At 35.8% G+C, this 144179-nt stretch overlaps 5 protein-coding genes and 1 non-coding gene across 8 annotated transcripts; 2 read left to right on the top strand and 4 right to left on the bottom strand.

The window, feature by feature from the left end:
• Positions 1-38735: 38735 nt before the first annotated feature.
• On the top strand, positions 38736-43434 carry LOC127078988 (nucleoside hydrolase 3). The gene is made up of 10 exons (XM_051019407.1): positions 38736-39086; positions 39192-39371; positions 39446-39892; positions 39998-40459; positions 40543-40665; positions 40762-40959; positions 41042-41295; positions 41799-42000; positions 42327-42632; positions 42790-43434. Exons 1-10 carry the CDS (start codon positions 38871-38873, stop codon positions 43126-43128), a joined length of 2727 nt encoding a protein of 908 aa, XP_050875364.1. The 5' UTR covers positions 38736-38870; the 3' UTR covers positions 43129-43434.
• A 273-nt stretch (positions 43435-43707) lies between these two features.
• On the bottom strand, positions 43708-45589 carry LOC127078995 (histidine-containing phosphotransfer protein 1). 2 transcript variants are annotated; one of them, XM_051019416.1, is made up of 7 exons: positions 45287-45589; positions 45116-45179; positions 44841-44971; positions 44667-44735; positions 44261-44332; positions 44075-44147; positions 43708-43974 (listed from the first exon to the last, which is right to left on the bottom strand). In XM_051019416.1, the coding sequence occupies exons 2-7, from the start codon at positions 45173-45175 to the stop codon at positions 43915-43917; spliced, it is 465 nt and encodes a 154-aa protein (XP_050875373.1). In that variant the 5' UTR covers positions 45176-45179; positions 45287-45589; the 3' UTR covers positions 43708-43914. The 2 variants fall into 2 exon arrangements, with proteins under 2 accessions (XP_050875373.1, XP_050875380.1); XM_051019423.1 differs by having other exon boundaries at positions 45116-45522.
• Positions 45590-60056: 14467 nt separating this feature from the next.
• On the bottom strand, positions 60057-65090 carry LOC127078979 (probable prolyl 4-hydroxylase 4). The gene is made up of 6 exons (XM_051019399.1): positions 64833-65090; positions 64577-64739; positions 63518-63575; positions 61389-61564; positions 60757-60832; positions 60057-60629 (listed from the first exon to the last, which is right to left on the bottom strand). Exons 1-6 carry the CDS (start codon positions 64973-64975, stop codon positions 60334-60336), a joined length of 912 nt encoding a protein of 303 aa, XP_050875356.1. The 5' UTR covers positions 64976-65090; the 3' UTR covers positions 60057-60333.
• A 10847-nt stretch (positions 65091-75937) lies between these two features.
• Positions 75938-79135, bottom strand: LOC127078968 (receptor-like cytosolic serine/threonine-protein kinase RBK2). Of its 2 annotated transcripts, none has more exons than XM_051019388.1 (9): positions 78945-79135; positions 78540-78646; positions 78046-78426; positions 77575-77826; positions 77308-77462; positions 77016-77095; positions 76796-76931; positions 76548-76697; positions 75938-76443 (listed from the first exon to the last, which is right to left on the bottom strand). In XM_051019388.1, the coding sequence occupies exons 1-9, from the start codon at positions 78983-78985 to the stop codon at positions 76261-76263; spliced, it is 1485 nt and encodes a 494-aa protein (XP_050875345.1). In that variant the 5' UTR covers positions 78986-79135; the 3' UTR covers positions 75938-76260. The 2 variants fall into 2 exon arrangements, with proteins under 2 accessions (XP_050875345.1, XP_050875348.1); XM_051019391.1 differs by having other exon boundaries at positions 78046-78417.
• Positions 79136-89020: 9885 nt separating this feature from the next.
• On the top strand, positions 89021-89127 carry LOC127116153 (small nucleolar RNA R71). The gene has a single exon (XR_007801132.1). It is a non-coding gene; the product is annotated as a small nucleolar RNA R71 (small nucleolar RNA).
• A 6635-nt stretch (positions 89128-95762) lies between these two features.
• LOC127078961 (uncharacterized protein At4g15545) lies at positions 95763-100490 on the bottom strand. The gene is made up of 9 exons (XM_051019379.1): positions 100024-100490; positions 99852-99920; positions 99694-99750; positions 96921-96990; positions 96748-96843; positions 96406-96651; positions 96255-96297; positions 96075-96153; positions 95763-95974 (listed from the first exon to the last, which is right to left on the bottom strand). Exons 1-9 carry the CDS (start codon positions 100300-100302, stop codon positions 95882-95884), a joined length of 1032 nt encoding a protein of 343 aa, XP_050875336.1. The 5' UTR covers positions 100303-100490; the 3' UTR covers positions 95763-95881.
• Positions 100491-144179: the final 43689 nt, after the last annotated feature.

Here is a 144179-nt window from a genome sequence, read left to right as displayed (position 1 = left end):
GTATGTGACCTAAAATTCAGGAAAATACAGGTGCAAAAGCCCAGGTGCTGCAATATAAAAAGGAAGGCATTCCTCCATTCAGTTTCAGGGATTTTGAGGCGTGAAGATTTAGTGTGTCCATCTTACTTCACTGCTGTATTTTTGTGAGTCTAGAATTAGACGTATCTTGTAAGCCAAGTCATTATCAAATAGATGATTGCTTTGGCATAGGGTGTTCATTGAGTTGTAAGTGTTGTGTCACTCAAAGCTTTTAAGCGTGAGTGCTGTGTATCTTGGTTTAAGCTGTGAAGCATAACCAAGAGTTGTTTTTGAAGTGTGACTTCAAAGTGTTTTTAATATCACTGAGGTGATTGAGGGGGAGTGAGTAGGAACTCTGATCTTAGATTAAGATTGAAATTGCATTGGGTAGGGATTAAGTGATAAGTTGTAAACGGGTGAGTTTAGCTTTGAATTGATACTACTAATAGTGGATTTCCTCCCTGGCTTGGTAGCCCCCAGATGTAGGTCATGTTGGACTGAACTGGGTGAACAATTACTTGTGTTATTTACTGCACTTATAATTAAGTTCTGCATAATCCCTGTCTGTGCAGAATTGGATGTCATAACAACCTGTGTGACATCCAAAGTCTGATAACTAGAATTTCATCCTGCAACCTTCCAAAGGTGCATGATGGCGATATTCGCCGATTTTCTCGAAAATATCATGGAAGTATTTATGGACGACTTTTCCGTATGCGGACAAAGCTTTGAAGAATGTCTTGAAAACCTAGAAAGAGTTCTAGAACGATGTGTAAAAGTAAACCTAGTACTTAATTGGGAAAAATGTCACTTTATGGTACAAGAAGGAATTGTTTTAGGACACATCATCTCAAATAGAGGAATTGAAGTAGACAAAGCCAAAATAGAGGTAATCGAAAACCTTCAACCTCTGAAAACTGTGAGAGAAGTACGAAGCTTCTTAGGACATGCCGGTTTTTACCGACGATTCATTAAAGACTTCTCTAAAATAACTAAACCTTTGACCGGACTATTGATGAAGGATGCTGAATTCATCTTCGACAATAAATGTTTAGAAGCATTCCAAACGCTTAAACAAGCATTGATCTCCGCACCCATAATGCAGACACCAGATTGGAATGAACCATTCGAAATAATGTGTGATGCCAGTGATTACGCCGTGGGCGCTGTTTTAGGACAACGAAAGGATAAAAAGCTTCACGTCATATATTACGCAAGTAGAACTCTAGATGAAGCACAAATGAATTACGCCACAACCGAGAAAGAACTCTTAGCAGTGGTGTTTGCACTAGATAAGTTTCGTTCTTACTTGGTCGGAGCTAAAATAATCGTTTACACCGACCACGCTGCTATCAAGTACCTCTTAACAAAAAAGGATGCTAAACCTAGACTCCTAAGGTGGATCCTGTTGCTACAAGAGTTCGATCTGGAAATTAAAGATAAAAAAGGAACTGAAAACATAGTAGCAGATCACCTCTCTAGACTTGAAAACCTGGAACCGGAAAGAACATCGATCAACGATGATTTCTCGTACGATAAACTTATAGCTACTTTGGAAGAAAATAAAGCTGATAAACAGGTAGAAACCACCTTAGCTATATGTGTTACACCATGGTATGCTGATCTCGTCAATTATTTAGCTGCCGGAATAGTTCCACCTACTTTATCCTCCCAGCAAAAGAAACGATTCTTCTATGACATAAAACACTATTACTGGGATGACCCTTTACTTTTCAAAAGAGGCCCCGATGGTATTTTCCGTCGGTGTATACCTGAAGAAGAGGTAGAAAATATAATCCAACACTGTCACTCCACTCCTTATGGTGGACATGCAAGTACATCCAAGACCTGCTCCAAGATCCTACAAGCCGGTCTTTATTGGCCAAACATATGGAAGGATGTGCATGCGGCTATCAAGAAATGTGATAGATGTCAACGCACAGGAAACATATCTAGACGTGACGAGATGCCACAAAAGGGCATTTTGGAAGTAGAGATTTTCGACGTGTGGGGGATAGATTTCATGGGACCTTTTCCACCTTCTTTCGGTAACAAGTACATACTCGTAGCGGTTGACTACGTATCAAAATGGATTGAAGCTATAGCTTCTCCAACAAACGACACACGAGTAGTAACTAGACTTTTTAAGAATATAATATTTCCAAGATTTGGTGTCCCAAGAATAGTAGTCAGTGATGGTGGATCGCATTTCATATCTAAGGTACTCGAAAAACTACTGTTTAAGTATGGTGTAAGGCATAGAGTAGCGACACCTTACCACCCTCAACCCAGTGGGCAAGTGGAAGTGTCTAACAGAGAAATCAAACAAATATTAGAAAAAACAGTCGCCACCTCAAGGAAAGACTGGTCATTGAAACTACCAGAAGCTTTATGGGCGTATCGAACCGCTTACAAAACTCCCATAGGGACAACCCCATTTAAGCTTATTTATGGAAAATCCTGCCACCTCCCAGTAGAATTAGAACATAAGGCCTACTGGGCTATTAAAAATCTAAATTTAAATTATAAGGCCGCCGGTGAAAAGCGAATCCTTGATATAAACGAATTAGAGGAACTCAGACAAGACGCTTACGAAAATGCCAGAATCTACAAAGAAAGAACAAAACAATGGCATGACAAGCGCATATCAAGGAAAATCTTCAAACAAGGCGATACAGTCCTGTTATTTAACTCTAGGCTAAAGTTATTCCCGGGAAAACTACGATCTAGATGGTCAGGTCCTTTCCAAGTCACCAATGTTTTTCCCAGTGGAGCGGTGGAAATTAAAGGAAAATCCATTGAACCGTTTATCGTAAACGGGCAGCGTCTAAAACATTATCATCATGCAGAGAATATTGAAGATTCACAAGTCCTGCACTTAGACGTAGTGCCCCCAAATTTTATAGATTATATTTGATAGCGTTTATGTCGAGCTTGCGACATTAAACAAAGCGCTTAGTGGGAGACAACCCACAAATATTCTTTATCTTTATTTTTATTTCTTCTTTAATTATTCTTCTAAATTTTATTTAGTATTCATTCTTAATTTATTTTAACTTATAAAATTTTTATTCTTTTCTTCTTTCGGCATTTGGCCAAATCCTGACTAAAACTCTTGTTTTTCTTTTCTCTAGCTAACACTAACCTGATGGGACAAATTGATCGTATGGGTATCAAATTCAGAGGGAAAGCTCAGAAACAAAAGTTTGAGGAACTAGCAGAGAGAGAGATGCTACCTAGTTTGTATGCTGATGATTGGGCAATGACTGCCCTTGGACTAAGAGAGAGTGTCTTGTATTTGCTGAGTCAAATAGGGTGGGAAACCACTCCTATCCGTAGACAATTCGTCACTTACCGGAGACTGACTCTAGAATTCCTTAGTTCTCTGATCTATCTACCCAGCCATGGAAAAGGAATAAGCAGAGGTTTCATCCAGTTCAGAATGTTCAACATGGAGTATCAATTTAACATTCAAGACTTTACCAACCTTTTAGGTTTCCCTACCTCTTTTGATACATTCACAGTGAGCCAAGAAGAACTTTTTGAATATAGAGAACTTGAACACTTTTGGGGAAGCTTGACTGGAAATGACGATCCCGAGGAACATGAGTTTCTTTCTGGAAACACACATAACCTGGCCTTTCGTTATTTCCATAAGATCCTGACCCACACCTTATTTGGGAAGAAGTCAAACAGTACCTCAGTTTCACGTGATGAACTCTTCATCATATTTTGTGCTTCCCAGAACCGTCCAGTAAACGGTGCCACTTTTATGTTGGCAAATTTTGACCGCCTTATCCAAGATTAACGAGCACCAATTCAAATAGGCGGCTTGATAACCATGATTGGTAATGCTATCGGATTACCTCAACTTATGCTTGACTTAAGCCCTTTTTGTGGCATTGCGACTATGAGTATACCCTTCCTCTTCAACACTATGTTTATAGCAAACCTAGGGTCTGAAGAGTTTGAGCTTATAATTAACAACTAAGTTCTTTGCCTATTCACCTTGCCTAGTCCAAGGACTAGTGTTCATAACCGCAATAACTGGCTCTACAACCTGAACAGAATACCCTCTCCTGCTAGATCTACTGAATCCATCCAGGACTATGAGATTTGTGACGACCAGATCCCTTATGCTGAATCTGACCCTCAGACACCATCTGGTTATTATGATATTGATCCTCCTCCTCAACCTGTCCCGACCGAAGAATCGACGATACCCGATCTTAGACATCATATGCCTGGAGCAAATTATAACACCACCATTCAGGCTTTGATGTCAGAACAGGACGCCCTCAGAGAAGAGTTAGCTAACATGGGACAAGAATTTCTGGGATACATGAACAGTATGACAAATCAGTTCCACGAGTTGCTAAACCGTGTTAACTCCTTTCCTCCTCCGGCCAGAGATCATGCAGATGGATAAAAGTTGTTTTTCTTAGTTACTTAGTTTTAGTTTAGGTTATTCATTAATTTTGTTTCAAATTATTTTAGTATTTGTTTTTCTTTCGCATGTTTGCTTTTGTCTTCCAATGTTACATTATGATTATTTTATGAAGCTATTGATTTATTTTACTTTATTATGACTTATGCAATATCTATCAATAATGCTCTCTACTGTTGCTACCTACATAACTTATTAAAGATATATATATATATATATATATATATATATATATATATATATATATATATATATATATATATATATATATATATTATGAAAGTAGAATAGCATGCAAGGCAATTTAAAAGTATCACAATAGCAAAATAAAATAAACATATGCATAATAAAATAACAACAATAAAATATAATGATAAAAACAAATACGTTGCAAGAATGACTGTGTGACGAGCGTCACACAATCCATTACGGTCGTCACACCAAGTGCATGTGACGCCCGTAACACCCCTGTCACGAGCGTGACACCTGCAGACTATGTGAACGTTACTAACCGTTGGAGACACGACCGTTACACCACCCACTTTTTATCTTCCCCATTTATTCACATTTACCCACATTTATTTACTTTTCAACCACTCCCTTTCCAACTTCCAAATCTTTTCCTATAAATACCCACCATACCTTTCTTCATACACCACAAACCATTCTATAAAATCAATTTCATTTCCCTTCTCTCCTTATTACCTCTTTCAAACCACTTATCGGTATGGCGGGAAACCAAGATTTCGGAAATATCATTTTCCGATCCGAAGATGAAAATTATCAAAGGGAGCAGTTTGAGCGTTTCCAACAGCGAAGCGTCCAATCCACCAGGTATCCTGATTTAAATTGTTTACAAGAATTAGGATTACTTCAAGGTATAGAATGGATGCTCCGCCTCGCTGATTTAACCTTTCTATGCACTCCTAATCAACCTACCTACCCCGCCCTCACCTTAGAATTTTTAAGTTCTTATTCGTACAACACTCCTACCGGTGAAGACGAGTACTTAACCGGTACCGCAACCTTCCGCATGTTCAACACCGAGTACTCCCTATCTCAAAACCAATTGAGCACCATGCTACAATTCCCTGTAGAAGGTCAAGTCCACCCTAGGATACCTCCGAACTCCCAGTGGCATATAAACGCCTTCGACCTCTTTAGAAAAATTTCCGGTGTGGAAACCAACAACTGGGATGTATTACTTGCTTCGCATATACATAACCCAACCATCCGGTACTTCATCCTCATCCTGCAAATCACTATTTTTGGTCGACCGAACAACAGCAAAGTCAACGCCAAGGAATTATTTTTCCTCCACTGCGTCTTTGCAGCAGATACACAGGTAAACGCTGCCTCCTTCCTATTTCATCATATTCGCACCCTATGTGCTAGAGGCCGTCAACCTTTTGTAATTGGTGGATTAATCACCACCATAGCACTTGGCTTAAATCTTGGGGATCGACTTCAGAATTTACAATCTCTCCCACCCCTATTTATGGATATAAGCTACTGTCGATCCAGCCGCCTAATCAAAAACAGGGTAGGCGGAGGGTATTACCTTATGGTGAACAACCAGGAAGTCCCAAGTGTTGTTTTACCCAACATTGCCCTAACAGATGTCACCAATCCCAACCGCCACATCTATGATCTGAATGCTCCCGAAGCTACCGAGCCTACGCAAGCAAACCCGCCTCCAGACGAGTTTGCAGAAATGGAGCAAGGTGATCAGGTTCCTGCACAACAATTAGTCCCGCTCAACCCTTCCGATAATGCAGCTGGTCCATCCTCACAATGTCGTCGACGAAGAAGGCCAGCAACCAACGACGACATCATGGATGCTATCGATGGTATGCAAGCGCAGAATCTCGAAGTGATGCAGATGATGCGCCAAATGCAACAACAACAGGAAGCGAGGAATGCAATAATCGATCAGCGGTTCGCTGAGTTGCTCAGCAGGTTTGATGACTTAGAAGTACGTCAACGATCACCAGGTCCAAGAACCAGAGGCGGCAGGCAGCATTGATTTTAGTTTCCTTTTCTTTTTCTATTTCTTTTGTTTTCTTTGAAACATTGGGGACAATGTTTCATTTAAGTGTGGGGGGAGAAAAACCTTGTTCTTTAAATCTTCCCTTTTTTCAAGTATGTTATCTTTCCCTTTTCATTGTTATTTCCCTTTCTTATATATATATATATATATATATATATATATATATATATATATATATATATATATATATATATATATATATATATATATATATATATATATATATATATATATATATATATATTCTAAATTAAGTCCCTAGTGTGAAAAATTTCCATTATCTATTCCCCTCAATTTTCTTGAGCCATAACAAAAATTTAACACAATCAATAAATATAAAGGTTGCTTATTTTATCAAACTTGAGTGAAATCAAGACAAAATTATTACCATACCAACGCTCTAAACAAACCTCAACATGTTAGATCAGAAAGGTACCTGTTATACAAGTCCCTGGACTTTTAACTTTATAGTAACCCCAAGTAGTTTATACAAGAAGTCAGCACCATCTTAATAGCAAACTACGTGGAGGGCCGATGAATATAAGTGAATGATTCCCAAAATAAAAAATATATATATATATATATATATATATATATATATATATATATATATATATATATATATATATATATATATATATATATATATATATATATATCAGGAAATAACTAAGTTAGGTGATCCTTACCAGATCATTTAATCTAAAGGTTGCAGATCATACAAAAACATAATACGAAAGATCCATTATGAGTTGGTTCAGCAGGTATCTGGTGCTGAATTTGGTAGGGCGGACTACGGTCCGATCCCCCGCAATTTGCAATGGACCGAGAAACGAAGTTATCCGACTAATGTACCAGAGCTTCAAGCTAAAAAGGGGATCAGAATCACTAACCGGTCACTCCACTATGTGCGCGAAACGATAAAGGGCTTAATGTGATTTCGCTAGAATGAAAACGGGTGAAATAAGAGAAAAAGAACTAGGTTGGTTATAATAACATGACTCGAACTGGTTTGCATGAGGTAAGGTTACCGAATGTTGTAACGGTAGTTCTTGATGTCAAAATTAGACTCAAGTTATTTCTAAACAAGGTTTACTTGCAACCTGGTACGAATTGATGTGTGTTTTGAAATTTCGTCTGGCTTATTTTTAAAACGATTTCTATACTGTATCTTGCTTGAGGACAAGCAAAGGTCTAAGTATGGGGGAGTTTGATAACATGAAATAATATCACATTCTTGGACTCGATTTAATTAAATTATATTATTATTCGCTTCAATTTATTTCATTTTATTCGATACTACTGGGTATTTTTCCTTCTATTTATCTTAGGTAGCTTATTTGAAGCATAAGTGAAAAAGGAAGAAAAGGAGGTGCAAAAAGGAATGAAGAGAAGCAATTTCACTAAAGCCCAGCCCAAAACTACAAGCCATGAGCGTTGAGCCTGTGACGAGCGCCACACAAGGTGTGACGAGCGTCACGCCCTGCTGCTTTGTGTTACGAGCGTAACACATGGTGTGACGGACGTCACACCATTCTCCTATATTTTTGGCTTCAGAAACGCAACAGAGGCACGTTGAAGCCTATTATTTCGTTTGACTCTTGGAACCTGAGGATTTTACACGGGAAAGCTTTGGAAACCGTTACAAAGTGGACTAGTATAAATAGTCACTTCCTTTCAACCCTAAAGCGGGGTCTCTCTTCTTCGTTCTTTTTTTTTTCCGGCCGTGCAAGCATACTTTACAGCATTACCTTTTTTACAGTTTTTACTTTATTTGCAATTTTTATTTTATTTTCCAGTCAATCTTTCAGCACTTAATTAATTTTTCACACAATAGTTTCTACACCGGAAACTATTGTGTATCTTTTACTGGATCTAACCTTACGTTAGATCCTAGATTTTTATTCCTTCACTTTTTATTTTTCTGTCCGATTGAAGAATTCAAGAACAAATCCAACCGGTCTGTGGTGGAGTGTTCAAGATTGCCATTAATTATTCAGGTTCTTTAATTATTGTTTGAATTTATATATGCTCTGCATTATTGTTTATTTATATTATTTGCCTGAGATGGATTTATTTAAGCATGATGATTGTTTAGATCTGTTTAGCATGTCCGGCTAATTTATTTAGGTATCGGTAGGTAAAGTAAGCGGAATGAAGGAATCAAAACTAAGTTGGTTTAATTACGTTTAAAAATAAAATCACTCTTTTTATGGTCTCAATTTACAGGTTTAATACCTAGGTTTTTGTACGAGAGTAAAAGACTAAAGAAGTTAAAATCAATAGAACGAAAGTTTGACTTTTTAACTGGACAGTGTAAATTGGACATTAATTCTAGATCAGGGCGAAAGCAATTTTTAGAGTTAATTAAATTCTAATCTTTTTCAAAAAGTATTTTTAAAAGTTAAATGTGAGGACGAGAGTTAAGCATTTGAATTTAATTATATAATCTAAGTCAACAGAGCGAGAGTTTGAGACAAGGGTGTTTAAATGATTAGTATTTTCTTAAAAAGAGTTTCTATAGATTCTATTGTTTTCAAAAAGTGATTTTGGACTTAACTAATAAGTGACAGCTACGTTAATTTAAAGTCATGGTCTATTCAACAGAGCGAGAGTTTGAGAGAAGACTTTTAATCAATGGTGTCCACTGAAAAGATTTATTTTAAAACCAAGAAACCAACGAAGACTTGATTCCCTAATTACGACGAACTACATACTGATATCCGCTTAATTGATATTTAACCTAGATCTTATTTTAGTTTTAACTTTTCCCCCAAACAATCAAAGTATCATCCGCCTTAGCTTTACGAAGTAACCTTAGAAAACGGTATATCGATTCATAAGTCCCTGTGGGATCAATATCTTTTAAAAATACGCGATAGAACTGTGCACTTGCAGTTAGTACCCCAATCGACTCATAAAGTCGCGATCAACCGTATTTTGTTTCTTAGATTTCCAAGAGACCAAGGAAGTGCCAAACAATACGCAGTAGCCAGTAATAGACCGTCGGGTATTGGGGCAGCAAGCCCAGTCAGAATCTGCAAAACCATGCAGTTGCAATGGAGTCTGACTGGAGAAGAAAATGCCTTTAGCTGGACAGGATTTCAAGTAACACAAAATGCGAGTAGCAGCATTATAGTGAGGGACTAAGGGCTGGGAAACATACTGACTGAGATGTTGGACAGCAAAAGAGATATCAGGCCTAGTGTGAGTCAAGTAGAGGAGTCTGCCAATTAGGCGTCTATAGCCGGATGGATCTGCATAGGGATCACCATCAGTAGCTGACAGTTTGGTGTGAGGGTCAACTGGGACAGGAGCAGGCTTGGCACCAAGGAACCCAGTGTCTTCAAGGAGCTCAAGAGCATACTTCCGTTGATTTAGAAAAATGCCGGAAGAGGAACGAGCAATTTCTAAGCCAAGAAAAAACCTGAGTTGGCCAAGATCTTTGATCTTGAACTGTTGATCAAGAGACTGTTTGACAAACTTAATTTCCTCAAGGGATGTACCTGCCAAAACGATGTCATCAACATAAACAAGTAAAGCTGTAAAGGAAGAACCATGAGACTTTACATAGAGGGAATGGTCAGCTTGAGAGGGTTTGTATCCCATAGACACAAGGGCAGTGGAGAGTTTGAAGTACCATTGGCGACTGGCCTGTTTCAAGCCATAAAGTGACTTGTTCAGTTTGCATACCTTCGAAGAATTCGTAGCATAACCAGGGGGAAGGGTCATGTAAACATCCTCATGTAAGTCACCATGAAGAAAGGCGTTATTCACATCCAATTGTTCTACAAACCATCCTTTAACAGCAGCAAGAGCTAATAAAACACGCACAATAGTCATCTTAGCTACTGGAGAAAAAGTGTCAAAATAATCCACCCCTTCCATTTGTGTATAGCCTTTGGCCACAAGGCGAGCTTTGTACCTCTCTATGGATCCATTAGCATGATATTTGATCTTATACACCCATTTGCAACCTATTGGAGTCTTGCCACAAGGAAGATCCACAACAGTCCATGTTTTATTTACCTCTAGAGCTGCAATCTCAACATTCATTACCTCCTTCCAACAGTCAAACTTGGAAGTTTGGTTGTAATTTTTGGGCTCAATGTTAGAGGAAATAGAGCAGCAAAACAATTTATAAGCAGGAGAACAATGATTATAAGTCAAAACAGATGAAAGAGGATAAGCAATAGAAGTGGAATTTTGATTAGTACATCTAGATATATTATTGCAGTGGTAGTCCTGCAAATAGCTTGGAGGTCTTTTAATACGATTTGAGACTCTAAGAGGGATAGATGTACTAGCTTCAGTACTAGCAAGAGCTGGAATATAGGTTGAGTTGGGTTCAACTAAAGATGAGGTAGGGTGAGGACAACCTATAGGTGACTGAAGTGGGGCAGAAGTGTCAACTGGTGCAGAATTAACTGGTGCAGAATTAACGGGTGGAGAGGTGACAGGTGGCTGGTCTGCTATAGTAGCAGGGACAGAGGTGAGAGGAACCAAATTTTGGTCCACAACGTTTAGGTCTGCAGGGTTTTGGGCTGCATCAGTAGGGTTGACGTTGGAATTATGTAAGGGACCATTGGATAAAGGAGAGATGTCATCAATGTCCAAAGATCCAACAGATATAGGAAAGTGTTGGGACTCTTGGGAAGAAGACTGATTGGATAGAGATTGAAATGGAAGGGTATCCTCATAAAAAATGACATTTCATGAAAGGAAAATATCATGAGATTGGAGGTCATAGAGGGTATAACCCTTGGTTCCATCTTTGTAGCCAATAAAGGCACATTTTCTTGCTCTGGGATCGAATTTTGACCTGTGAGCTTGAATAGTTGTTGCATTAGCTCAACAACCAAAGACTTTGAGGTGAAGAAGGGTAGTGGGTGATTTGTGTAGCAACTCATAAGGGGTTTTAAATTTAAGCAAGGGACTAGGAATTCTGTTTATGATGTGTACAACATGTTGAATACAGAAGCTCCATAAGGAGAGGGGAATATGAGCATGGAAGTATAAGGATCTTGCAACATTTAAAATATGATGATGTTTACGTTCAACTATGCCGTTTTGTTGTGGAGTTTCAATACAATACCTTTGGTGAATTATACCTTTGGACCTAAGGAAATCAGTTAAGGTGACAAATTCAGTCCCATTGTCGGATCGGATCTGAGGCATTTTAAAGAAGTATTGAATTGATTTCTCAAAAGAATCAGAGGAAATAGAATTGCAAGAAGAAAAACTAGTGGCAATATCTATTACATACAATCCTCTTTGGAGCTTAGCTGTACCAATCGTTTCCAAGGAATGGTTCTGCAAAATTTGACAAGAGTTAGTGGTGAAACTCAAATGACACTTATTTGTGCTTGCTAACTTTGTGACAGAGATTAGGTTCACTTGAAAACAAGGGATGTAGAGGACTTGGTGGATAGTGATAGATGGGGATATAACCACACTACCTGAAATAGAAGCCAAGACTTGTGAGCCATTTGGTAAAGACACAGAAACAGGGATAATATTTTGATATGTAGTAAAAAAGGAAAGATCAAAAGTGATGTGGTCAGTAGCACCAGTTTCTAATATCCAAAGATTGGAAGGCTTACCAAGTTGGGAAGAAGCAGCAGGAGAATGCATAGCAAAAGGAGCAGTTGTTACAGCATTAATTGTTGGTTGGGAACCAAGTTTTGACTGTTGAAGGGCTTCAAGGATGCCTTGATACATTTCCTGAGTAAATTGAAATGTGGACTGTGCAGATGAGCCTTGTGAAGCAGACTCCAAAACAGCAGCATTTGAGGTATTGTTGGCTTGAGATGAGGGATTCTTTTGCTTGTGTGTCTTGTACCCAGGAGGATAACCAATCTTCTCAAAGCAGTTATCAACAATGTGGTTGTTCTTACCACAGTGAGTGCATGTGCGATTACCCCCTTTGAAAGAACCTTGTCCCTTTCCCTTATAGTAACTCCCTTTGTTATTGGAATTATTGTGATTAGAGCTAACTTGCATAGCTACGACAGATTCAGATGCAACTTCAGTAGCAGAATTTTGGTTAGAGCTAATCAGTTCTCTCTCTTGTTGCAAAACCAATGAAAAAGCTTGTTCAATATCAGGGAGAGGGTTCATCATCATGATTTGGGATTTGGAGTGCAAGAAACGTTCATTCAAGCCTTTTAGGAATCGAATAACAAAGTCTTTTTCACGATAGGCTCTAACAGATTCAATTGCGCCACAAGAACAAGGAATTGAACACTTACAGTAAGGAAGAGGACGATAATTCTCCAATTCGTACCAATAAACCTTCAATTGAGTGAAGTAATCTGAAACATCAAGAGTTCCTTGACGAAAGTGATACAGATCCTCTTGCAGATCGGAAATGCGGAAAATGTCACTCTGTGAGAAACGAACGCGCAAATTCTTCCAAACTCCTGCAGCAGTGTCAATCCAAAGTACAGAACGAGCAATGGATTCGGAGAGAGAACGATGAAGCCATGCCAATACCATCGTATTACATCGGATCCATGGCGCGTACATCGGATCGGAGACGGGAGGCTTCGGAAGAGAGCCATCAACGAACTTATCTTTGTTCTTCGAAATCAACGCGATATGCATCGAACGTGACCAGGTATGGTAATTCTTGGCGGTTAGCGGCGGCGAAACAAGACTCAACGCCGGATTCTCGTTCGGATGCAAGTAGTAAGGGTTTGCAGAGTTGGTGGAGAAATCAATGTGGTTCTGGAGCGCCATAGATGCACCTTCAAGGAGAAAGAGGAAAGGGATGAATCGAGAAGAGAAAAAAAAGAAGCAAGATTCAGCCGGAGAAAACGGTTACAACTGGTGGCTACCAGAACTCAGATGAGCTCTGATACCATGTTGACAAAAGGATCAAAATAGTAAAGGGAACTCATTTACTTTTATTGAATAAAGAAAATAGTAAGCGTGTTGTTACATTGGTGATTAGGAGCTTATATATACTGCTAGATAACAAAGCTAATTACAGTAAATAACTAATTACCAAAGAATAAAAATAACTATGTTAGGCTAACTATAGTAATGTTAATAGAACTGAATCACAATTTATTAAACAGTTTGATAACTCTAAACCGCAGTTAATCAAGTCAAAATATACCAAAGTGAATCACAATTAATTAAGCATATTTATGATATGATATTATTTGTTTATGTTGGAATTTTGGTTCAGTAGTATTTTTTTCTGATTTTTTATATTGACGTTTATCTTAAATATTAAATTAATTTCTTTAAATTAACTTTTTTTTGAAAAGTGACAATATTTAATTTTTCACGTGGATGATAAGTATGGTTAAAAATAGACTAAACTTTCAATTAACCATGTAAAAAAAGTTTCATTTATAATCAATTCAATTATGTAAAACAATTCCTTCTTCATGGGCAATTAGTAAAAGCCTCGCATTCTTAAGTACTCTTTTACTTTTCTTTTAAAATTCAAACGAAGATAAATTAACGAAAAGTCAAATTGATGTTACAAGGTGGGAGATTTTTATAAAAATAATCCACTTTTTAAAGGAAATTCTCAAAATATTTCTGGTTTCAAAAAAAATTCTAAACTACCCCACTTTTAGGAGGAGTCGCCAATTGAATTGGAGACTCCTCTTAAAAATTGAATGGAGGCGCCAATTGGATTGGCTAGGGCAGGTGCCCTAGCCAATTGGATTGGCTAGGGCAGGTGCCCTAGCCAATCCAATTGATGCCCCTGTGTAGGGTTTAAGAGGAGGCGCCAATTCAATTGGAGACTCCTCCTAAAATGCAATTTTTGTGTTATAAATAGATGTGTTGCGTGAGTAAATGTTCTACATCTCATACAATCATTTGGCAATCATGTTTAGTGTTCTTCGCCGATACGGTAAGGTGATTTATGCGAGAGACGAACCTCAGATGCTGATGTTGTTCTGGAACATCACTACGTTCGATCAACTGAAGCGGGAGCTGGTTCGTTGGTTAGATGGGAAAATACCAGAAGGGGAAAAAAATAGAAGTATTGAGAGACTTGATAGTATCTTTGGTTGGGTGCGAATGAAGATTGATAAGGATGCTAGAGAAATGATGTTTGATCGAGACGACATCAATTTGATTGTTGTAATCAGTTAGAAATATTTCTGTTTTCAGATAGCTTATTTTGTATTGATGTTTGTTGTGAACCTCGTTGTAACAAAAACTTAATGATATATAACGGTTGAAGGTTACAGAAATACAATGTTACAAAAGGCTTAAGACCTAGAAGATGCTCCTCGATTGAGACAATTGTTCTTGTTGTGTCCTGGTTGACGACAAATACTACATAATCTTATCATTTTATCTGTGGAATCCATCTCTGTTCTGATACGTGTGTTGTTTGGCCTTCCTTTTTTCTTTCTACGCATCTCGTCATTGTGCCAAATAATATCACCTTCATATGGAGGCCAATAATCCTCCATTGGTAGTACCGAGAAGCTTTGATTATATACATTCATGAAGGTGTCGGCCTTGTACACATCAGATAAATGGCTGTAAGCATCTTGACGAGTATAAGCGCATGCTGCAATGACATGGGAGCAAGGTATGCAGAAGGCCTGAAATTTTCCACGATCGCACCAACTTCTGTTTAGTCTAATAGCGTAGGCTAAATTTGGTCTCCCCTCGTTGTGGTCCATTGTTTCCTGGACGCTGAAATTTTGCCTATGACGGTCAAAGACTGTTACAGCGTTTGTGCTAGCTTTGATGCTTTCCTCTTTCATGACCTTCATGCAACACTCACTGAATACTTGCCCTGACATTAACACCGCACTCCATCTTTCACCTCTGATTGCGAACGTAGAAGCCAACCTATAATAGGTTGATCTTACCAAGGAGGTTATCGGCAGATTTCAAATTCCTTTGAATACCCCGTTCATGCATTCTACAAGGCTTATTGTCATGTGACCACATCGATAACCTCTGTTAAATGCCCTTGTCCACTGCTCTACTGGTATGTTATTTAGCCATCTCCCAGCGTCTTCATTAGACAGTCTAATTTCATCACGATAATATTGAAATGACGGCTGAGTTAGAGCATACCCAACATTCACCACCTTCTTGGGAAGATTCTTATCTTTTATAGCACACATGAAGTTTTGTGCAATGTGTCTGATGCAATAGACATGGGTAGAAGGAGGTTCATGCCATCCGTTGTCATGCTTGTTGTAGGCACTCTCAATGGCAGCATGTCTATCAGAAATCAAACAGAGATTGGCTTGTGGAGCCACATGCGTTCTGAGATGTCGAAGAAAGAAACCACATCCACCAGCCGTTTCACCTTCAACAAGAGCAAAGGCAATGGGAAAGATATTATTGTTGTCGTCTTGTGCAACCGCCATGAGCAAAGTACCCTTGTATTTTCCGTATAACCAAGTGCCATCAATTTGAATAATAGGTTTGCAGAATGCGAAACCTTTGATGCACGGGTCAAACGCCCAAAAGAGACGGTGAAAGATTCTATTACCTGTAGCACAAGTTCCGTCTGGCATCATCGCTGGCAATGTCTCCATAATTGCCACAGTTCTTGGGACATATGTTTTTAGTGCCCATAAAAACTGTGGCAATTCCTTGTATGAATCCTCTCAGTTGCCGAAAACTTGTTCAACAACCTTTGTCCTCGCAATCCAGGCTTTCTTGTAAGATGGAGTATAATTATATGTTGTTCTTATATGGGATATAATTATACTCACCTTCACTGATGGGTCTTTATTAACCAACGACAGAATGTCTTGACATATCAACGTTGCGCTTAATTTACGATGATCTTGTTCAACGTTAGTTGCAGTGCAATTGTGAGGTGGGTCTATTGAAGCGATCTCCCAAGAGTCATTTTTCTTCTTGTAAGACGCAGCCAAACAAAACTTACAAAGCATGTTACGACATTCGATAACATACCTTCTAGAATCAGTGTGTTTCACACAAAGACACATCTACATTTTCTGGATGTGCTGTTTTGCTACAAGCATGGGGTTGGTCAAGACTACCGTCTCTAGCACCCGTCAATAACAACCCTTTCACATTTTCGTATGCATAAAAGTAAGTTGTTGAAATTGCTATATCTTTACTTATTTCTTTAAATATTATTACCTCTAACTAATATTTTTTGACTTTTTGGTGTAGATGGTCTGCACGTGGTATGAGTTACAACAGATGTCCAAGACATTGTATTACTCAGTATCGCAATCTGTTGGATCACCTTCAACCGACAGACGTAATGAAAATAACTTAATTATTTCGTTATATTTTGTTAACTTCTTCTACCTTGACTATAATCCAATCTTCTTTTACATTTCAGTTCATTTGGCGTCCATACCTTAATTTGGATCATGACCATCAAGTCAACGCTGAAGACGCGGCCGTATGGACTGCATGCACACCGATAATATGGTTCACAACTGTGGAGATGCACAACAGTGATCGTGTGAAGCTGCAGTTCGATATGCCCTAAAATATCCCAGACCCCCCAGCTAGCCTAGGAGAATGACATCTGCGCAAAGTTAACGACCAATGGAACTTCAATCCATGGCAAAGCTTCGCAAGATCGGAGTGTCGCAAATGGAAGCACCGTCATGACCATGTGTTAACTGACGCAATCATGCCAACTGAAGAAAAACCAAGTCGTACTTATATGGCTTGGTACAGATCGGTTGGTTTTCAGTTCATCACCGAGGATATGTACTTGTACGACCCACGCCAGATGACTTACACACCTGACACCTCAACATCAAACCCCCAACAACAGTGTCAGACCGGATACACACAACCCCCTGTCCGTCAAACGTTCCGTTCAACCAACACACAAACATACAACCAAAACATTCCGTACACCCAACCCCAATACCAAGAGCATACCCCACACCACCACCAACAAATTGACCATCAACCTGAGACTTAACATCGCTTCGCACCCACCCCATCACCCTACCAAGGTCGCCTAAGCCAGAACACCCAACGATCATTCAACACCAACCACCCCTCCTCCTTCCGTAGCCAAGAAGCCCAAACCTCACAAAACCAAAACATCGAACAACCATATCTCTACCAAACACCCCAACAACCTTTCCAACCTTTCCTCGACGCATCGTTCACACCCATGTCTCCCTTCAACCGTCCTGGTCGCCCATTAATGAGTCAACCACATCCCAACTTCTCTGGCATGGGTCATGAGCTCAGCTACGGTGGTACACCATCGCTGCATTCTGAAGACTATGTCGACTTGTCTGACTACCTCAACAGATCTTCTCCTGTAGTTGGTAGTGACGCTCCTGGCCCCTCAGATGCTCAAACACCGGTACTGAATCATCAACGTGGGTTAGGGCCATGAGTTAGGGTAGCTAGAGGATGTGGGACCGAAGGTCGGTTAGGTGATCCCGGTCATCACCATTAGGTTTCTTTGTGTAAACGGAAAATTTTATTAATATCAATTGGTCCTATATCAAATTTATCTATCACGTATACCATTTTAAAAAAGATTCATTTTAGGAGGAGTCTCCAATTGAATTGGCGCCTCCTCTTAAACCCTACACATGGGCGTCAATTGGATTGGCTAGGGCACCTGCCCTAGCCAATCAAATTGGCGCCTCCATTCAATTTTTAAGAGGAGTCTCCAATTCAATTGGCGACTCCTCCTAAAAGTGGATAGTTTGAGAATTTTTTTGAAATTAGGGGTATTTTGGGAATTTCCTTGAAAAGGTGGATTATTTTCGTAAAAAATTCACAAGATGGAACTTCTAATCGGGGGATATGGGGCCCGTTTATTTTGTTTTTTTTTAAAAATAATTTTTATAGTATTACATATTTTAGTGTAAAAAAATTTACAAAGAAACTTTTCATAAAAGTTTCAAATGAAAATTTGGTTTGAATAGTTATTCTTAAAATGTTATTTTAGGTATTTCATCATTTTATCGAAACTTTTTTTGGATATCAAATTTTTAAAAAATCACTTAATTTTGAAGCTATTTCAAATAGCTTTTCATAAAAAAATCTTTTTTAAGATACAACTTTTTTAAAAAAATTGTAATTTTGACTATGTTTTGATCTTCAATAACGTATATTTATGTTATAGAATGAACAATTCAATCTTTTAATTTATAAAAAACAAATTTAAAAAAAACTTTTAATATTTTGATAAATATTTTTGTAAAATCCATTTTCAAAAATATAAAGAAAAAATCCATTTTTTAAAGTTAAAATAAACTGACCCATGATCAATTTAAGTCCTAGAGCCTAAGAATTTGCCAACTCCCACCATTTGATGTGCATTTACATTAATGTCTCGACTAACATACATAAGAGTTGCATCATTAAAGGCTCCTAAGAGGAGTTTACAATCATTCACAATAGGATCCAAAGCGGTAGAAAAATCAACACCATTAATGCAGTCAACCAAAACTAACGCATCAGACTGAAGCGTAAAGCTCTCAATCTTTAACTCCTTTGCCAGTTTGAGACACCACCAGATAACAAGAATCTCTATTGTACTAGCATCAACATGGCTGGATAAGCGATTAGAGGCAGCAAGAAAAATATTAGTAGTTGGATCTTTTAAGACACATCCAAGCGAAACGATTCCATCCGATTGAACAATCCAGGAATTAGTAATATGTTGCCCATTACCGTTAAGAGCGGCCTTATGCAAGCATATCCCAATCACCACATTAGATTCCTCAATCGAATCCCAAATTTCCTGGGCCACTGCATGAGGGTATAGGGACACCAATTTAAACACCACATTATTCCTAGTCTGCCAAATTTTCTACAACCCTGTCACCACCATTTGGCCAATAAATCTCTCTTTGTTCAAAAGAGATTTAGATATTCAATCGAGCATATAACAACCATCAAGTAAACGCACACCCAGTGGAGAGGAGAAAAAGACTTTCTTAGAGAAATTGCATTGCAAGAACAGATGAAAGGGCAAGAAACATCCAAAACAATACCTTTTTTTGCTTAATTTGGCCTTAGTTGACATGATGTCTTTTGCTAGCCTCCAAGTGAAGTTTTTGATGTGCTCATTGATTGAAACTTTCCATAAGTTCTTCCACGCCTTTTGTAACACCCCGATTAAAATAAGAGAATTATTTAATTGAGTTAATATTATTTTATTAATTTAATTAAATAAAGTGGGATTAGTGGATTATTTTTTTATTATTATTATTGATGTTATTTATTTTAATAATAATTAAATAAATAAATAAATAAATGGAATATGAAGAGTGGAAGGGTAAAAGTGGAAATTGATATAAGAAGCCAAGAGAACTCAGAGTTGGGTTTTTTCACGTGTTTTGCTTCAGAGTCAGAAAAAGGGGGAGAAGCGCTAAGAGAAAGAGAAGGAAGAGGAAAAGGCAAAAGATTGCTCGGAGCTTCCTTCAATCCAAAGAGGTAAGGGGTCTGAATCTTATTAAACGATAATATGCGAGCAATTTCATGTATATGTTGGATTGTTGATGGATTTTGAGGATGTTAGGGGGATTGGGAAAATTGGGGTTTTGATGGAAAATCACGTTGGATGAAACTGTGTTTAGACTGTAATTGAATATGTGTTTAGGTTAGTTATGAATTTCCGAACGTATAGCTTTTTACGGAAGTTGAATCGGGGGTCCGGAAGTCCTCCAACGGCGGAAAATGCGGAGAACTCTGCATTCTGCCTTGTGTTAGCGCAGGGACTGCTGTTTTGTCTGCGTTAACCGGTTAACCCAGGGCGTTAACCGGTTAACACCGTTATATTTTGTGAAAATGTTGAGTTTTGCCTGCGTTAACCGGTTAACCTATAGCGTTAACCGGTTAACACTGTTGCGTTTTGCCAGAAAATGTATTTTTCCTGCGTTAACCGGTTAACCCAGGGCGTTAACCGGTTAACACTGTTGCAGTGTGGAAAAATTGTTAAATTTTATGTTGTAAACCCAATTGGTGAGTGGCCTATTGTAGTTGATTATGATAATTAATTTTGTTGAGTTGTATGTCATGCGATTAATGATGATAATACCATGACTATATGATGCTGTTGTTGTTATGTCGATTATGATGCATGTTTGGTGTGCATGCATTCATGAAAGGCCGATGCCTAGTGATGAACGGACTGAGTTCCAATGATGTTGTTGACTCCGGGCTTATTGAGAGGCTTGGTTCCTTGCGGGGAACTCGGATTCTATGGTGATGAATCTGGGAGTGGTGATCCTGTAGTTGGTCACAAAATGGGTATACCGAGTCGTGTTGAGTCATGCATGGGTGTGTGCATTGCGTTTGATGTGTTGTTTTGTTGATGTTCATGAGTTGTTGATTATGATAATGATGATGAGCTGTGTTGGCATATGTGGATATATATTTATGTTTATATTTCTGTCGTTATATTATTATTTAATAATGTAATTCTCACCCCTTCTGCATGTGTTTATGTTCATCTATGATGGGCAATGTGCATATAAAGAGGAGTAGCTATCGTTGAGGTTCGAGGAATAAGTGTAGAGTTATTCTACAGAGTCGAGTCAAATGCTCTGGTCATGTGACACCGGGGTTATGGGATTCGATAGATAGTTGATTATTATTTATGTTGTTTATGATGGCTAAATGTTGAGATGTTTGGTTGGGATAAGGTTGAAACATTATTATGAATTATAATATTTGTGTGGTTGTCCGCTGCGGAATTTTAATAAAATATGTTTTGTTTATTGTGATGCGATACGTGTTATGTTGTATGAAATGTAAACTCTTCTACATGTTGTACTCTGATAACATATTTAAATATGTCGTTTGGGTAGAAGGGTGTTACATTAGTGGTATCAGAGCATTGTCAGTCCAGTCGAGTCATAATGTGATGTTTTCCCTGTTGGTCGATTAGTGTAAATGACACTGTCGATATTTAACGGTTGTGGTTGTGTTGTGCAGAGTATGGCTGGAGAAAATGACCGTGCGATTGCTGAGGCTTTGGCTGCTATGGCGCAGGCTATGCAGGCGCAGCAGAATCCGCCGGTCGACGAGTTTAGGAATTTGGGAAGGTTTCTGAAGAATAACCCTCCTACATTCAAAGGGCGTTATGATCCAGATGGTGCTCAGATTTGGCTGAGGGAAATTGAGAAGATTTTCCGGGTGATGACGTGTACTGAAGCACAGAAGGTGCAGTTTGGTACGCATATGTTATCTGAAGAGGCTGAAAACTGGTGGGATAACACTCGCCAGAGAATTGAAGTACCAGGTGCTGAGATGACTTGGGAAAGGTTCAAGACGGCCTTTCTGGAGAAATATTTTCCTGCTGATGTGCGATGTAAGAAGGAGATGGAATTTCTAGGACTGAAACAGGGTAACATGTCTGTTGCTGATTACGCTTCGAAGTTTGAGGAGCTGGTGCAGTATTGTCCTCATTATAATAATGTTGATGCTGAGGAATCCAAGTGTGTCAAGTTTGAGAACGGGTTGCGTCCCGAGATCAAACAAGGCATTGGTTACCAGGAGATTCGTAGGTTTCCTACACTGGTTAATAAGTGCAGGATATTTGATGAAGATAGCAAGGCTAGGGCTGCTCATTACAAGAGTCTTAATGAGAAGAAGAATAAGGATCGTGGTAGTCCTTATGCATCCCCGAATGGTAAAGGTAAGCAGAAAGTGGTAGATGCGAAGAAGCCAAGTGGGGGAGGATCTCCCATAGCTGGTAAATGTTTCAAGTGTGGCGAGCCAGGCCACCGTGCTGATAGCTGTACCAAGAAAGTGCTGAGATGTTTCCGATGCGGTCAGGCTGGTCATAGAGTTACGGAATGTAAGGATGCTGGTCCGACATGTTTTAATTGTGGCGAGAAAGGCCATATCAGTTCGCAGTGCTCGAAACCGAAGAAGGCGGCTACTGCAGCTCATACTACTGGTAGGGTGTTTGCTCTGAGTGGGGCTGAAGCTCCTAAAGAAGATAATCTGATTAAAGGTACTTGCTTGATTAATAATGTTGAATTGCTTGCTATTGTTGACACTGGTGCTACCCATTCGTTTATTTCGTATGAGTGTGCGACCAGGATTGGTGTGATTATGTCGTCCCTAGGCGGAAGTATGGTGATAGATACTCCTGCTAATGGTTCTGTGAAGACTTCTGTTGTCTGTCGAGGTTGTCATTTGACGATCTTTGAGAGAGAGTTCGTAGTTGATTTGGTGTGCTTACCCTTGCACCAAATTGATATTATTCTGGGAATGAATTGGCTAGAATTCTATGGCGTGTTCATCAACTGCTATAGGAAGACGGTGCGGTTTTCTGAAGTTGGTGAGAATGATGAGGCAAGATTTCTATCTGCTAGGCAGGTGGGGGATTTTGTGAAAGATGAAGCTCAGATATTCGCTTTATTTGCGTCTCTGCAAGCGGATAAGAAAGTGGTGAGTGTAGATTTGCCTGTTGTCTGTGAATTTCAGGATGTGTTTCCGGAGGATGTAAGTGATTTACCTCCAGAACGTGAAGTCGAATTTGCCATTGACTTAGTACCAGGTACAAGTCCAGTGTCGATGTCTCCTTATAGAATGTCGGCAACTGAATTAGTTGAATTGAAGAAGCAACTTGAAGAATTGCTTGAGAAGAAGTTTGTGCGTCCAAGTGTTTCTCCTTGGGGTGCACCAGTATTGTTAGTGAAGAAGAAAGAAGGTACGATGAGGTTGTGTGTCGATTATCGGCAGTTGAATAAGGTGACTATCAAGAATCGGTATCCATTGCCGAGGATTGATGATTTGATGGACCAGTTGGTTGGAGCTCATGTTTTCAGTAAGATTGATTTGCGGTCGGGTTATCATCAGATCCGAGTGAAGTCAGATGATATTGCGAAGACTGCTTTCCGTACGAGGTATGGTCATTATGAATACACTGTGATGCCGTTCGGTGTGTCCAATGCTCCAGGTGTGTTTATGGAATATATGAATCGTATATTCCATCCGTACCTTGATAATTTTGTTGTGGTGTTCATAGATGATATATTGATATATTCTAAGACGGAAGAAGAGCATGCAGGACATCTGAGAATTGTTTTGCAGGTGTTAAGGGAAAAGAAATTATATGCAAAGTTATCTAAATGTGAGTTCTGGTTGAAGGAAGTGAGTTTCCTTGGCCATGTGATTTCGAGTGGTGGAATTTCTGTTGATCCTGCTAAAGTGGATGCTGTATTACAGTGGGAGACTCCGAAGTCTGCTACTGAGATACGCAGTTTTCTGGGGTTAGCTGGTTATTATCGCAGATTTATTGAGGGCTTCTCTAAGTTGGCATTGCCGTTGACGCAGTTGACTAAGAAGGGTCAAGTGTATGTGTGGGATGCAGCTTGTGAAGCGAGTTTTGTTGAGTTGAAGAAGCGGTTGACCAGTGCTCCAGTGTTGATCTTGCCTAATCCTGGTGAGTCCTTCGTTGTTTATTGTGATGCTTCTTTAATGGGTCTTGGTGGTGTTTTGATGCAGAATGGTAAAGTTGTAGCTTATGCTTCTAGACAGTTGAGAGTTCATGAGAGGAATTATCCTACGCATGATCTAGAACTTGCAGCTGTTGTATTTGTGTTGAAAATGTGGAGGCATTATCTGTATGGTTCAAGATTCGAAGTGTTCAGTGATCACAAGAGTCTGAAGTATCTGTTTGATCAGAAAGAGTTAAATATGAGGCAGAGAAGATGGTTAGAATTACTGAAGGATTTTGACTTTGAATTGAGTTATCATCCCGGTAAGGCTAATGTAGTTGCAGATGCGCTGAGTAGAAAGTCTCTACATATGTCTATGATGATGGTTCGGGAGCTTGAGTTAATTGAACAGTTCCGTGATATGAGTTTGGGTTGTGAAGTTTCCGCTGATAGTGTAAAGTTGGGCATGCTGAAGTTGACTAGTGGAATTCTGGAAGATATTCGGAATGGTCAGCAAGTTGATGTCGCTCTAGTTGATCATATTACTATGGTTAACCAGGGTAATGGTGGTAATTTTGAGATTGATGAGAATGGCATCCTGCGATTTAAAGGTAGAGTTTGTGTTCCTGAGGTGTCTGAATTAAAAAAGAGTATTCTTGAAGAGGGCCATAGGAGTGGATTGAGTATCCATCCAGGTGCAACTAAAATGTATCAAGATTTGAAGAAGTTGTTTTGGTGGGCTGGTATGAAAAGAGATGTTGCTAAGTTTGTGTATGCCTGTTTGACTTGTCAGAAGTCAAAGATTGAACATCAGAAACCGGCAGGTATGATGCAACCTTTGAAGATTCCTGAATGGAAGTGGGATAGCATTTCCATGGATTTTGTGACGGGATTGCCGAAGACGGTGAAAGGTAATGATTCTATTTGGGTGATTGTGGATCGATTGACTAAGTCGGCGCATTTCTTGCCGATGAAGATTAATCACTCTCTAGAGAAGTTGGCAGAGTTGTATATTGAGGAGATAGTGAGGCTGCATGGTATTCCATCCAGTATTGTGTCTGATAGAGATCCCAGATTTACTTCTAGATTTTGGGAAGGTTTGCAGAAAGCGTTGGGGACTAAGTTGAGGTTGAGTTCAGCTTATCATCCTCAGACTGATGGTCAGACTGAAAGAACTATCCAATCCTTGGAGGATTTGTTGAGGGCTTGTGTGTTGGAGCAGAGTGGTTCTTGGGATAGTTATTTGCCGTTGGTGGAGTTTACTTATAATAATAGTTTTCATGCTAGTATCGGTATGGCTCCATATGAAGCATTGTATGGTAGGAGGTGTAGAACTCCATTGTGTTGGTATGAATCAGGTGAGAGTGTTGTACTCGGACCTGAGATCGTGCAGCAGACGACTGAAAGGGTTAAGATGATTCAGGAGAAAATGAAGATTTCTCAGAGTCGTCAGAAGAGTTATCATGATAACAGGAGAAAGGCACTTGAGTTCCAAGAGGGAGATCATGTGTTCTTGAGAGTTACTCCGACGACAGGTGTGGGTAGAGCTTTAAAGTCTAAAAAGCTTACTCCGAGGTTTGTGGGTCCGTATCAGGTTTTGAAGAGGGTTGGGGAAGTGGCGTATCGGATAGCTTTACCGTCGTCGCTTTCTAATCTGCATGATGTGTTTCATGTATCTCAGTTGAGAAAATATATTGCGGATCCTTCGCATGTTGTTCAGTTGGATGATATCCAGGTGAGGGATAATTTGACCGTGGAGGTGTTGCCAATTCGGATAGATGACCGAGAAGAGAAGACCCTGAGAGGTAAGAAGATTGCTCTAGTGAAAGTTGTTTGGGGAGGTCCAGCTGGTGAGAGCTTGACTTGGGAGCGTGAAGATCAGATAAAGGAGTCGTATCCGGCTCTATTTGCTTGAGGTATGTTTTCGAGGACGAAAACTCTTTTAGTGGGGGAGAGTTGTAACACCCCGATTAAAATAAGAGAATTATTTAATTGAGTTAATATTATTTTATTAATTTAATTAAATAAAGTGGGATTAGTGGATTATTTTTTTATTATTATTATTGATGTTATTTATTTTAATAATAATTAAATAAATAAATAAATAAATGGAATATGAAGAGTGGAAGGGTAAAAGTGGAAATTGATATAAGAAGCCAAGAGAACTCAGAGTTGGGTTTTTTCACGTGTTTTGCTTCAGAGTCAGAAAAAGGGGGAGAAGCGCTAAGAGAAAGAGAAGGAAGAGGAAAAGGCAAAAGATTGCTCGGAGCTTCCTTCAATCCAAAGAGGTAAGGGGTCTGAATCTTATTAAACGATAATATGCGAGCAATTTCATGTATATGTTGGATTGTTGATGGATTTTGAGGATGTTAGGGGGATTGGGAAAATTGGGGTTTTGATGGAAAATCACGTTGGATGAAACTGTGTTTAGACTGTAATTGAATATGTGTTTAGGTTAGTTATGAATTTCCGAACGTATAGCTTTTTACGGAAGTTGAATCGGGGGTCCGGAAGTCCTCCAACGGCGGAAAATGCGGAGAACTCTGCATTCTGCCTTGTGTTAGCGCAGGGACTGCTGTTTTGTCTGCGTTAACCGGTTAACCCAGGGCGTTAACCGGTTAACACCGTTATATTTTGTGAAAATGTTGAGTTTTGCCTGCGTTAACCGGTTAACCTATAGCGTTAACCAGTTAACACTGTTGCGTTTTGCCAGAAAATGTATTTTTCCTGCGTTAACCGGTTAACCCAGGGCGTTAACCGGTTAACACTGTTGCAGTGTGGAAAAATTGTTAAATTTTATGTTGTAAACCCAATTGGTGAGTGGCCTATTGTAGTTGATTATGATAATTAATTTTGTTGAGTTGTATGTCATGCGATTAATGATGATAATACCATGACTATATGATGCTGTTGTTGTTATGTCGATTATGATGCATGTTTGGTGTGCATGCATTCATGAAAGGCCGATGCCTAGTGATGAACGGACTGAGTTCCAATGATGTTGTTGACTCCGGGCTTATTGAGAGGCTTGGTTCCTTGCGGGGAACTCGGATTCTATGGTGATGAATCTGGGAGTGGTGATCCTGTAGTTGGTCACAAAATGGGTATACCGAGTCGTGTTGAGTCATGCATGGGTGTGTGCATTGCGTTTGATGTGTTGTTTTGTTGATGTTCATGAGTTGTTGATTATGATAATGATGATGAGCTGTGTTGGCATATGTGGATATATATTTATGTTTATATTTCTGTCGTTATATTATTATTTAATAATGTAATTCTCACCCCTTCTGCATGTGTTTATGTTCATCTATGATGGGCAATGTGCAGATAAAGAGGAGTAGCTATCGTTGAGGTTCGAGGAATAAGTGTAGAGTTATTCTACAGAGTCGAGTCAAATGCTCTGGTCATGTGACACCGGGGTTATGGGATTCGATAGATAGTTGATTATTATTTATGTTGTTTATGATGGCTAAATGTTGAGATGTTTGGTTGGGATAAGGTTGAAACATTATTATGAATTATAATATTTGTGTGGTTGTCCGCTGCGGAATTTTAATAAAATATGTTTTGTTTATTGTGATGCGATACGTGTTATGTTGTATGAAATGTAAACTCTTCTACATGTTGTACTCTGATAACATATTTAAATATGTCGTTTGGGTAGAAGGGTGTTACACCTTTTGCCTTAGCCTTGTTGATGGGCCTGATTTGCTTGCACTCCTAATGTCACTCAGAAGATGGTAAGTAGTCTTGACATAATACTCCATGTCCTTCTCAAAACGCCATATTAGCGTGTCTTCAGGCAACCTATTAGAAAGAGAAATGCTACCAATGTGAGTCACCTCATTATCATTAAAATTTTCCCTGAGAGCCTACAAATCCCACATACCCAGCTCATAATCAATAAAATTGAAAACTCTATTATCAGGATCCAAACCTCGAGCGGAATTGAAAGGTTTAAATCCTGGGACTGTTGGCATCCAATTGTGTTTCCAAAATTTAACACTTTCCCCATTACCTATCCTTAGTTTATGCCACTAATGGCAACCTCCTTAGCATTGAGAATAATGCGCTACACATAGCTGGATTTTAAATCCACAAGAGCCTAAGTAATTTGACATCTTGGATAGTACCTTCCTTTGAAAAACCTCTCAAATAACGAGTCGTCACTTTGCATAAGTCTCCAAAATTGTTTGCCCAACAGACTTAATTTGACGTCTTGGATGCCCCTGAATCCCAAACCGCCCTCACTCTTGCCTTGAGACAATCTTTCCTAGCTCATCCAATGGATTTTCCTCTCTCCATTTTTTGAAGCCCACTAAAACTTTGTCAACATTGATTCAATTTCTTTGCAACATTGATCAGGAATCCTATAATAACTCATAATGTAAGTAGGAATCGATTGAGCGATTTCTTTGATGAGCACCTCTTTCCCAACTCTAGAGAGGAATCCTTCTTTCCACCCATTGACTTTCTTCTAGACATGATCAATTACGAGCTTGAACACCTCTTTCTTCGATCTACCAAATACCACAGGGAGACCAAGATACCTGGAGTGCCTAATAACCCCTTTGAACCCAAGTATGCAATGAATCATCTCCTTTGAACCTTCCCCAACATTACCACTGAATGAAACTTCAGATTTGTCAATATTCACCATCTGACCAAAAGCCTTTTGTTGACTTGAAAGAATGTGCTTGATTCAGTCAGATTCCTCAGCATTCACTTTAGAAAATAACAAGCTATCATCAGCGAAGAAGATATGAGAGATGGTGTGGGCTTTTCTCGCAACCTGCACTCCATGAATTCCCTTGGAAAGTTCCTCATTCTTTAGCATACGTGAAAGAACATCAACACAAATAATAAACAAATATGGTGAGAGTGGACCCCCTTGTCGGAGGCCCATTTCAGGGTAAAAACATATGTTGTGTTGGCCATTTATGAGCAATTGATAAGAAACAAATGAAATACATATTCTAATCTAATGTATCATAGGGGGAGGAAACTCTAAATCTTTGAGGGCACCTAAGACAAAATCCCACTCAATTTTGTCATAAGCTTTTGACATGTCAAGTTTCAAACCCATAGTTTCTTTCTTGACTTTATTCTTATTCTTTATCCAGTGAAAGCACTCCATGAAAATCATGACATTATCTGTAATTAATCTTCCTTTAACAAAAGCACTTTGCTCCTCACTTATAATGTATGGTAAGATTCCTTTCAATCTGTTCGCAATCGCCCTCGTGACAATCTTCATAACCATGTTGCACATGCTTATGGGTCTAAAGTATTTAGGAGTGCTAGGGTTCTTGTGCTTGGGGATAAGGGTTATAAAGGCGGAGTTTCTATAAACGGGATTTTTATAGTGGTTGAGAATGTCCATGGCTAACTTGGTAACACCTCTTCCAACAATGGACCAATATTTTTGGAAGAACAAGGATGGGAGGCCATATGGTCCAGGTGCTTTGGTGGGATGCATCTGGAGGATTGCTACTTTAACTTTATCATCAGAAAATGGTCTAGTACAACTCAACTTGTGGTCTTCAGAAAGTTTACCCCTGATGTTGTTGTAAACCTGTTGGATGTCAGAAGGATTAGAAGACGATAAGATACCTGGAAAATAATTAAGAAGGATCTTTTCACATTTGGCTTAGCCTATCCCCCATCTACCATCAAAATCTTTCAGCCTTTTGATTGCATTGGTCCTCCATTTTTTATCATTTTGTTGTGAAAGAACTTAGTGTTTTTGTCACCATCTTTAAGCCAAACATCTTTGCTTGCTTTTCCAAATCTTTGAATTTCTTGATCTCATCCAAGTCATTAGACCATCTTCTATCCTCCTTAATGAGAGATTTGGTCCTCTTAAGCTCCTTAGTTACCTCTCATGTTCTAAGATCTTTGAAAAAGTGTTGGAGGGACTGAATAAACTTTAATTTTGATGAAACATTGGTGTAACATCATTCCAAAGTTGTCTAACAAACCTCTCACATCTAAGATCCTTTGACCAAATTTCTTGAAACTTAGACAAGTGGACTTTCTTTTCTCTGAAACTCTCCTTCTGAATAACAATGCAGATGGCCCGACCCGTAGCGCGCCAAGTGAATCACTATAGAAAGAGGAAAGTTATTCTTGAAAGCCAGCGAAGATAAATTGGACCAGCTGCCAAGTTTTCCTCTTATTTGGTTCCTCAGGAAAATCGTAGACTCCTGCAAAATACCATGGGTGATCCTCATAATCCATTTGAGAAACTCCACCAATGTGGTTTTGGGAATGTAACACAATTTGTATCTCAGCAGACTCTTTCCACAACAAATATTAATCCACCGACTTTATCTTTGCTAGGCATGGCAACAGGGCAAATCGGGGACAATTTTTACATCCCCAAACCCAAACTCAAATTCCAAAGTAATCCTCATTCCCCGCCCCAATCCCCATCGGTGATGAATAATTAAAACTCAAATCCATCTCAAACGGGTTCGGGTATCCCCGCACCGCCACTATCTATTTAATAAAATTAATTTTTTAATAAAAATATTTATTTTTCCAAAATCAAATTATATTACAAATAAAAAAATCTCAAAAAGTTTCATGCATACATTTCAAATATTTTAAATAATATATGCAAATCAAAATTTCAAAACATTAACCACATATTTAATATTCTAAATTATTAAAACTAAAATTATAAAATACATGATAAAGTAAACGGAGCGGCTTTGGGGATGAGTTCGGGGTGGGTGCTAGTATCCCCATTATCTGACCCGTCCCCATATTTTATAATCGGAGAAAACCCAAACTCAATCAAAGCGGATTTTCCTCGTCAAATTTGGGGTGGGGTCGGGTAGGTACCCGCGGGTATGGGTTATGTTGCCATGCCTAATCTTTGCCAAATCCTTTACAACCAACAACCAACTCATAATTAAACTTCAAATTTCTTTTGAATCTCAGAACTTCATCAGTCTTCAACTTAGTTTCCATAAGAAAAACCATTGTGGGGTTTTCAATACGAATGAGCCTCACAAGGGGTCTAACTGCACGAGGTCTCCCTAGACCCCTGCAGTTCCAACTTAGGATTTTCATTGTGTTAGGCGGTGTTGGCCTTCCAACACCACCTCGGGTGAATTAATGCATTATCCCTTTACGAATCCATTTGTTTCCTCTTTTTCTTGCTTCCACCACAGTCATCTATAGACCTTTTAGTTATCATGACATCAACTAATTGTTGCTTCACAATTATCATATTATGGGCCTTGAGTTGGGTACCCTCATTTTTCTTCACCCCCTTCTTCCTAATCCATTTTCTCTTTTGGACCATCAGAGCTTCTGGATCCATACCTTTTTTCTCTATCGAAATAACAACGGCCCCGAGGGATTCTGCTATAGTCTCTATATCAACACATTTAGATTTGTTACTCTGACCTCTATTTGGAGTGATCTTCGTTAGTACCCCCGCTCTATTTTCTTGTTGGACCCATTCTTCTTCTGCGTTTCCTTTCCCTTTAGATTCACAACGACTTTGTCTCGAGGAGATGTTAAAAAGGTCCTTGTTACAGGTACTTGAGCTTGATCCCTTTTCTTCAGCTCTTCCCCTATCTTGGGCAATGGAGAAGGTCTCAACCATTGTCCAAATGATAGTTCTTTCTCCTCAAATTCTTCGAATCCCTCCTCATTCAAGTCTTCCACAACTTCACAATCTTTCATTTGGTGACCCATCCTTCTAGAAACGAAACAGAAAATAGGCATCCTTTCATACTTAAAATGTACTATTAGATTCTTATCTTTGAACTTTACTATTGTGCCTATTTTAAGGGGGTATTTTAAATCTATACTTTAATCTTTAGGAATCAGCCATTTCTATGCGCTTCTTTGAGATCCATATCTTTAAATTTTCTAAGTATGCTCTCTATTTTTCATGCCATAGTCTCAGATTTGAGCATGAGAGAAAGCTCGTAAATCCTGACCCAAAAGGAACCAAAATGCATGTTGAGATATGAAGGTTGTTTCTCTCCAAAGGTTCAATTTAGCATAAGTAAGGATCTACCAAACCTCCATGGACCACTCCTTAGAATGTACTTGAGTTCTCTCTTTGTTGTGAACTTAAATAGAAACAAATTTTTGCTTAGATCCTGGATTTCAACTAGATTTTTCAGTTTCCACGCATTGAGAATAGTGCTCTTAAAAGCCATAGCGTTGAAGCTACTTTCTGTCCAAAGTTTACCCTCTAGGGTTCTTTGGAACGATTCCTCTTCATAAATCTCCTCTTCGGTTGCGACAACTCCTTCCTCCTCCTCCTTGGAGAGGGGAATAAACTTCCATTTTTCCATGAGTTAGGAAAACACCAAGACGAAACCACCCACATCTGAATGAGAAAAACCAGATACAAAGAGAAATGAAGGGGGAGAAAATGAGAGCAAGAAACCCAACAACGGTGGGAGGGAATCCATAATAGCTGGAAGAGAGGATCCACCACAAACCCTAGAGGAAATGGGGAAAAAAGACACGATAAGTTTTTTTAAGAGAGAAGGTTTGCCTTCTCTCTTGAAAAATACGTGAGATGGTTATTCTTATGTACTCTTCATTTCAACGAGATACTACATAAAGAGCATGCATAATTAACTTGTGGAAATGCTCTTTCTATTTTTGGTTGTGCCTCCAACACCTTTGAAAACTCGAAAATGCTTTCATGCGTCCGGAGATGCATCTCCGGAAGAATCCAAAATCACATAAAAATGCATTTTTTTAGATTCACTCCATTTAAAAAAATAGTCTAAAGCTGCATCTTTGCATCTTATTTGGATGTATCCGGATATGCATCTCTGAAATTATAAATAAAAATAAAACAGGGGATCATCTGGAGATGCATCTCCGAATATATCATTATTTTTGAAAGAAAAAATGGATCTGAAATATGTATCTCCAAATAAGGTTTCTAATTCCATTTTCTTTGCACAAACCAGAATGACTACATATCCTGATCTTGCATTTGTGTATTTCAATGGTGCAAAACCTAACACTTTAATTTTGGTTCTGCAAGGACATACTTCTCGTTGATCTGAAAACCAAATTGAAAACTCTTATATGATATCTAGAAAATCAGAGAGTTGTCAAGCTCGAGTATCGTTCAGGCTCTATAAACAACGAAGGGAAGATATGATTCATCATGCCTGAACTAAAGACAAATGATGATTTAAAGGTTATGTGGAGTACCTTTTACCATTACTCTCTCTCTCTCTCCTCGCTCTTCTCTCTCTCTCTCTCTCTCTCTCTCTCTCTCTCTCCTCTTCTCTCTCGCTCTCTCTCTCTCTCTCTCTCTCTCTCTCTCTCTCTCTCTCTTCTCTCGCTCTCTCTCTCTCTCTCTCTCTCTCTCTCTCTCTCTCTCTCTCTCTTCTCTCCTCCTCTCTCTCTCTCTCTTCTCTCTCTCTCTCTCTCTCTCTCTCTCTCTCTCTCTCTCTCCTCTCTCTCTCTCTCTCTCTCTCTCTCTCTCTCTCTCTCTCTCTCTCTCTCTCTCTCTCTCTTCTATATATATAGATATATATATAGATTATATATTATAATATTATATATATATAATATATATATAATTATTTTATATATATTATATATATATATTATATTATTTTATATATATATATATATATATATATATTATTATTATTTTATATATATATTTATATATATATATATATATATATATTATATATATATATTATATAATATATATAATATATATATATATATATCTATATAGATATTATATATATATATATATTTTTTTAAATTTAAAAGATATTTTTAAATTAGAAAATATATGTTGATTTTTAAAATTATTTTCTTAAAAAACATAATTTATATGACGTTGATTTTAGTTGTGTAATTTTTTTTAGAAAAAAGTTTTCTTATTTAAGAATATAAATTATCAATTAAAACAGTTAGATTAAGAAAATATATATGACTAAAATTTGAAGTACATTTTTAAACTTACTTTTAAAAATAATATAATTTTTCTCGATAGATAATCGAGTTGATTTATGAATCTAATTAGTCGAACTATGTATAGTTCAAGTTCAACTCATTTACTTAACGAATTTAGTTTTTTACTTATATTCAACTCATTTGATTCATAAACCTAATTCAACGATCTAATTGTCGAATCGAATTCCAAACTACATTTGAGTTGATTTGGTTAATTGTCAACTCTAAACAAACAAAATGGTTAAAAAAATATGTTGGATCTTTAATGGATTTATATTATAGTTTTCATGCTTTTGCATATGGGATAGTTCTCATCTCACTCTGTGCTCCTCTACTATAGTAAAAATTCTAAAATATTTATAAATTTTGGATATGATGTCCGAATACATATTTTTTAAATATATTGAAAAATTATACAAAAATGTATCACAGAATTTTATAAATTCACCTTTTAAAGTGCAGTAGTTTTATAATATTTGTGCTACAATACCTTTAGAATTTGGACCACTCTCAATTTTTTCAAAACACACGCTACATAGAATTTAATCTCAAATGAAAAGCTTTTAATAACTTTGTTTATAAGTCAAATACCAAATATACTAACATGAAGTATTAAAAAAAGGGAAGAACTTTATCAAAAGAGATTTATGTATAATTTTTCTATTTTTTTGACATAATTTTATATTCTTTTGAACAAAATATTTTAACATAAGAGTTAATTCAACAAAATATATTATCTTGAATTTTAAAAATATATTATAGATGTGGGAATTCAAACACAATCAAAAATATATTATGATAAACTTTTAATTTTATTTAATACTAAGAATATATACACTTCTTTAATAATTTAAAATTAAATATCTATATCAAAGATAACTACTAAAAAAAACTTGAAAATAAAAAAAATTACTTATTATAATATAACAAAATGATGTGATAAATCAATCACTATTTTAACTTTTAGTAATCTTCTAATTTTCAATTTTAAAATAGATATATAAATATAAAAATTAAAATTAAAACTAAATTTTCTTTGAAAGCATAAATAAAATAAATATTTTTAATCTCAAAGTAGTTATAGTAAAAAATTTATTAACCTTTAATTACTAAGTTAGATAAATATTTTTTTTTATAAATTTTATAGAACAATGTTTGAATTTGTCTTAAGATAATTACTAACTTTAATATGTTTTTTCAATAGTGTTTTAAAATTGTTTTAGTTTTTTTTTCATTTTTAAAATATTTAATAGTGTATTAGTTTTCATCATTCTATTTATAGTATTTGATTGTAGATTTTAATGTTTGATTTTGATATAACATTGCAAAAAATTTAAAAGAATATAATATATATATTATATATATATATATATATAATATATATATATATATATATATATATTATATATATAATTTTTGAATAGTGATAACTCTTTCGGGATTCAACTTATTAAAATAATTTATCTTTATTTAAAAAAATTATTTTAAGGAAAATAAATTTCATATTTTTTTAAACAAAGTATTTTAACAACATAAGAGTTACTTTAACAAAATATATTATCTTGAATTTTAAAAATATATTATAGTAGACGTGGGAATTCAAACACAATCAAAAATATATTATAATAAATTTTCAATTTTATTTAACACTCAGAATAAATACACATCTTTAACAACTTAAAAATAAATATCTATATCAAAGATAACTACTAAAAAAGCTTGAGAATAAAAAAAATTACTTATTAAGTTTGATATATATTATTTTCATAAAATTTATAGATATTATTTTTATTTCTCTTGCAATTATATTTTAACTATAAATATTAAAGAATATAAAATTTATAATATATTTTCAATATAATATCCATAAATAATTTTAGATTAATTCAGTTCTTTATTCTTCCTATCATGTCGGACAAATAAACTAAAGAATCATTTTTTCGACATAAGAAAATTGAGTTTACGATGTGCTCTTTTTATATATATAATAATGGTTATAATAAATATAATAAAAAACAAAGATAATGTTTTATAATTAATTGTCACACTTCAACAATAAAATTACATAAATATTTTACAATATTACTTATAACAAATTAAAATAATTAATTTTTAAATAAAATTATTAAATTAATTAACATTAAAAATACTTTTATTCATCATATAACTAAATAAATCTATCAAAAAATAATAATTTACAACGGTGCATATGATTTATAAACCAAATCACTTGTCACAAAAACCAATTTGAAATTCATAATCGATTCTCAACCAATTTAAAATCGATTCGGAATAAATTTTGATTTTAATTCAAAATATCTAACAAAATTTAAATTTTATTATTTTTTAATTAATATTAACTTTTAAATTTAAATACTTAAAACAAACTTTATGAGTCTTTAAAATATTTTTTCTTTGAAAATTTAAAAAACAAAATTATTTTTAGAAAAGAAAATCTGAAAATAATTTTTTTTTCTGAAAATAAACAAATTTTATTCCGAAAAAAAAAATGAAATAAAATAAAATCTGAAAATAAAAAATACATTCTTTTTGAAAATTACTAATATTATTTCGAAAATTTGAAAAAACTAATTTATCCACACAAAAAAACCTGAACAAAAAATAACTTCAAATTTAAAAAAAAACATTTTTTTTACTAGAACTATAAAAATTATTCCGAAAATAAAACTAAAACATTTTCTTAAAAAAATATTTTTTTCAAAAATAAAATAAAAAAGTTTTTGCAATTGATTTACAAAATTTAAAGAAAATAACTTTAAATTTAAATAAAATAAAAAAGTTTCTGCAAAAATAAAACATTTTGGTTAATATTTTTTTACGAAATTTAAAGAAAATAACTTTAAATGAGTTTAAAATATAAAATTGATTTATAATGTGTATATGATAAAACTTGAAAAAATAAGTATATAAATTTAACACATTGAAATTTGGGTCCTCAATAACTAAACCACATTATTATTATTATTATTATTATTATTATTATATTATTATATTATTATTATTATTATTATTATTATTATTATTATTATTATTATTATTATTATTATTATTATTATTATTATTGATTGGTTTATATTTGGATAATAAAATGGATACACACTTTTATAATTTAGTTTTTGGATTGAATTTTTAAAAGTGGAATAATTTGGATATCAATTTGGTTAAGAATAATCGAATTTTTTGCACACCCCTAAGACAATACTTTAAGGAAGTGTATTTTTGGATTTTTTTTAGTAAAATATCATTTGTAACGTTTTTGTTGGTATAATTTTAGATGTAACAAGGCATTTTCGATTTTTTTAGATATATGGGATGCAAGGTGGAATGAGTATTCCCCTTTATATATATATATATATATATATATATATATATATATATATATATATATATATATATATATATATATATAGAATATATATATATATATATATATATATATATATATATATATATATATATATATATGAAGAGGAAATTATCTTTTTTCTCTTCATAGGAAGTTATATATAGTGCTAACTATTTGAATTTTATGATCTTTCACAATCAAATCAATCTCATTTAAATATATTTTAACTATAAAGGATTTATTAATGTACCTTATGATTTACTAGAGCATCTCGTGAAAAATGAAAAATATTCTAAAATTCGAAGACGCATCTTATATACACACGACTCATTTGTTTTTGAGTCACACTTAAATTTTATGATTAAATTTAATCCAAAAATATATTTTTGAAATGACTCTGAAAATACATTTCCATAATAGGGATGAATTTAAAGTCCTATAGATCAGTTCCGATAAGAATTGAAGTTTAATCCAAATTTATAAATCCTAAGAAAATATAGAAGAAGAGGATGATTAAAGAAACAACATAGATAAATATAGATCCTGTTCGTTAATGTCCATTTTTAATTAAGTTGAAAGTCGATATAATGAAATATGTATTGATTTTAGATTAAATTTATTTATAAAATTGAAGCATGACTAAAAAACAAATGACTTGTGTGTAAGTGATAATTCCAAAGATATATGTTAAAAGAAATTTCCTTAAATATATTATAGTATGTTAAAACATTTTAATTTTCAAAATAAAGAGTTTTGATTTGATTGTTTAGAATTTTTTGCAATATCTTATAATATTTCTAGAATTTGAAAATGACGGTGGGTTTGGTAGTTTGAAATATGTTCAAACCATAATGATTGTATTTATTTTACTTTTAATTTTGCCTAATGGTTGTTTTACCTTTAAAAAAGATAGATTTTTTTTGTATTTTTAAAAATGAAACAAAAATATTTTTCAAAATATTATAAGTATTTTAAAATTTTTTTTTATAAATTAAAAGACTAATTTTGATATACCATAACATAAATTTACATTATTGAAGATTAAGTAATAGTCAAAATTATAATTTTTTTTTTAAAATTCTATTTTTAAAATAATATTTATAAAAAATTATTTTAAATAGCTTCAAAATTTAAGTGAAAATATCTAAAATAATATTTTAATAATAACTTACTCAAATCAAATTTTCATTTAAAACTTTTCTGAAAATAAAATTTTAAATTTTTTTATATCAAAATATATTACACTATAAAAATCATAAAAAAAAATTGCCCTAAATCTCTTTTAAAAGTTTCACAACTTTAAGACTCTCATTTTCCAAATATAATACTTTCAATGTAGACCACAAATACATACATTTTTATACAATTGCCAACCTTTGAGTAAAACAAAATATCTGAATCTTCTTAGCCATATATCATTCAAATCACAACTCACCATTTTCCACAATTAATTATTTAATAAACTCTCCTTTTTTTATGGTCAAGATTCTAATTAATTCAATTTTTACTTTCCTAAGGATTGACAAAAAAAAATGGAAAATTAAAATTACAATATGCACTATAAAAAAATACTTATCTCTTCCTCTGCTACCTTATTTACGTGCCTTTTACACGTGAAGATTATTAACTGTCTTCTCTGCATGCTTTTTCATGTTTTTGATCACTTTGTATATTGATCAAACAATGTTTTCCATGAGGTTTTGGCTAGCTTTTGTGTTGGTTATTTTATCAGGAATTCTTGCAGCTTGTTTGAATATTGTTGAAGGAAAACCACATAGGATTCTTTTGGATACAGATGTTGATACTGATGATATGTATTCTCTACTATATCTTTTGAAGCTCAATACATCAGAGTTTCATCTAGAGGTTAATCACTGTCTTTTCTGCTTTTCATTCAGAATCATTAATATATGTATTTTTCAACTTTGTTATTGGTGTAAAGTTTCATTTGATTACGGAATTTTCGAGCAGGGAGTGACTCTGAATGCAAATGCTTGGACTAATGCTGGACATTCTGTGAATCAAGTTTATGACATACTTTACATGATGGGAAGAGATGACATAGCAGTTGGAGTCGGAGGGGAAGGTGGAATACTCCCTAATGGTACCATACTTCCAGATGTTGGTGGTTATCTTCCAATCATAGAACAGGTATGTTTGGATTATGCAGAATGCGAAAATGTGTTTCAAATAAGTGCTTATTTTTGTGTTCATGATTGAACCAGGGAATGACAACAGCAGGAAATTGCAGATACAGACAGGCCATACCTGTTGGTTTTGGAGGTCGCTTGGACGTCGATACTAACCTCGGCATTCGTAAAGCTTTTCTTCCGCAAGGAAAAAGGAGATATAGGCCGCTGCGACAACCGACTGCTCAGCAAGTGCTGATTGACAAAATATCTGCAGGTCCTATAACTCTGATTGTGATTGGAGCACATACAAATATAGCCATTTTTCTCGAAAATAATCCGCACCTAAAGAAGAATGTGGAACATATTTACATCATGGGTGGTGGTGTAAGATCGAAAAATCCCACTGGTTGTTGCCCGAAAGATGCTTCCGTTTCTTGCTTACCAAGCCAGTGTGGTGACATTGGCAATTTGTTCACAAATTATAAAGCTAACCCTTATGCGGAGTTCAACATATTCGGAGACCCTTTTGCAGCATATCAGGTTAGTCAACCTATCTGATACTACGATCTACAAAATTCGATGTTTATAACACGTAGATAAATCTATATATATAGTTTTGGTTATTGATGAAAAAGTAACATGTAGGTGATTCATTCTGGTATTCCTATAACTCTTGTTCCTCTTGATGCAACAAACACAATCCCCACCAATGAACAATTCTTCGACGAATTTGAAAAGAGTCAAGACACGTACGAAGCACAATACAGTTTCAAGTCCTTGAAAATGACACGCGATACTTGGTTTGACAGTAATTTTTATACGAGTTATTTTATGTGGGACTCTTTCACAGTTGGTGTAGCAGCTTCAATCATGAGGAACTCTAATAGAAACAAAGGAGAAAATGAATTTGCTAAAATGAAGTATATGAATATAACTGTAATTACTTCAAACAAACCTTATGGTATATCAGATGGATCCAATCCATTATTTGATGGCCTCGAAGTTCCTAAATTCAATCTCAAGAAAGGTTCTGTCCATAGCGGTCACATTCAACAAGAACTAACAGATCCATTTTGCTTTGTTAAGATTGGCACAGGGAGATGTCAGGTATACATATCGAATAACGTCTCGCTGTAAAAAATATTACAAATGCATCGAATGACGTCTCTCTGCTATTCCATATTGTATAGGATGGTTACACAAAGGAGGTGGATGGTCAAGACTCAGTTAAAGTACTTGTTGCCACAAAAGCAAAGCCTAACAAAGATAAAAAGAGCTTACTTGACAGAGAATTCTTCATAAGCTTCTTAAATGTATGTCTGTTTTTATATATTTGTGCATTGTTGTCGGGGTCTTAAAAACGATATCATGATGTTGGTATGTGAATTTTGCTTTCTGGTTTTTCATAGATTCTAAAGCAGCCAGAACAGGCAGGGAGGTTCAATTTCACTTCACAGTTTCCTTACTACGAAGAAATAACTTATAAGCCAGATCTCCAAAACAAAGTACTAGGGAAACCTGTTGTGTTCGACATGGACATGAGTGCAGGAGATTTTCTTGCACTATTTTACCTTCTTAAAGTTCCTGTTGAAATCATCAACCTTAAGGTATTTCGATTTTTCGTGCTTACTTGCATCATCTGAACTATTGACACATAGACTCACTCACATGGCACATTTCGTGTTTTAGGCAATCATTGTAAGCCCAACGGGGTGGGCAAATGCAGCAACAATAGATGTAATCTATGACTTACTGCACATGATGGGTCGCGACGATATCAAAGTTGGTATCGGTGAATTTTTTGCAATGAACCAATCAAACCCGAATTTTCCACCTGTTGGAGGTTGCGACTATGTTAAAGCCATACCTTATGGAAATGGCGGGCTTATTGATTCTGACACTCTATTTGGACTGGCTCGCGATTTGCCACGTAGCCCTAGAAGGTTGGTGCTTTCTAGTACAGAAGTTACTTTAGTTTCTTGCCTTATAAGTCTCATCAACTTTAGGTTGCAAAGAACATTATTGATACCATTATAGTTTTTTTGTGGGGAATGGAAGTTAGCATTACTCAAATAAATAATGGTACTATATGTTATCAATAAACTGTGTCAATATGAAATAAATAGTATCACCGTGTGAACAATATTGGAAATTATTGAAACTCAAGCAAAAGTTGATGACGTCTTTCAGAAGTAAAAGCTTGTGATCCTCCTCGTTCCCACGGTTGAGAAGGATACATTGTCATTTAACCATGAGGATAAGGAGAACCTAAAACTTCTACTTCCATGAAAGACAATGTTTGTCGTCGTTAGAGTCTCAAACAACTTTCAAGATAGGGGTCAACGGTGTATCACGTAACCGTAAATTATTTGTCGGTATCCTTTGGTTTTTGTGTTTTATGAAATGTGTGTAAGCGCACAAAATAATTTTTGGACATGTGAGTCAGGTACACAGCAGAAAACTCCGTGAAGTTTGGAGCGCCTAGAGATACGGATCATCCTGAACTCAGACAACCACTAGCTATGGAAATTTGGGAGTCAATATTGCAAACATTAGAACCAGGGCCCAAGATTACAGTGTTAAGTAATGGACCTTTGACTAATTTGGCAAAAGTTGTATCAGATAAAAACATAAGCTCCAGAATTCAGGTAAGTTATCAAATGAGCAGCAATATTCAGCTGAATAGAAATTTTATGGCATTGGATGAAAGTTAGATTTTAGTTAAGCATAAAACTGAATATTCTAACTTATGTATTTAACAGTTTGTGCATGCATGAATTGACGGCGAACTTGAAAAAAATGATGGTGTTCCACTGTGACTTTGATAAAAAATTACACTAGAACTTCAACAAAATCAGTGCATAGCTGCAATTTCGCCAAACTCGCCGTCATTTCAAAATGCATTTTGTTAGTTAAGAACTTAAGATGGTTATCACTTGTGGTAATTAGGCATAACAGGTCCGAAATGTTTCAGGAAGTTTATGTTGTGGGAGGACATATCAGCAAGAGTGGCAATGACAAAGGGAACCTCTTTTCTGTTCCTTCCAACAAGTATGCAGAATTCAATATGTTCCTCGACCCTTTAGCAGCGAAGACAGTGTTCGAATCAGAAGTTAACGTAACACTCATTCCACTCAGCATCCAGCGCAAAGCAAGTTCTTTTTCGAGTACTTTAAATTTGTTTAGAATGACACAAAAAACACCCGAGGCAGTGTTCTCCAGGCGTCTGCTTTCAAGGCTACTCCGTTTAAAGGAATCCCATCACAGATATCAACATATGGTATTGTTCATAACACTCCATAACTTTGGTATTGAAATTTACACGTTGCAAACTCAAGTTTCATCGTTCTAATAGGCCAAACTCCCTTTCTTAGAAATACAATCACTCGGTTTTCCATATAGTTTTGGTATGTGTTTGATGTTTATATCTTACACAGGATACATTCTTGGGGGAAATTCTCGGTGCTGTTGTTCTAGCAAACGGTCATTCATGTGTTCTAGACGCAAAATTTGAGTCGAAATCAGTGAAACTATTTGCAGAAGGGCTTGAATCTACCGACGGAAAAATAGTGGTGGATGATAAAAATGGAAAATTAGTGAGAATTTTAACTCATGTTAATGCCAAAACTTATCATGAAATATATGTAACGAGGCTAGGTGATTCAAACCAATCAGCTAAAGTAGGAAGCTTCAAAGAACAAAAGAAAAACTGGAGTTATCCACATGACACAAAGTGTGCACATCAACAGAAAACTACAAAGTCATTCACAGCATGATGTTTGGTGAGATGACACTACTACTGTGGGGCTGACATGTCTTATCTGGCTGAAAGCATCCTATGATAAGAACATTATAAAAAAACAAATTTGAAAAAAAAAAAGAACATATCTGTTGCTACACAAAAGAGAAATAAAATAATCGTATAATTTCAGCATTTACTTCTTCCTATGTGATTTGATCCATTAAGGAGTAGACAAAGGGACAATGCCACCACATCATGATTTGTTTTCTAAAGAATCATATCTCCTCAAGATTCTTCTTATCTTGCTAATCAATTTTAAATTATTATTAGCCGTCCTTAATTAGTTTCTTATTCCTTAGTAAAGTGACTTTACATCTCCCATTAGCTTATACAACTTTAATTTTCAACCACAAGGATTGCCAACTAATGACCTATAAGATGTTGCCATATAATGATAATGATCGAGTCGTCAAAATGATTTCAACTAGTCTACTCGGTTGGAAAAACCGAGTTCGAATTCTGACTTGAACAATCTTTGACTAAGTTGAACTCCGGATTACCAGAGCTCTTTAAGGAACTAGAGACTTAAAACGAAAGTCGAGTAGAAAGCTAATTTATCTTATACTAACGCCATTAACCTTCATTAAAGCATGAAAAATATTACAGATTATGAAAGTGTTTTCTTGTGAAGAACAAGGTACATTGGATGAAAACTTCTATCCACATAAAAATTGATACATTCACAAGAGACATAAGAGAAATAGATGATCCTCGACAGACAAGAGGATCATAATACAAGCATTTTTACATATCACTCACTTTAAAAACTCAGTTCCATCGTAGGGATCGAGCCGCCAGCTGCAACTATCTGCTGCTCAAGCTGCAATTAACATTCACACAAGAAACATAAATTGCAAATCCAGAACTGTAATATAATATAATGTTCTTCTACGGCTGAATTTTGTTATATAGTTACTTACCCTCAACAATGTTTCAAGCTTATTCTTAACAACAAAGTACTCTTGCTTCACTTGCTGTAAACATCTGCGGCAACTGCACAAATAGGAAATTATGCATGATCAGACCACGAAAATTAGTACAAAATTATGAAACTTTGTCCTTCAAACTTTTGCAGTTTAGAAGTCAAAATTATGAAAACAACTTACGCATCTATGTTTTGTTCCTCGCAGAAGTTGCGGAAAGCAATGCAGGCATTTTTCACCCCTTGTGCACCTATGCTGTTAAACAAACATACAAATTTATCTTAGGAAACTAAAAATATACGGTAGCACCTATGAAACACCGACACATACACGGACAAAAAACACGACATAGACACTGACACACTTTTTTTCAGAGGTGTCGGTGCTACAGAGGATAGCACCCTTAAACAAGTGAAAAAGCATGATTATTCTATTGCGAGATTAAGACGGTCTTTACTCAGAATAGCTACACACGAGGATTGCAAGTAGAGGCCAAATAGAACTGAATGGCACAAAAAGTCGTCCTATTTACTCATATTCTACAAGTTTGTACATTTTCTGACTGTCTTTAATAAAATTGTATGTATACCTTGCACTGCTACCCTTAAACTGGTGCACATGGGCATCAACTTTTTTGAAGTCAACACTTTGCTGCTCCCTACACATGTAAAATCCAATGAAAACCAAAGATCATGATGCACTTGTCCAAATTCATTATATTCTCTAAAAACCAACATGAAAAAAGGAAAAAGGAAGTACTCACAGAGCAAAGGACAGATCTTTGAGAATCCTCTCGGAATCATCAAAGAAAAGAGAAACAACTTCAAAAACAAACTCAGGGTTATTCTCATCTTGTAGCTGTTGAAGTTGCAGAAACTGACCATCTAAGAACCCCTTTTATTCACCATAAACAAAAGAGGAAAAAAAGAGACACAGAATCAAAAATCAAAAACAAAACATTCTAAATAACATCTATCAAACAAAAACAAAAAACACACATCCCATAAGAGACAGTATATGTTTGGTGGTCTAACTAACCTCCTCGAACATGGTTTTGATGTAGTCCATCCATTGTCTCCGCATCTGACCCACATCCATGTTTCTAAACAAACAAGTCACTTGTTATTGTTATGTCACTAATCACAAAAGAAACAAGTGACCCAGTTGAGTTAAGGTGTTCAAGTTTTGATCTTTAAGAAGAGGGTATACCTTGAAATTGAAGAAGAACCCACGTAGGCTTTCTCTCTCTCTCTCTCGCAAAGTTGTGATCTTTCTTTATAATATGAATGAGTTGTAGTAGGAATGTGTTGTGTTATGAAGTATAGGTCACAACAACAAACAAGACAGTGCTTGCGTGAGAAATGAAATACAATGTATTTCCCCTTCTTTTTAGGGTTGTGGCATATGAGTCATATAATTTAAAGGCTTGTTCCAAACACACTTTTTTTAAGACATTAATGTCTTTTATTGATGAGATTCATACATATAAATCAAATTATTGATCCCATTATTCATGCATATAAATCAAATTATTGATCCCATATATATTTGATATGATACTTGTAAATTTTAATTAAATTATTTGATTTTTAAAATGTTAAAGTAGGACTTTTAAGATAAATATTTTATATTTAATTTTTTAACTTATAGTTTAGTCAATATTTATTAGTTATCTATAAAAAAAAATTATCTGTAATTTAAAAATAGTGGTAGCTTTTCAATTTACACAAAATTTTTAAAAAATTTAATAACTCAATAGCATTTAGACATAACACGGTAAAAGATATCTTCCCTCTTGATCAGAGATAATAAATTTGAAATTGGCTATAAACATATAATGGTGTTAAATTATTTTAAGAACTTTTTCTACTATCTATTAAAGTTCTATCACTCGAGTGATTAGTATATTCAATTGCGTGAAAAAATATTCACTTTTTATATAAAAATCTAAAGAAACAAATTGTATAGAATTTTGAGTCAAATTTTAAATTTTTAACTTTTAAAAAAATAATTTATAAATATCAACAATTTATTTTTATTATAAACTCATACTCATTTATCTCGACCATAAATATAAGATGATTTACTCCAATCACCTAAATTTTTACTATTTCTATTAATAAAATTTTATTGCATAACATGTTTTCATTTCACCCTCTTTAAAATACTATAAAATTTGAAGAAGAAAAAAATATGCTTTGAAAAAAAAAGTGAGGGATTCTCATTCTCATTCCCGATCTCTATCTCTCTAAATTTTAAAGGGCAGTTAAGTTTCTAATAGTAATACTAGTTTAAAGACAATAATCACTAAACTATTAGATCATGTGTGAGGTTTTTTTTTTCAAACAATAATCACTCAAATTTTTAGTAATATATTTTTAACATGTTCAAGTATTAAACTCAATAATCATATAATGTGATTTGACAAAAAAATTATTGAAGTTATAGGATAGAAGCAACATGATAAATCTTTAGGAACAAAAATTATTGAGAATCTTATATTGGAACACAAGGACCACAAAACATGGGCATCTTTCTCATTCATGTGATTTGACATGATTCTATGTGATCCTTTCCTTTGGTCTCTTGGCTCTTCCAAGCTCCACCATCTCCATTATATATATACTTATACAAAATGTCTCATTGAAATTTTGAAGGTTGCGATAGCACCAAGTGTCCACATCAATAGTTCAACGTTTGCTTTTGTATTTTTCTCTTATTATTGGGATAACGGTTTTGTCTTGGCTTCACTAGTTGTAGAACTACTCAAGGAAGAGGTTGGAAATTGGAAGATATGAAATATGTCAATCATTTCAACAAATCTGCAAAATAGTACTTAATAAATTAGTAATTACCAATAGTTGATGATTTAATGTTGATGTTTCTTTTTTTCTATTAAAATATAGGATGAATTGTTGTATATATCATAGACAAATATGACAATTTTTTTAGTTGACAAAAATCGAACATTTTCATTTGTGACGTTTGCGTGCGAAAAAAGTTATTGGCTTACTTCCGTTTTTTTTAGTGCACAACCTTAACAACTTTGAATTTGAACTTAGCAAAAATATTAACAAGTTTGTTGGATGATAGATGTGCTTGAACTTGTAACTCATAAGATCTTATTATGATAAGTTATATGAGAAGAAAGATGTCTTCAACCACACCCTTTTACTAGTATGTCATTTGCTTCATGCGATTTTGATTTAAAAATACCCGAATAACTTCACCACAACTACAAGATCACTATAGTCATTGATTGCACCATCACTATTAATTTTGACCCACCCATCGGCAGGAGCCTCCCACACATTACAATGAATTCTAAGAGCATCAAAGTTATTGAGCATTTAATATCGGTCTTGCCATGTGAGCTCGAGCGGTGATCATTAGTAAGAAAGCATTTTCGAGCTACCTTCCATAGAAAAGTCTCGGTCTCTCAAGAACAAACCATTTTCATCAACATTTTAACAATCAATTATTTCACATTCTATTTTGTAGCATATGTAGTTGTAGACGAAAATTTTCCATCTTCTCCCTATTAAACAAGAGTATCATCCCCCATTAGAATTAGTTGTAAGCAGCACCACCCTACTTTTTTTAGAGAATTATTAGGCACAATGGTATCAAATCCATGAAGCTCACAATCATAGTTCAAATCAACATAACATCTAATCGATTTAGGGAGCCCGTTTACAAGCATTTATGGTATTATGAAGTTATGACAAAAATTAATTTGGAAATCACTTTAGAGCATTGCTCTTTCCACCCTTATATGTGCATGCTACACCCTTGAAAATCTGAAATTTTCCTTCATGCGTCAGAAGATTTATCTCTGAACGCATCCAAAATCACGTCAATCTTTTCTTTTATGAGTTTCACCCTAGTTTTAAAAAAATTATGGTTCAGAGATGCATCTCTGTATACTGTTCGGATGTATTCGAAGATGCATCTCCGAATAACCCTCTGAATCATTTCAGAACATTATCATTGTCCCAACATCGTAATTTTTTTACCAACTTATATTACAGTAAAATCAAAATAAAATAAAGTTATATTAAAGTTAAATGAAAGCATAAAGTCATACATTATTCTAAAAAGTCAAGACCATACCTAATATTTGTTTGAAAATACTAAAAAGTAATACAACCAAACTCGGCAACCATGTGCCCCACCTCCGCCTATATTGCACGACATTCCATAACTCGACAACCATGTGATCCACGAGGGTCTAATGGAGACTTCCATCCTTAAAGATTCTTGCCTCTATGATTCCTCTACCCATCTCCGCAACATACCAAACAGATCATCGTCACGCTCTCGACCTGCTTATTTTGAACCTTAAGTACCTCTTGGTTAGTTGACTTTGGTGGTCTTCCAGGAGTGTCTGGTGTCATGATAGGGTGTCACCCTATAAAACCATGTCATATTGCCCTCACTATAAGCCTAATGTACATGAGATGGCTCTCGGCGATACTCTTATGATACTAGATGACTCTCGAAATCATCTAGTATCGTCTATAGATCTCTACAGCGGACACTAGGAGAAGCATGCTCATGGGAAGGTTTCAGAATAATTTGCAAGTAGCCAAACTAGAGCTCACTCGCTCATACAGATAGGGATACATAAGAGATGATCCACATGCCAACCATTCTGGATATAAGGAAATAATGTGAAATTGATGTGTCTGATGGTGATCCTCGTATGGGCAGAAGAAAATGTCATCTGGTACCATACAGTCAAGAGAGACTCTAAATGGCCCAGCCGCACCATTCCCCATGTATGAAATAAAAGTGGTTGCATGTGACCAATCCTCATTGTAGGCAGGCGAAGCTTACCACCCAGTGATGCGTGGGAAGTGGCAGATGATCCACCCCTGAAAATGGTTCAGAGACAATATTAATAACAAGTGCAAAAAATGAATTATGAAAATATTAGTAACAAGAAATCATCGTAAGAAATGTGTAGCCCCATTTCATCTGCTTTTTCTTCCAAAGGCAACTCTCACCCATCTTCGAGTACAAATAAACCAAACAGGTGGCCCTCCGGTTGTACTCGTGAATCACAGTCAAGTCAGTGAAGCACTTAAGGTAGACCACATCGACATAGGTTGCACTTTTGTCCACAAGCATGGATGTTCCAACTAGAAATAAGAGGTAACACCTCAATACGCAATGTCGGTTGTATTCAACCAGCATATCATCGCCTACGACATCCAGGGCTCACTATAGATGTCTTTTTATAAAGTTTTTCCAAAAAATTAAACCAATCATGAGCACTTCTAGTGTCATGTGCCTCATATGGGGCCTTAGCTAGGTCAACCTCCAAATGGGTGACCATCATGTCGACCCCTTTCTCTTTTTTGATCCTCCTGTGGTCCAGTAATCTCACCATGATGGGAAGATGCATGAGGCATGATAAGTCATCCCAGGTAATGGTCATCTCGCTTATATGTAGGTGGTAATCTCACCAGTATGGATTTAATTAGTCGATAACATATGTATTGCAAAATAAAGAAATATGCCTCTCCATGTCAAACATGCCTAACAGCATACACTGCATAAGATGAAGTAAGGAGGTGTCAAATAAGCCTCATGGGTAACTCTCTAATGGGGCATCGGGATTGGCAGTGGCTTCTTTTTAGGCTTCAGGGTCAATAAGGGCTTTAGGAACTTCAGGGGCTTCATGAACTTTAGGTTATGGTGTTTGTGAGGCCTGAGAGAGTCAGCTACGAGAACCATATGGGGAAGAACCTCGGGGCTGCGAAGTTAATTCACCATCAAATGAGTTATCAGCAATGTGTGGCCTCGTGGTTCTCACTGCGGCCCTCTCACATCGTACTGATGCAGTTTATGACACACGTTCAAGCCTAATCTGATCAATGTTGTTTTCAGTCATTGCACCTGCGTTATAAATAAAGACATATAAAAATAGCATGTCAGGAGAAATTAGGGATGACAATTTGACTCATCCCCAATGGGCACCCGCAAAATTACCCATAATGGATAGGGTAAAAACCCGCAAAAACTGGTACGGGCATGGGCTCGGGTAATTAACCACAAAAATAAGTGGGTATGGGCACCTTGGTACTCACTCTTTCCCATACCCGCACAATATATATTTATGTATTTTTCATTTATATTTTTATATTTTAGTTTATATTGCTATATAAAAATGTATGTCTATCAATTTTAAAAAGTATATTAATGTTAAACCATTACATATTTAATATAAGTATTCGTTTGTTTCAACGATAATTATTTTTGAATTTTTTTAATGTTTTTTAAAATTTACCTAATAGGGCAACGAGTATGGATATGGCTACTTACATAGCTATATAGCGCGAGTATGGGCTATGGTACAAGGATTTTTTCAAATCACGGGTATGAGGATGAGTACTATAGTACCCTGACCATTGTCATCCCTAGGAGAAATTCAAAAAAATTCACAAAATCACCCATTTTTGCCCGAGTCTAACCCGAAGATGCATCTCCAAAAACAATGCATAAAAAATTCGGAGATGTATCTCTGGACACACCTGGGATTGTCTCAACCATAAAAGCCATGAAAAAGACGCCATTTTTGCCCTAACAGTCCCAAAAAACCTCAATGCATGTTCTTCTAGCCTACCAATTTCGTTTACACTACTACCTAATGTACCTAAAAGAACTAATGTATCCTAAAAAATTAACTACAAATCAAAACATAAAAAGAAAACAAAATTTTAAAAACTTACCAAATGAAAGTGATTGATGAGAATGAGAATCTTAAACGTTATGAGAGGATGGATAAGAGGAGAAAATCTCAATGATATAAGCTTGAATGAATAGATGAGGAGTTAAATCATTGCGAAGCTCAATTGAGTTTTTTTGAATTTTTTAGAAAATGAAGAAGAAGAAAGAGCGAAAGGTATGATACAGGATATGAAAGAAAAACGTCCAGAGATGCATTTTCGGACCATCCACAACTATTTGAATAAATGATATTTATGAAGATGCATCTTTAAACATACTTTTTAAGCATACAGAGATGCATCTCCAGATTAAATTTTGACATAATAGGGATGTCTTTTAAGTTTAGACTAAGAAATAGCTAAAATAGGTGCGTCCGGAGATACATCTTCGGATGTTAGGACATTATGTTATTTTCATAGTCGTGTGGGATATAACATTGGAAAGAACAATCCGCATTACTTTAAATCATCCACACATGATTTTTTGGAACAAATACAAGACTTACAAAGCCCTCTCCAAAATTTGGAGTCTGATTTTTCACCTCCGCCTTTGGTATCCCTATTAATCCACATATCATGTGAACAATTACATAAATCCCAAGAGAATTCTTCATGTCACCCCTAAATTATACCTGACATTCCTGCATACTTTCATATTGGTCAAACTGCCCCTGACTGAAAATTGAATGAAAATTCCGAACAAAATTTTCGATAGTCTTAACAAAATTTTCGGTAGTACATTTTAAATTTTTGGTATACCAGATATTTCAAAATTTCCGGTTTGTTTCATTAGTTTCCTAAAATTTGAAATTTACATGTTGCTACTAGAAATTTCAACCTAAATGAAATTTCCGATAGGGTTAAGTTTTAGATTTTTTGGACACTCAGGATTTTGCCAACATTTTTAGATGGTTGTGATTGCACCGACAATTTTGTTTAGTCCAGAGTAAATGCAAAGTTGTATAAATAAAGGGTCATATGTTTGATAAAAACATCTCAAAAAATGCTTCTTCTTAAATTTTTTATTAAGGCAGAACTGTACCTTAACGGAGCTTCACCTCTCGTAGAGTTTCAGCTTCCGGATGGCACCACATCTCTCGTCAGCCCGACATCCAAGTTGAATCAGTTATTGCTTGATACTAAAACTATGAAGGTGAGAAAGATCGAATTTCGTGAAGATTGGATTGATACTAACGGGAGGGTGAAATACAATCTTATTGAGTTGAAGACCGATGAAGATGTGATGGAAATGGAAAGATCATTTTGCCGTAGGATAACATTAGAGGTTGATCGAGTTAGATGTTAGGCATTTAAGACTTGTTGACGACATTGTGGAGATGGTGAATTATCCAAAATTATCTGATAGTGATTAGGTTTTTCTTATTTATTATTGTTTTCTTAAGTTATGTTTAAGTTAATGTTGATGTTGCATATGTATTTTAGTTAATGTTGATGTTTAAGTTATGTAATCAAAAATATTATGCAATAAAATGTTATGATGAAAAAGTCGGTAGAGTATACAAATAATATAAATAATTAATATTATACGAAATCCATGATATACAAAAGATGTCTAAATAGGCCCCTTACGAACTATGTCTGCAGCCCAAGATAATTCAGTATAAACCTCCCCGTATGGGTTTACCAAACCCATGACGTTATCCATAATAACTGCAATCATCTAGAGGCGATACGGGGCATCGACATATGCAACAAGAGATGACAGCGGCACATCATCAACAGGTACCTCAGCACCATAAGGCCCCACATCAGCAGTAGGTGGGATGATGTGGGGGTGTGATACACTGAGGTACCATTCTAAGTAACCATCCTCACACTGCGATGGGTGTTGAGCCATAACTTCCTAATCTCTAATGGCACAACCAGAGCTTATGAAGTTACTCTGAAACCACCAATAAATTCTTGTAGATGGTATATCCGGAACTGGTCGTGGGATACTTTGAACATAACCATATTTTGACAAACACCTCTCAGGCAAGTGTCTAACAACCATGGTTTCCCACAACATATTATCCGTGTATAATGACGACTCCTCGAACTCACGGTGGACTCTATGACCATTGTATGGTGTCTAGATGATATCATCTATAATAAACGTATCCAACATCCTTCTATACTCAGCAACACCACGGAGATGTGTCTGCCTGGCCTTCCATCTCTTCGCCCGTGGGGACCCCACTGGCCAATGTTGCACCCTCCTGTTATAAATGTTGGGGAAATGCTCGTATATCCAGCACTGATATCAAAACTGAGACGCATGACATAATAAATAAGAAATTTTATTTGTAATAATTAAATAAGAAATCAACAATAACTAATAATTTCAAGTATACCTGTAACAGACTCAAATATCCAGCAAGTTGTTTGGTCAATGAGCCTGCCCCCATACCCAATTGGTGTCCTCGAGCCTACTAAAGAGGCACACGTATCAGGCATCAATATAAACACCAAAATTGTCTGCAAAGAGAGTACATATTATTATATATAGCATGTATGCCTTAACGGCAACCTCATAACTCCCAGCTGTTACAAGCTCATTGTACGTTTTCCGAAGCCAAGACACACAAAGATGTGCACCCCTGTTAATGTCAAACTCCTATTGCATAGTTGCATCAAAGACTCCCAAATCTCGTGCAACAGTCTGAAATGCAAGGGACATGCTAAGTACGGGAGTCATCCAGAATCTACTGCTGATGGAGAGATGGAACAATAAAGAGACATCATCCATAGTGATAGTCATCTCTCTAAATGGAAGATGAAATGAAGATGTATCTTTGTGTCATCTCTCAACAAAATCACTAAGTAGTGAAGCGTCAAGCATTGTGAGGGAGTAATGGGCAAAATCAAGCAGCAGGAAGTCTTATATAATCCGACTAACCTGCTAAGGCATCAAAATCTTCATGAAGTCTTTCATCTATGACCTGTGCGATGGTACCTTCAGTGTGGGACGCTCATATGACAAATAAATATAAATAAATTAACATTTAACTTTCATGGCACAATAATAAACAAATTAGATTTAAAAATAAAAGACATTTACCTCTCCTTGTCATACTCGTAACGCCACATGGTCAGCATACTCGGTAAGTATTGACCGATCAATGGGTCCTCCAAAGAATCCTTCATTAGTATGCACAGAGGGATTGGTCGAAGGAGTTGTAACCTCCGTGTAAGCAGTAACATATGGGACCGAATTAGCAACATCAACATCTGACTGGACCACCCGAGCAACCTCCTCCAAACCAACCTTCTCAACAACAACTGGATATGCAACCTACTCATTCATTGGATCAACCACCAAATCAACCATTCCATCAACAACAACATCATCTAGCACCACCTCATCTCTAGGTTGTTCTACTGACCGTACCGGTCGACATCAAGTGCTATGAGGTGCCTAGAACTGACCTTGCTCAGCCAACCGCTTTCAATGTGAACTGGTTGGGGGAACTCGTCCAACCAGTATCTGGGTAGACTCAGTCTCATCATCCTTGGCAGCCCTAGCCTGGTCTACCGCTCGATCAACATCTCTCCCTGCAATAGTGTCGTCTCTGCCTCTGTATTTCACTATAAAAGAAGGAGAAATTTTTTAAAAAATTAGCAACTACCAGAAATTTTATACTTTCCGGAGTAAAACAATATTTTGGTACATATCAAAAATTTCAAAATTTCCAGTATAAATTTCCATGGTATATATATCAGAAATTTCAGAATTTCCGGTACAAAACCAGGTTTTTATAACTATCGGAAATTACAAAATTTCAAATATATTCAATGGGATTTTGTACCGAAAATATTGAAATTTTCGGTAAATATTTTATGAAAATAACGAAAATTTTGAAATTTCCGATACAAAATACCAAATTTTTTGAAAAAATTGGTATAATTACTCACTATTTTAAAAATTCCCAATATTTGCTCCAAATTTTCGGTATCGCCCCATCAATTTCAAATTCGCACATTTGGATTGTAAAATTCAAATTTTTTGGAAATGATTTTACAAGGGCATTGCCGTTTTTTCATACGCGATGTATCTTCGGACACACCTGCAATTGTCTCAGCCATGAAAAATATGCCATTTTTACCCTAACGGTCCCAAAAAAACCTTAATGTATGTTCTTCTAGCCTGCCAATTCCATTTACACTACTACCTAATGTATCCTAAAATATTAACTACAAATCAAAACATAAAAAGAAAAGAAAATTTGAAAAACTTACCAAATAAAATTGATTGATGAGAAGGAGAAACTTGAACGTTATGAGATGCTGAAAAGGAGGAGAAATAACTCAAATGATATAAGCTTGAATGAATGGATGACAAGTAAAATCATTGCAAAGCTTAATTGAGTTTTTTTGTTGAACTTTTTAGAAAATGAAGAAAAAGGAAGAGAGAAGGGCATGGCGCAGGATATGAAAGAAAAACGTTCGGAGATGCATCTCCGAACCACACACAACCATTTGAATAAATGGTATTTACGAAGTTGCATCTTCTGACACACTTTTTACGCATACGAATATGCATCTCCAGATTAAATTTTGACATGATAGGCGTGTCTTTTAAATTTGGACTAAGAAATAACTAAAATAGGTGCGTCCGAAGATGCATCTTCGGACGTCAGGGACATTATGGTATTTTCATAGTGGTATAGGACATTATGATATTTTTTGGAACAAATACAAGACTTACAAAGCCCTCTCCAAAATTTGGACTCTGATCTTTCACCTCCACCTTTGGTATCCCTATTAATCCATATATATTGTGAATAATTACATAAATCCCAAGAGAATTCTTCCTTCCACCCCCCAAATTATACCTGGAACCCCCCAATCTTTCATATTGCTCAAACTACCCCTGACTGAAAATTGAATGAAAATTCCGTGCGAAATTTTCGGTAGTTTTAACAAAATTTTCAGTGCTGTTCAAAATTTCCGATAGTACATTTTAAATTTCCGGTATACCAGATATTTCAAAATTTCCGATTTGTTTCATTAGTTTCTGAAAATTTGAAATTGACATGTGGCTACCGAAAATTTTAACCTAAATGAAATTTTCGGTAGGCTTATTTTTTGGATTTTTTGGACGTTCAGGAATTTGCCGACAGTTTTGGATGATTTTGATTGCACCAACAATTTTGTGTGGTCCAAAGTAAATGCAAAGTTGTATAAATAGAGGATCACATGTTTGATAAAAACATCTAAAAAAATGCTTTTTCCTCAATTTTTGATTAAGGCAGAAATGTACTTTAACGGAGTTTCACTTCCCATAGAGTTCCGGCTTCCGGATGACACCACATCTATCACCAATCTAACGTCCAAGTTGAATGAATTATTGCCTGATACTGAAACTAGGAAGGACAGAAAGATCGAGTTTCGTGAAGATTGGATTGATACTGACGGGAGGGTGAAATACAACCTTATTGAGTTGAAGACCGACGAAGATGTGAAGGAAATATGAGATCATTTCGCCGTAGGATAACAAAGAGGCCGGTCGAGATAGATGTTAGGCTTTCAAGATCCGTTGGTGACATAATGGAGATGGTGAAACGTTCAGAATCATCTGTCAGTGTTTAGGTTTTTCTTATTTATTATTGTTTTCTTAAGTTATGTTTAAGTTAATGTTGATGTTGCATATGTATTTTAGTTAATGTTGATGTTTAAGTTATGTCATCAAAAATATTATGCAATAAAAAGTTACAATGAAAAAGTATGAATAGTATACAAATAATATAAATAATACATAATATATGAAATCAATGATATACAAAAGATGTATAAATAGGCTCCCACAGGCTATGTCTGCAGCCCCAAATAATCTAGTATAAACCTCCCCATCTGGGTTTACCGAATCTATGAGGTTATCCATAATAATTGCAATCATCTGGAGGCGTTGTTAGGCATTGACATCAGCTCTAGAAGGCGGTGGCGATACGTCATCAACAGGTACCCCAACACCAGAAGGCCCCACATCAGTAGTAGGTGGGATGATGCGAGAGTGTGATACAGTGAGGTAGTACTCTAAGTAACCATCGTCACATTGCGATGGGCGTTGAACCATAGCTTCCTGATCTCTAATGGCATGACCGAAGCTGATGAAGTTACTTTGAAACCACGAATCAATGCCCGCGAATGGTATATCTGAAACTAGTCATGGGATACTTTGAACATAACCATACCATCGCAAACACCTCTCAGGCAAGTGTCTAGCAACCATGGTCTTCCACCACATATAACCTGAATAGAATCACGACTCCTCGAACTCACGGTGGACTCTATGGCCAGTGTATGGTTTCTAGATGACATCATTCACAATCAGCGCTTCGAGCCTCCTCATGTACTCAGCAACACCATCGAGATGTGTCTGTCTGTCCTTCCATCTCTTCGCCCATAGGGACTCCACTGGGAAATGTTGAACTCGCATGTCATAGATGCCGAGGAAATGCTCGTATACCCAACACTGATATCAAAACAGAGGCGCAACACATAATAAATAAGAAATGTTATTCGTAATAATTAAGTAAGAAATCAATAACAACTAATAACTTCAAGTATACCTGCAACAAACTCAAATAGCCAACAAGCTATTTGGTTTTAAAGATCGTCGTCACTCCAAGGGATGTATACAAATGTGTCAATACAGCACACCCCGGGCCCAACTGATGTCCTTGAGTCTACTAAAAAGGCACACATATCAGGCATCAATATAAACACCATACTTGTCCGCAAAGAGAGTACATGCTACCATATGTAGCATGTACGCCATAACGGCAACCTCATAACTCCCAGCCGCTACAAGTTCGTCGTACGTCTACCGAAGCCAAGACATACGAAGATGTGTGCCTCTATTAACACCAAACTCCTTATGCACAGTCACATTAGACACTTCCAAATCTCGTGCAACAGTCTGAAATGCAAGGGACATGCTAAGTACGAGAGTCGTTCAAAATCTGTCGTCGATGGGGAGATGGAACAATGAGCAGACATCATCCAGAGTGATAGTCATCTTCCTAAACGGAAGATGAAATGGAGATGTCTCTTTATGCCATCTCTCAACAAAAACACTAAGTAGTGGATTGTCAAGCATGGTGAGGGAGCAATGGACAAAATCAAGCAGCTGGAAGTCCCGTATAATCCAGTTGACCTGCTCAGGCATCGAAATCTTCGGGAAGTCTTTCATCTTCGACCTGTGCGATGTCACCTTCAGTGTGGGACGCTCCTATGACAAAAAATATAAACAAATTAACATTTAGCTTTCATAGAACAATAACAAACAAATTAGCATTTAGGTTTCATGAAAATATACGTCATTTTTGTCCTAACAGTCCCCAAAAACCTCAATGCATGTTCTTCTAGCCTACCAATTTCGTTTACACTACTACATAATGTATCTAAAACAACTAATATATCCTAAAAAAATAACTACAAATCAAAACATAAAAAGAAAATAAAACTTGAAAAACTTATCAAATAAAATTGATTGATGAGAAGGAGAATCTTGAACTTTATGAGAGACTGGAAAAGAGGAGAAATAACTCTAATGTTATAAGCTTGAATGAATGGATAAGAAGTAAAACCGTTGCAAAGAAGAAGGAAGAGGGAAGTGTATGGTGCGAGATATGAAAGAAAAACGTCCGAAGATGCATCTCCAGACCACCAACAACTATTTGAATAAATAATATTTACGAAAATGCATCTTTGGACACACTTTTTACGTATACGAAGATGAATCTTCAGATTAAATTTTGATAAAATAGAAGTGTCTTTTATATTTAGATTGAGAAATAACTAAAATAGATGCGTCCAGAGATTTATCTTCGGACACTATAGACATTATGGTATTTTCATAGTAGTGTGGATATAACTTAAAAGAACAATCCTCATTACTTTGAATCATCCACACGTGATTTTTTTTTGGAGCAGATACAAGACTTACAAAACCCTCTCCAAAATTTGGACTATGATACTTCACCTCACCTTTGATATCCCCAACCACCTTTCATCAGACTAGTTGTATTTATATTAACTCTCCTACAACTTTCGTTGCAAATGTTACAAGAAGCCAAATGCACTTTTTTATATCATTTGAAACTCCACAAAGAAAATCTTGCAAAATCTTCTTGAAAAAGATAAAGTTTTAGCTTCTAGTTAACGAGCTTGTTATCGACTTTGTCAAAACTGAATTGGAAACAATTGCTTGCAAACTCTTTTATGAAAAAGGGGAATACTGAGATACTTTCCAAGATCACCGGTCATTTGAAACTGAGAGGAACTACAAATATATTGTTTGATTTTTCGAAAAACATTAGAGGATAAGAAGATTATAGTATTTTCCTTACTAACTTTCTGACCCCACTAATTTTTTTGTAAATAGAAGAAAATTGTCTACAAAGCTAAATGACAAAACCCCACTCTAAACGATAATAAGTCTTTTCTAGATCAATTTTAACCGGTCATCCATCTTTTGTTATTCAGTTAGGTTCTCATAGAATGAAGAATCTCCTTAACCACAATAATGTCATCACAACTTTGTCAATTTGGCACAAAACTACTGAGTTAGCCCCACCAAACTTTCAATTACATGATGAAGTCCTCAAGCAATCAATCTAGTAATGATTTTATAAGAGACATTACATAAGTAGAGCGAGATTGTTCCATGATACACATGTGCTCTACTTTAGAAATCTAAGTAACACCTCTAAAGGATCATGAAAGATATTCAAGATCAACTCTATCAATAATTCTTCAACTACATCCCATTGAGACTGGTAGGAGATTACTTGGTGACTATCTAAACCTGGAGCTGATAATCTCTAATCACTGTGACAAAGAAGTATTATTTTCACATTGATTCAATTTTTAGTTAAGTACAACTGTTCAATTAGATTTTATGTAAATATAAATCAAGTTAATTAAATTACTCTTTTTAAAATTAGTAAAAAAAAACTCATTCAATTAAAAATGATAATATTAAATAGTAAAAAATGGTTAACTTTTTCCTAGTAATCAAAATTTGAATTATGTATATACTTTTATATTCATAATATTAACCGGGAGAGTATTTTATTCCACTTATAGACTATCAACACACACTAGAACAAGTTTTCGTTTTCATTTTCTGGGTTCATATATCTACCACTAACCACAACTAGGCTTTTGATTTCGAATTCATAAATCACATTTTCTCATTCCACGAAAGCGACAACTGACTAATATAATAAACTGTGAACTAAGAAATTTAACGTATACTTGCTTTTGATGTCGTTTTACAAATTAAGCAATGGAAAAATTTCGAATCACTACCATTACAGATTCACAACTCAAGAATGTACCTTTTGAAGTGTGACCATGACACTAGAACACTATCAGAGAGCTAACATATATATAATGAGACATAATTCACTACATTCACAACAGTAACAAAAACATAATACATATTGAGAATCAATGGACCTGGAAAGTAAGCAAAATCACCACCTGGATTCTGGAAAGTATTCAGTAACACTTTTAACATGTCTTGCAACTTTTCCTACAGTAACCAGGAAGGCCAGCAGATCCAACCATGTATTCAGGATTCTTAGTGCATTCTCCAAGGGCAGCCCATCTTTCACAACTTTCATGCTGATCCGTGCAGTCCCCTCCAGCTCCCACCACCTTATCAAATGAGTCCACATGAATCCACTTTGTTGCCGAATATTTCTCTCCTTCGATTACAGGGCATCCTGCATGAAGACTGAGAGTGTCTGGGATAGCATTTGGGTGGAGACTAAAGAATAGAAGTGCATCTCCTCTTCGGGGTTTCACTGTGAATTGTCCCAGGGAGGAAAGAAAGAAAAAGACAATTATTGAACATAATTTGACTTGGAGCAAATGTGGAGTTGCAGAATAATACAGAAGAAAAACCATAAACTAAATGTCCAGTTGCCCCACCTGCGACTCCTTTTTTGCCACACTCAGAGAGATCTTCACTTGTTTCAGACAACTTATGATGGGGAGATTCTTGTAACTATTATTATAAAAATATCAAAGTTAGCTACAAGAAGGGAAAAGAAAGGCAGAAGCAATTTCCTTGGCCAAGAAACTCCCAACTATTTGGTTTGGAATATTGAAGAAAATATTGCATCTCCTCAATCTACCCCTCATGAAATATCAGTGTTCAAAGTGTCCGTTATTTGCAAGTACAATCAAAACATTTGAGCATTTGGAAAACTGGTCCCAATCAGATATAAACATTCTACTTCTCCAAATTTTTTGCTGTAGTTACTATCAGAATGATTATGAGCAACTACAAAAAAATGAGATACTCCAACAAGAAGTCATAAACACTATCCTCAGACAGTCTGACAAGACAATTTTGCTCACTCAAATAAAATCATTGTTAAGGATAAATTCAGTGTGCACAGAAAATTGCAGCGAAAAAGGATCCAAGATAGAGACTCAAGGCCATTTAAGGATATGCCAAAAACAAAATACCGAATAAATTGGAAAATCATAAAGGCAGTGATTTACCAATATTACGTTTTTAATTCTATGTAAACATGTGCATTAGATACTAGACAAACCTCTGCATTAGGAAACACAGTTTCACCGCCTTTGGTCACATTTGTTAGATACATGAGAATAGTAGCAACCCGGTGTCCACCCCGAGCTATATTAACTTTATCAGAAAAGTAATCATAATGTGGGTCATATTTCTGCCCGTGTTCATATCTCAATACTTGTATGTCTTCACCATTATCTGAAATTCAATAATCAAATACTTTAAGCAATTGATTAGTGTCTCCATGTTCTTATTTTTTCTGTTTTAGGGCAAGGGGAGGAAGGATGGAAGAGAAACTTGAAATTTATTTAGCTGATCATGCTAACATATGAAGACTTTTTTTGGTACATGATATTATGAAGGTTGTTTGCATAGAAGAACTAGTGAATAACAATTTAAGATAAACTACTCTTTGGGTTTCGAATGATACCAATACAATGCTTCTTAATTTGGTCCCCCAATTTCTGACTTTCTCCACTAAACTTTGAATGCTACTAAAGTGTTCTTTCAGTTTTTGGAGTCACTATAGTATCCTGATGGATATGGTGCTTCTGGAAAATTTTCAAGCACTTGTTGAATGCACATTTTGTAATTAATGTTTGAAATTAAATTAAATATATCTAGTAGCTAATCAAATGCTTGATGCACTACTACCATAACCAGGGGGGAAAAAGGGTACTAGAGTTATGCTATCGGTCTTTTCATATAAATAAGTTATTCAAAGTCCACAATGAGAGATATGAAATAGCTATATTTATATAAATTTAACAATTCAAGCAGGCAACTTAAAATCAATTTATCTTAAATGGAATGGACAAGTAATATAAGGTCATTTTGAAAACTAAATTCAACGCTAAAATTGGAAAATTAGCACAGAAAACAATTTAATGGTGTTGGTTAAAAACCTTCAAACTGATATTTAAGTAGACATGTACATAGCATATAAGTTGTCATTAATGCAATAGACAAAAATAGTTTCATCATTTAAAAAATTACATGTTAATAGCTTCCTTTGGTGTAGCTTCATTATATGATTGGTACAAGTTCAAAGTTCATAGTGACATTTTATCGGAAGCTTAGATGAATATAGAATTGCAATAAAAATTCCAAACTTCATGATTTTAGATCCTTTCCTTCTATTCTCTCTCTTTCCCTCTCCTTACTCTCTATCTCTCTCAATTTTATTTCTCTCTCTTGATTAAAAAAGAAAAATATATTTACGAGAGAGTGAGATCAAGAGAGAGATATAGAGTAAGGAGAGGGAATGAGAGAAAATAGGAGAGGACCCATAGTCGTATGGATACAGATGGAAGAGATAGACTGGGGTCAGGGACCCTATAATTTTTCATAAATCATAATAACTCTAAAACCTAAAATTATCATCACGGTTCATTCCTAAACTCATTTGCCTCAGTTTTATTCAACAAGCAAACATAATCATGATTAGTATACAGCAGGTTCTTCCCATGCATGTTTTGGGCCCTTGCCTAAGACTTCATTTTGAAGCCAAAGATTGCTGTGACAGATGATTTTGACTTACTAAAGTAGCAAGGGACAAGCAAAGAATGCAGAGAATAATTAGCTCACATTCTTACCCATTTTAACTGTTATGTATGAAGCCAAAACAAATAGTTTGCGTTTAAACCATATAGAACAAGAAAAACTAACAAAATTAGCATTAACAAGAAAATCTTAACCACTATATCTGATTTCACTGGAACACATATATAAGTTCAGCAGCTTCTAGAAGGATGCTGATAGAACACTGAGTTCTCAATTTCTCATATGTGTGATGACCCAATCATTGGGCTCAATCCACATCAGCACAGCTTCTAGAAGCTGAGAGAATAAAATTCAGGTAGAATATTCCCTGATTTTAAGGGATTTTCTGTTTTAAAAAAGACTGTAAGGGAGTGGGAAATGCATTCAGAAAGTTGGTTAGAAAAAGTTAGGGGAGACTTCTCTGGTTTAGAAGCCTAGCTCTGGATTAGGAGTTCATAAAACTCTGCTTCACTTTTCTTGTTCTGCATTTTTACCATTGTAAGAGCTTTAAGCTCAACCATTTGCAAATAATCATACACTTTGTTACCCGTAAATTCTGGTTTCTATCAGATGCCATAGATTTTAATCATGATTTTGTATACGACATACCTTTTGGAAGAAAGGTCCAGGATGCAATCTTGTCCTCAATACCAGAAACAATAGCATCCTATAAAATAACTAAACAGAATAAGCAAAAAGCTCACAAAATAAAGAAAGTACTTTAGTTTTTATAAATAAATTTTCCGATGTCATCAAACAATAGAAAGACCGAAAAATTCCCCCGCAATTTTTACACGCCCAGTAAAAAGTCAAACAACTTCAAAACTGCAATCCAAATATTCTCCCAAACATCTCATGTTATTCTTCTACAAATCCTTCTTTATAGCCGTGCTCTTTTCACAAGAATGAGAGGACAAGAGCTTGTTTGTGTCTAATACTCTAACATCACACAATTCACAACCAATAAAAGCAAAACTTGACCTTCAAAATCAAACGAAACAACATAAAAGCAAATAAAAAAAAGTTTTAAACATAACTGTGCAGATCATACATAGAGCACAGAATTCTACCAAACAGATAATTCCTCTATAGTGATGTAGCCCCACACAATACACACAAAATAACAGTCAGGCATAATATGGAATTATTAGTATATGATTGGATTACCAAATTAGTAATACAAACCGCGTAGTACTAGTTTATCTATTTTGACAAGATTATACAAAAATAGCATGCAAACGAGCAACAAGCTGCGCCACTATCCCATTTTGAATGACAAAATCAATCCTTTTAACAACTACATTCATTGTCCTAGGAGACACAACATCGCTATGCATGAATCTTTGCACTCTCGGTAAAAGATCCTCTAGTGCTAGAAAACCAAAAGTGTCAAAGACAAATGATATGAAAGCATGTTGATCCACAAACTTTCTGCATAATATTAATGTTGAATCTACATCGACCCGTAGCACTGAATTATGATTCTAATTTAGGGTTTTAAATAAAGGCCCGCAACCGCGATGGAAACTACAATGAATAGGCTACTAATTTAAGCTTTCCAAAAGTAGTTAAAATATTTGATAATGATAATGATAATATTAAGAAAGAGGATTCAGAATAATAATGAATTAACAAATATAGAAAAAGAAGAACTGAAAGCAAAGCAACCTTGTTCTTAGAAATGAACATGCCAGAGCTTGTTCTAACTTCGCTCAATTTGCTCTCACCGGACAAATTATCCGCTACCGCAGATCTCTTAAGTTCCGATTTCGCTATAGAAATCAAATGATCACATTCCAAATCCGTCAAAAAACCTTCGTAAACGAAAGCTCTGCATCGAATCAAAAATTCATCAGTAAGCAACAACCAAAACATTGATTTCAGTGCCAAATTTAGAATTTGAGAGGCGAATTTAGAAACAGACCTTGGCTTCCATGAAACCTGTCTCACTCTAGTTGGATCGATGATCGCATTGGTGGAACCTGCGTAGGAGCAATAGGCTCCATGGAATTTGCAGATTAACAAAAATGGAATTATGAAAGACCAAACCCTACAAATCTCACTCATTTCCTTTTCTACTTTATCTTCTTCCTTTTCTATTTCTAACAAGATTCAAACATTGGTTTATAGATATTGCTTGACTTTATCTGATCTCAACATATGATGAAGGGAATATTTGACTTTTTTTTAATACTTACGGGAGTAATTACTATATTTTAATTTCATATAGTTAGTTACTAACTAGAATATGCGGGTGAAAAATTGTAATCAAAGAGCTAATTAATTCCCTCTTTTTTTTTTTTATTTGCTTGGTTTGTGAATTTATTGATTTTTGTTAGCTCAAAGAGAATTTTTGAGTAAAATCTAAAAGAAAGAAATATATATCTATATATGGTTGATATTGTGGAGAAATGAACAAATTTCTTATGTATGTTTTGTAAAATAAAATTAGAATTTTTGTTCCGGTGATCTTTCATTCATTCATGCAATTCCGTCTTTCAGACACGTTCATTACCGTCACATTAGATCTAACAACTTCGTAATGCGCCTCACTTCATGCAGACGGTTTTAACCGCTCTCACTATATAAAGAAAAAATCATATTATTTCAAGTATTCAAATTCATTTTCACTCTCACATTACTTCTCATTCTCTCACTCTCACTATATAGAGTGATAACCTTATAGACCAGTCCTCCCTCCTCGCATCGAAAACTTGCTTCGCCATACAAAGATATTGTTTCACCGTTCATTGGACATTTTAGTTCTCTAACGGAACCACTCGATCCTCTATTCAATTGTAAGCTGCTGATGCAACTGTTGAAGCTAATAGAGTTATGCCTCTTCCTTCTCGTACTCCTCTGGCAAAATACGATCCAATTCTTGTGGCATCTCTTCTAACCATATGCAACAAGATATTTTTCAATTGACAGTTAGTCAAGAAGAATTCCAAACTATCTCATTCTTCGGATATACACAACAAATTCACCAAGGTGAACCATCATATCGGCCTTTCTCCTTACTTGTTGTACCTGGACAAACAATAATCCATGGCCTTCAGATGTTACATGCCAATCTTGAAGTACATGGATCCACTGATCAGCTGAACAACATCTATAATTTGGTGCACCAGTAGAATTCACAATTCTTAGTAGAGAGGCAATGAAAATGGTTTACTTGAGTTGACCTCCATTAATACAACAACACCACGGGGAGACTCCCTGAGGTCGCTAACTCACAACTAGAATTAAAGACATAGAACTTCTACTCTCGATTCTGAAGGTATAATGATAGCCATACTCCCCTTGAGGTTTATCATCCTCATCATTCAAAAGCACGACATCCTCGAAGAAGGGAAAGATACGACGAAGAAGTTCGGGTTCTAGAGTGAAAAAGAACCCACTGTCTACCTGCATCCTCGATGATATGGTTATGAGGTCATTAGAAAAGCCTTCAAAGCTATAAAACTATGACGAAACCAGAGATTCAGACGAGCACATTGAGCATGTAGACATTTGTCTAGATTACTACCACGCCCATGGGGTGGTAAAGTGAAAGCTCTTCGCACCAATCTTGACAATATCTGCAATGATGTGGTTTAAGAACCTCTTAGATGGGAGCATAGATTCGTGGAAGGACCTCTGTGACGCTTTCACTGCCCACTTTAATGCCTGAAAATGAAAACCCAGGACCATGTCCTTACTCAACAGGGTTACCCAACAAAAGAAGGAAACCTTGCGCAAGCACATTGACTGCTTCACAAAAGTCACAATAATAGTTGGGGAGGGGGGCACAAATGATGAGTTGAAATGATGAATGTTTTAGAAGAGATTGAGGTCAGACTGCATGTTCCGAGAAAAGTTAGGGCTTGAGGGAGCTTGTAGCCTAGGTGAATTTATGAATATGGCATAACCATTTATAAATCATGAACAAGATCTCTTGGATGAAGAAGGAGAGAGAGCTCAGAGAGCATGGAACATTAGATACAACCAGGCATCATAAAGAGATAATTGTCCTTGTAGAGAAGAAAGGGTCACAGACCCTGATCCAAGTCTAACGCTTACACTCCTATGAACACTTTAAGGGAGAAAATCTAGAAATATTGTGTAAACACTGAGTTCAAAGAAGCCGAGATTAGGAATCCCTACCCGGTCAAAGAATTATCCAGGACTGGCAAGTCTATATATTGTTGTTTCCACTAGAGTCATGACCATAACACAAATGATTTCATCCATCTAAAACATTAAATAAAAGTTTTAATTAAGAAGGTGTGAGTTACTAAGTACACCCGTGATGGTGATCGAAAGGGAGGCTGAGACAATAAGAGAGGTGTAAGAGCCGAGAAGATTTTCAAAAGAAGAAACACTTCCCCCGCAGAGAAAAACTCCCCAATAAGGCTATTGAAGTTGTCACTAGAAGTAGGGGGAGACAACAACAGTGAAGAAGAGGAAGACTAAAAAGGGAAACACCAATACATCGCTTCCATTAATGGTAGTATTCCAAGAGAAAGAAACCCCTCCAAATGGACGATGAAGAGAAAAATTGCCAAGTTCATGTGCATAAACTAATAAGGGGGGAACTTTGACTAGGGAATTATAAATACCTATCCTCGGATTTCCTGATAGTGAAAAGGTAGGAGGAATTCCAAACAAGATCTTTCTTATGGTGATAATGACTATTTGTCATACCCCAAAATTTGCCCGTTAATCTTTCAAGACATTCTTCAAGGCACTCCAACTCATTGTTCAAGACATTGATCTTAAAGGAACGAAGACCCAGCTCACAGGTGGCCAAATCCAGGAAATGACTCAAACTGGCATGCTCGCTAGGCGAGCAAATCCTTCGCCTAGAGAACTCTTCGCTGCACCACTCGCCTAGCGAAGCTTGCGAATACCAGAAATTTTGGGCTTCATTCTGAGCCCATCAGGTCACAAAAACTATTATAAATACCAAGACCTCATTCAGAAAAAGAGGAGGACGAAAAACAGAGGAGAAAAGGAGAAACACAAACACACACAGAGAGCAAACCCTGGAGGCTAACCAAAAGAATTCAGAGCAACCCTAAAGGAAACCCTGAAGGAAACTCATCTGCACAAAGGTTACCTCCGCCCACTCGATCCGGTACAAACTCTAAGAGTGATCTGCCAATTCACTGGTGCAATTCAATTGCAAACAGGTTTGCACCATCACTACCGTTTTATATTTCCAATTTGTAATCTCTAAATACATGATGCATTATGATTGAATTTTGGATATGTAGTTAGATTTTGCATGTGGGTTTAAGTATGCATGAATATCCTGAATGTTTAACGGTGTAATTTCTGTAATGGATGCCATAGGGTTCGGAGTTCCGGAAATCATACTGTTATCAAACTCAAAACCCGCAGCCGTTCGCTAGTACCTCGCTCAGCGAACATGTAGCGAGTGTTCGCCAAGCCTTCGCTAGGCGAGGCAGTAGCGAACATGACAGTCGCTGATTTTGCTGTTCTATTCTGTGCTTATCTGACATGTTTTATTATAACCGTGTATTATTGGCCTGACATTCTTACTACTGTGATTCTTTTGTTTGGTGCAACTCTCGATTGCACCCCGTTTTGGTATTCTAACCCGTTTGTTGACTTTTTGTGAGGGTTCACATACTCCCGAAGAAGGTAGCTTGCTAGGTATTCCACTTTATTTGTGGGATACCCTTGTGGAGATCTATTCTAATTATCTAACTGATTACAAATGTTGCCTTTGAATACATGTGATCTTGGTCCTCTCTTTGTTGCCTTACGGTAGTACGGTCATGTCCCGCGAACGTGGGGATACACTTAGCAAAGACCCTTCGATTAAATCATCATGTCCCTATAAGATAAATCATAGTCCCTCGGACGTTGCCTTCGAATATATGACTTTGTCCCTCGATGACCCTTCGTTGTAGCCTACGGTTAAATGATGATCGTCCCTTCGAATGCTAAGGTATCCTTACAAATGTTGCCTTCAACGGCCAATCGATGACCCTACGATGTCCCTTTACATCCAAAGGATAAGACTACTTATTTCTCAATAGTAAGGACAGTTTTACCCTCCTAAGGATAGGAAATACCCATAAAGACCTTGGGTAGGTATAACTCTTAAATGCTTACTCACAACTTAAAATACTTTTCACACCTTACACTTTGCAAAACATCTATTAGAAAATCACCACTTGGTATACATTCGCACTAGAATCATTACCAAGTTATATTTTTCTAAACAGCTTTCAAAATTAAACGAGATAAACACTTTGTATGCATTCGTACAAGAATCATTACAAAGTTAAACTCTCTTTTCAAACATTTTCTAAACATTTCTCAAACACTTTTTCAAACAAGAAAAACATAAGTGATTAAGCAATTAAGAGCCCATGGATAACCATGGATACAAAGGGTGCTAACACCTTCCCTTTGTATAATGTACCTCCCGAACCCAAAATCTAATCAAGGTCTTTCCTGTTCTTTTCCGCCTTTCCTTATTGGATAAAAGAAAAGTCGGTGGCGACTCTTGCTATCCGCGACATTTGCTTTCCAAAGCAAAAACACACAAAGTCAGTTCACCGTATGACACTATTGTTTCCACTTTTTACGTATCTTGAGTCCTCATTTATGGGGAAACTCTTGTTATATCATGTACTCTAACATCTTTTAATAGTTAGGATTGGATAAGGAGAAGGAAGCAATCAACCTGTATGTTTTCAATGGAACAATAACCCGACTTATGGATTTATAAGGGTATATCGAGTTGACGGTCATCCTAGGAAAAGGAAGAGATACCACGGTGATTAACATGAGATTTCTGGTTGTTTCTGCAAAAGTGTCTCTAACTTTATTTTGGGTAGGCCCTTCGCAACAACCTTAAACATAATGGCTTCCCCGGTCCATATGAAGTTGAAATACCACAACATCCACAATGAGTTGGTGAAAATATGCAACAACTTATCTGAAGCAAAAAGAATATAGAAGGCTCTATAGCGAAACCAAAAAAAGGACAAAGGCAAGGCTATGGAGATCAACGTAGCCTCCATCGTCAGAAAGTCAAGATACATTACAATTAAGCCCCTGAGCGATAAAGCAAATTATTTTGGCAAAATATTTATAGGTGAATACTTTGGATGAAATCATAAGCCAGCTAACACGTCCCCTACTAAAGCGCCTAACCGCCAATAAGCAGCGGTCATGCTGCTTGGTTAAATTTAACTTATTGCATATGTAAAGCACAAATACCACTACGATGTAGGATGCTATTTTATATAAAATAAATAAATTTTCACCAAAATCTGTTTTCCTTGTGACCATAAAAGGTACTAATGAATTAGGGGTGATGTCACAAACGCCACCAACATACGACCAAAGAAATAAAAGCCCCGTTGCAAACGAATCAGGGGAGATGTCATAAACGTCATAGACGTATGCCTAAAGAAATCAAAGCTCTACAATGGCAATTCACGAATAAAGATAATGAACCAAAATATGGAAATTATGGGCTCACCTCCCTCTTGGTATATAGCCATTCTAGAAGCAACGGTGAGTCCATATTACGTAAACCTCGAACCAGGTTATCACTTGGGGGAAAGGAAGGGCTATCAAACCTTGGGTGAGCACAAACCCTTGATACGTCCATTAAAACTTCATACGTAATATGAGAAAATAAGCTATCCCCCAGAGGAACAAGCTCGAGACTTAAAGAATGTCGTATAAATAGGTAAAAATAATGGTAACTAACCAAAATTGGAATACAAGTTGCAAAGTAGGAACCATGAAATTTTATTATTCATTGAAGATACAAGCACACTGGAACCAAAAAAGGTGGGGCAAGAATGACAACACATTTTACTAATCTGCCAAGGAGACTGGCTTTTTATCCTTAATCATCTAGCAAGACAGACTTGTTCTTGTGAGATAGACTCGTGGGATAAAAAAAGACCACTTGTTGTAGAACATTTTCAAAAGAGTCACATGCAATAAAGTAACTCTCTTCTAATGAATTCGTGTACTCCTTGTCCAAGGAACGATTCTTAAGACGCATCTCACGGAGGTCATCTTCAACATTCTCTTGACCTTCCTGAGACTCCTTCAAAGATGCTTAAGGCTATTCTACCATTTTTTGAAAATAACTCAATACCCAATTTGTTTCAGTGAGAGAAACCTTCGTTTTAGATAACATGCTTGGTCAAAGACTTAAGTTTCATTCTTCTTTGTCACTTTCTTCACAAGCAACTTCACCTTCTCATCCAGCGTATCGGGGTACTCGAAAGGCTCCATAACAACCCTTGTGCATGAAAGTAAGGTAGACACCTCTTAAAGTTCTTCCAAATATTGATCTCGCTCAATGGTAAAGGAGTTGATACATTTTTTGATCACTTCCTTATCCCTTTGAAGAATGTCAAACAAGAAGGTTTCTCCCAACCTGAAAACACCAAAGGCTTGGACGACCGATGCACAACACGTATAATAATCTGAGTCGGATAACTCATCTTGACGAACTTCTTCAGTTTTTTTAAAGAAATATGAGTAATCTTTTTCGGAGATAAAAGACTGAAACTCCTTAGTAGTTTGCGGACCAAGGCGGGCTAACAACGTAGGAGGCAACATGGTCGAAATCGATGTTGAATTCCCCGTGGAGCAAGGCCCCCTTAAATTCGGTGATAATAGTTAGGGACTCATAATGAGTGACCATTTCACTTAAGACTCTTCGAGCTTAGGACTAAGGTTTAAACTTCCTCCATCATTGTACAATGGCAAACATCAAACATCTTTGTGCACTGCATAAGAGATATCAAGCCCCAGTCTTTTGTTGAAGCCTCTAAGCTACGCCGAGCTTTAAAAAGATGGAAGAAGAATGTCAAGGTCGGAAAAATCTTCTTATATTCACACCATAATTTTAAGACTTTGACATAATTTCAACTCACTGTGTGTAATTGTGAGGTACCGATTAACAAGTTGTTAAGAATGCCAACCTCAAACTTATTAAAAGGGATACAAAAATCTATTAAATAAAACAAACTCACAAAGAGGAATGACACACCTGTCATACTTGTTATATACCCTCTTATCTTCGTCGGGAACAAGCACCTGCTAGTCAGACAAATATCCCACCTTAGTGAAATCCTTTTCTTAGAGATGAAAGAAAAGGCGATGTCAAATATCTCCTGATCCCCCAATATTGACGAGTTGTTCCCTCTTTCCTTATAAATCATAGTAGATGGAATCTCTATTATGAAGGATACAATCAACGCAGAAAAGGAAAATATGAAGAAACGACGCATTACACATGCAAGAGTAAAGATCTAGCGCTTTGTTCAAACATGTCAAGAAGAGAAGTTTGAACATCACAAACCCCAAAAACCTACTCTCTAGAAATCCTGATAATAGATGAAGCGAAAGAAGGAAAGAAGATATAGACTTTACCTTTAAAGATAAAAGTTGACCGTTTATATGTCACATGTAACACCCACATATAATATATGTCTAGAATACATATTATACATAGTGTAAAACTGGTACTGAAATACATAAGTGCCTAGCAGCACTGCATACATATACAATACATGCCCAAAATAACATAATATGGCATAGATGTACATAAGAGTGCCCAAAATAAAACTACTGATCTAGATCATTAGACAATGATCTCAAAAATATCTACACAGCAGAAGAAAAGCCACCAGTCCTCAGGTAAGCAAGACATCACTCTATCTTGCCCTTACCCTTATCCTGCTCAGAACCACCTGAAAAATAATCAACAACATGGGGTGAGATAATAATCTCAGTGGGTTCCCTATCTTATGGGTCCACTCGGCTCTACAGGGTTTTCTAATCAATGTTTAGCTCATATCCAACTCAAGTCAACAAGGGAACGAAGACTTGAGCGATGGGGAACTAACTCGCAATTGTATGACAACATGCATCTGAGTTCTCATAACTCAACCACAATCATCATTCAGATCATGAAACATCAATTCCCGAATGGACTTACGTCTAAGCCAGGACCGATATTCATGCATGCTCGTATGATTCGACTTCTGCGGTGGATATCGGGTCCTCTATGAGGCTTAATCCCCAGTTCAAGCGATCGTCACCCGTATGGGACTTTACCCACTTAGGGTCTCTTTCACCGTATGGGCCTTATCCCACTTCGGTGTCCACCTTTCCCCCATGTCTGCCATGGTTGGGGCTCAAACCCAATTGAGGCTCGAATCATTGGTCCCACATCCCAATGCTTACACGTCTAAGCATACCAATAGAGATGTGTACCATCACAGAAAACACACATTCTGAATACATGATCGGTTCTACAATCATTGGTTCCACGAACCATAACAAAATTCATTAATCATAGGTGACTTCATTCACCACAATACACAATAATAACATAGCATGTTCCATACAATGCGTCTCGTTCTCAATCATGCCAACAATTCCTACACGACCTTCATATAAGCGTCGTACGAACGATTACCGTATTCTCGCATTATCTAGAATATAAACCTCACTCATGACCTAAATTCAATCCTAGGTTAACTCACTAGATTCATCATGTAATTTTCACCATTAACATGTATTCAACATAAACATAGCATCACAATTGATTAATGGATGGAAGAATGCATTTAGAAACACTTAGAAAATGGATTTTAAGGTTTTTAACTCGAGTCAATCGATTGGTTGGGGAAGCCCAATCGATTGGTTCCACTCACGTTTCTATTTTTCAAAATTTGCTGAGTGTCAATCGATTGGTCCTGCTGAAAATTTTCACTATTCATAAACAGAAAGTTTGTGCAATCGATTGACATGCAGTGTCAATCGATTGGTCCAGTAAAAATTTCATTTTTCTGCTAAACTACAGGCTGTCAATCGATTGATAACAAGGGCCAATCGATTGGTTCACACACATTTTCATTTTTCCACTTCTCAGAACACCATTTTCCTCTGTAACACCATTTCCAATCAAACCCACACTCATTCTTCCAACACATCCATCTTACTACATGCTCACATACACATCTACAACAAGAATCCCAAGTTCATAACTACAAGGATTTCAACATCATAACATAACCATAGCAAATCATATTATCATACCAATCACCAAACACATTAAGACACATGTTCATGAAAATCAACAAGAGCAAGAACATATTCATCTTATAGCATGGATATTCATGATTTATCTAACATTCTACAACCCTAACTTTTCTAGAAACCTAAAGTTTCTAACTAGAACCCACCTCAAGAAATTGAAGAGGAGAAGTTGTTGAAGATGAGATGAGGATGAAGATGATGGTGTTGGTTCCAAGTTTTCCTTCTTCTTCTTCTTCTCCACTAGCTTTTCTTTCCTTCTTCTCTTAAGCTTCCTCTTTCTTTCTATGCTTTCTGATACATAGAAAACAAATAAAGTGGCTTATGGTAGGTAGAAACATGTGGTGGTGAGTGAATCCAAGGCTAATATCAAGTGGCCATGAGGAATGTGTGGTTAGAAAGTGGTGGAGTGGTAGTAACAAATATCTCAAGCGGCACTAACTTGTAATATTTGTTCTACCGGAGCTATTGACCCATTATTAGTGTTACCAAAATGTCTCAATTAATAAAAGGTCAGTTCCAAATAATATTAATTAAGTCAATCTGAACTCACTATTTGCTCTATTTATCCCAATTGACAACTTTTAGAGCACATAGGAACTCAGTTGATCTCAATTAATAGGAATTTAGGCATTTAAGAAAATACAGGGTATTACATCACATGTACCACCGAATGAGATATCATAGATGAACCTAATCAAACAAATCAATGCATAAAATCACATAAGAAAGAGCGAAGTTGATAATACAAATAAGAAGAAGCTTTTGTAGTTTGCAAATGGAAAAAAAAGGGAAATCAATACTTGAGGAACCCTTTAAGTGTGTTATGTGTGCCTGAGCCATATGGGACCGTACAATCCACCGTATGCAGAAGATAAAACCACACCATCAACGGTTTATATTCCCTTGCTATTTGTTGGAGACACTCGAGTATCCTAAGCGAAAGGCCCAAGAGCACCACCAAACGGTAAAGTGCATGGAGCAGGTGATTCCTCATTCATCCAAGAGCAGACAATTTCGTCCTCCACACACGCCCATCGCGCCTGACTAGATCCAATGACTACTTGCATAATGTGTCTCACCTCATGCATATGGTTTTTACTACTCTCACTATGTAGAGAGGAAAACGCTCCATTTTAAAATTTCAAATCCATTATCATTCTCACATTATTTTTCATTCGCTCACCGACTTGAATGTTGAAGTGCTAATCTTAGAGGTCAATTACTTCTTTATCGCACTGAAAACTTACTTCACCGTACCAAAATATCATTTCATCGTTCATCGAACATTTTAGATCTCTAACGTAATAATTTTTAATTTTGTCAAACTAGCAAAAACACCAACAAACAATAAATTTTTAAATTTGTGTTTAGTTCAAATAAATTAAGGGTGAAATCTCTTTTATGTAAAAAGAGAAATAAAAAAAACAGTTTTCTATCGAATGTCTTTGTATGCAATACTTGTTGGATTGATCTAATTTTTGCAAAAACTAGTGAGATGTTACACATTTTACTTTGCCACATAGGTAATTTTGTTAAGTATAATAAAGACATGTTAACCTTAGCAGAATTTGAAGTAAGATTACAATAATTTTTTAATAAGGAATGATCTATGAACAATATCTTTTTACACTTCTTTAACTTTTTGTTAATTATATGAATTAATTGTATCCTGTACTTAAGTTATGATGAAAGATTTTGAGGTTCATTCTATATACTTGTGATATAACATAAATTGCCTCACAACAATCATGTAAAAATCACAAAAGGCAGTATTTATTCCTATGAACTCAAAAAGGGAAATAATTGTGAAAATCAAGTATTAATCACTTGACAGAATTTAAAGATTTCATGAACTTTTCTTAAATACATCTGCTTATATATTTCCAATATAATGATCAAACAACTTGCTAAACAAGGCATGTCCAAATGATAATAATCACTGCATCTCTTTGAATAAGATGAAAAAGTACAGTCCCCATTTATGCAGAAGGGTTAATTAATGTTCACAAATCACACCTTAAACCACTTTGATTAAATAAAATACATGCTACATACATGCACATGGGTTCTGGTTCTGTCTCTTTTATCTTTCTTTCTGTGTCTGTTGTTAGCCTCTTCAACCAATGTTCTGGCCAAAACTAAATCCACAAGTGGAATAGCTCAAATTTCTACATATAAATCACTTCCCTTAAAGTTTTTAATGTAAAGCTTTATAGTTGTCTGTATGTGAATCATCGCAGACCGATCGTAATCTAATTTGGATTGCTGGTGCCTAAAATAGTCTCCATATGTCGATCCCGGTCGCTCAAAAACTTCGTTGAGTTATAGTCTTCTGCATCGTATAGCTCTTCAGAGTATGTTCTATGAAGTTTAGACTTCTGTCTTTCTTTCAACATTCTCAAGCTCCCTTCTTCTCCTCTTAGTATCCGTAAGACCTGCATTCATTCGACAAAAAAAAAGTTTCGGTAAGTTCGTCAACAATGTATTTAAATTTAATCAGTTTTTCTGTTATGATTCCTTCGCACGTAAAAGAACATGCCTCACTCATTTGCGGTCGTTGTATTGAGGACTGGTCTATACACATAGAAGCATTTAAGACTACAAGTTTCATCTGTTCTTCATCATAAGTGTCGCCTAAAATCGGATCAACTAGCTCTTTGATGTTGTTACTAGATAGCAAAGGTTTTGCCTGTCACAATTATTTTCCACAAAGTCGATTAGAATTAACGTTTTTAAGATCGAATTCAAGATGATCGATAAACAGAATGCGCGATAGAAGAGACTTACCCACATAACCAGGCTTTTTTGTGAACTGTCCAAAGCTTGTCGCCCGGTAATGAGTTCCAATAATAGCACACCGTAAGCATATACATCAGTTTTTTCATCTACTATACCATGCATGAAGAATTCAGGAGGAAGATAGCTGTTGTGACATCATCACCAAAAGAAAAAAGATTGTAATTACGGAAAATGTGAAGAACTTGTGAAGGTGTTTAAAGATACAAACCCAAATGTGCCTTCCACTTTGGAGACGGTATGGTGAGTCCATTGATCAGGTAACCACTTCGCGAGCCCGAAGTCAGATATCTGGTTTAAAATTGGAGTTAAAAAGTGTAACAAGAAACTTAGATGAAACAATTAAGTGCATATTTGGATTCACAGTGGGTTTGACAGAATTCATTCTGATTCTAAACATGCGCGAAGATTTTTCATTGATTTAAAACATAAATACTTAATACTAATTGCTGAAAAATGCACGTTTGATAAAAATAGTTAGATTCGTGAGGCATAAGAGGAACCTGGGGCTCAAAATCCTCGGAGAGAAGAATATTAGAAGCTTTGATATCTTTGTGAATGATCCTTCTTTGACATCCTTCATGCAAATAGCGAAGACCTTCAGCAGTCCCCAAAATAATCTTAAATCTAAGGCTCCAATTCAGTTTCTCTCTAGGTCCTGAAATTCAGAAAAGGAATGAAACCAATTAACTCCAAAACTCGGGTCGTGTTTGCATAAATAGCGTAATTAAGAGCTTATAGGCTAAACACTCATGCATTTAGAAATATACCATAAAGTATGGATGACAAGCTTCCATGAGGAGACAATTGAAGAACAAGAAACATTCCACCTTCAACACCATATCCAATCAACCTAGCAATATTAGGGTGATCCACATGCACTATAATGCCAAGCTCAGACAAGAAATCTGCAGTCATTTCTTCTTGGCAACCTCTTGTCAACCGCTTAATGGCAACAAAGTTTCCATCTTCCAATTTGCCTAAGTAAACCTCAGCATAGCCTCCCTCCCCAATCAAATTATCTTCAAACATAAATAAAAAGTAGCTTATAAGCCTAAAAAGCTATGAAACACTTGCACACAAACATACATCAGACACAATACTAACACAAATACATAGACAAATAAATAACTTAATGTAATCAGATGAGTCAGTGTCCAACTATGACGCATGTCAGACATTAGACGTCAGGTATGATATGATGTAAACATGAAAATAAAGGTTCGTCCATATTTTCATACCATGACTAAAGTCATCGGTGGCAGCTTGAATCTCAGCGAGAGAGAAATTCTTCCAGGAAGATTTGAAGCAGCAAAACTCGGCGTCAAAAGAAGACTGAAGGGCCGGTGAATTCAGAGATGGGATGAGATCCTCCCTAATTCTTTTGCTTTTTCTTCTAGTAAGTTTTGGAACATTTTTCAATGGATGAAACGTTTGAAAAGGCATTTGTGATCCTTTCTTTAGCAATTTAAAGAAACCGCGCCACTGATTATTATTAGGATGGCCTCTTAAACCTCCCTCAGAATCAGAAGTGCTTGCCCTCGAACTTGGTGTTTCAGATTCTTGACTTCTAGGAGAAAAATCAGATTGGTTTCCTTCCTCAATCTCTAAAGCTGTCAAGTCTAATAACATATATCATATATATATATACATTCCACCATATTAGTACAATTACACAAATAACCAAACAAACAGATCATTATCTTATTGTAAAGGATGGAGAATGATTTATTACCAATACTAGAAAACGAATCGGAAAATCCGGGTCGTAGTCGTCTGCTTTTTAATGAAGGACTCTCCTTTTTATCTATTTGTTTTCTATCTGACCTGTGGCTGTCATTGCTGTCAATATAATCAATCAATCTTGATTATCAGCATATCCAAGAAAAAGAGAACTAGTGCATGCTTGGTATCGCGGGAGATTACCAAACATGCATTTAATGTGACACAATCAATATAACATTGCCAAAAATTCTGATAAATCATATATACGATCAAACATCATACTAAGGTTCAACAAAATCACGTATGATGGTGATTTCAAACATGCATGCATATGGAAAGATTATGAATGATGAACAATGCATGCATGCATGCATGGATGGATGGATAAAGAAAAGAAGAGAAAAAGATGGTGTACCTCGAGGAAGGTTGAGGTGGTTCTCGTGGTTGATCGCTCATGATGGCGATGTAAAAAGGCTATGAGAAGGGTGCGAGAACCAAAAAAGGGAGAGTAGCCACGGGAATGACGCGCACACGGAGTCAGGAAGGGAGACAAGAGAAAGAGAGATGGAAGAAAGACATGAAAATGAAAGTGGCGGTTGGCATCGTTTGTCTATGCTGTCCTTTTTCTTAGGTGCCATAATACTTCTAACTTCTTATTTTACACACCCCGATTTTTTATCCCCCAATTACGTTCCACTTTACAACAATATGCCACGTCATTCTTTGCCATTTTCTTAATGAAATAAATTATTGTCAAAAGTCTACGTTTATCTTTTAACATAAAATCTAACATACTCTATTACTTGTGTCCATATTTTTTTAAATATAAATATAATATTTTTTTTTATTTTTATTCACAATTCACACCAAATAATAATCAAAACTTACCGACACTTATTCCACGGGGTTTTATGGCGGGCTGAAAATGCCATCTTCCTTTTTGTTGCTTCAGCTTGTGTGAAATATTAATCAAAACTAAATGATATATTCACGGATTCTTGTATCTATATTTTGATTAACACTCAAAGTATTTAATATTATTAGCACGGCTCACATTTGAGTTCATCTTCATTTTGACAGCTATAGAGCATCTCATATGAAATGCAAGCTTGTGTTTTTGACACTTATAGTTATAGATGGACACTTGTTAGGAAATCAAGGATGTTTGTTTCAGTTATAATGTTGTAATGCATGGATAAGACAGTGTCTTGAATTTGGTAGGGAGAATAATTGTTCGATCTCTTGCAACTGTGATCGGAAGGGGATTTAAATCACTTAATGTCAAATCTGACCCCTAAACTAGATTAATCATTTCAATGTATCGGATATTGATAGTGAATCCAAAAAAATCTATTTAAATATGTTACAATGATAATTGGAAAGTATCTCTTTTGTTGGATCATAAAGAGGAATTACTTGTTGGGAGCTGTGAGTTAATCATCAAAATGATCGACAATCATCTAGTTTTTAGTTTATTATCTATTTTTTTTAAATCAATTTCTTTATTAAAATAAATAAATACTAAATATAATTTGGATTGACGGATCCGAATAAACGTAAGTCGTAAAGGGTCTGACTTGAACTACTAAATTATATCTCATTTAATTTTCGGACTTTTTGGCCTAGTCTGCTAAAGGGCCGATCCCTTCATGGATCAGCTAACGCGGACTGGATAGCCCATTTTGCCAACTCTATTGATTACGCTTACAATTGGACTTTCCATTACTATAAAAGGATTTCATATTTTCATTATTAACCTTTCTTACATTTTCATCTCCCAGGTCTTCATCTATTTTTCTAGGAGCTTTACAAGTGTCATATATCACTTTCTTAGTTCTTTCGGCTATAAGTTAACTTGTTCACAAGTATGATACTATCATTCTGTTGCTCCTTTTTCTATTAATAGCGATCATTAGGGCCTTAAAACGTTAAGGAGTGATCTTGCAACCTTTAGGAGCCACGAGAGCTCCAACTGTTCTGATAGTAATTCTCTTGCTCTTCCTGTTTTTAACAAGAACCGAGGGCCGAGATAAATGCAAAATATTGCAATGTCAACGGCTTCCCGTCTTTATACTCTAGTAAAGAGCGGATCATAACTTTTCGATTGAAAATCATGCTTTCTAATACTAGACTTGAAGATGATGTGATTCTGGAACCTTGTTTTGAGGAGGAGAGTGCCAATATGGCCTCCAATGGATGGTTCATCCACCCCTATTTTATCCGCACTTCCTCGTCATTCACAATATAGAGGTCTTAATAACTTTCACGTTATTTGAATTCGAGTTTCTAGCGATACAAGCATTGCTCATTTTTATGTTACCCCGCGTGATTACAACGTTCAGAATTACATGTTGATGCTCGAAAATTCTTTTTATTGTCAATCAGCTAGTTGAAGTGTGATAGTTGTTGGCCTTACAACTCCAATGCCCAGCTTCTTGAAAATAGACAAAGGCATTAGATTAATACTTGCTCCTAGATCACAAAATGCCCTCCCACAAAAGGAATCTTCTATGTTGCAAGGTACGATGAAACTTCTTGGATCTTTTAAGTTTGGAGATAACTTTCCTTGAACAAATTAACTACATTCTTGGGTCAATGCCATAGTAGAAAACTCTCATGCTCCTATCCTCTTTGTTAAAACATCCTTTATGAACTTAGAATAATTTGGCATCAGTTGAATTTCCTTAATCAAAGGTATATTGACATGGAGTTGTTTCAAAATCTCCATAAAATTTCCAAATTGAATTTCTTCTTTTGCCTTTTTTATTCTTTTGGGGAAAAGGCAGTGATGGCCTTTTTTGCACAAGTCTTGTTCTTGTGCTGACTTATAACATGTTAGGAGATAGTTTTGTATCTACAGGAGTTGTGCATGAATTCTTCATAATGGGTCGCGTAGCTTGCATGCCATTTTTTCTCGCTTCAACCAAGGGATTTGTTATGGCATGATTTAAGTCATCTTCTTCTGACGTGTAAGAAGTGTTCACATCATTCCTTGGTTGTTCATGGTTGTGTTGACTTGGTCCTTAATATTCCTTGCTCTTGGGTACAAAAGGTAGATTATGGTGTTTTAGTGGAACTTGGGAGTTCTCCGATGGTTCTTGAACTGAATGTAGAAGAAATCTTCCCAACTTGGTTTTCCATATTTTTTATGCTCACACCTTAAGCTCGAAAGTGATTCTTTATTTCTTGTATAAAAGACTTCAAAATATTTTTCAACTAGTTGTTTCCTTGTTTAGCCACTACATGGTTTGGTGCAGAAAAATCAAGGGGAATTTGTTGTGAAAGAATTCTTTAACTTGAATTAACTTTTAATGATAGCAAATTGTGTGAACATCATCCAAATTGGTTGTGCATTGCATTACATGATATAATTGTGTTTTTACTTTGTGATTCATCCCACTCTATTGTTGCATAAACACACATATATATGTACATTGAAAAAATTATATAATTGTGTTTTTACTTTGTGATTCATCCCACTCTATTGTTGCATAAACACACATATATATGTACATTGAAAAAATTCCTTAAAATAACTATTAAAATGCATTTTGTAACAGTATGTATCAATACATGAATCTGTGCATCGATACATGCAGCCTTGATTAATGTCAAAACAAATTATGTTCAGTATGCATCGATACACACGAGCCATGCATCGATACATGGAAGGGCAAAAACTCTGTGCATCGATACACACGACTTCTGCATCGATACATGACCACTTGAGATAACCTGTGCATCAATACATGAGCATTAAGCATCGATACAGATTAGTGTAAATACCACATGCATCGATACACACGACTCCTGCATCGATACATGATTAATTAATTTGACCAAATTTCATACAACTTACAGTATGCATCGATGCACACTCCTGTGTATCAATACACAAGGCTGTTTTAAGTCATAACAGAATCTGTTTTGCAGTACATATATACAGGTTTTGACAGCAATTGAAGCACACGAATTCATTGAGCAAAAAGACAATTGAACACAAGATCAAACAAGTGTTGGAGCAATTGTCAGTGAGCATTTAGAAACCTGAAAGAGACTTCATCTTCTTCATCTTCTCAATCAATTTTCTTCAAGAACAATTACACACAACAATTCTTGTTCTTTGGACTAAAGAGGGATTGAGATAACGTTCAGTGGTGTGATCAAGGATCTAGCTGTGGTTTGCAGTGGAACGATCGAGGATCTAGCTGGGTTGAAGGTTGAAGGGGGTTTCTAGGAAAAACCTACTGGTTTGTCCTTCAAGAACTGGACTGTTCTTGAGGGTTTCGGAGTCACATTTGCAGAACAGATTCAGCCGCAGCGTTGCGTTTGGAGATCGGAGGATTTCGCAAGCAGGTCGTGGAACCGGTGAATTGTTTGCAACTTTGTGCAGGAAAATCTTGATCAAGCTCAGATCAAGTGAAGGTTTATACAAGAAGAGGTTCTTGGAGATTAGAAATTCTGTCTTTGTATCAAAACCTTGTATCAACGGATTCGGCAATAATTGATAATCAAAGTTCTCAATTTCATTTGAAATTGAGAGGGAGACGTACCCACACGCGAGGACGACGTGGGGAACTTCCTTAACAAATCTCTGCGTATCTTCTTTTACCTTAATCTTCTTTACGTTTCAAATACTGTTTTGCAAATTCTGTTAGTGTGTGGTGATTGATTAAATTCTGGACAGCAGTGATAACAAAACCTTTAGTCATACACCATTGCTGTTTATCATCAAACACTCACACACCAACTGTTTGACAAAACGGTTAACTTGATTGTGTTCATTGGAAATAGTATTTGAGGATAAGCGCATTCAATCTGTTAACATTCTGTGTGTATTAATTCTGTCATTCTCATTAAAATCCAGCAACTGCACTTGCGTGTCCGGCTTTCTAGTAGCGGTTCAGAATAGACGGAAGTCGATTCGGGACTGCTTTATACGCTGTTTTTGAAAACTCTGATTAAACGTAAAAATCCGTAAATTTTAAAGAGGTGATCTATTCACCCCCCTCTCGATCACTAGCCACACCGTCTAACAAGTGGTATCAGAGCGCCGGTTCGCTGGTGCTCTGTGGCTGCCTGTAACAGTATGGATTCTGAACCAAAGGGGGCGTATAATAGAGCGCCTATTTTCAACGGTGAAAATTATGGCTACTGGAAAGACTGCATGCGAGTTCATATAAATTCTGTGAATAGGTTAGTATGGGCTGCCATTGAAAATGGTCCGTTTCAAATTACTATGACAAATGCGGCTGGCGCCATAGTACCTAAACCAGAATCTGATTGGAATGAGAAAGATGAGAAAAAGTGGTCGTGTGATTGGAAAGCTCGAAATATACTAATTTCAGCACTTGGTGTTGATGAGTATTATCGAGTATCCCATTGCACGACAGCTAAAGAAATGTGGGACGCTTTAGAAGTTGCCCATGAGGGTACGACTGAAGTAAAACAGTCCCGCATTAACACACTTAATCAAGAATTTGAGCTCTTTCGCATGAAACAAGGAGAATCTATCTCCGACATGCAAAAGAGATTCACTCATCTCACAAATAGGTTGAATGCACTTGGAAAACCTGTTTCCAATGAAATTGCTACTAATAAAATTCTGAGGTGTCTTAGCAGGGAATGGCTACCTAAAGTGACAGCTATTAAGGAAGCCAACGATCTAACGACACTTACGATTACAACTCTGTTTGGAAAGCTGGAAGAACATCAACAAGCATTGGAAAGTCTTGAAAAATACGAGAACAAAAGTAAGAAGGAAAAGGAGAAGAAAAGAGACAAAGAGGGAGAGAAGAAGCCAATAGCTCTTGTGGCCTCTAGCTCTAAGTCCTCACGAAAAGAGCAAATCGACAATGATTCAAGTAGTGACAAAGATTCGGACGATGAGGAAATGAGACATTTTGTAAGGAGATATAATAGATTCATTCGAAAGAATGGAGTCAAGCATTCCGACAAAAATCTCATGAAGTTTCGAAGACAATCCATAAATTCGAAACAAGAAGAAAACAAGAAGAATAGAGGAAGAGGATCATGTTTTAATTGTGGTAAATCCGGACACTATAAAACGGACTGCCCTATGAAGTATAAGGACCAAAGAAAAGATTCACCAAAAGGGTACAGCAAACAAAGAAGAGCTTACATTGCATGGGAAAGTGATAGTGATTCATCAAGCACACAAAGTTCAAGTGATAGTGATGAATCCGCAAATCTGTGCCTTACGGCTCACACCAAAAATCTGTCCTACCACAAGAAGAAAAACAATGACAAAAAGGTAAAACAAGCCTATTACAATAATTTCTCCTCTATGTCTTTTTCGGAACTAAAAATAGCTTTTGAAAAACTGCACAACGAAGTTGTAGATGCTTTTAAAAGACTATCTTCCGACAAACATATTTTCTCTTTTTTGGAAGGTAAAGTAAACAAAGCTGAAATTGATTTAGAAGCATTGAAAACTAGTATTGCAGAAAATTCAAAAACTATTGACATTGACGGATGTAGTAAAGTTAGGTATTGTGACGCTTGTTATGTTTGGCAAAAAGAGGTAAACACTCTTAAGGTCAAATTAGAGAAAGCGCTACAACCTAAAATTACTTATGCCGTTGACCCCAAGTTGTTTAAGAAGTCATTGAATCCTCCATATGCAAAATACTCTTTTATTCTAAAGGATTCAATGAATAAGAAACAACAAACACATCATTATGGTCTATGTCATTATTGTTGTCATGCTGGCCATACCATTGAGAAATGCAAGTTTAGGAGATTTCTTGTCCCTAAAGGTATTTATCAATGGAAGCCAAAAGGCAACCATGTTAGCACTTACCCACTCGGACCCAATGAAAGTTGGGTACCAAATTCTCTCTTTTGATATTGTAGGATGAGTGCCTTGCTTCCGTAGATAGAAGATGGTTTCTTGACAGCGGCTGCTCAAGGCACATGACCGGTGACATATCGCTTTTCATAGACTTCAAAGCAAAGAAGAAGAGATATGTTACTTATGGAGACAATAATAAAGGAGCTATACTCGGTAAAGGTAGTGTAGGTAATCCCTCCACCACTACTATTTCTAATGTCCATTTAGTTGAGGGACTTAAACACAACGTGTTAAGCATAAGTCAATTGCGAGACAAGGGTTATATAGTTTTTCTTTCACAAAAACTTGCTGCATAATTGAACATGCTGAACAAAACATTGTGTTTAAAGGAGTAAAAGCATATAGAGTGTATAATAAGCGTTTGCTTACTATTGAAGAATCTGTCTATGTTTCTTTTGATGAGTCTTATCCGAAAAATGTCGGAAAAGGTATTTCTTTTGATGACGCAGGTGTATCTACAGAAGACATACTCAAGGAAGCTGTTGAGGAAACTGATCAGTCCAAAACAGCTGCCCATGAGAAGGAGGAAGATACGAGTCATGAAGAAAATGAGGAAGAAAAGACAGCTGAAGTGAAGGACCTTCCAACAGCTTGAAAATCCTCAAAAGACCATCCTATCGACAACATCTTGGGAGACATTTCAAAGGGAATAAAGCGACTTGATGAGGGTACAGCAGTGTGTCAAACAAATACTGCAGAAAACTACTCAAGCGCTTTGGAATAAATGACTCAAAATCAATTGACACCCCTATGCCTACCAACGGGAATCTGGATAAGGATAAGCATGTTTCTTCTTATCTATATTATGCCTCACCTTGGTTGATGAGATTTGTTTTAGATTTCATTTATGCCTCGCAAGATAACATCAACAGAGGTAATATCAATCCTTTCTACAATTCTCCTACTGCTAAGTGGTTGTATATGTTAGAACAAATGTTCTTATTCTAATCGATACTGATTTGGTCGCATTTACTGCTTGCCTATATTGTTTGAACATTACAATAATCTGACTTATGAAACCTTCTTGAGCATAAACATCATGACTTAGTGCAAAATGCATATCCATACTGCATCAAAAGTCATTAAAATCTGCTTTGGCATCAGTTTGCATCGATACAAAACATGTATGCATCGATCCATATACTCTAAATTTCAATTTTTTGTCAAACTGGTTCAGGATGCATCGATGCATCCATCGCACGTATCGATACACAGGCCAAATGTGAATGATAGGCATCGATGCATGACCATTTGCATCGACACATACTGATGCTATTTGAATTAAATGCATTTCATCTCATGCTGCTCAAGCTTTATTTGAATTGTTGCATAATATATGGTTTAGCTGCTGCAATTCTTAAACTCGTTCTAATCCTTAAATGCTTTTCACTCTATGTTTATCTCTATTGTTATTTCCCTTATTCGTCATTCTTTATGAATGATTCTTTACTTTGATAGCTTCTTTCTTTGTGATTGATAGCTTGTTATCCATTTTTTGCCACGCCCTATTACGCTGCTACCTTGATAATTCTGTTTCCTCCTCTTTTTGATGTTGACAAAGGGGGAGAAAATGCAGATATGCACAAACTCAGGCACAAACTCAGGGGGAGTATCACACATCTTGCCAAGAATTTGCCATCATCAAAAAGGGGGAGTTTGTGAAAGAATTCTTTAACTTGAATTAACTTTTAATGATAGCAAATTGTGTGAACATCATCCAAATTGGTTGTGCATTGCATTACATGATATAATTGTGTTTTTACTTTGTGATTCATCCCACTCTATTGTTGCATAAACACACATATATATGTACATTGAAAAAATTATATAATTGTGTTTTTACTTTGTGATTCATCCCACTCTATTGTTGCATAAACACACATATATATGTACATTGAAAAAATTCCTTAAAATAACTATTAAAATGCATTTTGTAACAGTATGTATCAATACATGAATCTGTGCATCGATACATGCAGCCTTGATTAATGTCAAAACAAATTATGTTCAGTATGCATCGATACACACGAGCCATGCATCGATACATGGAAGGGCAAAAACTCTGTGCATCGATACACACGACTTCTGCATCGATACATGACCACTTGAGATAACCTGTGCATCAATACATGAGCATTAAGCATCGATACAGATTAGTGTAAATACCACATGCATCGATACACACGACTCCTGCATCGATACATGATTAATTAATTTGACCAAATTTCATACAACTTACAGTATGCATCGATGCACACTCCTGTGTATCAATACACAAGGCTGTTTTAAGTCATAACAGAATCTGTTTTGCAGTACATATATACAGGTTTTGACAGCAATTGAAGCACACGAATTCATTGAGCAAAAAGACAATTGAACACAAGATCAAACAAGTGTTGGAGCAATTGTCAGTGAGCATTTAGAAACCTGAAAGAGACTTCATCTTCTTCATCTTCTCAATCAATTTTCTTCAAGAACAATTACACACAACAATTCTTGTTCTTTGGACTAAAGAGGGATTGAGATAACGTTCAGTGGTGTGATCAAGGATCTAGCTGTGGTTTGCAGTGGAACGATCGAGGATCTAGCTGGGTTGAAGGTTGAAGGGGGTTTCTAGGAAAAACCTACTGGTTTGTCCTTCAAGAACTGGACTGTTCTTGAGGGTTTCGGAGTCACATTTGCAGAACAGATTCAGCCGCAGCGTTGCGTTTGGAGATCGGAGGATTTCGCAAGCAGGTCGTGGAACCGGTGAATTGTTTGCAACTTTGTGCAGGAAAATCTTGATCAAGCTCAGATCAAGTGAAGGTTTATACAAGAAGAGGTTCTTGGAGATTAGAAATTCTGTCTTTGTATCAAAACCTTGTATCAACGGATTCGGCAATAATTGATAATCAAAGTTCTTAATTTCATTTGAAATTGAGAGGGAGACGTACCCACACGCGAGGACGACGTGGGGAACTTCCTTAACAAATCTCTGCGTATCTTCTTTTACCTTAATCTTCTTTACGTTTCAAATACTGTTTTGCAAATTCTGTTAGTGTGTGGTGATTGATTAAATTCTGGACAGCAGTGATAACAAAACCTTTAGTCATACACCATTGCTGTTTATCATCAAACACTCACACACCAACTGTTTGACAAAACGGTTAACTTGATTGTGTTCATTGGAAATAGTATTTGAGGATAAGCGCATTCAATCTGTTAACATTCTGTGTGTATTAATTCTGTCATTCTCATTAAAATCCAGCAACTGCACTTGCGTGTCCGGCTTTCTAGTAGCGGTTCAGAATAGACGGAAGTCGATTCGGGACTGCTTTATACGCTGTTTTTGAAAACTCTGATTAAACGTAAAAATCCGTAAATTTTAAAGAGGTGATCTATTCACCCCCCTCTCGATCACTAGCCACACCGTCTAACATTTGTGCATATTAAAGCTTTAATTGATTTTGGGTGTTACTCCATGAGAATTTTAGATTATTACGCCATTCAGGGTTGTATGTGTTGTTGTATTTTTCGTTTCCCATATAATTAACTAAAACTAGGTTTGTTGATTGAGGATTGAACTGGATTATAACACTAGTCCATTATAAAATGTTCCCAACTAAATACAAATTGGGATTCCATGGTGTGGACATTGCCTCGGCAACTCTTTGAATCTTTCCCAAGCATCAAATAAAGACTCATCTTCTCCTTTCCTAAATGAAATGATTTCATTTCTCATTTTCGTATTCTTGACAGGAAGAAAGTATTTAGCTAAAAACTTTTCAACCAAGACATTTCATGTGGCAATGAAATTAGGTTCCAAGGAATTAAGCCAACTTTTTTCTCCTTCCCTTAAAGAATATGGAAACAACCTCAATCTAAAAGCATCATAAAATTCCAAGGATCTTGAAGTTACTAGTAACCTCTAAAAATTGCCTCAAATGAAGATGTGGATCATCAGTTGCAGCCCATGAGTATTGTCCAATAGCTTGTAGCATTTGGAACATTATTGACTTAAAGTAAAACTGTGTCATAGTGATTTCCAGTCGTATGATTCATGTGTTCATGACATTGGAATCAAACACATCATGATCCAGAAAGATAGTATTCAATTGTATTAGTAAGTTTATGTGAGTAATTACAGCAGAAAATTAAATAGTGAAAGTAAGTTCCAGAAAAATAAAAGGATAAGGTTAGAAAGATTACACTGGAGGGGGGGGGGGATTAGGTATTCAAGAGTCGTGGTTAATTTTAACCTTTTATTGTTTAAGATTGTATTAGTAAGTTTATGTGAGTAATTGCAACATAAAATTAAATAATGAAAGTAAGTTCCAGAAAAATAAAAGGATAAGGTTAGAAAGATTACACCGGAGATTTATACAGGTTTGACCAAATGTTGACCTAGTCTTGTCCCCGAGAGGTCTTCTTGAGGTTTTGACTAAAACTTTGAGACTTTACACGTTATGGCCACAAACCTTTTGTTACAAGTTAATCTTTACAATGGTTTATCCTCAATCAAGCAAGAAGCTTTTACTCAAGCTAAAATAACAATCAAAATAAAGATTTTCCAAGCTAATCTCAAGAACCAAACAAAGATTTTAAGACTGGTTAATCTCAAGAACCAAACTCTATTTTTCAAGAGTATCACACTCTTGAAAGTAATAACAAGGGAACTTCACTCAAACAATTTCTTCCTCACAAATAGTGTTCACTCAAAAGCACAAAGGCAACTTTAAGTGAAGAAAAATGTTTCTAGAGAGAGAGAGGGAGAAAATAGTGAGTTAAATTCCAAAGAAAATGTAAAACTTTGGGAAATGGTGTGAAATGAAGAGGAGGCAACCCTCATTTATATAAGAGAAGGAAAAATCAAAAAAGGAAATGATCCATGAGCCAAATTAATTTTCTAATGGATTATCATAAAGATCTAATCAATTAGCAAGCCCAACAATGAAAGTTTAGATATGGAGTCGTTACCGGTAATTAAGACATTGTCCTAATCGATTGGTTAACAATTTGGACCTCTTCTAATTAATTAGATTAAATTCTAATCGATTAGTTAGTTCAAAAATTATTCCAATAAATTGTCTTATGATCCTAATAGATCGGCTATTTCAAAAATATCTTCCAATCGATTGTTTTAAGGTTCTAATCAATTGGTCAGTTAAAAAATGCTTCAAAAAGAAGGCTGACAGTATCTTAATCACTTGGCGCAGGTTTGAAAACATTTGAAATATATTTGATAGATTAAAAAATAGGTTTCAAGTGTGTGTGAGATTTGCCTTAGTACTCTTAAGCTACTAACTTACTTTTACAGTACTCGGTTCACTCAGACGGACCGACAGATATGACATGGTGAACTTTCACACCTTTCATCAGAGTAACTTCAAGACTTTGCCAAATAGTATTTGATTGTATAAGCACTTAAACTTGACTTCTATTATAAGATTATTTATCAGGATATTGTCATGCGCTATCATCTTTAAAGCTCTAGATGTTGTTCTTTATTACCTTCAAGCACATAGATTTACATTCTCTCCCTTTTTTATGATAACAACATATCACTCAGAGGAGGTGGTAACAAAAACAGATACAAGTATTTTAGAGTGATTAAACTCCATATCAACTAAGTAGAGAGTATATTTTTCTTCCCATGAGAGTATACTCCCCCCCCCCCCCTTTATCATTAAAAAAAGGCATAAAATATCAAAACACATAAATTGTATGTAACAAGAATAAGTTACCTTATAGAGATGGACAATAGCAATCCATAGTAAGGCATATTATCTAAAATCTTATTTATCCTTGCAGAAGATAGCATTCAACTTTGGAATCAACCGATACGTAAGCTTTGGAGAGATTTTTCCCCTTGATTCTTTCTCAAATAAACCTTAAAAGTCTTTGAAGCGTTCTATATCGAGAGGGAATTATGTTGTCTACTTCTTTCTTTCTTTCTTATATTCTTTCTCGAACTGACCTTAAAATTCTTTGAAGCTTTCATATTTTTCAATCTCTATTAAGTATACTACCTCAAAATCTCAAGTTAACTCGAGAAACTACCCCTTTCAAGGAAACAAAAATCCACTGTGTATTTTCCTTCTCTATGAATAATTCGATAAGAGAGTTGGTTCAATTGATAATTCCATTCTAAATTTATCATTTTAACCTATCGTGATCAACATTATTATTTTAATCAATTCTGTTGAAAGACATAATCAACGTCTTGGTTAAATCCATCAAGGTTAACAATCACTTTTTCTCGTACTCTCAAAAGAGTTTTCCTATATTTTAATCTACATCATATCATAAACATTCTTGTACAAGGACTCTTTAGTATCATCGAATCGACAAAAAATCACGCACAAGTAAAGTATGTTTGTTTTGAAAAAGAGTTGTATCATCCTTTGAAATTTGTTTTCAAACAAAAAAATTCTCACACTATTAAACCAATCTCTATAAGCTTGTATTAGATCGTACATACCCATTTTCATTTTGAAAACATGAGTAGGAATAGTTTTAGAAAATCTCTAGAATGATCAACATGTACTTCCTTATGGATATAATAGTTCAAAGTCCATTCTTTACATTCATTTGGAAGATTTTGCAAAAACGCATGAGAAGGCTATAATCATCCTTATGGCTTCTATTGGAGGTACATGAGAATAGGATTTGTTGAGATATATGCTTTGATTGTAATCTTTCGTAATGAGTCTTGTTTAAAAACAAGTATTTCCATCAAGCTTGTTACAAAAGATTCACTTAAGGTTTCAATAACTCAACCAGTTTTGGGAACGAGTTTCCGATCGTTGTTTCTCTTGAATTAATTTAAATTTTCTTTCATATCAAGAGACCAATGTTATTTGATGATAACTTCATCAATTCCCTTTGGTTCAATTTGTGAAACAAAAGCCACATGGTTACATACCTTACTAGGGGAGTGCAGTTCTCTTAGAGATTTCCCCATTAACATTCTGAATGAAGTGGTCCTTAATAATCATCCATTATTAAGATATACTATCTTTGATTGACTTCTTTAACTTGAATTTCTATATTTAGATTTTGGACTTCTTCTTATCTTTGAGATTTTTCTTTCCCTTTATTGTCATCTTCCAATGATATTCTCTAAAGGACTCCTGCAAAAGTAACAATTATACTTCTACCTACTAGGGGTTAATTCACCAAAGATAATATGTATGAGTACTTCCATAGTCATGGTACTTCTGAAAAGAGGTTTTAAAAGGATTTTACATTACTATTTTTATTGACCATGCATATAGAGGAATTAAACATACTTTATTACCTTTGTTACACAGATTACTTAATATTAAGTAACTTGTGCAATAATTCCATAATTAATCAGAACAACTAAAGTGTAAGATTAAGGATCTCACCATGACTCAAATATCCAATTATTTTATCTTGTTATTAGGCAAATGAATTTCTTCCGTCGTAGGAAAAGAACAGTAAAACATAGGGATGACAATGGGTAGGATTTGGACAGGGCACTATAGTACTCATCCCCATACCCATGATTTAAAAAACTTCCCGTGCCCGAGCCCATACCCGCTTGGGTGCCAAAGTTAGCATCCGTACTCATGCCATATGGGTATGTAAGTACGTGCACCCGTATCCATTACCCGTATTCCTATTAAAAATAAATATATCAATTATAAAATATCATATAATTTTATTTTTTTTAAAACATTAAAAAGTTTTCAAACAATTTATTGTTGAAATAAACGAACACTTATATTAAATACATAATAATTTAACATTGATATATGTTTTATAATTGACAGACATATATTTTTATATAATAATATAAATTAAAATATAAAAATAAAAATAAAAATACATAAATATATAGTGTGCGGGTATGGGGCGGGGTGGGTACCACGCTTATTTTTGTGGGTAATTACCCGAGCTCATTCCCGTATCCATTTTGAGGGGTTTTATCCTACCCGTTGTGGGTAAATTTGCGGGTATCCATTGGAAATGAGTCAAATTGTCATCCCTAATAAAAACATATTTATTTCTTCACTTGAGCAACTGCCGGTATCATCATCTACATCATAATTTGACTTTTCTTCCTTTGGTACCCATATCTTTTTGGATCCTTTGATGTTATTGAAATACATATTATTGTCGCACCGTGAAAAATACTTGAGTGCATCGCGCACTCGAAGATACAACAGAGTCGCCACCGAACTTTATTTATTCAAAATGAAAGGAAAAACATCTATAAAACCCGAGGGGAAGAGAAATAGGGTAATGAAGTCATTTATGCAAGGGGAAGGTATCAGTACCCCTCACATCTGTTGTACTCAACGGGAACCATTTTGATTGTTCTTTGCGCGAATGTGTGCTGTTATCTAAAGGTTACTTGAGATTGATCTTAATAAAGGGGGAAATAATCTTTTAATTAATATGCTCACCAATATTTTGAAATCTTGTGCCTAGTATTCTCATAGTGCAATGAGAAAATCAGAGCTCCGTAATTCATGATAGAAAATACGGATTTGTTAATTGTTTTTATTTAGCAATGTTAATGTTCGCGTACTAGAATTTAAACGTTGCTTGTATACTCGCGCATGAGATACTTAAGCGTTTGTTTATATTGCGGTAGAATGAATGCGCTTGGATTGCATTCTAGCAGTTAAACATAGCTTGTATGCTCGCACATGGGAGGCTTAAGCGTTGTTTGTATTGCAGTAGGACATAATAACATGTCCTTTGTTGAAAGGTTTTGAATGCCCTAAGGCTAAAAGTAAATTTGATTGATTGAGATTGATTTTAAATTTGAGAAAAAATTGTCTTTATTTGAATTACACTAAAGTCTACGAACGGAGGCGAATACTTTGAATAATTGCAATCTACGTTCCGTATTCAAAGATACTCAAAACAAGGATATGAATAATCCCTCTCATTCTTCTATGTTGCTTAAGGCTCGTGGCGCACAATTTAAATCGTATTTTAAAGTATTTTTTGAATTTTTTCATAAAAAGGGCTTTAGTCTTGAATGGATAAGGAAAAGAAAATGAATGAAGCTCAGAAGTAATCAAGGTCTTGATGTCTAGAGTCTTTAGAGACTTGCATGTGAAGATTTAGTTGACTTGAGATCCAGTGTGATGCAATTACCAAGGTCTAACCCAATCAAGTGATCAATGGACTTATGATCACTTGATTGGATAGGGGAAGTTGACAAATATTCAGGGCAAGTCTAAGACAAATAATCAATTATTCAAATATAACTTTGATCAACTAATTAATCATGATGGCATGATCACATTGAGAATCATAAGCATATGAAATCATGAAAAGAAACATGGCATTTAAAAATAAGTTAATCAAAATTAATCATAATCTCTAACATGCTAATTTATCACAATGTTTGCTCATTGTAGGTAGCTTTCTCCCTTTGATAAAATTACTAATCTTATGGATTTAGATAAAACCACATGTTACTCACTCACGAAACATGGGGATTGACATATCTTAAAGCACTAATGCCGGGGAAACTCAGTCAAATAGAAAAAGGCATGTTATCTTAAATAATAGGAGAAATAACGACTCCACACTCCTAGGAGGAGCAATAGAACTGCCCTTAGGTCCCATAATCCAGGCCCAATCAATCTCTATAAATATCTCATCTATTGGATTGAAGAAAAACATTCAGTCTACTCATCAATCATCTATATACGGAGCTTCTCACCATCTCTCGTAAACCTTCTCTAACACCATAACAATCTTAGAACCCTCAAAGAGCCCTACAAACAAGTATGACTTGTCACCTTATTGTACTTTAGCAAGTATCAATGATCTATTCATTTATCATTTTTTTCCCTGAGGAATTTGACTTTGAGTTTATAAAAATATGTGGTCTAAGAAACTCATGATGAAGATACCACTATGCATATGGAAGTCAATCCCTCTACTTTTGAGAATATCAAATAAGAAATTCTTGTTGTCAAAGAAGTAATGAAAGCTGGTGAAGTTATCTCTCAACAACGAAAAGCCACCCATCCGTCTTCGAGCACTTCAAACTCTTCTTCAAAGAATGGTGATATTAGTTCTCATGCTACCTCTTCTTCTAATAATGACCAAGGGAACGTAAAAGGAGTGTGAGGTCAAGAAGATTAGATTTCTTTGAAAATCGAAGGTATGATGCAAGTGAGCAATAACAAATATTCTCTTAAGCAATAGAAATTGTGCTTTGCTCAAATTTTCTCCACCAATTCATCACAAAATCTTACTATAATCTTATTTTTTTTTCTTCCAATAACCCCTAGCTAAAAGGACATGAATGAAAACCCTGTCTTAATAATAAAAAAAAAAGTCATTCCTAAACTTACATTCAAGGAAATTCAAAAGAATATACTGTTTTCCGCAAAACAATAAATTTGTAATTCACGGAAAAAAATTCTGAAAGTAGAGGAAATATCATGCTATATTACAACTAGGAATCATTTTATATGATTAAACATGTCAAGTATAATAAATTATTGAACATTACGACTAATCAATCCTTCAAATATAGTATATAGATCTTTGTTTTCAGGCCCAAATATCTCATCAGCTTTCTTTACTGTCTCCTGCAATTTCACACACACAACAAAGAAATGAAATTAACATAAATTCATGATAACAAAAAGGAAGAAATAAAGCTGCATGAAGCTGCAGTTTCACACACACCTCTTTTGTTTGTTTATGGGAATTCAGTTCCTTAACATTTGCTAAAAATGCACCAAACTGCTCATAAGACAAACGGCTCCTAATGATAACATCAGAAGGAGAAATTAATAAAGGATTCAACTTATAACTTACACATAAATAATTATACTATAATTGCTTAATTAAGTTGTTTATCCGTACCTGACTTGACGAAAGAATTCCTTTCCATCCACCCGGGTTCGTGCTGAGAAATAAACAAAAAAAAAGTTGTGATTACATATCTTTCAAGATTAATATGCAAGAAAAATTCATTAAATTGATCAAGAATGAGCTTGAGCTAGCAGAAACTCACCGGTTTGTGAACCTGTGCCTGCGTAGCTAGACACTGAACCATGAGAGGAAAACACTGATGAAGTCCTATCAATTGAAAGGGAAACCGCATGGCGCCGCGGAGAGGCAGGTTTAGATGTTCTTGTTGGTGATACAGATGCAGAAACATTAGGAGGAGAACCAGGTGGAGTAAGGCGAGGAGTGGTAGTTTGAGATGCTAACAGAAAGCTATGTGATGATATTGATGATGCTTGAGATCTTCCACCACCTACAATTTTCGGATAACAAAAACAAAGTAATGCTAGAAACAATGGTCAAGAATCAAGATACACACATGATTATGTGATATATAGTACGTGTATACCATCAGACTCACGATCTTCTGCAGAAGAAGTTCCTGTATCAGAAGTATTGATTCGCATTGAAGAAGATCTAGAAGGTGGCAAAGAAGCATCTTCATCTGCAATAAGATGAGAAGTTAATTATGAAAACTGCTGTCTTGTTTTGGAACATGAATGATGAAAGAGTTGAAAGTACCTCCAAGGTGAGATGTGGAAGTGATACTTGCTTGACTATGTAACATAGCAGCAATTTTGGGTGATCCTCCCTGCGCATATGTCAAATCTTACATCAAGCAATAGCTACACTTTATGGAAATGTGCTTTCGGTTTTTTTAACTCTAATTAGTAAAAACAACAAATACAAGAAACTAATTATTGTAGTTGAATTTGTAACATTGAAATTATGTTCTAACGTTGTTTAGTTTTTTAAATTGATGGACGTATAAATATGTGTTGACATCCTCAACCTTTATTCTAATTTTTGGAATGAGATCTAAATTCAATTAGAAATTAGATTCAAAGCATATTTAATATTAAAAATACACTTTAGCATAAAAGTTCACTATTATACTTGAAACAATATTTAAAACATACATTAGAAATGCTCTAAAAATATAAATTAATTTTTGAAAATATGATGGCAAAGGAAATGAAATGAAGTACGGTAAAAACAGATATAAGATTCTTTAGGTTAGATAATCAGATGTATGTAAACTCAAGGGGAGTGGTGGTTTAGAGATTTTAGATATTTATTTTACCTAACTTGGCTCTGCTAAGCAAATGAGATGGAGATTGGTCTCGAGTGCAGTGGGTCTATAGGTGAATATCCTATATGTCAGATATATACGTGGTAGTGTTTACTCTTTCATGGGAGAGGGGGATTATCCTACTCTTTGTTATTTTCTCCCTGATGGAGAGAGGTGTCTTTGTTGGATTTTAAAATAGATGATCATACTAATTGGTTTGTGGAAGGCCTTTGTAGGAGAGTGGGTAATGACCTTCAAACATCCTTTAGGGATGACTTTTGGGTGGGGTCAATTCCTCTCAAGGTTATGCTTTCGAGGCGTTATAGTGTTTTCTATAAGATTGGTAAGTTGGTTGCAAAGTTGGAGATTTTGGTGGACGGGGCGCTTCACTAGGACCTTAATTGAAGGAGGTTTTTTTTGTATGAGCAGAAGACATTCATCTTTTCCTTTTTGTTCGAGATGTGTTCTCATCTCAAGATTCTAACCGGTGGTGGTGGAGTCATGTCGAAGATGGAGTATTTTTGGTTGCCTCGACTTATTCTTCTCTAGTTCATTGGCTCCCCTCATCCATTTACCCTTCTTTGAGAGTGTATTTACTTTTACCACTAATTTAGGACATATGGGCTCCTTCTAAAGTAATCGTGTTTTCCTGCCAGCTCTTGAAGGATAAGATTCCTACTAAGGATAATCTTTTTAAGCCTAGGGATATTATGGATGTTAAAGGAGTGAAGTTTCCAATGTGTTCGGTGAGGATAAATTTTGTTCTCATTTATTTTTTACATGTGAGTTAGAGGCCTCCTTGTGGTATAAATTTTCAGTTGGTTAGGTGGTGTTTAGTCCTTTTTAAGGACTTTCTTTCTCTTGGGTTGTTTCTTTCCTTGAGCGAGGTTTCTAGGATAAGAGAATGTTTCTTATTAATTTAAGACATAGTTGTATGGTTACTTTGAAAATTCCAAAATGATTTGCTCTTTACAAGTAAGTCTATATTTGTGGATAAGGAGGAACATAAGAGCGTCTTTTTCGCTTGAAAATGGTTCCAATTTAGATCTCTAAGTATTTCTTGTACTTTCTTCTATTGGCTTGGTAAGCATATTTTTTGTTTGAACCAATAGCGGTTCGAGAGTTTGAGCCAATAACGGTTCGAGAGTTTTCACCAGCTCCTTTATTGGAGTGTTCTTAGTGATTTATAGTGTTTTAGTTTTTATTGACGGTGCCTCTCATAGGAGGAGATCTAACATATTCTCCTAAATATCTGGTGTTATTACTCATGTCTTTCTTCTCTTTGTCTCTAAGTTGTTTTAACTTTGTGTTGTATTTTATTTTCTTGCTCATAATCTTTCTTTTCGGTGATTATGATTTGTCTTAGTACTTCTTGTGCCCATGCTTCATAGCTATTTTTTTGGACATTAGATGCCTTCTCATTTCGTATATTTAATATTTATCAAAAAAAATGAATTGAGGAATTTAGATAGAGAGATTTTAAGTGTTTTAATTTTATTCATAATATAAAAAAATTTAATTTTGAAAAAACTCAAAAGTTGTATTAAAAAATGAATTTGGAGGGTTTTGAAAGGCTTAGATTAATTCATCAATTATAATTTCTGTTGTAATAATATTTTAAAAATTAAAAAAACAAAATTAATGATAAACATTCATTTATTTATACAAAATTATTAATTTAAAAATTCTTAAATGTTTCTCTACGTTTTCTTCAAATCTCCCCCCTTATTTTGTTTCTTCCCATCTTCCCTTAACTCGCAAAGACAACTTTAAAAATGTAAGAACAAAAACAATATGACTCAATAAATTTTTAAATCAAATATATTAAGGGATCATTTGCTTCTGTTTTTCTAAAAAAAGGTAATTTCTATAATGTTATATATTTTAGTTTTAAAAAATTTACAATTTTTAAAAAAAATTACATAAAAAAGAATAGTTTAAATAATTTTTATAAACTATTATTTTAACTATTTCATTATTTTATTATAATTCTTTTGTAAAATAGTCTAATGACTAGAACTCACCATTTAAAAAATAAAAATAAGTGTCAGCGATTTCTAACTTGTAACTCTCTATTTAATATTGTAATAGAATAAGACTTATGACAAGAAAGTGATAGAAATGCCTTAATTTAGGATTGTTTATTTTTTGAATACCTTAAAAAACAAACAATATTTTAGGGTTTAATACATCTTATCCTTCTTGCTTATAAAAAAAACTTACAGGTTTTTCTTCATCCTCTTGAAGTGATTGCATAAGTGCCTTTCTAAAAACCTCCAACTGCATGCATATTCATAAATTTTAACGAATCAATTATTCCAAAAAAAAAACAAAACTAAAATGAATGTTAAGAATTGAGTAGAAAAATGAATAATTTGCACCTTGGAGACATCTCTACTGAGCTTCTTCACTGTGCTAGAAAGTGTAGCATTCTCCTTCACCAACCTCTCCTATAATGTTCATCATCTCAACCAAAAGAAATCAAAATTTCAGAAAAGTTCGACCAAATTAAACCGGGTTTAATTAGTTTACGATACTGTTCAGAATTCAGACCTTATCTTGTTCCGCGAGAACAAGCTTATCGGCGGCTTCAGAAAGCGCGGCGTGGGGAGCCTCTAACTGAGCCTGGAGCTCCGCGATAAGTTCGTCTTTCTCAGCGAGTTCGGCGCGTAGAGCCGAAGCTTCTGATTCAAGCGCGTTGACACGAGTCGAAAGAGCAATGGATGTGATTTTGCGAGCCACATCGAGCTGCTGGAATGGATCAGATGGTAGAGCTTGCAGCAACTCCTCAGGAATATCAAGGTTTGTACCACTCAATTCAGCCACCAACATGTTCAGTTCTCTCTCTTTTTTTTTTCTTTTAATTGTAGTTATATTTTATTTGAAATAGTTGTGATATTATTCATAATAATTTGGAGAAGAATGCAGGAGGAGCAGTGGAATGTGATAAGACAAAGGAAGGATTTTATCGTTGTTTTGTTTTATATGATTTCATGTTGCCATAATGTGTGGCCAGATAAGGTTTAAGAGAGGATAGGAATTGGAGCAGAGACAAAATGATATTAACGGTCATTGGCTATAAAATTGTTGACTTATGATAACTGGATGTGGTATGGTAGAGCAGTTTAATTTAGGTGCAGTGTTGAATCCATTGATTCCATTTAGCTTTAGCTGGAGGGGAATAAAGTTCTTTTACTGTCATTCTCTAATCAACTAGTAATATATGTTAAGGTTAACTTAAGTTAGATAGAAGTTATTTGAATAATTGTGTATACAGTACACGTGAATAATTCTCTCAATCCTGTATATTGGAGTAAGGGTGTCCATCAAGTTGAACCAAATATATCAATCAGTTTGATTTTTAAAAGCATTTTAATAAAATCGATTTACTTTTTTAAAATCGATTTATGTTAGGATCGATTTTGTTAATAACTGATTTGCACTAAAAAAAATTAGTTTTTTTTGGACCAATTTTAAAATCAAATTTCCCTCAAACATTAGGTTTCAATTCAACAACTTCTTAACTCTATCCAACCACTTTTGAAATCAATCACTATTCATCTCCGAAAAAGAAATGTTAAAAAGTTATAGAAAAAAAGGTTTCAAATTTCAATCTAAAAAATTAAAATTGAGTAATTGGATATATAATTCTCTCTCATATAACATATATACATAATTCTCTCTTGTTTCACCTTCTCAAAAAAATGCTCTCTCAATATATATTATTTTATAGTTATCATTTTCATGACTTCACCCATCTTCACTTTCATTTTACAAAAGTGAAAGAAATTTCTTAGAAGAAACATATGACTCTAATGAATGAATTAATATAAGAAAAAATGCTACAAAAACAACTCAGTAATCATATAATTTCAACCTACTAAAAAGTATTTACTATATTATGTTGAATGTGGGAGGAGAGACTAAACACATCATTCTGAGACCATAAGTTTAAACATAAAATTTTGTTCAAGAAAAGATGATTAATGTGTATTTTTTTTATCTTATCATAGAAATAATATTTATGATTTTTCTTTACCTTAATTGTCACTTATGAACCAAAAATAAAGAGAAAGCAAAGCAAATCACATTATGTTTGAAAAGTGGATTAACCATTTATATATTGGTTTTAAAAAGTGGATATTGGTTTTTTGTGGTTTCAATATAATGGATCTGGGTTAGTTTCTAAACCAAATAATGTGAGTTTTTAAAATAGGTGCACCATATTTTTAAAAGTGGTTCTCGTGAACCAGTTTTTTTGCACACCCCTATACGGGAGTATTTATATATGTGACCCATAAATCAAATTGTGGATGAAGAATCAGTTCGAATATCTGATTGCTTGACTAGAATGTGGAATTAGGAGGAATCTGTCATCCTCCTTATTAGTGGAACACCGTTACTTTCTTGGACATGCATGTGGTACTCCGCTTATCTCCTTACATGCGTGTTGACACATCTTTGTGCATTTGGACATTGGCTAAACCAGATGGTTTGTGCAAGAGGTGCATTGGATTAGGCAAGCTCATGTGTCCGCTTTGTGATGACGATTTTTTGCGTCACATCCATTTTCATATTGTAGTTTGGTCAGATACATTACGGATCGTTCCTTTTTAAGGTCTAACCATTGTTATCCCAATTCATAATTTCCCAAGCATGAGGTCTGGAAGGTTGATATGATCAAGGTAAATTCTATTGGTTCATAGTCCCTAGAGCACGGGGCATGCAAATAGCGATGTGATTTAAGTGAAGTAGTCATGATCCATTGTCAGCGAGACCTGTAAAGGCGAATCTCTCTGAAGGCCTAGAGAGGTGATTGACAATTGGATCCCCTTGGACATGTAATGCATGAAATATCTCAAGCTTATGATGAAAGTGAAGCGCTCGTTAGTGAGGAAGACGAGTTTACCCCATATAACACTTAGATTTCATTTCACTAAATTTAGATTGTTGTATTGTTGCCTTTTGAAGGCTTTTGTACTGTCGTCTCTTTGGGGTTTTTCGTAAAATATTTACGTCTTTGGTGATTAATTATTGTGCAATAAATAATTTCGCCTGTTTTTCTCCTTTAGAAATCCGTCAAAACATCTTGGAGGCATACTGGGATGAACAACACATATACTCACATGAGCAACCCTAGTAAGAAGCGTAACCAGGTAATATTGGGCCTTAAAAATCTTCATACTTTCGTATACACCTAAAACATTTGAAGCGTAACCAGGTAATATTGGGCCTTGAAAATCTTCTTACTTTTGTATACACCTAAAACATTTTTCTATCATGTATGAGGAAAAGTAAATCATAACCCTAGTTTGAGCCAGCCGAGGTGTGTTGAATATTAAAAAGATAAAAAAAAATAGCATCAATGTTGGCACACATTTCTTGTATTCACTATAGGAAAAAAGATGTTTTGTGACACATAAATTGCGACGGTTCATTTAAAACCTCCATCCATTGTGTATTGCGACAATTTTCATGTCTGTTTTGTTCAACTGTCTAATTATTTAAAAAAAAATTAAAAATATTTGCGACGGTTTACTTGCCAACCACCATAAAACTTATTTACGACGGTCATAAAGTTTCATTCTACTTTGCCCTAACTTTTAACGTTTATTAAACCGTATTGTTTTAATAATAATAATAATAATAATAATAATAATAATAATAATAATAATAATAATAATAATAATTTTAGAATACTTAACATATGCAATAATACTTCAGTGGTATTGTCTAGGGGTGTATATAAGCCGATTTGGGTTGGGTTTGACCAAACCCAATACCCAATATATATATGACACTTTGATTTGGGTGAGGTAAAATAATCACCTATTACATCAATTGATCGGTTTGGACAAATCCACTAATTTTCGAGTTGGATTGGATAATAGGTTGCCTAAATAATTTTTATTTTATTTTATTATTATTAAATGATTCAAAGATGAATCATCATATTTTTTCATAAAAATTATTCAACGTTTTTATCTTCTTAAAAAAATTAGATAACCTATTTTTACTATTTTTTAGCATCATAAAGTAAGAAATATTACATCCACTAATAAAAATTAGGTTTAAATGCATTTTTTGTCCCCCTAATTTGAGTGTTTTAAAGAATTGATCTATTATTGCAAAACCAATTATTTTAATCCCTTAATTTTGATTACATTTGAATTTGCATGATCTCATATTCAATTTTGATTATGTGTCAACTTTTTTAATGTCGTGTCATATATCTTTTGGATTCATGTTAGCGATTAATGATATTTTAAATGTCCAAACTATGAGGATTAAAATTGCATTAAATTATAAAATTAATTTTGAGCATATAGATTTTCTTATTCTCTTAGAATCGCTTAGCTCGGAAAAATGGAGTTTTATATGTTGGATGTGCTTTCCAACTTTAAATGGTGGGTATACTTATTTGTATGATAGAATTTCAACTTATCCTACAACTTAATGTCACCATACAAATATGAGTTTTACCCTAAAATCTTATGATAGTTGTTGCAGTTATATTTGGGGTTTGCCATACTTTGTTAAATACATACTCTCTTTTCGGTTTAAACACTGGCCTGGATCTATTACACTCCTGGATGATAGGTTTGAACTTATAGTCATCACTTATCAACTTTATAAAATAAACCACAAACAGTTTTAATGTCTAATTTTATTTTTTCTGTTCAGCCTGTGTCATATCCTGTATGGTTCAGGGATTTGATACTCTGCGCATATTGATTCAAATTTATTTGGAAATTATATGTACAAATATAAGGTAGTGTCATACCCCAAAATTTGCCCATTAATATTTCAAGACATTTTTCAGGGCACTCCGACTCATTTTTATGACACTGATCTTAAAGGAACAAAGGCCCAGCTCACGAGTGGCCCAATCCAGAAAATGGCCCAAACTGGCCTGCTCGCTAGGCGAGCAAATCCTTCGCCTAGCGAACGTTCGCTGCACGCTCGCCTAGCGAACGTTCGCTACACGCTCGCCTAGCGAAGCTGGCAGATAACAGAAAATTCTGGGCTTCACTCTGAGCCCATTAGGTCATGAAAAAAAGGCATTATAAATACCACAACTCCAGTCAGAAAAAGGGAGGACGAAAAGAGGACGAAAGAGGACGGAAAGAGGACGAAAAAGGACGAAAGGAGAACCCTAGCAAGCAAACCCTAGCGCTCACAGACGGAAAACCCTGGAGGCTAACCCTGAGAACTCCGAGTAACCCTAAAGGAAACCCTGAAGGAAAAGCCGGCGGCAGCAAGGTCACTTCCGCTCAATTCGATCCGATCGGCCAATTCAAGGTTACAATTCGATTACAAACAGGTTGGCATTGCTATTACTACCTTATGTTCTTAATTTGCACATCGTATCATGATTGAATTTATGAAACTATCTTAAGTTTTACATATGAATTTAAGTATGCATGAACATCTGAATGTCTAACCACATAATCTCTGTAATGAATGCTATAAGGTGTGAAGCTTGCTGACATTATGCTGTTATCAAAACCAGAATCCGCAGCCGCTCGCTAGCACATCGCTAAGCGAGCATGCAGCGAGTATTCGCTAAGCCTTCGTTAGGCGAGGCAGCGGCGACCGGGACAGTCGCTGATTTTTCTGTTCTGTCCTTTGCTAACCTGTCATGTTTTTATCATAGCCATGCATTGTTTATCTGACCCTACTGCTGTTCTGGTTTCTTTTGCGGTGCAATCCTTGATTGCATCCTGACTTGGTACTCTAACCCGTTTGCTGAATTTTGTAAAGGTTCACCTTTCCCAGGAAAAGATTGTTGTCTAGGTCTTCCACTTTATTTGTGGGATACCCTTGTGGAGTTTCACCCTAAATTACCTAATTAATTTTAATGTATTAATTTTAATGTATTAATTTTAATGTATTAATTTTAATGTGGAGATTCATCCTAATTACCTAATCGATTGTAAAATACGGCCTCTAAATATGTGATCTTGGATCTCTCTTTTGCCTTACGATATTACGGTACCACGGTCATGTCCCGCGAATGTGGGGATACACTTAGCAATGGCCCTTCGATTAAATCATCATAAAATAAATCATAGTCCCTCGGATGTTGCCTTCGAATATATGATTTCGTCCCTCGATGACCCTTCGGCGTAGCCTACGGTTAAATGATGATCGTCCCTTCGAATGCTAAGGTATCCTCACAACTGTTGCCTTCAATGACCTATCGATGACCCTACGATGACCCTTAAACATCCAAAGGGTAAAATTACTTACTTCTCAATAGTAAGGACAGTTTTACCCTCATAAGGATAGGAAACGTTCATAACGACCTTAGGAAGGTATAACTCTCAATTGCTGGATCATAACCTAAAACATTTCCCACCCCTCACACTTTGCAAATCCTAGAAAATCACCACTTGGTATACATTCATACTAGAATCATTACCAAGTTACATTTTTCTAAACCGTTTTCAAAATCAAACGAGATAAATACTTTGTATACATTCATACGAGAATCATTACAAAGTTAAACTCTCTTTTCGAAACATTTTTTAAACAATTCACGAACACTTTTCAGACAAAAATATAAGTGATCTAGCAATTAAGAGCCCATGGATAACCATGGATACAAAGGGTGCTAACACCTTCCCTTTGTATAATGTGTCGCATCCGCGAAAAAACAACCGGCGGGCTAAAACAAAAACACAAACAGAGCCGCCACTGCGCGTTATTTATCCCAAGATAGGGAAAGGAAACGCTCAGAGAAACCTGGAAAAAGCATGGTCTCGCGACCAAAGAGAAAGGGTAAGGGAGTCGGTTACGCAAGGGGAAGGTATTAGCACCCCTCACGTCCGTCGTACTCGACGGGATCCACGCTCTAAGAAAAGAAAAGGTTGCTAAAACACCACACACACACGCATCGAAGACAACACAGGTGGGGTTAAGAGGAAGAGAGCTCGATAGGACGTCGCATCCTATGCCTACGTATCTCGTCTGGAACGAGAATCAGAGCTGCCGTAGTTCGGCTCACGCACGCCAAACAAGACACACACACCCACAGGCAAACCTGGAACCCGACAACCACTCGATGGAATTACGTCAGCTTCCGAACCAAACAAACACAATCAGGATACGTACAGCCAATCGCTGGGCTTACGTCCATATCCTGACACACAAGAAGATAACAAGCAAACACACACAAAAAGAAAAAAAAGTGCCCGGAGAGACCTCGCACGGTCTCCTGCCTACATACCTCGTCTGGAACGAGGATCAGGGCGATGTAGTTCCCCTGAAAGGGAAAGGAAGAACATGCAAACTAGTAGGGAGTCAGGAACTCGAGCCTACAAGTCATCAAGCAAGCCAGAAGAGACGCTGAGACGTCAGAAGAAACGGCACACACAGACTAACAGGGAGTCGAGAACTCGAGCCTGATAGCTGCCAAACAAAACACACGCAAAAAAGAAAAGGGTGCCCGGAGAGACCTCGCACGGTCTCCTGCCTACATACCTCGTCTGGAACGAGGATCAGGGCGATGTAGTTCCCCTGAAAGGGAAAGAAATAACATGCAAACTAGTAGGGAGTCGGGAACTCGAGCCTACAAGTCATCAAGCAAGCCAGAAGAGACGCTGAGACGTCAGAAGAAACGGCACACACAGACTAACAGGGAGTCGGGAACTCGAGCCTGATAGCTGCCAAACAAAACACACGCAAAAAAGAAAAGGGTGCCCGGAGAGACCTCGCACGGTCTCCTGCCTACATACCTCGTCTGGAACGAGGATCAGGGCGATGTAGTTCCCCTGAAAGGGAAAGAAAATCAAGCCAGAAACCAAGGGAAGACACACTACCAGGGAGCTGGACTCGAGCCTAGTGTTATCATGCATCATTGCCCTATGTTGTGGTTTCTACCTACTTGCACAACAGCAAGCTAATCCTATCCAGGAAGAAAGCAAGCATACAAGCATACAAGCAAACAGAGCAAACAAATATTCACAAAGCACACACTATAACCAGTCAAGTGAGGCTCAAACAATGGGTTTGACTGCCGAAGCAAGTCATCTGTACATGGGTAGTATTCGCTCTTAACCTTGCCATTGCGGGGCTAAGGTGAAGCAGATGAAAGGTGAGTGAAGATTAGACTTCACAGCTCTTATCCTTGACCAGGGAGAGCTTCAGACAAAGGAGCGTGGGTCCAGAATGGAGGGACCCTTCTACGCTCAAAGACTCTGACTCGATTGTGCAACAGCACAGGATCTTGGGTTTGTGTCCCAATGCATCAACACACAGCCGTGTGAGCAGAGGGACGACTCACAGAATAGTGGGGGATAAATTGCATATCCCTTTGATCCACCAATTGCCTCATAGAGGTCTTTACCTGCTTGGGCACAAATGTAAACAACCACAAACATCGCCTCTTAAGGAGGACTTCAGACAGTTGCCTGGCCAAGTAACAGGCCAGGTCTTCCAGACTACATGGAGACAAGAGAGTCTACCTCAACTGGTTTATAAAACCAAGCAACAGCAAGCAAGTTCTTAAAGAACTGTAAGCGACTAAATGTACCTGAAATCAATCAAGTATCATCAGTACTCAGACAAACCAACAATAAACAGCAAAAGTCAATCTATACAGACAACACAAGTTAATGCACATAAGTGCAAGCCATGAGCTCAAGCTCAAGCATCAAACCCTACAACACAAAATCAATGTTAGTTTACAACATCAAACAAAACTCAATTTAATCAACTTGCACTTTTTCCCTTAAGCCTTTTGCATTTCAACCTGAAAATCCAAACCAAATGTGAGAAACTAGACCACTAGGCCAAGCCTAGGGTCCAAAAGGGATAAAAAAATCAAAACAGCAAGTGAAATTTATCCAAAATCACATTCAAACAAATTAAAAGCAAATTCAATTGGTCCCATGCTCATATCAATCACCATTATCATTTCATGCACAATTTAACATCAAACCTGCAATTTGCAACTTCAAATGACCAAACAGAACTATCTCACTCAAAAGCATATCAAAACAGTTCAATTAATTCCACAAAAATTCACACCTAAACAGGACCCATTCAATGTATAGCATGTCAATTTTCAGCTCAATTGGACAAAAGAAAGTAGGTCAATGAAAATCAAGAAGTCCAGACACATTTATACAAGCCAATTCAAGGCATAAACACAAGCATCATCTTCAATAAATCATAAAACAGTGACAACATATTAGAAATGAATGGGATCAAACCCATGATGTCCTATAATGTGTCTACAATGCTCACACCAAGTTTCATCTTCATCCAATACACTATGAGAATTTCACAAACAAAATGCCAACATGTGTCACACAAATCCACAAAATGAGCCAACTGAGAAGAAAATTATCAATCAATTAGAAAACTCCATCAAAAATTCCAGCAAAATTCACATGTAATCTTGACATATCAATGCTCATTCACACAAAAAACTGGAGCAATTCAACATTCCTAAGCCAGGCAAATAAAATCATGAGGTCAGCAGAAATCCAAACAAGTCAACACATGGTAGCAAAATGAGCATCAACTTCAATCAAATGCCAAACAGTGAAAACAATTAAGAAATGAATGGGACCAAAGCCAAACTACATATAAACATGTTATGAATCACTCCATCAAATTTCACATTCATATGATATAGTATGAGCATCTTATGAGACATGGAAAACAAACACTCAAACAAAGACCAAAAAATGCTAAACAGCAATCAAAAATCTCAATTAAATGGAAAATGAATCAACAATTCATACAAAAAATCATGGTGAAACCAGACATATACAAGACACAGCATGAAAAATTTGAGATCAATTGGAAAAGCATAGGCATGTCAAATAAATTCATGAAATTGACCTAACCTAGTGTGACACAAATTGTCACACTCAACTTGCACATATCATATCTACCAAACCAGAGATCCAAAATTCACAAACTATACATCAAAATAACCAGCAAGGAGTCAAGAATCATCATGTGAAATTTCATTCAATTTGGATAATGTATGAGTATTTCATGTTAAAAATGGTGAAACATACACAAAATGCACACAAGTCAAAGATCAATAGGCAAAGTCAAAAATCCACCAAGCACAACTTGAGTTATCATACCTATAAAAAACTAGAGAAAATTATGAATCTAACAAAAAAACTCCCACTAAATTTGGATTAGGATTGGATTTTCTATGATTTTTTAAAGATTTGTTAAATTATTGGAATAATTATTTAATGTGTAAAATTAATTAATTAAGGAGCAGTGGCATTCTCGTAAATACCACTACCACAGCCAAAACGCTGCGCTCCATTAAAGGAGCTGGCAGCACGCGATTGGCTCGCTGGCGCGCCAAACAACTTTTGAATTGGAGGCACGGCTTAAAAGGATCAAAGCACGCTTTCTTCCTAGAATTTCCAAGCTTCTTCCGTGTTCTTCCATGTTCATCAGGCTGCAGATTCCGTCACAAGCTTTTCTCAACGAAAACGCACAATCCGCACACCATTCTCTCCGTCTCTCAACCTAGATCACAAATATGCAAACTATTTTTCCTAACACTAAACACACAGCACGGATCGACCACTTTAAGTTATGACATCAAACATTCAAATCGCAATTTCTCATTCCACACTTAACCAAATCACAAACCACGAGTATCACGTTAACCTACACTGAAAGATCTACAAAAACCACCTAATGATTTACACAATTAAGGAAGTCGAATTTTGCACCTTATGATGAAGCAGTGATGAAATCTTGTGTTTCCTCGTGCCAAACTCCAAAACAGATTGAGATTGATGATGAGGAAGTTGAATGCAACTCGTGCCTTAGCTCAAAGATGCTTTAATTGGAAGAAATCTCAAAATGCCATTGTTGACCTTACTTTGAACAGTTGTGATTCTTGAGTTCTTTGGCAATGGCTTGGCAAAACAGATGGAGATTGAAGCTTGTAGAAGATGAATCCACAAAGAATCGTGCAAATTGATTGAGATTTGATGGAGAAAAGTTGAAAAATGTTGATGAGGTTCTTGGAGAATTTGAGAGAAAATGGAGGGAAAGTTGGTTAGATTTCTTGGAATGTGCAATTGTGATTAGCATTCTGTTACAATTAGAGCTTTATACTCCATCCTTAATCCCTTTGTTAATCTCAATTAGCAAAATTTTGAAGAATTAGCATAATGTGATTTTTAAGTGCAAGTCCAAAAATGCCCTTGCCAAATATTGCACCATGACAGCTCATGACAGCTCAAACAACTTCTAAATGTCATTTGGAGTGTGTTGCAAAAAGTCCCATTCCAAAATTCCATGTATTTCTCAAATTGGACCATTTTGCCCTTGGATTTTAATTGTTGCACTTGAAAATTGACCTTTTGCATTGACCATTTTTGATGAATTTTGATTATGCACCATGAAAGTACATGTGAAATGGAGTTTGCTCATAAAAAGATCATCCATTTTGGACACTCCATGTGAAAGTTATGCCACTTTGATTATAGGTATTTTTGGAAATTGAATGGACCATAACTTGTCACCCATACATGGGAATTTCAAGTTCTTGGACTTTTTGGAAAGGTGAGACCAAGATCTACAACTTTCATGTTGAACAAATTTTCATTTGAAGCTTTTTTGGACACGTAATTTTGTGGTGAAAAACTTTCCATTTTTGGAAACTTCCATTACAAGTCACTTTCTATTTTTGGCAATTTTTGTCCTGACTTTATTTTCTTCATTCTTGAGCTTTGACATGTCAAATAAAACTTATTTCAACATGAATGAAGTGTACCCAACTCTCTCCCACCTCCAAATCCATAAAATCAAGCACAGTTGACCACAGTTGACTTTTTCAACTGATAGATGAATTTGGCAATGCACTGATCAATCTGAGCCCCAATCCTCTGATGAAATGGCTCAAGGATGAACCCTAGCCTCCATAAGCTCCATACAATCATGAAATGATCCTCATATCCATCATAGACCCCATCTCCTTGCTATGCCCTGATTGGCCCAATGCACCTGATTAGGGTTGACCAGTGGTCAAAACCCTAATCTCAAGGTATCCTGATCAAACACTTGATGATGACCAACCATGATGATGATGATGAATCATTTCAAACAAGATAATGACCAATCTCCTTGAGAATCACAAAACCCTAATTTGGACCTCCACATCCTCAGATGATTAATGACCAGTCCAAGGAAACCCTAGCTTGCACATGACCTCCTATCTTCTGATCAAGACTTGGGAAACTGGCTTGCACAATGTAACCACATGATATGCAATATGCAGTGCCTAATGACCTAAAATGATATGCAATATGATATGCTAGTCCCAAGAGAGGAGGGCAAATTTTGAGGTGTTACATAATGTACCTCCCGAACCCAAAATCTATTGAGGTCTTTCCTGTTCTTTTCCACCTTTCCTTATTGGATAAAAGAAAAGTCGGTGGCGACTCTTGCTATCCGCGACATTGCGATAAAAATCAAAACACCCCAAGTCAGTTCACCGTATGACAGAACTGGCGACTCTGCTGGGGACGATTACAAGAGAGGTTACCTTAAAAAACAAGATCACTTATTTAAAATTGTCTGATTTACTTTTAAGGGATTGCTTGGGTATTCTTGAGTGAAAGATCCTACATCCGGATCTAGTGTACCTTAGGTAAGTAGCAATAGATCATCGCGACTATCCGGCGTATACTGGAATGGTTAAAATGATGGCTACGGTTAATGTGACACTTTGGATGTCCTGATGTTCCTCATGTTTACTTGAGGAAAAATTTGGCATCTGCGTGGTGTCATTAAAGCATTAACCAGACCTTTAGAACCCTAATTGACTCATCCTAGCCATTAGAAAGTAGTGAGATAACTGGCTTCGGTTCCGACCGGGGTTGGTTGATACTCGATACTACACTCTTTGAGATTGGACTTTAGGGAAGCTTCGGTCAACCACTTGGTGTTGCACTGAAGTGGACTTAAAGGAAGGTCGGTGATTTGAGATCCTTCTAGAACCCGGTTACTATTCTAGGACAGGTGGAACCAACTAAACTTCAGTGGGGAGGGTACTTACCTATGGAACTCATGCAAGCCTTAAAACCTAGGAATGATGGTTGTGTGACTTGCTTGTGCTTGTTATTTATTTAACCTCATAACATCATAACATCTTAACATCATAACATCATGACATCATAACATTGTACTAACCATTTCAAGGACTTAGGGATTTAACTTTGCTCTGTTTTGTAAGGCTATGGCTCCCAGAAAGACCATCCGGATCAATTTTGTAGCAATCTCTCCTCAACTGAAGAATTTAGTGTCAGAGCTCCCCGATCATGCCCAGTTCATCAAGAAACACGGTTCTCTCCTCAATTTGGTTACCACTGGTTTCAAAGAAGATATGATGAGAGTTTTATTCCAGTTCTTCGACCCTAAACATCATTGCTTCACATTCCCAGATTATCAGTTGGTACCTACACTGGAAGAATTCTCCAGACTGCTTGGGATACCTATCCTTGATCAAATACCTTTCAGTGGTTTAGAAAAGGTTCCGAAGTCTGAAGAAGTTGCCGCAACTTTACACATGACGAAGTCCGACATTGAAGCTAATTGGGTAACAAGGAGTGGAGTTAAGGGTTTACTTGCCAAATTCCTGACAAATAAGGCCCGAGAATTCTTAAAAGTTATGAATGTCCGTGCTTTCGAAGACATCCTGGCATTGCTAATCTATGGCTTGGTGTTATTCCCTAATCCAGACCAATTCATAGACATGAATGCTATTAAGATATTTCTCACTCATAACCCTGTACCTACCTTGCTGGGAGACATTTTGCATTCCCTCCACACTCGTACCATGAAGAAGCAAGGGACTCTCATGTGCTGCATACCTTTGTTGTCTAGGTGGTTTATTTTGCACCTTCCTCAATCGATCTTGAAGAACGAGCAGAATTTGAAATGGTCTCAAAGGATAATGTCGCTCTCCCACCCAGACATCTGTTGGTGTCCTCAGTTCAAGGAAAATGTTACCATCATTGACCGTTGTGGCGAGTTCCCTAATGTACCACTCCTAGGAATAAGAGGAGGTATTACTTATAATCCTGCTTTAGCTCTGCGACAGTTTGGTTGTGCTCGAAGAGATGGTCCACATGAAATGATCATCGAAGGCATTGCGTTCGACTATGACAACGATTCCCAAGGCCTCCGTCAAAGATTTGTACGAGCTTGGGGCATGGTGAAGAGAGGTACGTTAGGACAGAAAAATTCTATTCCTATGGAACCTTATCTCAGATGGGTACGCGCCAGAGCTCGTGAACTTGTCATGCCATATCTTGCAATCGGACCTCAGATTGTCGAACCTGAAGCTGAAGGAGGTGCTCCTCAGATCATTCCTTATCCAGATATGCCTACCAATGTTGAGGAACTAAAGAGATCCTGGATCCAGTTGAGAGAAGAAAGGGATACTTTCGAGACTCTGTTCGACGCAGAAAGGAAGAAAGTGTTAGAACTTACCAGTCAGCTTAATGAGGAACGAAGACTCAATGCGTATCTTCGCCCAAAAAGAAGCCGCCCCTGGGAGACTTGAGCTTTCATTGTATTTTTATTATTATTCCTTTTGTAATGAACATTGGTCAAAGAAATTAGCAATAAACATTTCTCTCTTGTTGGTGATTTACGCAAAGTTAAATTCCAAAAGTCCTTGAAAACATTTCATACATTGCATAGCATAACATAACACTGCATAACAGGTATTCTACAAGTTCAACGTTCTCACGGCCTTCCTTCTAGACAGAAAAATGGATCTCGAACAAACTGTCAAAGATCTCCAGACTCAGAATGCTCAATTCAAGGAGATGATGCTAAGCTTATCCAAGGGGCAGGAGGAACTGAAGGCTCTTTTGCTCGAAAAGAAGAAAGACAAGAAAGCTGTGAGTTTCATTAACCCGGGAAGAAGGCGTAAAGGACAGGCCGCAGGAGTCAAGTTTGGGATCCCGAATGGTCCAGAAGAGGAGACAGAGAATGATTCAGAAGAGGAGAATGTCGATCTCTTCAACCCTGAGGACGACGATGAAGATTATGAAAATGAACAGTACTCTCCAAGAGATGATAAGTACAAGTTGCTGGAAGAACGTATGCTAGCTATGGAGGGTCAGAAGGCGCCCGGTCTGGATTTCGAAAGTTTGGGTCTGGTCTCCGATGTGACCATTCCTCGCAAATTCAAAATCCCCACTTTCACTAAGTACGATGGTGCGTCCTGTCCTCAGATGCATCTGAGAGCTTATGTGAGAAAGATTCAGCCGCATACCACTGACAGGAAGCTATGGATCCATTTCTTCCAAGAGAGCCTGTCTGGCACACAGTTGGAATGGTATTATCAGCTCGAGAGCTCTGACATCCGCACCTGGACTGATTTAGCAACAGCTTTCTATAAACAGTACCAGTATAACTCTGAACTAGCGCCTACCCGGCTATAGCTGCAGAATATGACTATGGGATCTAAAGAAAGCTTTAAAGAATATGCTCAAAAGTGGAGAGATTTGGCTGGCAGAGTCAAACCCCCTATGACTGACAGAGAATTGGTGGATATGTTCATGGGCACACTGACCGGCCCATTTTACAGCCATCTACTGGGAAGTTCTTCATCAGGTTTCACTGAACTTATATTGACAGGTGAACATGTTGAAAGCGGCATCCGAAGCGGAAAGATACAGGCGGCTGCCTCTGCAAGCACCAAAAGGTCCTATCAGGGGAGGAATGAATCAAATGCTGTGTACGGTCAAAAGGGTCGTAACAAGAAAAACCGTGACCATGACATCGGAGCAGTTACGATTGCAGCACCACCATCTCAAAACTTCCAGCCCAAACAAGACAGGCCAAGAAGGCAGTTTACCAGGATCAATATGACCTTGGCACAGGCACTGCAGGGAATGCTAAAGGCAAATTTGATCACCCTCAGAGATCCCCCTACGAATCCCAACACTACTTCTTCTCGTTATAACCCTAATGCCAGGTGTGCATATCACTCCGATAGCCCCGGGCATGATACAAACGATTGCTGGTCATTGAAGAATAAGATTCAGGATATGATCGAAGTTGGAGAAATTGAGTTTGAGCCTCCGGAGACCCCTAATGTCATCACTGCTCCAATGCCTAATCATGACAAGACGGTTAATGCCGTGGATGACGACGATCATGTTTCCAATGTGGCGGACTTAACATCTCCTCTCCCGATCATAAAGAGGAATTTATCGCAAGCTGGTTTATTTCCAGGTTGTGCTGAAGATTGCAATCTCTGCATACTCCGGCCCGAGGACTGTTTGAAATTGAAGAATGGTATTCAACGGCTGATGGACGATCGTACAGTTCTCTTCGAAAGGATTCCTAAGGTAGAAAACCCTATTGAAGAAATATCTGTGATTGCTAGGTCCAAAGTTCCAGTGAAGATTACCGCTACCAGGGCGCCTGTGAAGATTACTGTTGAGCCCAGGGTTGCTCCCCTAATCATCACTGCACCTGGCCCGATCCCGTATTCCTCAAGCAAAGCTATTCCGTGGAATTATGGCGGTGATGTTTACGTCCATGGCGTGAAGCAAGTGGATAATGCTGCTAATACTAGTGGCATTGTTGGGACTAGTAAAATTACTCGAAGTGGAAGGATCTTCTCTCCAGAAATCTCACCTCCTGTCCTTGAAACTCGAGGAAAGGAACCAGTCAATCCTTCTCAGTCAGAGACACCGGTCGAAGTTACTCCCGAAGATGTTGCCAAACAAGAAATGGAAGAAGTGCTGAAAATCATTCGCAAGAGTGATTTTGTTGTTGTAGAACAGTTGGGGCATACCCCGTCTAAGATCTCGATGTTATCCTTGCTGTTATCTTCTGAACCTCATGCCAATGCATTGATAAAATTCTTGAAGACCGCTCATGTACCTCAGGAGACATTTGTTGATCAGTTCAAACATTATGTTGCTCACTTGGCTGTTGACAATGGCCTAGGCTTTTCCGACGCTGATCTGACACCAGCAGGAAAGAATCACAATAAAGCCCTGCATATCTCCATCGAGTGTAGGGGAATCACTTTGTCTCATGTGTTGATCGATAATGGCTCTTCCTTGAATGTGCTGCCGACAGCTGTGCTGGATAAGCTGGATTGTAAAAGCATTGAATTGAAACCTAGTGACATTGTGGTACGTGCTTACGATGGTGCGAAGAGTGTTGTCCATGGCGAAGTAGTCCTTCCTATCAAGATAGGACCTCAAGTCTTCAACACTACCTTCCATGTAATGAACATTCGTCCTGCCTATTCCTGCTTACTGGGACGCCCTTGGATTCATGGGGCAGGCGTTGTAGCCTCGTCTCTCCATCAAAAGTTGAGGTATCCCACAAAGGGCAAAATTGTCACCGTGTGTGGAGAAGAAGAGTACATTGTCAGTAGTGTGCATACCTTCAGATACGTCGAGATGGATGGTGAATTCATTGAGACTCCTTGTCAGTCATTTGAAGTAGTTCCTCCGACCAATCCTGTCCTTAAGCCAACTTCCTGTGTACCCAAGGTTATTCGTGCTCCTCCTGCTATGATTTCTCTGAAGGACGCTCAAGCCGTGGTTGAAGATGGTGGTCGTACTGGCTGGGGTCAATTGATCGACGTACCGTACAAGTCTGACAAATTTGGCCTGGGGTTCAGCTCTGACAAGAGTCAAATTAATGCTGTAGAAGATGCTGACAGCGATTGCGACCTGGATAGCTGGATTTTCCCAACAATTGGTGACGGACTCAATAATTGGAAGGCTGAAGACACTATCCCGATTTCCTTTAGTCAGGAGTAATTGTTATTGTCTATTTTAGTGTTGCAAATTTTTGTTTTTTTTTACAATTGAACTTCTCCAAGCGTTGTGTCTATGCCCGGGGCACAATAGCTAATTTGTTAAGGGTTTTGTCATCTTCATAAGCATATTCATATTCAATAAATCAATGGACTTTTTGCATTCAAATATTGCGCTCTTTATCTTTTCTGTCATCTTCCAAACGAGCTATGTTTTCTTACACACACTCACGTAACGAATTGCAGATCCATACCCACTCTGGATCTTGTTGACAATAGTTCTACTACTGTTCATTATGACTTTGAAAATCCGATCTACCAAGCCGAGGATGGAAGTGAGGAAGATTGTGAAGTACCTGGAGAACTTGCCAGACTGTTACTGCAGGAAGAAAGGACTATACAGCCACACGAGGAGTCAGTTGAGACTGTAAATCTGGGTACTGAAGTAAACAAGAAAGAAGTCAAAATAGGAGCAGGCTTGGAAAACAGTGTCAAGAGAAGGTTGATTCAGATGTTGCATGACTATGTAGAGATTTTTGCTTGGTCTTATGAAGACATGCCAGGACTGGATACCGATATAGTAGTGCATCGACTGCCAACGAGGGAAGAATGTCGTCCTGTTAAGCAAAAGGTTCGTCGCATGCGTCCTGAAATGTCTGAGAAAATCAAAGCCGAGGTGATGAAACAATTTGATGCAGGTTTTCTGGCTGTTACTTCTTATCCTCAATGGGTTGCTAATGTGGTACCAGTGCCAAAGAAGGATGGTAAGGTGCGAATGTGTGTAGATTACCGAGACCTGAATAAAGCGAGTCCCAAGGATGACTTTCCACTCCCGCACATTGATGTTCTGGTAGATAACACCGCTCAACACAAGGTATTCTCATTCATGGATGGATTCTCAGGTTATAACCAGATTAAGATGGCGCCTGAGGACATGGAGAAAACTACGTTTGTGACGCAATGGGGCACGTTCTGTTATAAAGTAATGCCATTTGGTTTAAAGAATGCAGGGGCAACGTACCAGCGTGCTATGGTGGTTTTGTTCCATGATATGATCCATCATGAAATAGAAGTATATGTGGATGACATGATAGCCAGATCTCATACTGAGGAGGAACATCTCGATCATTTATACAAACTGTTCGAGAGGTTGAAGAAATACAAGTTGAGGTTGAACCCGAACAAATGCACCTTTGGGGTAAGGTCCGGCAAACTCTTGGGCTTTATTGTCAGTGGTAAAGGGATTGAGGTTGACCCGGCTAAAGTGAGGGCTATTCAAGAAATGCCAGTTCCCCGTACAGATAAAGAGGTCAGAGGTTTCTTGGGACGTTTGAATTATATTGCCCGATTTATCTCCCACTTGACTGCTACCTGCAAACCCCTCTTCAAGCTACTGAGGAAAAATCAAGAGATGATATGGAATGAGGAATGTCAAGAAGCTTTTGACAAAATCAAGAAGTATCTTCAAGAACCTCCAATTCTGATGCCACCAGTTGAAGGAAGACCTCTAATCATGTATTTAACCGTGTTAGAAAATTCAATGGGGTGCGTGTTGGGACAACATGACGAGTCTGGTCGAAAAGAGCATGCCATATACTACCTTAGCAAAAAGTTTACCGACTGTGAAACAAGATACTCGCTGCTCGAGAAAACTTGTTGTGCTTTGGCCTGGGCTGCTCGCCGACTGAGACAGTATATGTTGAATCACACCACTTTATTGATTTCTAAGATGGATCCTATCAAATACATATTTGAGAAACCCGCTCTCTCCGGAAGAATAGCAAGATGGCAGATGATCTTAACAGAGTATGACATCCAGTATACTACTCAGAAAGCAATCAAAGGAAGCGTGCTAGCTGATCATTTGGCTCATCAAGCGGTGGATGATTACCAATCTATGAATTTTGAGTTTCCAGATGAAGATGTCATGTTTGTTACCAATCATGAAGAACATGGACCGGATGAAGGACCCGAACTAGGATCCCGATGGACTATGGTTTTCGATGGATCTTCTAATGCATTGGGCAATGGCGTTGGTATTGTAATCGTTTCCCCCAAGGGTTGTCACACGCCTCTCACTGCTAGACTATGTTTCGATTGTAACAATAATATGGCCGAGTATGAAGCATGTATTTTGGGACTCAGAGCTGCTATAGATCTGAGAATCAAGTTTTTAAGCGTATACGGAGACTCAGCCTTAGTAATCAGTCAGATCAAAGGAGAATGGGACACTAAACATCCGAATCTCATCCCTTATCGAGAGCGGGTGTTGACATTAATCCTATACTTTGAAGAGATCACATTCGAACATATTCCACGAGAGGAGAATCAGTTGGCAGACGCCTTGGCCACCATGTCATATATGTTCAGAGTCAGATGGGACAATGAAGCTCCCAGGATCACCATTGAACGACTAGATGAACCAGCATATTGTTATGAACTTAACGCTGATGAAGTAGAAGAGAAACCGTGGTTCCACGAAGTAAAAAGATATTTAGAAACTCAGGAGTACCCTGAGGGGGCATCTATCAATGATAGAAAATTCCTGAGGAAGTTCTCTGCTAAATTCTTTTTGATTAATGGAGTATTATACAAACGTAACCACGATTCGACTTTGCTTCGCTGTGTGGATAAAAAGGAAGTAGAAAAGATTATGGGAGATATGCACGACAGTATTTTTGGGACTCATTCTAGTGGACATACGATGGCCAAGAAGATTCTGAGATCAGGGTATTATTGGTCTACCATGGAAGCTGATTGCCACCATCACTCCAGAACCTGTCACAAGTGCCAGATATATGCGGATAAAGTACATGCACCTCCTGCTCCATTGAACGTGTTGACCGCACCTTGGCCCTTTGCAATGTGGGGCATTGATATGATTGGGGAGATTAAACCTACTGCTTCTAATGGACATCGCTTCATCCTTGTCGCTATTGATTACTTTACAAAGTGGGTAGAGGCCGCCTCATTTGCTTCTGTCACCAAGAATGTGGTGGCACGGTTCATCAAGAATAGTCTTATTTGTCGGTATGGTATCCCTGAAAGGATTATCACCGACAATGGTACTAATTTGAACAACAAGATGATTACTGAACTTTGCACGCAGTTCAACGTAAAGCACCATAACTCTTCTCCGTACCGACCAAAGATGAATGGCGCTGTAGAAGCTGCTAATAAGAATATCAAGAAGATCATACAAAAGATGACGGTGACGTACAAAGACTGGCATGAGATGTTACCGTTTGCTCTTCACGGTTATCGCACTTCAGTACGCACTTCGACAGGAGCAACTCCTTTCTCTTTAGTCTACGGAATGGAAGCCGTTTTACCAGTGGAAGTTCAGATTCCCTCTCTAAGAATCATGAAAGAGGCGGGCTTAGAGGAAGAGGAATGGATTCAGACTCGACTCGATCAGATAAACTTGATTGATGAGAAGAGACTTGCGGCTGTTTGTCATGGACAGATATATCAGAAGCGCATGACCCAGGCATTTAACAAAAGAGTCAAGAGACAGGTGTATCAAATTGGCGACTTGGTGGTAAAGCGCATCACTCTACCACAAGGTGATCCTAGAGGCAAATGGATTCCCACGTACGAAGGGCCGTTTGTAGTTAAGAAGGTATTCTCTGGTGGAGCCATGATACTAGCTACAATGGACGGCGAAGACTTCCCGCATCCCGTGAACGCAAACATAGTCAAAAAATACTACGCATAAAAGAGACCTGCTAGGTCGACGTACCTAGGCAAAAGTAAGGGCATCCCGGCGAACCAAAAAGGTTCAGGCAAAAATTAGGGATAAACATAAAAAAATGTGCACCCGGCAAGTCGAAAACCTGAAAAGGCGGCTTGGGCAAAAAGGGGTATCCTGGTGGATTGAAAACCTGAAAAGGCGATCCAGGCAAAAATTAGGGATTAAAGTGTATGACTATGTCTCGTTCTCAGACAGCTTCATCCAAGTTCAAAGGACTGAACAAGCTAATCACTTCTATCCGACAGCAGGAGATGAGAGGCTTGAAGACATAATGGCAGTAGTGGAATTAAAGTCAATAGGACGTTTTCGGCATAGCTTTCTCTTTGTTTTCTTGACAATTTCCTCTTACTAGGATTTTTGTCTCCTTGTACACAAATTGCCTGTTTATAGGCCCTCTTTCGAAATCAATATAATTTTAGTTTCAAAAAAAAAAAGCTTTTGTTTTACTTTCTCTGTTTTGTTTGCATAAGCGTCCATTGATTTAATTCGAATTAATATATGCATTTGGATATGATCGATGTTTACCAAAAATGCGTGCATAAAATAGAAATAGCGATTACTACTAGGCTTCAGGATCGAGGAGAAGGTCTAATCATGCTTTCCAATGAATCCGTTGCTAATCCTATTCCCCAGCAAAGCCAGTCATTCCCAGAAGAGAGTGGCATTACTAGACAAATGGGTCATCTCTTCCACCCCCAGCCGGGCTTCTGTTGAACATTTCTACCATCAGACAGAAATCAAGCATCCCCGACTAAGAAAGGGTCATCGATACCAGTATCTCCCAACCAGAAGATTGAGATTTATTTTCCCCAGTAGAGTCCTCAGGAAGAACTTTTCAGATGCATAATTCATTCATTACATCATTTCACAGCGTACGCATGCATACATCGTTCGCAGTTATTTTCGAAACCATAAAACATCTCATGCATCATGACATGGCATGAAGCTAACTTTATTTTTCAGGTTAATTATCTTCCTGATACACTCAAAATAGAGAGCCATTCAGACGGACATCTTCATCGATTACGTTCAGATCCAAATACATCTTTCAGATACACTCCATGTCAACATTCATTCTGACATCCTCCTAACGATGGCATCTATAAGCCCATCCCAGACATTTATTGCAAATACAACATATACAAATACTATCAGATATAGCCTAGCGTACGGTTCATTCTGATTCAGCTCAACATATGACTCTTTCAACTCAGATGCGATCTAACGTACGATCCATTCCGACCTTCAACAACTCCAATACGGTCTAGCATACGATCCATTTGGACCTTCAAGGCCTCAAATGCTACCTAGCATACGGTACATTCTGAAGTGTAGTCTGGCGTATGACTACCCCCTTCATCATCAGGTACAGCCTAACGGACGGCTCAGTCTACAACTCATATACGATCTAGCATACGATCCATTCTGATCCTTTATCCCCAGCAGTGTATGACTCATTCGGATTCTTATCTCATTTTGATTCGGCACAACATATTACTCCTCCAACAATACGGTCTAGCGTACGACCCATTCGGATCTTCATTCCTCAGATACTACCTAGCGTACGGTACATCCCGAGGTGTAGTCTAGCGTACGACTACTTTTCGTCAGATACAGCCTAACAGACGGCCCATTCTGCAACTCAGATACGATCTAGCGTATGATCCATTCTGATTTGTTATCCCCAGCGGCGTATGACCCATTCTAACTCCCCAGTGAAGTCGACGGCCTAATGAATGACTCACTATACGGTCTAGCGTATGACCCAGTGACACCCATGACTTCAGATATCTTCTAACGTACGACGTACTCTGAAGCTCTCATCATCAAACTTCCTAGATGGCATCTTTAAACCCATCTCCATCAAGACTAACTAATTGACAAGTGCAAATTTTTGGGGCATCCTAAGTGTTCAATAATCTTCCACCTCCAGACCACGAATGGCGTACATACCATTCTGACTCTCTCGGTTCAAGAATATTGAACAGGGGCAGCTGTCATACCCCAAAATTTGCCCATTAATATTTCAAGACATTTTTCAGGGCACTCCGACTCATTTTTATGACACTGATCTTAAAGGAACAAAGGCCCAGCTCACGAGTGGCCCAATCCAGAAAATGGCCCAAACTGGCCTGCTCGCTAGGCGAGCAAATCCTTCGCCTAGCGAACGTTCGCTGCACGCTCGCCTAGCGAACGTTCGCTACACGCTCGCCTAGCGAAGCTGGCAGATAACAGAAAATTCTGGGCTTCACTCTGAGCCCATTAGGTCATGAAAAAAAGGCATTATAAATACCACAACTCCAGTCAGAAAAAGGGAGGACGAAAAGAGGACGAAAGAGGACGGAAAGAGGACGAAAAAGGACGAAAGGAGAACCATAGCAAGCAAACCCTAGCGCTCACAGACGGAAAACCCTGGAGGCTAACCCTGAGAACTCCGAGTAACCCTAAAGGAAACCCTGAAGGAAAAGCCGGCGGCAGCAAGGTCACTTCCGCTCAATTCGATCCGATCGGCCAATTCAAGGTTACAATTCGATTACAAACAGGTTGGCATTGCTATTACTACCTTATGTTCTTAATTTGCACATCATATCATGATTGAATTTATGAAATTATCTTAAGTTTTACATATGAATTTAAGTATGCATGAACATCTGAATGTCTAACCACATAATCTCTGTAATGAATGCTATAAGGTGTGAAGCTTGCTGACATTATGCTGTTATCAAAACCAGAATCCGCAGTCGCTTGCTAGCACATCGCTAAGCGAGCATGCAGCGAGTATTCGCTAGGCGAGGCAGCGGCGACCGGGACAGTGGCTGATTTTTCTGTTCTGTCCTTTGCTAACCTGTCATGTTTTTATCATAGCCATGCATTGTTTATCTGACCCTACTGCTGTTCTGGTTTCTTTTGCGGTGCAATCCTTGATTGCATCCTGACTTGGTACTCTAACCCGTTTGCTGAATTTTGTAAAGGTCACCTTTCCCAGGAAAAGATTGCTGTCTAGGTCTTCCACTTTATTTGTGGGATACCCTTGTGGAGTTTCACCCTAAATTACCTAATTAATTTTAATGTATTAATTTTAATGTATTAACTTTAATGTATTAATTTTAATGTGGAGATTCATCCTAATTACCTAATCGATTGTAAAATACGGCCTCTAAATATGTGATCTTGGACCTCTCTTTTGCCTTACGATATTACGGTACCACGGTCATGTCCCGCGAATGTGGGGATACACTTAGCAATGGCCCTTCGATTAAATCATCATAAAATAAATCATAGTCCCTCGGATGTTGCCTTCGAATATATGATTTCGTCCCTCGATGACCCTTCGACGTAGCCTACGGTTAAATGATGATCGTCCCTTCGAATGCTAAGGTATCCTCACAACTGTTGCCTTCAATGACCTATCGATGACCCTACGATGACCCTTAAACATCCAAAGGGTAAAATTACTTACTTCTCAATAGTAAGGACAATTTTACCCTCATAAGGATAGGAAACGTTCATAACGACCTTAGGAAGGTATAACTCTCAATTGCTGGATCATAACCTAAAACATTTCCCACCCCTCACACTTTGCAAATCCTAGAAAATCACCACTTGGTATACATTCATACTAGAATCATTACCAAGTTACATTTTTCTAAACCGTTTTCAAAATCAAACGAGATAAATACTTTGTATACATTCATACGAGAATCATTACAAAGTTAAACTCTCTTTTCGAAACATTTTTTAAACAATTCACGAACACTTTTCAGACAAAAATATAAGTGATCCAGCAATTAAGAGCCCATGGATAACCATGGATACAAAGGGTGCTAACACCTTCCCTTTGTATAATGTACCTCCCGAACCCAAAATCTATTGAGGTCTTTCCTGTTCTTTTCCACCTTTCCTTATTGGATAAAAGAAAAGTCGGTGGCGACTCTTGCTATCCGCGACATTGCGATAAAAAGCAAAACACCCCAAGTCAGTTCACCGTATGACAGGTAGCATACTTAAGAAAAGTTTAGCATGTTTCTTTCTATAATTCTTATTGTGTTGACTTGTATACAGGTGTTTGACAAAGTTTATTCATTTCTGTCTTTGGTATCTGACATGTCTTAGGGTGTGTGATTTGATTTAGTAAGTTCATGAACTACAGTATTAGAGAAATAGAAAATTTAATTTTTTTATTGGGAAGGGACTTTATAACTACCTCTACTTTATGCTAAATGGAATATTTAAGTTGAATATGGATCTTCATGAAGATTCCAGTTTGCTTTTCAATCATGCCATATTAAGTTCTATCTTGATAATATATTTCAGTTCCTTTGTGTCCATAATGTAACTCCTTCGATTCAATACCTTAATGCCATATTAACTAGTTTCATTCCGTATGTGTAGGGAATCCATGATGATTGGTTTTACCCATCGTGTCGTTCCGGGATTCGCGGCCAAAGCAAAATTGAAGAGACAGAGGACATACTTTTCTGAATTTTTTACTGTCCTACTCTACTATTGGAGAAAAGAATACTAAATAATAATTAATTTCCCGTTAAATACCAAAATATAATATTTTCAAAACTCGTTATTATTATACAAACCGACGGCAGGGTGTAACTAATCTAATCTGGAAACATCTAACGAAAGGGCGGTAATGTACGAATAAAAAGAAGAACCGTTCATTGAATGAGCGACAACGTGGTATAACCTGTTTTGTTTATTTAAAATTATAATTAAATTAAATTTTAATTATAAATAATATAATATTAATCATTTTTATTAATGTTAATTGATTATAGTTATTTATATTTAATTAAGTATTAAAATAATTTAAATAAAAATAATTATTATAATTAAATTATATATAATTAATGAATAAAATAATAATAAAAACAAAAATAATAATAATGGAAAGGAATATTTATTTATTTATGTAATTAAAAAAAACATTAAATCCTTATTTAGTCTTGATTTTGATTTGGTGGATAAAAACGTTGGTGGACTCCACATGCATGAGCTTGTCCAATTCGGGTAAATCTTCTACAATTTTCATCAATATTTGTTGGCTGATAAGAAGGTCTCGCGTCATCCTAGGATTCATAAATTCAGTGACCATATCATTAGTAAACTCGTCCATCGTCGTCACACTGCTATAACTTAATCTCGTTCCCTCGTTATTCCAATTTGGTTTGATGGTAGGTGGCATTGAGTTATTCATGTAGGGGGTGTATGGTTGTTGGTCTTGGGATGAATTTAGGGTGAAGGTTTATTAGTGGTAAAAAGACATTTGTGGTTGGGGTATTTGGTAGTTGTGTTTTTGTGGGGTAGGTTGTGAGAATGAGTATTGGTTATAGTGGGTGGTGGATGGTATTTGTTGTTGGGTGAATGATGTTGAGGGGGTACAATTTGGGTTTTGTTGTTAGGTGTTGTAGGGGGTTGGGTTAAATGATTGGTATGGTTGATAGTAGTTTTGGCTTGGGGTATAAGGTTGTTGTGTTGGGTTGAAATGTTGTTGGTTGTTGGGTGTAAGTGATGGTTGACAATCTGGTGTGTTGGAAGTTTGAAGATGTTGGTTGGGTTGGTTATGTAGATCAAATAGGTATCTATTTGTGATAGATACAAAGTGGACACAGATCTATACCAATCTATGTATTACCTAATGGGTTTACATTCGGTTGGCATGATATCTCCTTGTAAGACAGTGTTGCGACGATTTTGCCATTGTTAACGCTCTTGTATATAACGGTCTTTCCAATTTGGAAATTTCCATTGGTCTGACGTCTGACTTTTGTGGTACTCCTCCATGCAATAATGCATTTCAACATAAGTGAAACAAATTAAAAGCGTTGTTGAACTTCACATGTAACTTTCAGTTGGATCTTCATCATCAAGTCCAATATAGGGCCTCCACAGAAACTGTAACGTGGTAGTAAAAATGATTAGTTAAAAAAAATTATTAATGAACTTTAAATATTAGTAGTATAAGTATTAAAGACAGTACATCATCTGCGTCGAAATGATCAATGAACATCCGATATCCAAGAGCATAATTATGAGGGGGGTTTCATAATTCATACCATATGCGGACCACCTAAAAAGAAATAGTTATTAAAAGTATATAGAAAAAACATATCTAAAAAGATAATTTTTTTTATACGTACTTTGTCGCATATGGAAACTGAAATGGATTGGGATTCGTTGGTGGCAGTTTTGGCATTCTGGACCAACCCCAAACTTAAAGTAAAACTCCACAGCTAGTAAAATTATGCACATTTTTTAGCGCATCTACACAGATTTATATAAAGATGTGATAAAGTAGCAGCGCCCCAACTATATCTACCTACTTTATTAATGTATGCTAATAATGGTAAATATCGAAGATGTATAGCGTTATCATTAGTATCAGAAAATAATAAACCTGCAAAAAGAAATAAAATATACATTCTAGTTTTCCAAAGTTTCACTTCCTCGGGGGAATTCTCGTCTAATCTCATAGCATTGTAGTGGTCCCTTAGCCATTTAATTTTAATGTTTTTCCCTTTTCTATCACTATCCTCCAAAGTCACCCCCAATAGTTCTAGAATCGTCTCGTATGCCACATTTGTGTGCACAACTACTGCTAAACCATTCACAGACATCTAACAACATGTGTACATCCTCCATAGTGACTGTGCATTCATTGGTTGGAAGATGAAATGTGTGGGTTTCTAATCTCCATCTTTCGTATAAAGCGAGAAGAAATTTTCTATCAACGCCGTATGAAGTTATGCTGGTAACGTGACCAAAACTCGCTTGTATCAAATATGGTCGGATCATCTCGTCGACCTCGACGTGTGAATGAGAACGTGGCCTGAAATTTCATTCATTCTAAAAATAAAAATGAAATGAAAGACATATACATTAGAAACAAACACTTACATATGCAATAATATTTGTTGGTGTCTCTCGATGGTCCTCTCCATACGTTAACAGAGACATATTTTGTAGTAGAAATATTGTTAAATGGTAAGAGTAGTAGAATAATTGTGTGTGTTTATATTGTAGTAGAAGAATAAATTTATAGAAAAATTTATGAAGTGGTAGAGATAAATGTTGGTAGAAAAATTTAATATGAAATGAATGATGTTGGTAGAGATAAATGCATGCTTGTACATGGGAATCTCTGCATGCAAGCAGAAGATTCAACTTCGGTAGTTGAATGGGCGGCAGAGTTGAATCTGTTTGAGAACCGCCTATTGAATGGGCGGCATGGTTGCTTTTGTGTTTGCTAGTCAGTCCTGCAATGGGCGACAACGTTACTTTTTTTACTGCCAATCGATCCTGCAATGGGCGACATCGTATTAATGCATTCTGAACATGCATGTTGACCATACATGCATTGGGCGACAAAGTTGAATTTGTACGACAACTGGTCATGTAATGGGCGACACTATGTAATTGAGATTTTTGACCATTTGACCAATTGATCAACATACGAAATAGTGCTTAGAAAGACAAAAACATTATCCTTTTATAAATATCATTTACTCAAATTATTTTACACCAACTCAAAACATTTTCATAACATTTGTGTTCATTAATTTCATAACAAATTGTTATATCATGTCTCATACTCAACAATATATGACTAATGCCCATCACATAGGAAATGTTATAGCATCTGAGGAAGTGAACTTGATCTTTAAAAATACTAAAAAAATTCGTTTCACGATTAGTAGAAGGTTGTCATTCCAACATTTGAAAGAAATGATAGAGATGAAGCTTCAATCTGGATCTGTTTCACAATTACTTACAAGGATGTTGTTCATTTTGGGAACAATCAATTAAAATTTGTTCCATTGAAGGTTTGCAACGACGAAGATGTTGAAACGATGTTCATGAATCATGAATTTTCTGGGTTTCAATACATTGATTTATATATAAGATTTGAACAATGTCAACAAACCCATATATCACAGATAATCAATGCATCGAAAGAAGATGCACCAACTATAATTCCAAACGAAAATGTTGAAGAAGAAGACGTTGAAGAAGAAAATGAGGCACAAGCTTACCATTATTATACTTCTTTATTTGAAGAAGGCGATAATGTTGAACCAAAAGCAGTCGACGATGATGAACAACATATTCCAGTTGAGAATGTTTTCTGCCCACATGACAAACATGTTCTTAAGTGCATATCAATTATGCTTTGAATGACCACACTCCTCGTCTTTCGATGGAAGGTGAAATATATGTGGGTAATCAATTTAAAAATAAAGTTGATTGTGTGCTTTCCATAAAGAAATATCACATGAAACACTATGTGGATTTTAAGGTGAAAGATTCTGATAAGAAGAGATATCTAAAATGTTGTAAAAATGATACGTGCAAGTTTCATCTATTGACGTCCTATAGAAAAAGAAGTGACTTATGGGAGAGAGGCATTATGAACCCCCCACATAGTTGTTCAACAAATATCTTTAATCAGGATCATCGGAAACTTAGCTCTCACCTGATGTGTCAACATTTAGTGCTTTTTGTAAACAAGGATCCTTCAATCAAGGTGAGTGTTTGTATCATTAAAATTGTTTTTGAATACAAATTCAGTCTGTCATACAAAAAAAAACATGGATTACAAGGAATAAAGAAATTGAACATATATATAGTAACTAGTAGAATTCATACACAGAACTTTCACATTACTTATTAGCACTTAAAAAATATGTTCTTGGTACAGTGGTAGAAATGGAAACAATATATATATATATATATATATATATATATATATATATATATATATATATATATATATATATATATATATATATATATATATATATATATATATTATATATATATATATATATATATATATATATATATATATATATAGAGAGAGAGAGAGAGATGACGACACTATTGTTAAAGGGAAACACATCTTCCACCGGCTATTCTGGGCATTCCAATCATGCATTAGAGGCTTTGCATATTGCAAGCCTATGTTCAAATTAATGGAACCTAATTATATGGTAAGTACAAAGGGACACTACTAATTGAGGTAACACAGGATGGCAACAATAATATTTCCCAGTTTCTTTTGCCTTTGTGGAAGGTGACACGACTAAAGGTTAGAGGTTCTTTCTACACAACTTGAGAAGGAATGTTGCTCCTTAACCTGACTTATGTTTGATTTTCGATAGGCATGCATCGATTGAAAGTGCACACAATAATCCAGATAATGGTTAGCATAATCTGCCACATTGCATAAAATTTCATGAGAGAAATCAAGGACAGAAACCTCCGGGAAAAAAATTATTAACATTGGTAAGTATCTATCTATTTGCTAACATCATATCTTAGGCAATTATATATTATAATATTAACCCATTTTTTAACATATAGGGTATGCTTTAAACCAACCAACATTTCACTATTATCGAAAGGAAATTGGCATGGCTAATGGTGATGCTTTAAGGTGGGTAGACAATATTTCAGTAGAAAAATGGACAAGGACATTTGACGGGGATCAGCGTTGGGGTCACATGACAACAAACCTCGTTGAGTCAATGAATTCGTTCGTTAATGGCATCTGTAATCTGCCCATTACATCATTGGTAAGTGCAACATACTATAGATTGGGATCACTATTTGCTGAAAGGGGTGCAAAGTGGGATGCAATTTTGAATTCTGGGCAAATATTTACAGACAGTTGCATTAATGTGAGGAAAGAAGAAATAGAAAAATCCAACATGCATAAGGTAAGAATTTTTTACTACAATCAAAGCACTTTCAGTGTGAAGGAGACAATGGACCACGGTGAGGGGAAGCCTATGGGACATTACAAGGTCAACCTAATAAATGGTTGGTGTGACTACGGAAAGTTTCAGGGATACTGCGTTCCTTGTTCGCATGTTATCGTTGCATGTTTTTGGTGCGCCACGACGCCTATGCTCTTTTGTCCAACGTTTATAAGATCGTAAACCTATTTGGGGTTTACAGCATAAGGTTTCCATTGCTACCATACGATGAATATTGACTCATTTATGAAGGAGATCAAATCTGCCATAATACAAGAATACAGAGGAACAAGAATGGTGGCCCAGTGAGCACACGTATTAGAATAGAAATGGACACGGCTGATAAGTTAGAGAGAAAATGTTTCATGTGTTGTCTTCCTGGTCACAACCGAACTCGGTGTCCCAATATTGGAACTAGTAATAATTAACTTTTTATTTTGTTATCAAGTATCATTTTCAGATTGCCTGAACCTTCTAATTTTTTTGAACATTTACTAATTAAGTAACAAATATAAATAACAAGAAACCAGATATCACAAAACGAACAACAACAAGTCTAAATAAACAACACATACAATAAATATCACAATAGATAAAAATACTTAACCACAATATTTAAACATAAGATTTCTAACTGATTACAATAATCAAACTGATATCATTTGGTCGAAACATAATTTATCTAACATTCTTATCATTTTTAACTCGCACCCACCCACGTTGAGCATCGTGTCTCTCAATACTTCTAAATCTTTTGCCTTCAGGTATGTCTTTGTCTAACCAACGAAACAACTCCCTCTGTAGTTGCTCAAACTTTGGATGTTTTAGAAGAGCATCTCCATCAGAGGTTTGTCTCTCGAATAAATCACTTTCTCATTGTGGCGGCGAATCATGTCAGCACTATTACAAGAAAATGAGAATAGATGTGAAAAAATGGATCACACCACACCTTTATTCATATCAGATAAATCAAAGCATATGCCCATTGCAGTGACAAAGTTGTACTTAAATAATAAAATAATCAAAGCATATGTTCATTGTAGTGACGAAGTTGTACTTAAATAATAAAATAATCAAAGTATTTGCTTCATTGCAGTAATAGAGTTGTACTTAAATAATAAAATAATCAAAGCATCTGCACATTACAGTGACAAAATTGTACTTAAATAATAAAATAATCAAAACATCTGACCATAGTAATGATGAAGTTGTACTTTTTTACTAAAATAATCATATACATATAAATCAATTTAAATTATTTGAACTTAATTTATAATAATTAAAATCTAATTAACATATATTCATTACTAATTAAAACATAAAAAATTATTTAATTTAAATAATTACATACATCAAAATAAATTTAAATTATTTTATTATAACTTCAAAACTAATTAATATATATTCATTATTAATTTTTATATTTATTTTAAATATACTAATTAACATATATTTATTATTAATATTAGTTATATTTATTATTAAATTTAAAAAACCAAAAACCAAAAACGTTACATAGTGTCGTTCATTCAATGGGCAGGTCTTATTCTTTTTTGAGAGGAACCGCTCATTCATGGGTATATATATCCTTTTCTTTTTTTTTTGAAATCAGGTAGTTTGGTATATTTGGTTTATATATATATATATATATATATATTGCTTTAGTGTTTCATCCATTTAATGTTTTTTTATTTGTGCGTGCATAACTACATATGTTGATCAATCGAAAATTTTCTTCAATTTTTTTACTAATCAAAATACATTGTTCCACGTCCAACTTAGTAGACTTAATACTTTCTAGTTCAATAATGAGCTCTTTATTCGTATCATGGTTGCATTTATCAATGATTTTTATTTAATAGCTAATAATCTAGTGAGCAATAGATAATTTTGATGATTGTTAAGTGTTAAGACATCACAAGAATAATAGGTTTGAATTGTCACATACGCGATAGATAAAAGCGTCGTAATAAACATTCAAAACAGAAACACCAAATAAAACTGGTGACGGTTAAACTCGTCGCACATAGGTTGTTGCAACAGTTTCTTAACTATCACAAATATTAAACGCAGATGGAACAACCATTTTCTAAACCTTCTCAAAATAGGTTGGTGAAACACGGTTTTGCAACAATTGACAAACCGTCGTAGCTCAAGTTTCGTGACAGTTCAAATCGCTGCAACAACTTAAAAAGTCGTCGCAAAAACCTTTTTTCTTATAGTGGTTGTAAGACCTTGATGTAGCCTTAGCTCAGTGGATGAAGTTGCAAAGGAAAAAGCCCTATGTGGTTAAGAACCCATCACCTCAAAGTCATTAAAAGGAAGTAAGAAGCCTATCATAGAGAACACGCATTCATTAAGAGGAAGGACATATTCTTCGTATTTACTACATAATCCAATATCTTCTTTCAGGGAGGGAAAGTATCCCCTAATCTAAGATGAAACCACCTCGATAAAAGCATGGTTCATACCCCCTTTACCAACGAAGACGAAAATGAGGTTCAACATCTCTTGGTTTACCCATGATACAAAGTATTTGCCTCATGTGTCCTATATAATTTGGCGACTACTTAGGTCCAGCTAAGTTTCACTTCTAAGATATAAAAAATAATGACCATAAGTATATGCACGAGATTCAGATTCCAACCACCACATTAATTCATGGTCAGTAGGGTCATGGCCAAAAGTGTGACGACTCACCCTAATCTAAGTTTGAGTCTTTCATTCATACTTGAAGTCGCTTACGATAATTAAAAGTATCGAAGGAAAAGCTGGGAAATCAAAACCCCTGGAAATCTCCCTAGAATCGACACCAACAACTATCCTTTCATCCTCGACAATGATATCTCCTTTCGATTCTTCCTTAAATTTCTTTGCAAAGACTCTGGCAAATGATAAACTAGTGTATAAAGAAAAAATATGTATTATTTGTTACCTTAAGAGGAACAATCCTCGAGATGCATATGAATCAGCTTTCTTAAGCACCACAAGAACATCAGAATAATAATCAACAAGGAACTGTAGTGCATAATAGAGTTGAAAGTGAAATAAAGCAACCCAAGAGCCCCAAAGTTGAAAGAAGATCATATTCACCCTTAAACCTTCATATATTACTTGGTCATTTACCACACAATTAATAATATGAGATATAGGGAAACACGCCACGAACATTTACGACCCTAATTGAACCTTAATTCCCTATAATACTTAATTACTCTAAAGAGGTGACTTCTAGCCTAAAACCTAGGGCCACGTGTAGGGCTCACTTTATGAAACACTTCGATTATGAGACAAACATTCAATAGGTTTTTCCATTCTCATTTTTTATTTAATTAATAACTCATATTTATTTTTATTTATGGGAAATGGGGCACTCTTTAAGATCTTAAAATATCAAGTTTTTTTTTGAAATGTACGTAATTAATGTATTGAAATTGAAATGTTTAACTTTTCTATAAAACATTTTTTATTTAGAATCTTGGGGCACTAGTTAATAAAACATTAGGCTTTAAATACAATTATTCAATTAAATTTAAGAAAAATGTTTGTAACAATGACCAAAATTGTTTGTAATTAGGGGTGGCAAATGGGCATGCCCGCCCCGTTTAGGTCTGCCCCGCAAAAGCCCGCAAAAAAATGGGGCGGGTGGGGCGGTCATAGTTGAAGATGCGGGCCTAAAATTTAGACTTGCCCCGCAAAAAGTGAGGGCGGGGCGGGGAAAGCCCGCGGGCACTGCACTCTTTAAGCCTAAAAATGAAAAAAAATTATGTAAATACACGTGCCCGCAAAAGCCCGCGAAAAAAATGGGACAGGGCGGGACGGACACATTTGAGGGTGAGAGCCTAAATCCTTGGCCCGCCCCGCACAAAAGTGCGGGCAAAACGGGCATGCCCAGCGGGCCGAGCCCGTTTTGCCACCTCTATTTGTAATAGCAATGTTCTAAAATTCGAAAGAGTCGTCAACCCGATCAAGCTATTGGATCAACGAGTTACTGGTCGGATCAGTGAATCACAGGTTGGACTGCATGACTTCTAATTCAGTTTATACAAATTAAAAAATATATATTTATAAAATTCTTGATATAAATTTCATAACTATAAAATCTATAAAAAAAATTCTATAAATCTATTCATGCAAATAATTGAATAACAATCTTAAATAAAATATTAACTTCCAAACATAATTATTTGTTGATGTTTATAAATTAACAAAATTTAGAAATAATACTATAAATTAATAAATTAATATATAACATAAATAAATATTATGCTCTATATAAATAATTACAAATAAAAAATAGAGTATAAAAATAGAAAAAAAATTACTAACGTAATTCTTTTTTCTTAAATAATGAGATTCATACTTAACATAATGTAAAAATATAATTTCATTTTTCTCTGATAACATGATTTTTTTTCTTCAAATCTTTAGTTAATTTATAGTATGATTATATCATATAATTAATTTTCTAACTTTTTAAATTTACTACACTAATAAATTATATGATTAATAATTAATAAATTTAATAAGAATGAATTAGAGAGAAATGTTGTAATTATACAATATATAATTATTTTTTCTTTGATTAAATTAAACATCAAAGAAGTTCATGGTGTATGCGGTGAAATTATAATCCTAATAATTTTGAAAGGTTAATATTTGATTTTTAAAATTTGACAAAATTTTATTTTTGCAATTTTAATATTATTTAATTATTATAAATAATTAACATAATTATAAATATTAATAAAATCAGATTTAAAAATAGTGAGATCAAAATTTAAGAAAAATAAAATTAGGAGATCAAAATTATAATTAAATTAAAAAAATAAATATAAAAAGATCAATCTATTAGATAAAAAATTCATTAGTTTACGGTCTAATCAATGAACTAATCGGATCACACCGATTTTTATGAAATCAATTATAACTATAAGTTGATGATCTTATCGAACCACTCTATTCTTCGATTAATTCACTCTATTCTCCGATTAATTCAATTCACTTGATCGGAACGGTCCAAATTTTAAAACATCTTGTAATTGGTAACCAGAAAAAATATATATTCTTTCTGTTTTTAATTTGTACCGAAAATGAGACGAGACACAATAAAAGTGTCTTTGCATTAACTATGTATATGTCAATCAATGACATGTGATATCTATGAAAAGTAGTATATTTACATTAAAAAAAATTAGGAGAATATATTTAATTATAATAAAAAATGCAGTCAATTTATTAGCACTGATATTTGTTATTATCTTTTTCAGCGGAAAATAAGTGAAAGAGGCAAGTGGGGACATTGAATAAGATATATCATTATACAACTCTCTTCAAGTGGACCTTAGGTGGTATTCTTAAGAGGATTGCCTTTTGGAATTCGAATATATTTCAAATTTATAAAGGAAGACTCTTAAGACCTGTTTGGGAGTTTAGAGAAAAAACGGGCGTGGTTTTTATTATTTTTCAATGAAATATTGACAAAATATATATACAATTTTATTTTATTTTCACTCCTTTAAATGATATTCAAACATATGTGTCATATTTTCATTGGAAAAATGGTAAAAACCACGTATAAAAAATTGTAGATAAGTTTTCTCCTTTTAAAAAAGAGAAGAATTGAATGAACAGAATTGAAGAATTTTGATTAGAAGAATTTCAAAAAACTTATTTTATTCATAACATAAAAAATCTCATAACTTGAGAAACTTAAAATTTGTATTGGATAATGATTTTGGAGGGTTCACATAAAATTTCCAAATATATTTTATATTGTTTTAATATTCTAAAAATTAAAAATACAGTAATGATAAACACTCTTCTATCATTCTATATATCATTTTTTTCAAAATATGTCAAATATTTTCTTATATCTTATTAAAAAATTATTTTCGAAAAGCTTTCTTTTTTCTCCTCCAAACTCTCAAACAAATGTTTCTTTAAGATTTTGAAGAGGAAAGTAGGGGAGAGTTTTGAAAAATATAAAGAATTGAATGGAAACTATATAAAAATTTAGGTGGGGAGAATTTTGAGGATTTATTTTTATTCAAAAATTAACATCTCTATGATTTGGGAGAACTAAAAATTGTATTGAATGAGGAGTTTGGAGGATTGGAGGATTTTGGACGACTTTGACAAATTATTCAAATATAATTTATGTTTTTATTGTAATTCAAAAATTAAAACTATGTTAATGATAAACACTATTTTATCATTGTAAACAATTTTTTTTCAAAAAATATTGAGAATTTCTCTATATTTTATTAAAATCGTTTTTTGAAGCCCTCTCTTTCTCTCCCCTCCAAATTCTCAAACAAAGTCTTAGATTTTATGTGAGATTGGGGGAAAGGAGATAACGACCTTAAAAAAAGAGAATGATTGAGTGAAAAAATATTGGAATTTAGGTGGAGATGATTTGGATAGTTTATTATTATTCATAACACAAAATTCTTCTAATTTGATAGAATTTAAAATTTGTGTTGAATAAGGGTTTTGGAAAGTTTTGGAGAGCTTACATAAAATTTTCAAAATATTTTATATTTTTATAGTATTCTAAAAATTAAAAACATAATAATGATAAACACTCTCTTATCATTTTATCATTCTTTAAAAAAAATATCATATATTTTCCTATAACTTTTTAAAAAATTATTTTCGAAAACCTTTCATTCTCCTCCTCTTCAAACTCCCAAACAAAACCTTAAACTCTAAACTATAAAGTATAGATATAAATAATTTGAGAGCTTTAATATTGTATTCAAGGGTGAGAATATGATTAGTCAAACCAACTTTTAGAAGGTCTAAATATGATCTACAATAAATTTTGGCTTAATACCCTTTCTCATCCCGTATCTTTAGCTCTGGATTCAGTTTGGTCCCTTAATTTTAAAAAAATATCATTTTGATCCCTCGGTTATTCAAAGTGGTTCACGTTTATCTCTACCGTCCAAAACGTTAGTCAAAGTTAATTGAGATGCATATGTGGCATACACGTGTATGCGCTTATGATGACCTGACAATGTAATACATAAAAGGCAACACCTTTATCCTCAGATGTCTCTCAAATCCATAACGTGTATCATCTTTCCCAAATCCAGTTCATACATCATCTTTCTAAAACCCAGAATAAAGAACGAAGAACGAAGAAAGTACGAAGAATGGAGAACGTAGAAAGAATGAACAAAGCATCCAGATTTCTCATCTTTATATAATACTGGTAATGTTCATATTTTTCCTTTTAATCTTCACCCAATTCTATTTTAGAGTTCATATGGGTTTGCATTTTAAGGTTTTGTGTTTCTGATTCAAAATATTGTAATTTTTAGGTGTATTATGGATGAATATGTGCACGTAGTTATACACCATGGGTTTTTTTTTTCTGAAGGTGATGAGTCAAGTTATGGAGGTTCAGTTGCTAAGGTGAAGTGTGATGTTGATAAGTGGGGTTATTTTGAGGTGTTATGGATTATTAAAGAACTAGGATATGAGAAATCTGGAACAGTAATATACAAGGACCCAACAGTTGATTTGTTTACTTTGAGTGATGATAAAGGTGCCCAAGAGATAGTTGATTTATGTAAGTACATAAGAGTGTTCATAAAAAAATTTATGTGCAACATTCAGTTTTTCAACCTGATTACTCTGATGGACCTATAGATGATGAAACTGATAACATAGCTAAGATTGTAGTTAATGTTGATGAAACTGAAGATGTCATAGGAAACCTGGTTGAAGATGTTCTCAATGGTAAAGTAGATGGTGTAAGTGACTTGAATAAGGTTGAGGTTGAAGGCACAAATGTTGATGTTAATGGGGCTGAGCATATGAGTGAGAGTGAGGTATGAGATGATAATGTTGATGTTAATGGGACCGAGGATATGAGTGAGGGTGAGGTAGGAGATAATAATATTGATGTTAATGGGGCTGAGGATATGAGTAGGGGTGAGGTAGGAGATAATAATGTTGATGTTAATGGGGCTAAGGATATGAGTGATACTGATGATGTGAGTTTCCAGTATGATCATGCTATAGATGTTGCCTTTCAGGACTCAAATGAATACAATGATGGTTTAGTGGAAGATAACATTACACATCTATTGGGTATTGACAAAGAGGCAGAAGGTAAAGGCAAAAAATATAGTGAGGAATGTGAAATTGCTAGTGAGGAATGTGAATGTGCTACTGATGAATTGGAGAGTGGGTGAAACTGATGATGAAAGTAACTGTCATTAGATAGTGGGTGTTAACACTTTCACGTTTAACAAAGTTAGTGTGTTTTGTCTACAAAGGATAGACGTGGTACATTTAATACAGTTGAGGGACGAAAATGAGCCTTTTAAAAATTAAGAGACCAAAATGAAGCCAATGTTATACATCCAGGACGAAAAAGGCCATTTTACCATAAATTTTGAAGGTTTGAATTTACCTTATGGCTTATAGACTCTTTTGTCTAGCTTAATCTTTTTAAAAGATTGATTTGCCCTTAAAGTCTGTTTCACATTAAAAAATTTAAAAATGTTCAATGTATCTATTTTTAAATAGACAATACGATATATTATATATTATTTAACATATTTTATAATAAATATATCAGATCTCATACGTTTTCTTAAAAATCTATAGTTTGGTCTATTTAATTAAATAATTTAAAATATATATATATATATATATATATATATATATATATATATATATATATATATATATATATATATATATATAAATTTTAATTTCTATTAAACAAAATAAATTTAAATAGGTGAGTATATATGATTTTTTTTAAAACTAATTTTGTTTTCCAATTAAAATACAAAAATAACCATGATTTCTCACTATTTTCCTAAATACTCATGGTTGAGAAATTATGTATAATTTATAAAAAAATCCTCATACTTCTATCTTTATTCATATCCCCTACATTTTATAAAAATATCAACTTTGTCATATATATTTTTAACTAATTTACCATTTAATTTTTTAAATATTTAAATTTTATTTTGTGTGCCGGAAAATTTTCAAAAGATTTTGATAGTCAATTTTTAAATATTTTTTAACTTTTATTTTATATATCGAAAGACTTTGCAAAGGAGTTTCGGTAGTCAGTTTTTAATATTAACTTTTATTTTTGTATCAGAAAACTTTGCAAAAGCGTTCCGATAGTCAGTTATTAAACATTTTTGAACTTTAATTTTACGTACCGGAAAACTTTGGAAAAGAGTTTCGGTAGTCAATTTGAAATATTTTTTAATTTTGTTTTGCTTATCAGAAAATTTTGCAAAAGAGTTCCGATAGACCGTTTTTAATATTATCTTTTATTTTGCGTACCGAAAGACTTTGCAAAAGAGTTTCGATAGCCAGTTTTTAACATTAACTTTTATTTTGTGTATCAGAAATCTTTGCAAAAGAGTTCCAATAGTCAATTTTTAAATATTTTTTAACTTTTATTTTGTATATCAAAAGACTTTGCAAAAGAGTTTCGATAATTAATTTTTAATATTAATTTTTAATATCATGGTTGAGAAATTATGTATAATTTATAAAAAAATCCTCATACTTCTATCTTTATTCATATCCCCTACATTTTATAAAAATATCAACTTTGTCATATATATTTTTAACTAATTTACCATTTAATTTTTTAAATATTTAAATTTTATTTTGTGTGCCGGAAAATTTTCAAAAGATTTTGATAGTCAATTTTTAAATATTTTTTAACTTTTATTTTATATATCGAAAGACTTTGCAAAGGAGTTTCGGTAGTCAGTTTTTAATATTAACTTTTATTTTTGTATCAGAAGACTTTGCAAAAGCGTTCCGATAGTCAGTTATTAAACATTTTTGAACTTTAATTTTACGTACTGGGAAACTTTGGAAAAGAGTTTCGGTAGTCAATTTGAAATATTTTTTAATTTTGTTTTGCTTATCAGAAAATTTTGCAAAAGAGTTCCGATAGACCGTTTTTAATATTATCTTTTATTTTGCGTACCGAAAGACTTTGCAAAAGAGTTTCGATAGCCAGTTTTTAACATTAACTTTTATTTTGTGTATCAGAAATCTTTGCAAAAGAGTTCCAATAGTCAATTTTTAAATATTTTTTAACTTTTATTTTGTATATCAAAAGACTTTGCAAAAGAGTTTCGATAATTAATTTTTAATATTAATTTTTATTTTGCGTAGCAGAAGACTTTGCAAAAGAGTTTATGTAGTCAGTTTTTAACATTAATTTTTATTTTGCGTATCAGAAGATTTTGCAAAAGAGTTGCGACAGTCAATTTTTTAACATTTTAACTTTTATTTTTTGTACCGCAAGACTTTGCAAAATTGTTTCGATTGTCAATTTTTTAATATTTTTTAACTTTTATTTTGAATATCAAAAGGTTTTGTAAAAGAGTTCTAATAGTCATTTTTTAATTTTTATTTTGTGTATCAAAAGAGTTTTTGTAGTCAATTTTTAATATTAACTTTTATTTATGTATTAAAAGACTTTACAAAAGAATTTCGATATAGTCAGTTTTCTAAACTCGGATTCAGGAAAGTTCGTCCCTATTTTAAAACATCGATAAGATTGGGACCGAGTTGAACCAACATAAGTGTCAGTTGAATAGGTTTGCCCAAAGCCGAGACATATGATTGATGGTTAGTATACTTCAACACACAAACATAGCTTAAAAGATTTATTAATATTCATAAATTAATTATTGATCTTAAACAAAAAGGAAATAATTTATCTCTAATGAATGACCTCTGACATACTATCAAATATAAATATTTTTGACTCATTATAGAGTAGGAATCTACAAGTAGGGAGTGCTCATGGGTGCAGGTCGATCCACGAACCTGCTGATCCAAATCAACTCAATCCATAAATTATTCGAACTCATTCATTTACGGATATATTCAATCCAACTCATAACAACCCATATAGTTTTGGTTCGAGTATCAGATTTGAGTTTTGCAATTCGTTAACTCAACTCATTGATGTGACTTTAATCATTTCTTATTATTTTTATTATTATTTTAAATAAAAATATAAAATTAATATCTCACAAATAACCATAGTTTTTAAAAAAAAAAAATATTTTTCACCGATAATACTACTAGACCAATGAGTTTACGTAATTCTAAGATTAAATGTTGTTTCTTATTTTCTTTCGTATTATTTCCAACTTATGTATTTTATGGAAATAACGTGTCTTGTTGAATTTTATACTATTATAAATCGTTATGTCGTGTTGATGAATTTTATTAGATATTATGTGACGTGCTTCATTGAGTTTGAGTGTTATAAATAAGTATGATTGTATTGAGTTGTGTTATATTTTTATAAAATCGACAAATTTTTTTATAAAAAATATATTTTTTATTTGAAATACAATCCACGAATCCAACCCATTAATGAACGAGTCGATTTTAACAATGAAATTGTGGATTGGACGACAGACTCAACCCATTAAAATTTGATACTTTTTGCCCACAGTGCCCCATTTCTGAAAACTTTTTCCCACAATGCCCCATTCTGGAAAAAAAATTCCATAATACCCCACTTTTCTTTTTGGTATCACCCATTCATTGGACGAGAGGCTGAAAGTGTGCGTTTTACTGCATGAACTCGTCCAATCAAAGAGCGAGGGGACACGTCATAAAATCCCCATGCTTGAACTCGGCCAATGGATGGCCGAGTCTATGCTGTTGTCATTTTGTTTGTTTTTTTTAAAAAAGATAATGAATTAATGTTTTTAAAAAAAGATAATGAATTAATATTTTTTTTGAATAATATGTTGCTATCAAAGACTTTCAATGACCGGGCAATTGCTTTCTGTTTGTACTGTCTCGGCCAATGATTGACCGAGTATTCAAGTATTAATTTTCTATAAATAGCAGGACTTGTAGAAAATTAACTCAGGGCACAAAATCCTTTATTTTGATAAAAATGTATGTTTGGGGTCTTGTATTTTATGGACATGGTGAAAAAATCAGTGTTTGCCTCGATCCGCAATGGAATTTCAGAATACTGATTTCAGCCATCCACATTGGCTTCCGACAGTTGGGTGGGCGTCGTATAAAGGTGAGAAAAGTAGAGTATCATTGTCCATAGATAACGTTGACTGATGCAAGCCCCGATGGTACGTACATGTATTACCTGGATCGTATAGAAAATGATGAAGATGTTCAATGTATGTTTTCGGCACATAGTGGTGAAGTTAATAGAGGAGTTGAAGGTCCACTTGTGTTGGTTGTTGTTGTTGATTAGTTTTTTAATTACCTCTAAGAATTTTAGTTGATGTGATCGTACTTTGTAACCAGAAGCCTTTGATTATCAAATGTATTTCATAATGTTTGTTTCCAAAAGACATTAGAAATACACAATGGTTTATATATGGTATGTGCATAGTAGTTAATAATTAAAAAAAAACATAATCATCTGGACGGATAATTAAAAAAAACATAATCATTTGGACGGTCCTGCAACATTAAGACATTTCCTACGCATGTGTCCTATTTCACGCAAATTCCACACCTTCTCTTTTCCTTCTCAACGTCGTCCATCTCAGTTCTAATCCCGGTGCTGTTTGGGCGCCCTTTCTTCCTCCTTCTCATAGCGTCGTCATGGCAAAGAGTAAATCCTTCATATTATGGTCAATTATCCTCATGGGGAAGTCCTAGGAAACTCTCCTTATAGACCTTAAAGACGTTAAGAATTTTGAAGACGTCTGCAATGTGAATGGAGTAGTCCTGGCGTATGCTCGAACATGTTGCGATTACATGGGAGCAAGGTAAGTGAAATGCCTGAAATTTCCCACAATCACATTGTTGTTTCCTCAGATCAATGCTGAATGTACCGGTTGGTCGACCGTCATTCTGATTAATCTTCTCTTGGACCATGAAATATAATCTCTCGCGATCAAACTACATGACGTTATGCGTGTTAGCTTTCATGACTTCCCCAGCCATCCCCTTGTTGCAGTTATCGGTGAAAACCTGCCCAGAGGCTAACATTTTTGTCCATTGATGGCCTCTTTTACCAAATAGTGATCCTAATCGATAGTATGTAGATTTGACCAATGCAGTGATTGGAAGGTTTCAGGTTTCTTTGAGTACCGAGTTCATTGCTTCTGCCAAATTAGTTGTCATGTGACCCCAGTGTTGCCCTCCGTCAAATGCCTTTGCCCACTTCTCCCGAGGGATGTTGTCTATCCATGATAAAGCATCATTGTTTGTTCTTCGGATTTCCCCTCGATAGTAGTTAAATTTCTCCTTTGTCAACGCATAACCCATGTTAACAACTATTTTGCGCAGATCCTTATCTTTAATCTCGCGCATGAAGTTTTGCACAATATATCTAATGCAATAGACGTGTGATGACGGAGGATATTGTCATCCA

Source organism: Lathyrus oleraceus, chromosome 1, assembly GCF_024323335.1.
Source record: "Lathyrus oleraceus cultivar Zhongwan6 chromosome 1, CAAS_Psat_ZW6_1.0, whole genome shotgun sequence".
In the NCBI taxonomy this organism is placed as follows: Eukaryota; Viridiplantae; Streptophyta; class Magnoliopsida; order Fabales; family Fabaceae; genus Lathyrus; species Lathyrus oleraceus.
This window is presented reverse-complemented; position numbering and strand designations above follow the sequence as displayed.

What these genes read in the sequence shown, in the direction of transcription:
- LOC127078988 (XM_051019407.1), top strand. Translation starts at nt 38,871, where the DNA reads ATGTTTTTGATCACTTTGTATATTGATCAAACAATGTTTTCCATGAGG. An exon ending in ACCCTTTTGCAGCATATCAG is followed by an intron (nt 39,893 to 39,997) that starts GTTAGTCAACCT and finishes AGTAACATGTAG; the next exon opens with GTGATTCATTCTGGTATTCC. An exon ending in TTGGCACAGGGAGATGTCAG is followed by an intron (nt 40,460 to 40,542) that starts GTATACATATCG and finishes CATATTGTATAG; the next exon opens with GATGGTTACACAAAGGAGGT.
- LOC127078979 (XM_051019399.1), bottom strand. Translation starts at nt 64,975, where the DNA reads ATGAGTGAGATTTGTAGGGTTTGGTCTTTCATAATTCCATTTTTGTTA. An exon ending in CTGTGTTTCCTAATGCAGAG is followed by an intron (nt 60,833 to 61,388) that starts GTTTGTCTAGTA and finishes TTATAATAATAG; the next exon opens with TTACAAGAATCTCCCCATCA. An exon ending in TGGCAAAAAAGGAGTCGCAG is followed by an intron (nt 60,630 to 60,756) that starts GTGGGGCAACTG and finishes GACAATTCACAG; the next exon opens with TGAAACCCCGAAGAGGAGAT.
- LOC127078961 (XM_051019379.1), bottom strand. Translation starts at nt 100,302, where the DNA reads ATGTTGGTGGCTGAATTGAGTGGTACAAACCTTGATATTCCTGAGGAG. An exon ending in TCAGTAGAGATGTCTCCAAG is followed by an intron (nt 99,751 to 99,851) that starts GTGCAAATTATT and finishes ATATGCATGCAG; the next exon opens with TTGGAGGTTTTTAGAAAGGC. An exon ending in AGGCACAGGTTCACAAACCG is followed by an intron (nt 96,298 to 96,405) that starts GTGAGTTTCTGC and finishes TTTATTTCTCAG; the next exon opens with CACGAACCCGGGTGGATGGA.
- LOC127078995 (XM_051019416.1), bottom strand. Translation starts at nt 45,175, where the DNA reads ATGGATGTGGGTCAGATGCGGAGACAATGGATGGACTACATCAAAACC. An exon ending in TTTAAGGGTAGCAGTGCAAG is followed by an intron (nt 44,333 to 44,666) that starts GTATACATACAA and finishes TTTGTTTAACAG; the next exon opens with CATAGGTGCACAAGGGGTGA. An exon ending in AGCTTGAAACATTGTTGAGG is followed by an intron (nt 43,975 to 44,074) that starts GTAAGTAACTAT and finishes TGTTAATTGCAG; the next exon opens with CTTGAGCAGCAGATAGTTGC.
- LOC127078968 (XM_051019388.1), bottom strand. Translation starts at nt 78,985, where the DNA reads ATGAGCGATCAACCACGAGAACCACCTCAACCTTCCTCGAG. An exon ending in CGATTCGTTTTCTAGTATTG is followed by an intron (nt 78,427 to 78,539) that starts GTAATAAATCAT and finishes ATATGTTATTAG; the next exon opens with ACTTGACAGCTTTAGAGATT. An exon ending in CCGAGGATTTTGAGCCCCAG is followed by an intron (nt 77,096 to 77,307) that starts GTTCCTCTTATG and finishes ATTTTAAACCAG; the next exon opens with ATATCTGACTTCGGGCTCGC.